Below are 144179 nucleotides of genomic sequence, written 5' to 3'. Positions count from 1 at the left end.
TTGCGTTCAAATTCGACGGTTTTAGTGCAGTCAGGTATATCTCGGGTTTATATTCCCTTTTCTAGTTTTCAAATCTATGGAATTTTCGTTAGAATCTACGTATGTTTCATTCAAATTAACGAACATTGTGCTTCTTTCGCTATTTGGTCATTCGATTTGGCGCAACACGATTTTCTGACAACGCGACGGTGTACTGCTAGCATTCTAATTCATTTGTAGCATTCAAATTAGCACTTTGTGCACTTAAATTGATGGTCATTATACATTTCTCGTTTATTACACACTTTTTATAGCTCATTCCTTTTCTTTAAAGATTGTTTTTTCATGTGTATTTCATCATATTTCATTTTCTTGCATTTATACACTTATACTTATTAGATTTATCTGATATTCATCAGCATTTAAGTTTGATTGTTAAAAAGAAAAATACGACTTGAATCTACGGACCTGATGGTCTCAGTATATTTGTAAATGTTCATGTAAGGAAGTTGTTTGTCTTATGTTTCATCATAAATTTATCATAATTTCATCATAATTTCATTATGGAAGAAGGGTACAATATTGTGACTGGGGTAGGGACTAGAGTCAACAATTTGAACACGATTTATTATTTAGCCATGTCTTTAGCCATCGATCTGCTGGCGGGCAAGTAAACTATGAAACTCTTTAAGAAAAACAGAGGGGTGTGCTGGGTATAAGAGACGATGTGAATTACTTTTGTAAAATTCCGAGTCTGTAGTAAAAAGGGGCGATTGAGGGTACCCCCACCTTTCCCGGGTATATGAACCTGTCCGTGCAGAAATGCCATATCCCTTGATTTCGCCCCTTCTTTACTTTATGTCTGACTACACCCATCTGCATTGTCCTGAAGAAAAAAAATGGAATAATAGCTTAGACCCCAATGGCAAATCATGCATTTTAACTGCATTATTTAAAAACTGTAAAAGTTTGTTGCAATTCTTCCCCCTAACATTCCTAACTTGAATACAAATATTACGAATACGAATGACAGGTGTTAATTTGAATTATAAATTTTACGCTTCGACAAGTGAATATTAATTTGAATGCTAGTTGAGCAGTTTCTAAATTGAATGACAGATCTATGAAACCCTTCGACCAAAATTCTAAATTAAATACAAAAACTGGAAAATTGAATGATAATTGGTATGGCAAAGCCGATCTGCGCTAACTTAAATGCAAAGTAAATGAATTCGAATGACAAACACGCGAATTTGGCCCGGCAATCCTATAGTAAAACTAGTTATAATACAATGATGACAATAATTATAATAATAATAATGCTAATAATGATAAATAATAATGATACAAATAATAATAATATTAACAATAATAAAAATAATAATAATAATGACAATGATGAATTCTGTTTTATAGTAATTACCAAATAAACAAACATAAGGGAAAGAACTTCTATTAAACCTCTTATTTCCACCCCCTCCCCCATTCCATTTTCAATACGTAAACGCCATGAACTCCAATATATAGTGCTTTGCTGCTCACCAGTCACCAGTTAGCTCTCTCTTTCTATATGAACTCAAGGGATTAAATAGATACATGTACGTTCTCAGAAAGTCAACCGTTACGGCACACTAGTTCAATCGCTTGTGAGTCTTTGGAATAAGCTTCTGTTTTTGTTTGCAAGATGCGTCACAGCATTGTAAACTTCAAAAATTGATAACCCTCTTATTTGTCATCGGAATTTATTCAAACTTAACTGATAGGCTTCTCTCAGTTTTCTGCTCTTACTAAAAACCTATGTAGTATCATTCATTCATTACATAATGTATCATGACCCAACTTTAATTACGAGCATAAACTTTTCTTTTTTCCCTAATTTTTTTTTTTTTTTTTTACTATTTGTGTTTTTTCTGTTTTTACCATTTGTATAAAACTGTTATTTTGTTTTTAACTATTCTTTTTGTCAGTTCTTGAATTTGTATTTTCCTTATTTATGCAGGACCATTATGTAAAACAGCATTCGAGCTGATCAATGTTATCCTGTTAAAAGATGTTTCAATAAATAAATAAATAAATAAATAAACCTTTTACGTAGCGACTAAACATTATATTACATACAGATTATACAAAGTCGGTTGGCCGTCAGAATTGAGATGCCAGAATTACAAACATTGACATGAAGGTTAACGTAATCATTGCGACGTTTCCTCAATACTATCAGTATTAGGTCTAAAAGGCCCATTATGTGAAGGCTATTGATTTGTGAATCCTATAACTAGGGGTCAGTATAAATGGGATTGACTTTTGCGATTCCTCAAGAGAGAGAGAGAGAGAGAGAGAGAGAGAGAGAGGGTGGGAAAGAGGGAGAAAACTCAGAATCAGATCGGACATGTTTGCTTTCTAACATTGCAGTTTATATTTAATTGGGCCAGACCGCCAGAAAAGTAATCCTCGGCTTTGAGAAGCCTCCATTTCATTTCACCCCTAGCTGTGTAAACCCACTTCATTGTTCCCCGGTTCGCGTCAATGAAAAATCCCAGCCCGCCTGGCGCTGTGAATATTGATCGAATATCGGAATAGCCACGCGCCGCTTATCCACACGCTGAATTCCAGTTCGGCGGTCATGCACGCGTGAGTAACGTTTAATCGTCACTGTCTTACCCGTGCTAAAATGACCTGGTTATCGGTGTGTAGTTCAAAGCGGATTCGTCCGCACGTACACGACGACTTGCACGGTGTTCATTAACCGCTCCGCATATACAGGTTCAACTGGTACACGACGGACCAGGCAGCAATTAACACACGAAGAATTGTACGTCCTTGGGGCCTGCATGAGCAACTTGAAGAGAAAGAAAAGCCACAGTTTTCGCCCACATTTCCAAAGTTCATGGCTGCCTATATACGTCACTGCGAATTGACAGCATTCTTCTGTATCTCCTTGGACTTTCGACGCAGAGACAAATAGTATTGACTGCCAGCAAGCGTATCCATTTCAAACTCCAGCCGCTCAGCGTTTGTTCGGAGCTAAGAGCCGCCCGTTTCATTCATCGATTGTGCTCGCGAAATCGTCACTCATTTGCTGACGTTTTGGCCTCTGAAAATAACATCTGAATTCGACTATCAAATTGATCGAGTGCAGGGTTAGCTGATCATTTGTGGAACTATAAAATAGAGCGAGAAAAGTTGCGACCAGGCATTGGCAATCAGGATTTTAATACTGATCAACTGTCTCTCAAGATATTCTTCTAAGGTGAGAAAATAATAAACATTTCTTTTTTCTTTATATTCCATTCGTTTCTTATAATATGAGGAATGTGCGTTGGCGGGGACTGTTTTGCTCAAATGCATACAAACCCGCCTGCAGAGGTTTTGTTAGGGGATTAGTACATATTTAGTTATGAGCTTCACTGATCAAGAGTGACACACAACACTGTACTGGTATCCTACACACTCGGTTCAGGTTTGTTAACCCTGCAGTATATAGGCCAACCCACTGGTAGACGCCACGAAAAAGGCGAATACAAATATTCTCTCAGTCTCACCAAAAACATCTTTTAAATCTATAAAGATTAATGTTATGTTCTTATTATTTGCAAGAAGCAGTGTCCACCCCTACTTGTGATGTTTTATCCACGAAGAACTATTCGGAACGTAAAACTCATTTGTTGACTTAGCCTTTAGTCTTTAAAGATACATGTATATGCTTTGTATTATAATGTTTCTTTATATTGGTAGGCTATAATAGTTGTCGGGATATACAGGTGTATAATTTTGTATATATATATATATATATTATAGGGAGACAATTCTTAAAAAATTGAATTCTTTTCCTAAACGGATATGCCCTGCATCAGCTAGTATCTTCAGGATTAAAGAAAGTAGAAGAGAAGAATGTGATAGATGAGAAGGAAGAGGAGAAGAAGAAGAAGAAGAAGAAGAAGAAGAAAGAACGCTTCAACATAGATCCTCCCGTATATTTTCTAAACAAGAACGAATGAGGCTCCATATTCTTTTATATTCATGCGTTTCATATTTTCATATTTTCTCGAGGTTTATTATTTGTTATGCCGGACCACTAATTTATAAAGATTATAATTATATACGTGCATGTTTATGTACGCAACGCATTGCATCATGCAAAGAATTTATACTTCAGAATACCTGTGTGCGCATAGGCCTAGTATACCTGCACCATCCTCATTTTCATTGATAAAAAAATTACCACTACCAGTACACCACACCACCACCGCTCATGAAAAGAGTTTTTGGTGTAGTAAATCTTGGGCGTAGTGTGATTCCTGGATGCTTCAACTTCAAGTGCATCAATTCATCGTTCGTGGTAGTATGTTATGCTGTCGCTTTTCATCAGTACCAGACGCAGATGTATTGTATCTGTGTGTGCGCGTGTGTGTGTGTGTGTGTGTTTGTAAATGTACATGTATGTAACAGATACACAATTAATTACACACTATAATATGCATGTGCGTGTGTATGTGTGTGTGTAATTGTGTTAATTATACACAGGTACTGTTCTTGCAGGGAGAGAGAGCGAGAGAAAGAGATGAAGATGGACAGATAAGTGGAGATATACTGAGAAAGAGAGAGAAAGAGAGAAAGAGAGAGAAAGAGAGAAAGAGAGGTAACGTTAAAGAAGGAGAAGAGAGAGAGAGAGAGAGAGAGAGCATCAAGAGAGAGATTATATACAGCAATGATTTTGATTAAATCATTCTGTTTAAAATAATTTGATAAATATTCCCATACATCGAGAGCTATAGGGAGAACTCACCCGCGCGAAATCGCGAAAATAGCATTAAAAGATATAAAAACATGCATTAATTTACTTCTTTATGTAAATTAATAACTACTTTTGTTTGTCTTTAACAAAACTTACAATGTACACGTACACAGGATGTAGGCTATTGTGATTATAGGTCGCTATTCGAATATGGTTTTGCCAGCGTTTCCCTGCACTTTCAACAGGTTCATTGTGGTTTCCGCAATCGCATACGGGGTTTTCATTATGCTTTGAATCGTATCGGGGATTTTTCGGCTGGTAGTACTTTTGGAAGTATAGACTTACTAGAGACAAACATGCTTTAACGACTTTACCTTTGTCCCAGTTATTGCGGTATTGGTTGGACGGTCGAAAGTACTGTATCCCATTTGCAGCTAGGACAAATATCTGAAAACATAATATGACTACGATTAAAGGTAAAGACCAGTATTGGAAACGCCCCAATTTCAAAAAATGAAATGGAAGCTCTCATTACCAATCATGTGAAAGAATACGTTTTGACTAATACATGATGATAAAAAAATTGCCGGGAAACCGCCTACTAATTCATATATTTGGTAAATTTGTTTCTCTCATGGTCTGGGAGAGGTATAGGGTAGTCCCATTTACATCTTTTTGTGTATAGTGCTTGTAACTTTACGAAGAATGGGCCAAATTTCTTATCATTTTGATGATTCCAGAACCTTGCAGATGCTAGATGCTAGATGATCAACCTTTTCTGATCGATTCCACAACGTTTCTTTCAAAATGCAATCGTATGACCATAACTGGTCTTTACCTTTAAAGGTAAAGGAGGATGCCGTTTAATGCACCCCCCCCCCACCCCCACCGTGATCACAGGAAATAAAAACTGAATTTTCGTGGAATAATAAGCGGTTGGATTTTAAATTGAGTTTCAGGCGTGCCGTCAAATTGTATTGGGTGCCAAAATGTAACAGTAATAGCAACAGTAAAATCTGTTACAATTTACTGTAATGATTGGTCGTTTTTTTTTTAACATCCACAACCGAGAAAATCGGTATATGTACACATAATGCAAAATGGAAATCCTGTTGAAGGAACCAATCATTTTCCTGATTTAATATACCGGTACCGGAGAACATGTTCTATTACGATGTATGGCAATACCATCATAGGGATATATTGTACAACTATAGTAACTACATGTATTGTATACATTATGTATAATGTATAATAAAGTTTACGTGTGTTATTTTACAATAGAGTACAGATTCCGTACAACCAATGTAATGACAAACAAAATGAACTAGACATAGAGTTTTTTTCAATAATTTTAAAAGGTCAATTATGTCGAAATATTCGCATTGGTATTATATGAATCATATACAAAATGAATGGCGCCAGCTTTTTATTCATTGTGATATTCACAATCATTGTGTGTGTATAGGGCCGCTGGTGTATATTAGTGTATATGCTACATGACTTTTGTAAATACCTCTCCCAAAACTGCTTCTGAAAGCCGCTTTGCTGTCATATTTGCTCGTTGCATTTTTCAAATTTTACAATCGTTAATCGCCATTAACCCAAATATGTCCCATTACAACAACAAAAATATATGAATACTGCACTAATTTTACTTTAGATCAGCAGTTCATTGCTTCCATCATTATGAACGTGGCCAATATGCGAATTCATAGCGAAAAGACATAATCCAGTTAGGAAAGATTCTATTTAAAAATACAAGGCATTCGGATATTTTAAGTAAAATGAATCGACTCAGCAAAATCAAAGGTTAGTCTCATCGTCACAACTGTCCAAGTTCCATCATTTTAAATTTCTGTCGAACAGTTGATTACGTTATAAAACATTAAGCTTTTTTTCTTCTTATATTACCAGTACATTTATTTTGCGACCTGCTTAACTACTAAGATATGAGTATACAGTCATAAAGTTATATATATACCTCTTAAAATTGAGGGCACTCGGTAAGTTCTCTTGTAAATGTTTGTATTGCTTTATTGTCCGGTTTATTGACATTTGATAAAGGACTCTTTCAGTTTGTAATTGCCCTGTATGTATTAGATTACGAATATAATGTCTTGGTTAAACTAATGTTTTATTTAAAATGTTTCCTTAGTCTCAAATTGTCGTTTTGTATTCATAGACATTACTGGTCTTCAGCTCTAGCTTTCTTTCATTGTGTAAGTAATCAACACAAATGATAATCAATCAAACATTAGGTCTGGTGCAGATGAATGCGTTAGTATCAACGCAACTGAATCATGGATAATGTTTATCATCCATTTATATACATTTTAGTTTGGTAATGAAAATAATAGATATTATATATATTCATATATATTATTTTCGTTACCAAACTAAACTTTATATTTGTATTGAAAATTGGCCATCACTCAACACATATATTTCCACATAATTCAATACATCATCTACATATTTTACTGAATCTAGTTACGTTTGAATTAGAGTCGAACTGGCGCTTTTCTGATGTCCCCCAACATGCACTTTATTGTAAAATAATTTCATTTTTAATTGGATGCTTTACAATTTGCAATTGCTGAATTAATGCGCTACCTTTGATAACCTTGGTCTGCGGTGGCTCCATTCCATGATTCAATTAACCAGAAACCAGCGCGTTGGAGCCCTCATTTTAAAACGAATGCCGCGCTTCACAAATACGAAATGACGCCATTCCGATGCTGAAAGTAGAAGATCAATTTTCGTAATGTCATTGACTATGGTATCCCCAAGCAAACAAGGCTGAAATAAGGTAAAGAAAATACTGAAGCACCGGCATTATGAGGTTAACGTAATACTAAACAAATTTGGTGCAAATAATGGATATTAAAAACCGGCTGTACTTTTTTTTGTTGCTTTTGAAGCAGCCGTCTCCGATTCGGCGACAACTGATAAAAATCATATCGATACGATAATTTGCGCTGATCCCAATATCGGTACTTCTTATAGAGTAGTCTAGGAAATTGGACCATTGTTTCAGATAAAAAGATTGAACGTGTGAGTTTGTAGGCATTTTAATGGATATTCGAAATTCAGTACTAGATTAATAACAGGTGATATCACTTTTGTGAAAAGATACCATTACGTATGTCAGAGTTAGGTTTCAGAGTATAATTGTACAACGCCTTCTTCTTACATGATAATTGATATTATATCCACTGAATTATTCAATGAATAATAAATTTGAGAAATGCAATCATTATCAGACTGGTTAATAATCAAAGTTTGAAGTAATATTATTCTGACTAAAAGTTATCCATGTTAATGCGAGTATCCAAAAATAGGTGAACATTATGAATAATATTAAAATAGGTTCATACAAGAAAAAAATCAATGTTTTGGCCTTTTTGACCATTTTGTGAGTGTCAAGAGCTAGAAAAACACTGATGGATGTATAAGTACAATCAACAACTCAAATCTAGGCAATGCCGTCGCTTTTTATTTGTTAATCCGAAATGTAATACCACCCTAAGTGGGTCTGAACTTCACAGTCTACCTGGGGAAAGTTGATTGAAAAAAGTGACACAGCGCGAGTGCACTTTTTCGCCGAGTCGACCGAGTGCCATTTTGTGTACACGTCTCCGTATTGAGGGGAACGCACTTTTGACGGAACCGTCACGGTGCAACGCCGCACGCGTGCACATTAGCAGGGGTATTAAAGGCGGGATCGACGTTCAACTTCGAAGAATTTCCGAAAGGGAGAGAGCCCTAAACCCGACTATACTTTTAGGGGATTTTGGTGCAACACCGCAGTCCAATTACTATGAAAAGCAGTCAAAATAAAACCTTCGTTGGTAATGGTGGTGATAATGTAACAACTGTTTGTTCATTTAATATTCGTTTTTAACTTAGAAAATGTTGCAATGTAATTTAACGGTCAGATTTATTTGGTGAAAGTTATCGTACTTCATATATTTCATACACCATCCTTATAATTTGATTTTTAGTGAATTGAATATTGCCCCAAAGTGAAAATTGTATTGCTTTACAAAAACGTCGAGCCATTGACACACTTCGTCAACGCAAAATCGATCCGCGTTGGGAATCGTTAGTCGCGTGAATGACAGAATGAGTTCTTTAATCTGCAGTGTAAGCTTTTAAGGATCGTGTGTTTCTTTTCTTAAGTAGTTATAAGTACCACTTTAGTCAAAGTACGTTGCCAAGTCTCTTCACTATGTGATCAAAGTGTCATCTTGCTGTAGATGATGTGACAAAGTATTTCTCGACATTTTCTTTCTATCTTTTTCCCTCACAGTTCATATTTACAAAGAGGTTCATTGATTTCAAGTTCCATTGTTCTGAAAACCTTGCAGAACTGTTGTTATTCCTAAAGTTCGTATTTCCATAGGTCCGTTTTTTCCGAAGGTTTGTAATTTCGAGTTTCGTAATTCCAATATGAAATAAGGTTCATCATTCCGAAAGTGGAATATAGTTCGTAAATTTCGTAAATTTATTGATTAGGGTTCATGATTCTTCATGATGATAATTCCGAAAATGAAATGAATGTGTTTCTGTTCAACTTTAGAATTACGAACCTTTGCGAAACTGAAACTTCGGAAAATACGAGCGTCTCCCCAAAAAAGTAGGTTTGTGAGGCCATACCTGCCTTTAATCTGCCGATTAGTTGGACGTACTTTTCTCTCTATTAGCTCAGCGGTGTTAACATAATGTAGAAAATGGCGGCTGTTTCGCCAGCCCCCAACGCAAAGGTCATTTGGACTTTTCTTTTATCTCCGTTCTCACTCGCTCTGCATCTTTCTCCCTCTCCCTCCCTCTCTTTCTCCCTCCCTCTCTTTCTCCCTCTCCTTTCCGTGCTCTCTCTCTCTCTCTCTCTTTCTGTCTCTCTCTCTATTTCCATTTCTCTTTCCTATGCTCCCTCTCTCCCTTTCCCCGTCTATTCCGCCTCATTCTCCTACTTTCTATCTTACTTTGCATCTCTCTTTCTCTTTCACCCTCACCTCATCTCCCCCTCTCCCCCCCCCCCCCCCCCCCCTCTCTCTCTCTCTCTCTCTCTCTCTCTCTCTTTGGAGTAAATCCCCCGTTCATAGTTCTGTCCTTTTCTCTTTCTATCTATATCATTTTACTTTCACTAATGTCTTCCGCTTTCTCTTACCGGTGCAATCCTTGCTGGATACTGCAGATTTAGCCAAGAAAAAAACCCCCACCAATTGCCAAAAGCGAAACAAAAGCTCATATTCATGCATCTTTCATTCTAATGGATCACGTATCGTTGATTCACCCAGGAAGTCGGTGTTTGAACTGATTTTTTTTCTCGCCTAATGGTATTTTTCTTCTCTTATCTTTACCCAATTAATTTGTCACATAAAAATGCTTCTGGTTGTAAAGCGTGATTGTGATGGCGGGCATCAACAATAATTGTTGCGAACTTCCAGTTGTGAAAAAAAAAATATTGAAGTGAATATAAAACGAATAGTGACGAACATCGAGCCTGAAGGCAGGATGACGCGGCTTGATAGTAATGATTGTGCTTTTTGGAAATGATTAAAAAGGATCTCAATCAGTTGAAAGGAGCAATGACCTAATTAAGAAAGCTTAATTAACAGTGATGGTATATGGAAAAGGATACGAATGAGTAACGTGTGTACGACTGACGTTGTCAGTAGTGATATGTACATGTAGTATACCAATAGGCCCATACCACTAATCATAGCTACGTGTAGTTGCACTGCTTTTACTAAAACTGGCGTTATTACAAAACCACTGCAAACAATGGGGTTTTTTTCAACAGAGCTTAATAAATCAATTTAAAGAACTTTTGAAATGCAGGTGGGGGCAAAAACAAACCCAGTCACGGAGTTATGCTCACTTGCACCGAGAACACTAGAACTAGAACTTAAAAGCGTGCCGATCAGGGTCTGCTAATTACGATGATTATCAGTTCCTCATTGAGTACTTTTTACCTCCCTTATCACGGCTGATAACAATTGGATGCACTTTTCTGTGTACTTTTCACAAAGTGGCGGTTGTCGAGGGTATAGACGCAGTAAAGAGAAAGAATACAAAACAAGTGACATTTTCTCACCATTCTTATACCGAAAGGTCGCTTGGACTTTTTTCTTTTCACACGCAGGGAGCGCCGAGCGCGGTGGAGTCTTGTGTGCGTAGGACTCCTGGGTGAATTCTTGCTCAGCCGGACCCAGCCGGGGTCCGCAGCGGCAAGTCCCGCCGGGTTCCCTGAAGAGGTTGGGATAGCTCCGAGCAAACAGTTGTCGTCTCCTCGACGTACACCCCTCCCGCCGCTTTCCTGCTCCTTCTCCAAAGTTCTTATACCTATATCCTAACGTTGCCCCCCCCTCCCCATCCCACAATGGTTCATTGTCTCACCCCTCCCCCACAACGTCAACACCACCAATAATGATATCTAAGACTACATGAAAATGCAATCGCCAGAAGTGAAGCTGAAGTACATTGAAAACGTTTCGACCCCTCCCCCCCCCCAAAAAAAAAATAATATATATATATATATATATCCACCTACTACCACACACAAACGTACTTTCTCTAATAAAAAGAAAGAAAAGCAGAGAAATTAAAACACTAATAAAATAGGGAATTAGGAAGACGTCAACGAACTGTTATACCGAAGATAAATAAAAATATAAGACCTGGTGTATCAGTCATAAATTAATGTTATCACAAGGAAACAATCAGATATGCGTGAGATGAAAAATATGAAAACGAAGCATGTATTATTGCCAACTCTTGAAATAACGCACTCTAGCAAACCCACACGACTGTGAATGATTTGCATCTCACGATCTGCATTCGCCCGACCCCCTTTTCCTTCATCAAAACACCCCGCTTCCCCTCCTCCCCACCTTCTCGTAACCGGCAGACAATAAACCATGAATGTGTTTCATTCAGACATCACATGAATTCATTGCCAATTTCACGGGGTAGTGCAACCAATCTGGAAGAGGGTACGCGGCCCATTACGAGTCATGGACTGCAAAATCAATTTTACAGGGGTGTGGATGTCGAGAACAATAAACTAACAAGTTAATGACGATTACATTGAATTAATCCACTGAAAGCTGGCCATTTCCTCTTTTGAAAGTCTCCATCAAGACGCGAGCACTTTTCTCTTCCTCCCACCTTTTTTAACGCGCACACCCTCCTTTCAACCTTGCCCGACAATGACGCCGAAAAAGTACTTGAGAACTTCTCCAACTTCCCCCCTCGACTATAAATGCACTTTTTGTGGTTCAGAGGTGTATGTTCTTCCGAATGTTTGGGGATTATTTGGAAAGTAAACATATTTGGGTGCGCTCGACACGGAGACTAAGGGTCTACTCGAACTTGCCAGATGCGTCACACGACGGGCGGACGTGGCTGCGAAGGAAAGGTCAATGCACTAGGCGAAGCTGTTGGAGGTTAATTTCATTTGGAGGGTAAGAGGTGTGCCCGGGTAGAGGATTCGTGGTTACTTTGGGGCCAGCATATCACGGGTTCACAGCCATGATCGTAAGCGTGACGGAATGGCTGTCGTCGCCTTGATTACAGACTTAATTTCAATTTTTGAAATGTGGTATACACACCTTCGATCATAAAGTTCAACATTCATTATTTTGGCCGAGGTAATTTGGCCGAGATCTTCTTTGTGCCATCGAAACCCATCTGGTTCTCACGTTGACCACACCCACCCAATACCCCCCCCCCCCCCCATTTCTCTCTGCCACAACACACATTCATTCATACGCACATACTCGCACCCACGCACGCCCACTATTAATATCACCACTCTCCAAACAAAAATCCCCATTGTCTGAGACATTCCTTAATATCGAAGTTGCATTTAAATTACAAAACATCTTTTTAAAGTAGGCCTATATACAATAAGGCACCCCCAAAAAAGTTTATCTGCTAATGGATGGCGATTTAATCAACTAAAATTAATACCATATTGTCACAACCAAATGTTACCATTGTATTACCTTTGATATTGTTAACCGGTTCTTTGCACTAAATCGGGGTTAATCGAATTCTATGGCTCTATACAATTATCAACAATAGAGAAGTACCACTACTACGTCATCAGCCTTGATATGCTAATATTATGTGAGATAGTAGTACCATGGCTTGTATAAATGTGGTAGGTTACTGTCTAAACACTCACATGACCTTAGCTATTACTAGTCAATAGTCGGTTCTATTGTCATTGACTACATTCTAAACCGTCTGTTATATTCCATGTATAGTAAATATTATCTCCCGTAACTCATCCTTTTACAAAGTCTGTTTATTGTCATCGACTTAAATAGTTTGTACAAGGAGTTACCAGCACTCATTGGTTCAAGAGTACAGAATCTGTAGAAAACAGTACACCGACTTTAGAAAATGATATGTTCTGTTTTCGTTGACTAAATGACCGAGTTCCCATCGCAGAGATATGAAATTTGATATCAATTCCAGAAAGGGATTTTGCACTTCCCTTTTATTACGTGTTAGTTTATGGAATTTTATCGGTCTACCTTTGGATTCTCTCCTTAAATTACAAGTAACCGAAGAGAACAAAGTACCATAGTAGAAGGAAGAAAGTTGTAAACAGATCTAATGGGGTTAATGACCATGATAAGACAATGCCAACCGCTTAAATAACACGGTCAGTTTGTAAATCGAAAATTGGTGTATGAAAATATTTATCTATTCGTCTACGGCCAGGAGAACTGATATTTCATTCAGAGGAGGCGGTAGTCGCAAAGTACATCGCGAGATCAAAAAGTAAGAGCGAAGAGAGAAATATAAATTCTCGTGAAAGCTCAGGGTAGTTTATTGAAATGGACATCATCACAATCAGCACGAATAATTGGCTGACGAGTAAAGCACTAAAAAGGCTGAAACGCTAAAGTATGTTCACTCTATGATATACAAATTAACAAGTCGTGACGTAAACTGAAATAAACTTGTCAGAGTAGATAAATAGAAAGAAATATCGCCTGAAATAGTGGGCAATTTTTTTTTTTTAATAGCGTTTTTCACCGAAGAGCAACCCTGTAAGTACGCATGCACTCTGGCCAGTGAGTGAATACATAAATGACCTTCATGAACTTCCACTCGGTAAATTGGCGGGAACGCAATGATACAAAAAATTAAGGAAGACGCCTCGGAAAGTACGACCGAACCTGCTTCCAACACCATTCAGCAGACGATGCCGTGCGTTATTTCTCCCTCTCCTGTTTTCCCTCTCACTCTCTTTATTTAGAAATCATATTTTTATCCCTCCAAATACATAAAATTCTCTCAGGAATTATCCCACCGACTGAAAAGTTCATCTGATTAGAAAATTGCACCAGGTATTATTCTTTAGACTCAATGTTTAGTGTTTCATAAATAAAATATTGCTTTGCTTGCCTGTTCTCTCTCTCTCTCTCCCTCCCCTCTCTCTCTCTCTCACTCTCTCTCTCTTTCTTCACCTCTTTTAGTTTTTGATTAACTGTAAAACTTTAAGAAGAGAACGGAAATTGAAGGCACTTTTATTCGAGTTCGCTGTTAATTCCAGTATCTAGGTATGTCGTCATAAAAAGAACGTTGGGCGGTGACTTTGCGACACTAGTTGTTTGTATAACGGGTTAAAGATAAACTTTAGTACTGGTAATGCGATTGCATTGTGAAAGAAAAGGTGTGGAAAGGATCAGAAACAGTTGATCATGTAGCATGTACATTGTAAGCATGGAGATATGTCCATGATGTAAGTATTGGTGTGCACTGCAAGGTTCTGGAGTCATCAGAATCATAATAAATTTGACCGAGCCTTGGTAAAGTAACAAGCACTGTACACAGAAAGCTATATATGGGACAACACACATGGTGTCGGGGCTAGTACTACCTTGATTTCCTTGTCTTTCTATACTCAGCCATTATACATTTTCTTCCAAAATTGTATGGCACATGTCATTTATTTGTAATCTTGAACATTCGGTGTAAGTTTCGTTTGATTCTGTGAGAATTAATTTTCTTTCTTTTTTACCAGAACTGGAGTTTATCTTTAAGTCAAAGGAAAAGTGCAAGAATAGTGTGATGAAACTTCATGTACGACGAAGTGGCGCCATCCCTTTTTCATCATTCACAAGTTTTATTTTCCTCTCTAATCATTTCATGATTTATAATTGATGTGAGGTGTGGATGACGGTGAAGAAAGAAAAATAACTAAAAGTACGTGCAACTTCACATCTCAAACACTCGTGTTATTTTGAGCGATTGCTGTCTTTGCACAATTATTTGTTTGATATGCTTTTAATCGTCATACTTTTATTTGCGCTTGGTATGAATATATCACTGCTCATGCATTTTCAATGATCAAGATAGTATTCGATTTTCCGATACTCGTACGGACTTTTTTTTAAACCAAAACAAATTTCTTTCTTTTTTCTCTTTTTATTTTAGGAGGGGGGTATCAATTTACATTCAACCCTTCTGTAATAACAACTCATATTTAAAACACCGAATCATGATTTATGATTTTTCTTTTCATCTTCATGTACAACGCTTGTATGTATTACCATCATAAACCTTTCCCCCGCCCCTTCTGAACCTTTCCTTTTTATTTTTATAATTTTTTTAATCCGCCGATCGATGGGAGGGGGCGACCATATAGGGCTATGCCACTATTTCTAGCCTCCCTACAAGGCTTACCAATTATCTGATCATATAGATGCAGGCCAGCCTTGATGTTTGATGTGATCGAATTAGGATGGTATTATGACGGCCATAGTAATGCATCTACCATGAGGGAGGATAATACTATTTAATAGCGCGACCTTCGCGAATGCTTTACATCTGTGCTCACAAAATGATGCGATACGTACATGCAAAATATAAAAAACATCTGACTCGTAGAGGGCCGTTTTCGAAGTAGATTCATAGAATAGAAAGTTAATCATGAAGAATTTTCCGTCAAGACCTTTAATTTTGGCTAGTTTTTTTTTTCTTCTACTTCTTCATAGGTGTATTTAATTTTAAAGAGTGTTTTAAGATTAGATTAAAATGAGGAAGAAAACAAAAAATGGGAGAACATTAAAGTTTGGTATTAAGATTTACAAAGGTGGATTAGGAGTCTCGGTGCCGATTCGGATTCCAAATGCCGAGTCCGAGTGCCGAGCCCGATAGACTATAGCCCGAGCTTCGAGTTCTATTGCCGAGGTCGAGTGACGAGCCCGAATGCAGAGCCCGAGTGCGAGGCCGGGTGCCGAGCTCGAGTGCCGAGCCCGAATGCCGAGCCCGAGTGTGAGGCCGGGTGCCGAGGTCGAGTGCCGAGGTCGAGTGACGAACAGGATAGTAGAAGAGCCTGCACAATATAATATTTTGAGAAATCTGTAAAAAACTGAAATTTAATCTCTTTTTTTTTCTCTTATTTTCGGGTCAATGGCCTTTCAAAAATCGGAAATTCGGATGCCGTGCAGAAAATCGTGTCATCCAAATCTATGGTAGATCAGACTTCCTCGCTGTATACTCCTGCACCGCTGGGGGGAGTGGACCTTTCTATACAACAGTTCATTTTAGCGCAGTTTACTCATTAATAACAACTCTTAACAGGAAATTCTGCAGCTGAGAAGCCCCCACATTTTTTGCCGCCTTTTCCTGAAGTTTAATGTCTTCTGCCAGAAATTACTATGAAGCATAGAGCTTTGATAACAGCTTCATAGCACTTCCATAACCTTATAACATTCTGTATAATTTAATTATCGTTACCGTAATTAATGTCACAGTCGGAGGTACTTATCGGAGTATCAATTGTAGTTTCTGTTAAACAGGTTTTTGTGTGTAATAATTATTTTTGAGATATGATGCATTGGCACCCCCACGTTTCCCCATGGCAGATCTAGGATTGCCTTGAAATGGGGGTGGGGGGCACAATTCTGAACATTTTTGCTTCCAAATAGTTGTTTCCAAGTACCGTTTACTGAGTATTAAAACATTGGTCATGGGCCCTTTACCGGGCACGGGCACATTATTACATGTGTTGTGGTCCAGTGGATAAATCACTGGGCTGTGAACCACAGGGTACGGGGTTCGAATACATTGCCACAGTACTAACATCCTCTGGCAAGACGTTTATCTATATCCCCCCCCCCCGCCCAGGTGAGGTAAATGGGCACCTGGTAGGATTACTCCCTGGAATGCACTGTGCGCCAATAACGGCTGCCGGAGCTACATGTATAGCAGGGGTAATACTTTCAACAGCTCTTTGAAAGGGCATACATGTAGGGGCGTTATCCCCCCCCCCCCCTCCTTTAAAAAACACTGCCCCACCTCCGGTCATTGATGTACTTTACTACTAGCAGAATAATTGTTTGTTTCAACCTACAGTACTTGCAAAACTAAAAAGTACTGGTATAGCTTTTAAACTAAGCGTACAGACAGACCTGGGAGATACTTGACCTAAATAAATCGATTCCTAATTAGGGTTGGCTATAATGAAAAACAAAACACATCGATACCATACCAGTCTGAGTATATGAAAAGGGAACTAAACTTAAGTCCAAGTGGGTGAAAGTTAAGGATGGATTAGTGTTTTGTTTTGAGAAACTTTGAAACGGCTAGAATTTCATGTTAATTATTCGCGAATCGGAGAGTCACTTGAACTCCAGGGGGAAAAACACAATTCAAAGTACGACAAGAGTTCATTCGGTGGAGATACAGGAACTTCCGCAACATATCCATTGCACAAAAGAAGAAAAAACCCTGGTTTTTATGACTAAGTGATAAACAGAAAGAAAACATGGTTTTGGATCTTTTTTCTATGAAGAGGAAGTGGTGATGAATAGTCCCGAGTGAAAGTAAAACATGAGAGAGTAAGCATGGCAGAAGTAATCATTTTCGAAATCGAGACTCGCTTGATTGGTGTCTTTGTCTTCGGGGATAGTTTTCTTGGTGTGAATTGGTGGGGATCCAGTGACCCGGCATTGCACTTTTTTCTACCGGTACGACCCGTTGAAAATGATGATTATGATCATGATTTTTCTTTAAAGATGACAGAGCCTTTTGTGGTTGACACGTTTTTCGGTCATGACAAGCGGTTTGTAGATAGGTTTGCCATCACAATGAACTGGTGTATGTTTTTCTTTGTTACCTACATGTATATACATTTACTAGGAATGGTGTAATTCAGCTTTGTCCGACATTTTTAATTTTTTCTTTCTTTCTTCCTCCCGTTAGCTCTTTTCTCTTTCTCTCTCTCTCTCTCTCTCTCTCTCTCTCTCCAAAATGCGTTTCCTTATCATTAATACAGTTCCACCGACCTCATTTTACTACCTCCCTGAAATTATACCACATTTATAAGGAACTTTAAGAAATGTAGCAATCTATGAGATAATTCTCCCGATTAAAAGAAAAATTATAATATTTCAAGGGTGAACAAATGTTTTGACCTGACAAACAGTAACTGATTGTTGAAATCTAAAATGGCCTCAGACAACGGCTTATACAATCTGTTAATATCCTACAAAACTGTCATCTGAAATATCACAAAGGCTTCGCGCTTCGAACACGGATTTCCGTCATCTTTTCCCGCGTTCATGACGTTGCTGCAAATTTAAAAATTACGCCCTTCAGCGCTTTAATGTGGCTACAGCGGAGAGGGCTGTAAGTGAATGACAGAGTCACATCGTCACGTTAAGAAGGTTGACACCCGTCTTTATTGATTTATTGACACGAGCACCAGCTCCAACCTCACACACAATTTGATTTGTTAAAATGCTTGATTAATCTGATTGAAATTAAGATGTAATAGACCCTCGAATTATACACTGCGCGTACTTTCCTGTTTTATCATGTTGATGGAGAGAGAGAGAGAGAGAGAGAGGGGGGGAGACTCGAACTGGAATTTGGATGTGCTACATTTGACAGGTCGTAATATCTACGCGTATTCTCAGAACTCGTGCATTTTCATTTATTTTTCATGGGAAGAGGGGGATTACGAATAACGCTATCAATGAACATCAAATCATTTAATATAGACGCAACCATGATCTGATATTACATTAGTTAGATTTTCAGGTTGAAATTGTGTTTTCTTGTACAAAAATCAAGAAAAAGAAAGAGCGGAGGAGGAGTTAAACAGAAAGAGACAAGACAGAAAAAGCTTTCATTAATTCGGTTGAAATGTAGATGCAAGAGTACGTTTGATGATGTAACGAGCGACTTTTCCAAGAATAACTTTAAAACCTTCGCTATCATTATACAATGCTATCGTGTAAACGCCCCGAAATTAGCAATAATGTGTGATTTGAACTGTATATGTACTTCAAGAGATACGTGTTATAGTGTTTATACGGTTCACTCCTTCCACAGCCATGTAGATGTACTTTATAATGCTAGCACGGGAGTATGTTAAATCGTGCGCGAATCACAATGTATTCAATTCCTGTTGAACCTGACAGTGCACTTCGTCATATTCCACGATTTATTAGAGGTTTTTATCGCCATTTTGTTCAAAAAATAATAATTCGCAATCAAGTCTGTACATGTCTTTACATGGTAGAGTGGTGATCATATATTATTTTTGTGGAATCTGTTGTTGTTGCTGCTGCGTGCTTGTGGGGAATTAAACTCCTGCCGAAATTTAGCAAGGTATAAGCTCGGGCAAATTTGCTAGTTGTGCACAATTTAATTTGACTTTATACCGTTGGTTGGAGCCAGCAGCGACTTTGGTAACAATTCAAATTCTGAATTTAGTGAGGAATCGCAAAGGAAAATAATAAATCAAACCACTCATGTAAAAACAATCGAAGTCTGAACAGACGAACCACGTCTCTGAACCGAACTACATTTTAAAAAGAGATGCACTCTAACATTGCGCATAGCTAAAATATGATATCAGAGGTATTCAAACTTCATTCATCCTTTCAACGTGCTTTGAGAATCTTGCCATTATTTGGTACTGTTTAGAAGTGCAAAAACGCAGCAACACGTAATGTATGCAGACTGGATTTCAAATATTGTAGCTCATTCGTTAATAGTAGGTTAATGAATAACTCGTCACTATAGGTCCCAGGGAAAGAATCATCCACCAATTTGAATTAGTAAACCGGTTTATTGTGGTCCTACCTATCATGATGTGACTCATCGCTGCAGTCATGTGACAACCTTTTGTTTCTAGACTTCCTTTGGGTGTCCCGTGGTTTTATTTTTTTTTGAAATTCTAGCCGTTTAAAAGCTTCTCAAAACAAAACACTAATCCTTCTTTAACTTTCACCCACTTGGACTTCAGTTTAGTTCCCTTTTCATAAACTCAGACTGGTATGGTATCGATGTGTTTTGTTTTTGTGTTTTTCATTATGGCCAACGCTAATTAGGAATCGATTTATTCAGGTCAAGTATCTCCCAGGTCTGTCTGTACGCTTAGTTTAAAATATGTACCAGTACTTTTTAGTTTAGCAAGTAGGATGAAACAAGTCCTTTTGAAAACCATTTCCATCACATACTGAAAATGTGCGAGCATAACGATGACATATTACGTAATCCGAATATATAGGAAATACTACATGGTATCGAAATTGCCCCTAACTTATTTTATTTCTTGAAAGTTTTCGCGATTGTGCTCATTATCGTAGTCTAAGACATGATAAATCCTATTGTAAAAGAGGTTTCAACCGAATCAAGAACACTTTATCATCATCTGTATATTTTGTCACTTTGCTTCTTGTGAATTTGTTGTTGATGATGTAGCAGACAACCCTCGGACAATTTGAATGAATCTGAATGAATTGCCAAAGGGCACTATAGGACATCGATTTGGTTTCGAACCAGGGACCTCCCGGGTTACGAGTACAGTGCTCTACCGCTGAGCCATCGCGTCTCCTAAACCCGTCGCGCCCCCGCGATGCTGTTGGATAATAATTAATCCCCGATATAAGTCCTCAAAGAGTCGATTTCGGCTACTTTTTTGTTGAAGCATACATATTGTGACCATGGTGACACGCGTTGTAATGAGCGGGCCGCACGTGCAACCGTGCACTAGAAAACTGCTCTGGGGTTAATGGTAATTAACTTTATCCTCATAAAATTGGACAGGTCAGAATTGATCAAAGACGGCATCCCCTTTATAGAAGTCGTTAGTGGTCATTGCTTATTCGTCATTATATTGATGTACATGGTGGTAATAGTGGTGGGGTGGTAGTGATGGTGGTGGTGGCGGTGGGGGTGGTGGTGGCGGTGCGAAATTATCAGAAAAAAAATTATCTCATATATTTTTATCACAAAATATTCATAGTTGTACCAGCAGAAAAATCTGAATGAAAGTGATAACGTCGAGACCACAGTATACACAATTATGGTTTTGCGTATGATACATTTCATTTCATTTCATTTCATTTTTATTTTTTCATTTCCAACAAAATACAATACATAATAACGAATACAATGTAAAATGTATACAAAACATAGTTACATTGGTAATACACAAATCTTAATAATAATTTATACATTTTAGGAAGACAAAAAAATGAATTTTTTTGAAAAATGAAATACATGAAACCTATGAGAACTCACTATTGACTCGTCTTTTCATCTCGTTTTGATTATTATTAGAATGACTGATTTTCAGTCAGATAAAACAGGTGATTCGGCCGTCTTTATGAGATGCGCAATCATTCATCCTGTTACACTTTTGCCAGAGGTAATTCCGATTTTATCGCGACGGAGAATGCGACGATGAAAGCTAGCGCGAATTTATGAATTCAAAATTCATGTTGGAAATGATAACAATCAGTCATTGATGAATATCTAATATTGGGATCATCCCAGCTCCCCCCTTCCACTCTCCATCTCTCCCTCCCTCCCTCCCTCTATACCCACATACCCCTATGTCCTAGGTCCGTCAAATGAAGTGGGAGGGTAAATTTGCCTACATTTTTCAATTCTTTTATATATTTCATTTTTAAGCTCATCAATTTCTTTTTCTTTATTTCTCTGCCTTGATATATAAGTTTGGACAATATTTCTATATTTGTCTTTTTTTTAAATATGTTTCTTCATTCGTTTTTTTTTTTCGTGGTATCTCGTTTGCTTTTCCTTGAAATGTTCATTGTTCTGATATAAAGTGATATTTACTTTTTATTCTGCTTCACGCCAAACTGCAGGTCAATTACTTGGTTAGAATTGCCAACACGCTCGTGACTCTTTCGTTTGATGTTTTTTTTTCTTTCTCGCCATCAATGAAATACTCTCATCATCGCATGGCCTCCTCATGTTTTGTTCCTGGCGATCGCTTTGTCTTTTTTGCTTTCACTCGCGGCATTAGAATTAATGAATGATGATTGAGGCAAATGAAATGGAAATGCGATTCAACCAGATCGTAGCTTCGCCCGTCGAGGGATTTGTCAGGAAACAGTTTACTCCAGATAATACAAGCAGATAACTCTCTTTTTTCTATTCAGGGCTTTGTATATGTATAGGCATATTACCATTCGGAGCTTGCAAACGTAGCAACGTGACCAAGAAAATTACTTTGCATTTTGATCACTTGTTGGTCTAGAAAATGAACGTTATAATACATCTCTTTACTAAGACTTTGTGCCTGTGTCAAGAAAGCTACTTTGTTGCATTGTGATCGTTTTGTTGAAGATTCTAAAGGTTAAACTCTGTATTTCTTAAAGGTAAAAGTATTTCTTTCTTTTGATATCAACGACTTTAAACCTTAGTAGTGGTAGAACCGTGATAATTGATACAAGTCATGTAACAAAAAATGGCGTATTAAGTAAAATAAAACAAATTCACAGGGTCAGTTTGCCGAGGTAGTAGTAGTAGTACCTTTATACGACGACCATTACCGCCATACCATATAAATGTTCGAGTAGGGCATTAATTATCTGTGATTTTGCAGAACTTGTAAGTCAGCATTTTCAGCATTGTGTTTACTTATATTTCTTACAAATCGTACAATATATTCATGTCTTGCAACATTGTTTTATATCTTATCGAAAAACAGTAGAATACTGGAGGCTGAATAGAATATCCTATTGTTTATTGTTTAGACAATGCTATTGATCTGATTTAGCTAGGAGGGTTCATTTTCGATATAATAGTAATAGAACAATGTCTATTTCACCTTGGCCATGTCTAGTGACTCACCCCAGCTAGGAATTATGCCAACGTGCATCAAACCAGCGATGGGGGGGGGGGGGGGGGAGGGGGGCAGGCGTTAAGGGGTCAGTTCAACACGCAGTTAACAGTCAATATGACGGTGAGAAAAGTTAGTTAATTCAAAGTAAAGTCACGCGATGTGTATGTTATTTGGCGGCAAACGGAATGAATATAGATACAAATTTATTGGGGCGGTATTGGCGAGGTAAAATCGCCACGAGCTGTCTGGTCACGTGACACTATCTCGCATTGACCTCTCCGTTTTAAATCGGGTCACGCGCGGAAAACTGTCGTCTCATCCCATACTACCATGGGTAAAACCACTTAGCTCTTGCATTGAGGTTAATAATACTCCATTCTGATAAAAATGATTTAATCCGACTCGATGAGCATTTTATTGTGTGTTCACATGATAACTCTAATAAGTGCCGTGGGGAGTGGTTTGTTCACTTGACTCTCAATCGAAGGGTTGACGATTTGAATCCCGGTGTGAATGTTCCTTGGGCAAGGCATCAGTCCACATTTGCCACGATATACCGTGGTGTAAAGAGAAACCTGAAAACTGCTTGGTTTATTGTAACAATTGCAGGGCACTCAAGAATTATGAGTAATATTAATGCTCACGTTGCTACTCTGCGTAAATAAGACAATAAGCAGTAAAAATACGGAATATGAAATTACAAATGGCAAATATTGGCTTGATACGGGCAGATGTAATGTAATAAAGCACAGGCGTAGCCATACCAGTTTAACATGGGGAGGGGGTTCACACACGAAATCCCAGTAACCCTGGCGTAGGGGTAGGAGTAGGGCAGGGTTAAGGTATTGACCCCGATGTTCGTGGAGGGCCTTGTTTTAACAGGGGGCATGTCCCCTCTGTACCCCCTGGGCAGGTTGAATAAAAGCACAATACATCGATGTTCTTACGACTACATGTACCTGCAGTACTTATCAACGTGCAAGCGTGTATCGTATTTTCTATGACTTCCAAGACAATTTATTGCTGAAGGCTATTGACGCATTTATATATTCCCGCTCACAATTCGTGTTCCAAAACAGGATGTAATTAAAAATATTGTATATAAAAGATATTTCTGAAGAAGCCTTCAGATAAGAAGATATGTCCGCAATTAGGAGGGGCTTCTGTCATAATTGCCGTGTGCTCATTCTTCGTAACCTTCCTTTGTGGGCCATTACACGTCTTGTAGAAATTATCATGATCACCAGCATTCAAGGCTCTGCATGTATGGTGTCGTTAAAGATCTGTTAGAAAATGGGAGGAAAGCGTGATGAGCAAACTGGAATACTGTCACCCTATACTCCAGAACAAATCGAATGAAAATAAACACGTTTTCCTTTCAAAGTGAAGAAAAGGGAGATTAAAATGGCATTAGCTTGGAAATCAATTTATTAGCCGGACTGACAGTTTGAAAGGAAAATGGCTTATCGGGGCGGTCTGCGCTCAAAATATGAACTATAAACAGAATCTACGGTCGCTGATTATTGCAATAATGGATGAATTGAACATTCATCAAAATGCCACCGCATTCCCTCCTACGTCATTACATAAGAACAGCTCGCAAATTACCTCGAGTTTCGAAGAACATGAAAAGCCTTTAAAAGAACAAATATTAAATTGTGTAAATTATATAAAACATTTTTTAATGAAATTCGCACAATACGATTACCTTGATCCTCTTATGTCGTGTTTCGTTTCCATTGACGCGTGTTGCAAGAATTATCTAACTGTATAGCAAGCGTACAATGTGGACGCAGTTCTCTCTTTTATACATAACTTTGAAAAATGTGTTGTGACTCGGTGAGAATACATATCCGATTTTACAGATTTATTTTGACTACTCTAAACAAATACTTTGTCATATTTGTAATTCCACAAGGAAGCCAAATTAATATAACCCCTGCGACCAGTTGATTATTTTACAATTTTATACGTGTCGGAGGAGCATGTGCCACACAAGTCCCCCCCCCCCCCAAAAAAAAAAAAAAAAAAAATCGAACGTCGACCTTATAACCTCTCTCGCATATATTGATGTGAAGACACGGCGCACTTTCAGTTGCGATGTCTAAACTTTACACTTAAAAGAGGTAAATTAGATCAAATCGTATTGAATTATTAAAAACCATAACAAATGGAAACCATGCACTCCAGAACCGAGACACATGTTTTATACTTCCGTAAACAAAGTGGGCCGCATAGTACGTTAGCAGGTCAACGGTATCTTCGAACAATCGAAATGATATCACTAATTAGATTGACATGATCAATATTTACTCGTGATAATGTATGGTTAAGAGCAGCTGACGGGGCCATGTCGGAAACACGTCGAAAGGGCCTGGTTTATCGTCTAAATAATCCTAACCTCGATCGGTTTTGTTCACCCATAGGTCACTGATGATATTGCACATGAAGCAATGTTTGTCCAATTTCCCTGTGTAACCAGATATGAGTCATGTGAATGTACTTGAATTCTCGGAACTTTTTTTTATTTTCAGAAAAGGGCACTTTTTTTAGACAGTTTATGGGGAATTTTAAACGAATATGTACTTCTTTTCTGTACTTCTTCCTCTTTTTTTTTCTCTTTTTTCTTTTTTTTTTTTTGGGGGGGGGGGGGGGGGCTTTTTCTCATTTTTTGCCTATTTTGGAGGATTTTCTGTTTTATTCATTACTCAGTTTTACTGGCTTTTGCTTTTAAATCCAACGACAATCTTTCTTATCCATTCACAGATATAACAGGTTACAATTAGTATTCAGTATCTACGCATCCTATGTCTGTATTTGTGTTGTTTAGTTGGAGAGTAAGCAGTTACTATCAATATTTCGATAAAGATTTTCATTAGTTTTACATAATGGTAACGCATGATCCAAGCTTCTATACGAACCCACGGGATTGGATGAAAGCTTACCCGTTAAATTTGTATGGTTTATAGAAGCTTAAAAATACATTTTATCGTTGTTCCGTTTGGACAAAGGAATAAAGAATATAAACGGGTGCTTGGTTCTCCAAAGTAGATCGAGGTCATCCGCAGTAGCTGGCATAAAGGTCGTCATTCAGCGCTCATTTTACACCTTTTTGTGTAAATTCATCCCCGTAAAAACCCTAGACGATTACGTAACCCCAGAAGCGTGCACGCGTCAAGCACCAGCCAGCGGGGACGTTCACACCCTTCATACGTCACCACCCTGGGACGAGGGTCATTCACATTAGTTTTAACACAAAGTGCTGGTTAATGTTAGATACGGGTTGGACACCGCATTCGTATATGCGGTGCATCACGGTATCAGCAGGAAAGCCACTCAGCAATACTATAAAGAAGAGAAAAAAGTAATTCAATTTGCGTGCCTTGTTCCTTCAAATGGCTTATTCAAATCATTTTCATTGCGGTATTTGCTTATTGTACTCAACAGTTGGGACGATTCATTTTTTTTTAATCCTCGAAAAAAGAAAGAAAAAGATAGATAATTTGCTTGTGCTACCCATTCAAATAACTTATTGAAATGACTCTCATTCAAAACATTTCTAGTGCTACTCATACTTATTGTACTCGGCAAAGGGGATGTTATGTTTTCCTCGAAACTTCAAAATGATCATTTTCTTTTTGCCCACTCCTTTTTGTGATCGACACATGGTTATATCTTTACAAGCTCCATTGGTGCTTGTTTGAACGCAAACTAATCTCCATTGCACAGGTGCTGATTTGCTTCGCTTATTATTAGTGGTGGAACAAACGAAAAAGAAAAGAGAAGAGCGTGAAAGAAAGAGAGAGAGAGAGAGAGAGAGAGAGAGAGAGAAAGGGGGCGGGGAAGAAAAGGGGAAGAAGAGGAAATCGATTTCCTGATTTGCTTTGCTTATATAAGTGGTGGAACAAAACGAAAAAGAAAAGAGAAGAGAGTGAAAGAAAGAGAGAGAGAGAGAGAGAGAAAGGGGGCGGGGAAGAAGAGGAAATGGAGAGAAAAAAAATAACGCGAGCTGTACATGGACCGTTGAAATGCGAGGAATCGGACGTCGGGGGTGGGGGGGGGGGGGGTGGGCTGCAGGATTTATAAAAGATGATTTACAAGTTATCATGATATTTCTTCATTATTGTGGTTGTTATTGTTGGTGCTGCTGTTCTTATTTGTTACTATTATTAACTCCACTGTTTTCTATACTTCTCCCCCTTGACGATCTGTCCGTTATGTAAAATATTCCGTATCCATAAAATACATTCCAAAAAAGGTATGCAATCACGTGGCATTGTGCAATATATTTCCCAGATACCATTAGCCATGACTTGTATTCATAATTTCGTGTGCGCGTGGGAGCGCTATGAATTCGTGATGATCTTCGTTGGGGATTTTTGTAATGGTTGCCATGGTTACCTGCTGGAGATTGGCAAGGGGTAAATATTGACGCAAGTTTGAAATTTCCGTCGGCAATCCTCCATCCCATTTGAATAAATCATGTCAACATATTCCTGGATCTGGATTTAGGAGATAGAAGTGTTATGATTAGTTATCCCTTTTATGAATATATTATCACTTGAAGAAAACACTAAGGGTGATATTGAATTAAAATATTCCAAAGGAGCTGAAGTTATCAATCATGATAATTTTGCTTGCATTTGTTTGTTCGAGAAACCTGTTGTTGGTGTTAATTTGGGTGTTTTGTTTTTTGTTTACGTCGCTTGTCATTTCACTTTGAGTATTTACGCCAGTGCAGATACTGGAAGCACCTGGGAAAGGCTACTATCAAGATTAAACTTGTTTTGCAATACGGTGTTAAATCAAGGAGGATTTGGTTAAATTAGAGTCCATTCTTACAGACTATGGTCTTTATAGTAATAGAATTACTAGTATGGATATCTGTCGTTGATTATGCAGCCATTTCTGATTTTCTTTTTATCAGTACTCTCTCCCTCTCCACCTCTCTCTGTCTGTCTCTCTCTATTTCTAGCTCTCTGTGCTCCACCCTCTCTCTTTCTTTCCCCTTTCTCTCCCCATCTCTCTCTCTCTCTCTCTCTCTTCCTGTGTATCCCTGTCACTCCGCCTATGTACCTCTGTTTCGCGCCATCTTCCATAATATATCATCTTTCCCGCCCCCATCCCCCGCACACTCACCATTCTCCGAACATTCGACAGAAACATGAGACCTTCCCGAGCATTAGGATGATATTACGACGACCTTGGATTGAAAAAAAGCTGTTCAATCGAATGATTGCGCTGCCGGTTTTTACCAAGCGATTTTTACGCCTATTCGATCACCAAGTACAGTCGCCTTTTGCCTGTTTTGTGGCCGCGGCGCTCCTCAGCACAAAAAAGTACACCTCACACGCATGGCTTGCATCCAAAACAATCTGCGATGAAAAGGTTTGCAAAGAAACATGGTAGATAATTACTGGCTCGTTTCGTCGCCCATTGTTTCGTTTCTGTTTGGTAAATTGTTGGTCTAGGGGGTGTACCCCCCGCTCTATTCATACCCATCCGCGATGCAAAATGATGGAAAACCTTGCGGTGAAGAAAAAACGATTCGCATAATTCCATGTCGCTGGAACTAAAGTTCACGACGGCCTGGCCTGGTAAAGTGGCAGCACTCGGGGACCATATTAAAACCTCGATAGAAGAAGGGAAGAGACAGAGAAGACAGCAGAGGGAGGGTAGGGAACTTAAAGAGAAGGTTGAGTTCTGGGAAGAGGTGAAAAATAATTTGTGAGCATTACTCATTCTTATCATGCAAGTGTAGAAGAACATCAGTTAAGACATGTTCCCTGAAAAGCATGGCTCTTCAAATGCCTTCATATTCTAAATATGCATGTAACATGGTAAAAATCGGGGGCCGGCTTTTTACGCCACGTGTTCGCGTAGTCCCATATACATCTTTCTGTGCAAGTGTTTGTAACTTTACCAAGACTTGGCCAAATTTCTTATCATTTTGATGATTCCAGAACCTTGCAATACACACAAATTCTTATATGCTAGATGATCAACCTTTTCTGGTCGATTCCACACCGTTTCTTTCACAATGCAATCGCATGACCAGAACTCAACTTCATCTTTAACGATCGGGGGAACTTAAAGGCGTGGAAGCTGTGGAGAGCAATGTGGCGACGGGGTCGGGGCAGTGTGCAGCCCAAACTACGTCGGGATTCGACAATATTTGCAGGCCTTCCCTTTTCTGTCTTAGTCTGTAATTCTGTATCTTTTATCACCTGATGTGCCCCTGCAAAACGAAAACAAAGGACTATCAATGTATACAGTACTATTTATATTTGTTTACAACACCCGTTCCATGAATAATTTGTATGCAAAGTGGTAGAATTATCATCTCTACAAAAGAAAAAAGACAAAAATGCTTGCCACCTGCCCATCTAGAACACATGGATCTTTACATGTCTACATGAGTATGTTGATACTGCGAGTTACTAGGATTCTAACCTGAAATCAGTTGACTCTTAGTCGGGTCACCCATCCACGAGGGACATGACCCCCAAGACAAGTTTCCAGATCAACCAGTCATTCAAGTTACAAACCAACGTCATCAATCATAGCATTCAAGAATGATGGTAGTAGATTCAATATGAATAATCATCCACCCTTGACACTGGTAAAATCAAAATAATAATGATAATAAATTAATCTAAAGTTCAATAGCTGAAGCGTGAAGCTTTTGACTGCAGCCATCACAATGATTTTGATCCCATGTTATGCCTGGGAAGGTACCCTTGAAATTAGTTTAGCAATTTCGGACAAGGAAATACATGGATTGTATTTTGATGAATTATACTGGTGCTCTTGTTGGGAGGCAATCGCTTATTGTTGCATTGATCACCTGCAAACACCACAAATATTAGTATTCATGTGATTTGGGGTTGGGCGATGATAACGGTTTAATATGACGACGTGCATTTGCAAGGGGGATTTTTTTCTTCAGTGATTGCTGCAAATTTCACATCGTTATTCCCTCACAAGCAAAAACAAAAGGGTATCATATTTTTTCAGAGGGCAGGGGATGGGGTCCTCGCCATTGCCCGGTATGGATGCATGCGAACGGGGCAAATTGTGTCAGGAATGCTCCCCGGAAGTGGAGATGGTGCACATGGTATCTTTGAGGCTTGAAATCCAGCAACCAAGCACTCATGTAGAGGCCTATTATACACTAATCGAAAAGGTGGGTTGAACTGACCCAATGTGGGGGTAAAAAGGTTGTTTTAATTGCTACTCATTATTACATGTAGGTAAACTTTACTTGGTTTTTGGAGTACTGTACATCTAACAGTGACTCAATATTGGGTCAAAGTTTGTGAAATAAACATGCATGTCCCCCTTTTAACCAATATTGGGTTAAATTTTGGTCAACTCTATATAAGTGTAAAATATAATGACTATTTCCCCCTAACGCCTCAAATAGTACAGAGTATAGTGCCTCTATTATTTCTATTTTCGTGTTATAATACATCCACCTGACATTGAACTTCACAGCCAGTGCTGGGCCGTATGGTTGCATTGGACTAGTCTGCGTGCGCATACTCTAATTTGAGTCTTAAACACGATATCCTAAAGCCTTGGGCCGAACCTAGCTCTATCAGCCTCTGACTATGTCAGCAGTTAAAGTGCAAAGCCTATGGAGCGCAGTAGATTGGTAGACCGTGTAGTCTGCGCAGTCTCACAATTTCCAGACACGCTGCTATACGCACGACTACTGACAAGGAGGCTGAACCGGCAGACTAGCCCGAAACCGTGTGAACATGGGGATGTGACGTGTCAATGTCTGGGGGTCACTGTACTATTCTGTATACCAACTGTCTCACAGGGATAGCGAGAGGGAGAGAGAGAAAGAGAGAAGCGTGATCATAGACAATATAGATCGGCTTAAAATAGACAGCAGCAACGTGACAATACACCTACGACAGTTCGTATAATCGGACACGATGGTCTACAAAATTTATGAAACTAACACATTTTGAAAAATAGTGTTCCATATAGAATAGATACATTTTTAATCATAGTTTCCTGTTTCCCTCTTTTGTCTCTGCTATTTTTGTCTTTTGGTTTTGTTGTTCTTTATCGTCTTTTGTTGTTATTGTGCTGTTCGTTGTCTTGTTTGTTTTAAGTCATGGAATTCCTTGTTTGCATTGAATTCTCATTGGTTAATTTCTTTTGTCGTGGTTTCCGCATAGTTCTTAGTCTCTGTTTGCTTTTCTCATCGGTTTTTAAATCATACTCGATCGATAAGCTCGGATATGAAATGATGCAAGCTTACACAAATGATAACGTGCGTCTACAGGTATACGTTATATTTTCTTTTCGAAGGGGAGGGTATTGATATCAAATAATCAACCTATTCGTGATGATTATTTGATTACCTAATTCTACCCGTGAAGCAAGGGCACAGGAAAAGACAGGGGTCGATATCCGTCTATTTCGAGACGGGTTTTTAGGAAAGACTGATTTTATTAAGCGAATTTAAGGTTCGGCACCGGACGTCATCATTTGAAGCGAAAATGGGTCGTAGCCCAACGTGGGCGGCTTGATTTCTGATCGTTATTTTTTTTTTTTAGAAAGAGGTGAAGGCGCTAGCCAGTTCACGAAACAAAAGGCATATCTATGTTATCGAAAAAGGGCTAATCCCATAATAAAAAGTACAAAGTGCTTTAACTTATCATGAACACAAATGTCATCCATCATGCGTGCCAAAGAGAGATACACCCAGCAAAAACGACACGTTTTTGTAAGTTTTGGTTTCAAAATAATCATGGGGACTCTTTTTCAAATGCGCGGATGTTATAAACATTTACATGGAATGAACGGTATACATGAGAACGCGACAAATCGAACTTTCCAATACCAACATATCCGATATGGCAAAGAGATATGCGTTTATACCGAGATAAAACTTCGAAATCCATTACTAATGAATGTACTAACAAGAGCATAATGTTGCTTGGCAGACACGTGACACTTTGGACGATATCATATCTTGTGGATGCAAGGATAGTTGTCAGGGTGAGATGGCCAAGGGTATCATCTGTCCGCATCCGTTGTCCAAGGGAAGTCGTAGAAATTATCATGTTGCTGGCGTAGCTAGCCACGAGAGCCATTGGGCACGTGTCTATCCTTCCCTTCGAATGGCTTTATAATAATTTATAAAACAATAGCCATGAAGACCGCCCCACGAAAAGAAAAAAAATCTTTTAGATAATATGAAAATAACGTGAGATAGAAAAGCAAAGAAAATTGATATTGATAAAAGCCAGACAGTGTTAATAATTCTATCAGGTTTTTACAAAGTTTCACTACTTCATCATTTGATTAAAAAGAAGGTGGTGGTTATTGGTATCAACCTAATTGCGCCCGCCCATTCTAGGAAACTCTTCTTTCCTGGTGACTACACCCCTTATATACCAAAACCAGACATTCTCTGCTTGGCGAGGCAATACCTGGATACCAGCAAATCATTTTAAGCGCACCTCAATACGTCATAGCTGACTGGATGCCACCTTCTAAAGGCGGCACGTAAATGTTTTAATCGTCACCGCGCGCCGTTGAGTTGATCTACATTCAGAAACCGTTGGCACACGGCCCATTCTGAAGTTGTCTCTCGGTGATAACGGTCGCATCAAATCAAGGCTTCCCTCTGCACATCACCATCATCCCATTGTTTCGTTGTAAACGGTTTATATTTCACCCGTTTGTTAACGGATCTGGTTCAGTGTGATTTGTAGAGAAGCAGTGCTTTTGTTTCGGCTCTGCTCATTTCCTTCCATAGCTGCGGAACTCGACGTACGTGTGTGCTTTGGTCGCCGTCAAACTGTCGCTTGTCGTTCAAATCTCATTTAGGTATACCGGGATTGTCTGGAAATTATTTCGTGTAGGAAAGAGAGAAGAAACGTTTTAACTTTGGATAAGATCATTTCGTTTTTATGATTTTGATGTCTATCGTTTAATTCATCTTTAAGGGAAACATTATGAATGTTTTAAACATTCAAAAGAGACTTTCGATACTTCAATTTGGATATGATGTATGTGTATAGTCTGATTTCATAATGATGAAAAAGATTATATGCATATAACGATTTGAATTCAGTGGACTATTATTGAACTTTTCCGTCATATTTTGTTTCTCCGATTGAGGTTTCAACAGGGCACCAACCATAAAAGCCACATATACAAATGGCTTTGCTAATATTTCTTTTTGTTGTTGACGAGTTGAATTAAGAAGACTATCATTGAAATTTTCCTCCATATTCGTAAATATGCCGTGCAGTTTTCCTCCACCCACCATTAAAATTGAACCGACAAATTGAAATATAAAATATGTTTGTAGCACGTTGAATCATTTAGACTGTTACTGTGGTTATTTAATTTTCCTTTTCCTTTTTGTATTTTCTGTGCAGTTTTCGACGGGTTCCCCAAGCATGAAGGTTGGCGAGTTACCGTTCGCACTCCACCGGAGGAGCTGCCCGTGGAGCAGTCCGACAACATCAACGGACCAAAACAGCAACAACCAGCAGCAATCGCCCGCACACCAGCGGCCATCACCACTCACAGCGTTACTCTTCGAAGCCAATGAGTCATCGTCATCGTCACCATCAACCGGTACATCGCCGCCCGATCCTGCCTCAACGACGACAGCCACAACGACCACGCCGCCGATGTTCACATCGCAACGCTGTACGTGTCCGTGCAGCGACTGCGTGAAACTGGATCGCGACTCGCAGTGTGGCATGGATATGGACTTAGCGCGTTGGTTGACGAAATGCGCCGAATTCGGCAATGGACACACGGGTTTGGCTAACATCAACGCACACGACAGGCAAATACTGGTGTGCTCCGCCTGGAAAGACATTGTCATTCTGTACATGGCACAGAACAAGTTCAATTTCGACGTGGTCTTCGCTGGCATGCATGAATACCTTGAAGACATACCCCTACACCAGTACGTTCAGACGACACATTACCAGGTTGACTCGCAGTTCCAGGGAGATTTTATTGCAAAGACGGGGGTAGTTTCTCAGACCTATGTGCATCCGCTAAGGAGAGGGAGTGATTATGGAATACCGACCATGAGAACTGTTAACCAGCTCCAGTTCACGTTATCAAAGCTGAATCAGATGCAACTTGACTCGAAGGAATACGCCGTACTGAGGATACTGCTGCTCTTAAATTCAGGTATGTTCCATGAATGGCTCATATATTTTCTCTATAATTAGCTAGACAAGCAGAGAAGAGAGTGCAAAATTATCCATAAAGGTTCGAAGGGCAATGTAAGACTAACACAGGAGGCGACCCAACATTTGCTCAGGGTTTCTTTTTTTTGTCAAAGATAAACGTAAGGTTTTGGTTGTCATTCGGTTTAAGGTTTAGGGAATAGATTTTTCACCCCAGATGCAGATAGGAAATTTGGTTGAGCTTGGTGTTGGAAAAATTAACCGTGAAAATTGGTTGCAGGAGCTTGTGTCCTCGAGTGCTGTAATAAGGTACGCAAATTTTAGTCAGAATATAATAATCATCAAGGACGAAACGACCGTCCTGCGTTCAATGATATGTTGCTATAAACTTGTAACGATGTGTTGGACCAATGTGTCATATTTGTATTCGCACTGATAAGTCCTATGTCCCCAAAGTATTGAGACGATGTGCCATATGACCAATGAACACTTTGGACTATCGATTGTAACCGTTTTGTTCAGTAGCTTATTCATGTTCGGATCTGAACGGAAAATCGGATCTGAGTGACGTCATAATGAGGTTGAGCGATCACGCTTCTGCGTTTCTGTGAGGCTCTTTTGAACCACATACGCAACTGCTTGTGAATTCGTGGAGTGACCTTGGAAGAGCCTCACAGAGACGCAGAAGCGTGATCACTCCATATCGTGCTATTCTCCAGCTCATAATACAAAAGCACAGTATATACCAATAACAGCGATCAGTACTATTATAATTGCCATGAACTCTGTGATGTTTTTAGAAAGTGCATTACCGTTTCGCCGTATTCGATGTTTTGGCATCCGTTTGTGTAGGGAAACCACAGAGATGTACGCCGATGATCAGGCGTTGTTTTAATTGCATTCGCTGAACTAACCAATTTACTGAAATATTTAATACCTCGGTTCTCAGTCACACCGACGAGACCGACGCCAGACTGACTAAAAGACAGAAAAACTACATTACCCCAAATTTATCACGACTTTGTCGCTAATTGGTCAGTTTAGGGTCGGTTTTGATAATGTGACAGGGGTATTGCAAGCACACGCTTACATAAAGATTAGCCTATGTCATTAATTAATATCATTTCTTTTTTTTTGTCTTCCCACAGACCTGCATTCCTTGACCGACAGCCGAGCGATAGAGGTGGCCAGCGAGAAGGTCCACACGGCCTTGATGGAGTATGAGACCCTCAAGTACCCCGATGACCCGCTTCGGCTCTCCCACATGCTCCTGCTTCTGCCTGGTGTCCGGGGGTTCAGTGCGGCCGTGTTTGAGAACCTCTTCTACCATCACCTGATCGGAGACACCAGTGTCACGTCGGTACTCCGGGAACTCATGGCTCGGTAACCGACCATGTCCCCAGCTGCCCAGCATGAAGGACAAAATAGCCTTTGAGGAAATCACCAAACGTGAAGTGCATGCTCTTCTTGTCAGACTGAGGACTTGGTACCGGTCTCGCACTGGTACGCTTCTATCTCCTACAAACTGTAAGCTACTGTCAGGAGAGCATAGCCAATCATCATGGTAGAACTTGCTGCGTATAGCTCTTTCTCTTGATGCATAGTAGGTGTTAAAGACAGTCTTTAGACTTGGGACGTCTTGATGCCTTTTTAGAATATTTAGGCGACGCCATGTTTATTCTTCTGGTCCATGGGTTCATAGCGTGCGTGAAATTAGGTGCCACCATCAACCATAAGTCGTATTGACCTCACTGATGTGCCATTGTGACGTTACAAGGTCAGAGGTCAATGTCAAGGTGATGCTTATCATCCTCTGTGGAGGTTGTACGGCCACAGGAAACACCATGTTTAGGAGTTGATATCTGCAACACCGTAGAGGCCATTCCAGACCACAAAACATTTGTTTTGACTGGCCACCATATCAATACGTTAGGAAGCTTGACTTTAAGGCTTGGCATAACTATGAGAAAGATAATCTTTGGAATGACCCGGTATGACCCGGTATGACCCTGGTTATCTTTTTATCGTCACCTTTGCAATTCATTGACCACATCATCTTCACCTTCATTTCCGACGCTGATCACACTGGATGTTTGGAAAACGTAAATTAGGGCTTTCACAATAACTTATAAGCTTTTGTGTCACTTTGTACACATGATGTAGAGACACACCTTCTTTCGGTGTCGTTTTTATCCCATTGTCAATCAGCAGTTGTTAACGGTCTTATCAAGAGGAAAGAGTAAGATTATCCAATTTTGCACCAATCATGCTAATTAATTACCGTTTCAATTTTAATCCAGTTTCCGATACGTCTTCGCCAATTATGTGGGGCCTGGTGACCATTAATTAACACAATAAAACCGTCAGCAGTTCGTCTTAATTGTGTTATCCAAATGTTTTGTAGGACACAGAAGAAAATTACAGTTCCTTAATCTTTTTGACTAGAATGTGGCAGTAAGCTTTAAGTAGTTATGTCATTTGTTTATTGAGAAAAGGCATACAAGCCGCCTTGTTTACAAATATATTAATGCTAATAACTTATGACCTTATTCTGAAATAAATTAATATTTACCACTTCGCTTTTTGTCTTAGATATTTGATATTTTATGTAAAAAACATCAATCTCTCTAAATTGTAAGTAATAATACATTTTTATATTATATTCTATAAACTTTGTAAAAAAAAAATCAAAGGTTACCATACTGAATTTTAAATGTCTTTACTACTTTTAAATGTTTTACAATGCGTAGCTCTCTATGATATTAAATCGAATTTGGGGTTGCAACTTTTCAATTATAATTTAAGGCAATTCAAGCCATTTTCACTGTAAATGTACGCTGGTGCTTTGGCGGGAAATTCGAAATAGGAAAATGATGTGTGTTTTGTAATGTCGTCTGTATCTCAAAAGTAGAACATGTATCAACCTCTTCATTTGGAGTTTAATTTAATTAACGAGTTATTTTCTTTCCAATCTTTTTTTCAGCTGAATAGGATTTATTATATTATAGAGATGTTTACCTTCTGTCGTTTGTACTGTAGAAAAATCATCACATTTTGCCTTCGTAATTTATGAAAATGAAAACTATTTCAAAACCAGACATTTTTTCAAAATGGAAACATGTGCCAAACCCTTTGTACATATTGGTTTTGAGATTTAAAAAAGAATGACTGGTGAAATTTAACTAAAATTGATTGGAATGTATATAATAGGTTGTTTTTTTCTTCAGGGGAACACCCTTCTACAAACTATGACTTCGTTGCAATGATTGTAAATAACATACAAATCTTACGTATTGCTGCTTCTACAAGTTTCTAGATATTAAAACAAAAACACGGTGACGGGACACCGATTTGCTGCGCATGGATATATTTTGTATCATTAATAAATCTTTTATGTTGCCTGTGATTTCAATCGCCGTCACTAATTTGCTGCGTACAAGAATTTAGAGATATATTTTCGTCTTGAAGTAATACATTTAACGTTCGTCTGTTTCATGTGGTGTCATCATGCATACATTTGTTTTAAGAGATTTTTGTAGTGATGCTTTCTTTGTCGCTGGCAGGCAATCTCGCTTGAACTGTCAGAAAATCATCTTTTAAAATTTTGATTGCGTTATTGAATTTCTCCTTTGCATCCCTTTACTATAGAGCTTCTTTTAAATCAGGGTAGGAAATATGGTACGGTCAAACATGGCTTCCATTTAGTTTTCTGGAATTGAGCATTTGATTAACAAATAGATCTATACTCTATCCTTATGATACTGTCAAGTTACGAATTAATCCCTACTTTCTCTCCCTTTTTTTGTTTTCTCTTTTCTTCTTTTCCTCAATCGTCATGGTTATTCATCAATGTTATCTCTCTCTCTCTCTCTCTCTCTCTCTCTCTCTTTCTTTACCCCTCTCTCTCTCTCTCTCTCTCTCTCTCTCTCTCTCTCTCTCTCTCTCTTTACCCCCCCCCCCCTCTCTCTCTCTCTCTTTCCAACGCCTTTTCTCCTTGTCAAAGCCTAATAAGGGTTCCAAGAAGGACAATAAAAAAATTATGTAGACAGTGCCTTATGTAACTGTCTTTGAATCGCATTTTCACTTTTTTTCCAGATCAATACTGTAAAATTACTATCTAGCGATGTTTTGACGAAATGAATACTTAGAAGAAGAAAAAAAATCTTTGAATCTATCATGTTAGCTCGCAAGTATGGTCATTTGGAGGAATGTTTACATTTTCTAACATGACGTTAAGTCGCTGAAACATGCACAAATTATTGTAATTCTTATAAAAAATGAAATTATAGATTGAACACGATTTATCTTAAATAAGTTTCATGTTGGATTAAGCCGCATTTCTATATTAAATAAGTAATAATCACCAATTAGAAATCATAGCCTTCAAAGTTGGCATGCTAATGACCAGTCATTGATATTGATTAAGATAATATTTAATGTGTTTCCGTTTCCTTTAATTTTATCTCATGATGTATTATATTCCTTGTTATTCCGATGATTTAGATTAATTTGGTAGAAAGAGATATTCTTTTGTAATTTATACGTTAACATCTCCTTCTCCTTTTACAATAAACACACTATTTTGTGCAATTATTGTCTACTTTTAAAATGTGTATTTAAGGTTAGTGTATTTTGTTCTATATCATCACGTTCTTACTAAAGATCGCTGTTGCAATTATTGTTTTACCAATGTTAACCTTGGTAAAGAAAATCATTTTTGAATTGTAACTTAGTATCACGATAACCCGTGGATTTAAAGTAACATTTTTTGTTTTCATTCTGTCATGTTTTGAAGGGTGTGTTTATATTTCGGGTATATATATTTTCAACCGTTTAGTTCGATGAGCGTTATATTCATCAACTTTTGTGAAGTTCCAATAATTAAGGAATTTATTTGAATTTGTTGGTGTTGGGAGGTGAAAGAGAAAATTACAAAAAGGCATGTACATAATATTTCACATTATTGTCTTGAGAAATAAATTATACTTGGAATTACTCACTTAAAAAGCTGTGTTCTGGATATTTTGTATTTTGTTTACTATATTGTTGTTATATCTTTTTCATTGCTCCATCGTCTATATTTAAGATGATTTGGACGTGAAGATGGTATTCTGAATTACTTAGGGTAATGATGAACATGATTGGAATCTTGGTGATGGTGATTATGATGATGGTGGTGATAATGATGATGAGGTGATGATGATGATGACGATGATGATGATGATGATGATGATGATGATGGTGATGGCGATGATGATGATGATGGTGATGATAATGATAATAATGATGGTGATGATGATGGTGGTGATAATGATAATAATGATGGTGATGATGATGATAATGATAATAATGATGGTGATGATGATGATAGTGGTGATGATGTTGATAGTGATGGTGATGGTGTGATGACGGTGTTGGTGATGATATTGATGTGGATCTCGACGACGATGATGATGGTGGTGATACCGACAATAATGATGGTGATGATGATGATGATGGTGATGATAATGATGGGTGGTGGTGGTGTTGATAACGGTGACAATAGTTGACAGTCCATCTAAGCACTAATGATCATGTTTGGCACTAATGATTTTATGTTTAAATAACTGATATTTTCCCCAAAAAATTGTGTCCTACCCGATCTCTCTCTCTCTCTCTCTCTCTCTCTCTCTCTCTCTCTCTCTCTCTCTCTCTCTTTTTCTCTATTCCTACTTCTTTCTATCAGATGAGATAATGATCCAAATAAATGAAATTACAATTTTGCCCATGAAGTGGGAATTGTGTTCTTCTTCTTTTCATGATGACATTGTGCTAACAATTATGATTAATTCTTAAAAGATAAAGTATATCTTCTCAGAACTTTATTGATCAATCTAAATAGTCTGAGAAAGTATAATGTTGTCCATCAAGAATAAATCATGTTGTCACAATCAATTCGTAAAAAGAGGTAAAGAAAATATATTCCAACTGTAAAGGCAACAGTATACAATACATAATCAATGGTTACATCTAGTACATGTGTATATCTTCGTCCATTTTCGACAAGAAAGAAGGGAGGGGGGTAATACCCTACCAATTAACTATGTACTCGCTGAAAACAAAAGGCCTTCTCATCTTTCAAAAGCGAGGGATCCCTTGTTTGACAGCTCGTGTCAGCGCCCTGCACGTCAACCCCGGCACGTCGTCACCTCTTCGGCGGGCGGACGACAATGGGGAAAAGTACATTGACTGCAGGAGAGGGAGGGGATAGAGAGAGAGAGAGAGAGAGAGAGAGAGGCGGGAGGGGGCAGAGGGACAGTGAAAGGGAGAGAAAGAGAGGGGAGAGAGAGAGAGATAGAGAGAAATAAGGGTAGCAGAGAGGAGGAGATATAGATAGATAGAAGGAAAGTGGGGGACACACCCCCTATGGAACCAGTCTTGTAACGGTTGGGCTTTTTAAATCGTGTATGAATAAAGATATCAATTCAATTCGATACATATGGAGAAAGAGGGGGAGAGAGAGAGAGAGAGAGAGAAAGAGAAAGAGAGATCAAAAGAGAGAAAAAAGGAGGGGTGAGAGAGAGAGATGGAGAGGTATGGCACCCCGGTGGTTGACGATGTACGTGATTAACGACCTCCGAATTGATGCACATGATCATTGTACGTAATCGCGGTGACAGTGATGGAAGGATGATAAAGAGACGGCGAAGGAGAGAAGCAGACATGATGATGGGTGGTGGTGGTGGTGATCATGGTGATGATGATGATGATTATTATTATATTGAGGAGCAGCAGGAGCAGGAGAAGGATGAAGATGATGATAATAATGATGATGATGATGATGATGATGATGATGACGATGTAGACGACGAGGAGGCTGCTGATGATGATGATGACGATGACGATGACGATGACGACGACGACGACGACGAAGATTCTGCTGGTGCTGATGATAATTGGAGATGTGTGGTAGTGGTGGTGGTGGTGGTGGTGGTGGTGGTGGTGGTGGTGGTGGTGGTGGTGGTGGTGATGGTGGTGGTGGCGGTAGTGGTGGTGGTGATGATGATGAAGATATAAATGGTGAAAATAAACTTCTTCTTTTTTAACAAATCAAAAATGAAAATAAACTTATTATAATGATAATGACGACGATGATACTTGTTTTGATTTCCCTTGCCCCAGTACATTGACTTATCAAGTATGTGGATGTTGCTATATCAGGCATGCTTTTATCAATCATTTGCACTCAACAAGTTGCAATCACATTGTTGTAAATGGAAAATTAATGAGCGGGAAAGAAGCAATCAAGTTGTTCCCAAAGAGAGATGTTAGCATGGACGATAATTTCTAGCCAATACTATCATTATTTCAATTTTCCCCAATGATGAATTATGATGGTAATAAAAGTACCTTTAAAAAAATATAAATTAGAAGGAACGCTTCTTTCAAAAAGAGAGACGTTAGCATGGACGATAATTTCTAGCCAATACTATCATTATTTCAATTTTCCCCAATGATGAATTATGATGGTAATAAAAGTACCTTTTAAAAAATATAAATTAGAAGGAACGCTTCTTTCAAAAAGAGAGACGTTGGCATGGACGATAATTTCTAGCCAATACTATCATTATTTCAATTTTCCCCAATGATGAATTATGATGGTAATAAAAGTACCTTTTTAAAAATATAAATTAGAAGGAACACTTCTGTCATATCTGTGGCAAATTATTAATCTACCATGTGGTCGCCAAAGGACGTATGTTATCATTTGTCTCGGAACTTTTTTTAAATACATAAAAACCTTGTTATCTTGGGTGACTACACTTTTGAAAGTAGTTTGAATTACAGAGATTTTATGCGAAATTGCAAAAATCGATTCATCATATTTGACAGTGATAGTTTCAAATATTGGTATGTACTAGAAGTGGTGAGACGTGTGATTGCACTTTTATGCATCTAAAAGTAAAATGCGATGAAAATTAACAACCGTACGTTTTTCCTCTTCATGAATATCAGAATCGGTAATAAAACTGCAATTTTCAATTTACTAATCGATTTTTTTTTTTATAGATACGAATGTGTGATATGAAACAACCACAAGAGAAAATATCACCATTCTAGGAAGTACACTTAAGATAATGATATTACAAATAATAAAAAGAGTTCTTAGAAACATTACGAGAATCAAAATAGAATTTGTATAAAATCATTGTTTTTCACCTCCCCCTCTTTCCTTCCATGTCTATTTGTCTTTCTCTCTCTCTCTCTGTTTTTACTGTCTGTCTCTGTCTGTCTCTCTCTATCTTTGCATCGATTCTCTTTACTTTTCTCTGTGCCTCATCTCTCTCTCTCTCTCTCTCTCTCTCTCTATATATATATATATATCTCCGTCTCATCCCCTCCTCTCCCTCCCCTCTTTCTCCCCCGTTACTTCTCTCTCTCTCCCTCTCTCTCTCTCTCTTTCTCTTTCTCTCTCTCTTTCTCTCACACTCTCACACACTCTTTCTCTGTGGATGTCTAGATGTCTGACTGTCTTTCAACTATCATGTTTTTTTTCCTTACCTTGATTTTCTTTCATATTATATCTTACTTTACCGAGGTATGCACACTGTGAACGTGCTTTAAATTCGCCCTTCTTTCCTTCTTTATGGTTTGACACTTAACTTCTTTCATTTAAAATCTTGCGCTTAACTGGAGTGTGAATTTTGCTGGGAAAACTTCTACTAAAACGAGATTTTACCAAGCAGTGAAAATAAATAATTCAACTTCGATAAAATAATCCATTGCGAGATGATTGGGAGTTGGGTACCAAAAGGGTAGCCTCACAATTTTTGTGCTTTCTGATTTGTGTGTGTTTTTATACTGTAAAGTACCGTGGAAGTGACTTGTAAACTAACCAGATGAATGATTGTGATTTGCTGTCTCAGCTAGACTGCTTTGAGAAGATATCAGTCATTTTTCTTCAAGTGACCAACAGTCAAAACTTTGGGGTTTTTTTTTCTCCCTTTGCATGGTACTGGACTTGAGGCACCATATAATAGCCGAACTCTGATTGATCTCATTCTTACAAACTCAACACATAGTGTACCTGCTAGCTTAAACCTAGAAGATTGTCCCGAGACCGAACCTCTCAAACTGGCTAATGCATTTAATCAGTTCTTTGTGTCGATCGGGAGCGAACTTGCTTCCAGATACCCCCCTACAGAATATACACCCACTTCTGATGACGGACCCGAATCATGTCATAATTGCTTTTCATTTGTTGATGTGCAAGAAGATTTTGTGCTTAAAGAGTTACAATCCATTAAAATTGATAAGGCAACCGGCTTAGATGGAATCAGTGCCAGGCTACTGAAGCTAGCTATTAGCAAACCAATTACCAGATTGTTTAATCTATCTCTTAGATTGGGAGTAGTCCCTCAAGAATGGAAACAAGCAAGGGTTACCCCCATCCATAAAGGCGGGGACAAGGACAATGCGAACAACTATCGCCCAATATCGATCCTACCAACAATCATGAAGGTACTGGAAAAGGCTGTGCACTCCCAGCTTCATGATCATTTGTTAGAGTTTGACTTGCTTAATGCTCAACAGTCAGGTTTCCGAAAAGGTTACTCAACGAATACCTTATTGACATAATATGTTAGCGATAACCTGCACAGGAATATTGATAGCGGTAAATTAACAGGGATCGTATTTTTAGATATACGAAAGGCCTTTGATTCCGTTGACCATAGCAAGTTGCTCGAGAAGTTATACACATAATGGTGTACGTGGTAATACACTATCGTGGTTTGAATCGTACTTAAGAGTTCGTTATCAGTGCACATTGGTGCAAAGGGCAAGATCTGATCTACAGGTTCTCCAGTCAGGAGTACCTCAAGGTTCTATACTCGGACCCCTGCTGTTCACCCTCTTTATGAATGATCTGTCCTATAGCGTTGAACATATAGTGAGGTGATGTTGTATGCCGATGATACGGCAATTATGTTCAGTGCCTTAAACCCAAAGGAGATAGAGAGTATAATGAATAGTGATCTAAACAGGGTTAAATCATGGCTTTGCCATAATAAACTATCCCTTAATACGGACAAGACCAATTTCTTACTTGTAGGGACACCCCAAAAACTAAGACATATCGAGGCACCAATCGACATAAAGAAAGATGGTCTGCAAATTAGACAGGTAGAACATGTGAAATATCTTGGGGTGTAGTTGGACCAGCACCTTAAGTGGAATGAACACATGAAGCATACTTCCAGCAAAATTGCTTCAAGGTTGGCACTGTTGGGACGTGTCAGAAAATAGGGACTTTTAGATTCACATGAAGACAATAGGTCTATGCTACGATCGACGTCCTTTTAAAGCACTGCCGTGAATGGAAGTACCACGTATCAGTCCACGAAAATCTAAAAGTCCCTAATATCTAACGATAGACAGTGCCAAGTTATTAGCAAATGCACTGGTATTACCATATTTTGATTATTGCTGCACCTTTTGGTCAATTGTAATCAAGGTCTTCGGGGATACACTGATTAAGTTGCATAAACAGATGGCTAGGATTGTTCTCCAAATGAATGTACTTACACCAAGTTCAGAAATGTTCTCAAAACTCACGTGGATGAACATGGAAAAACGTTGGCAATTCCAGAAATGTAAACTTATGTTCGATATTGTAAACGGTCTTTCCCCCTCATATTTTCAAGATATGTTTACTCAGTCTGCAGCAACACATCGTTATAGCACTAGAATCGCTGATACTCGTGGATTAGTCATTCCCAAAGTTAAAACTGAAAATGGTAGAAGGGCCTTTTCCTTTGAGGGTGCAATGACATGGAACAACCTCCCTAGTGAGTTACGAAATGCACAAACTAAGCAGTCATTTTGCACCAGTTATTTAGAAACATGTAAATATAACCCAAGTACTCGCAAATAGGTAGCCACTATCACAAACTTCAATATTTAGTAAATTACCATTTGCAGATCACTGTATTTCTCATAAATATCCTACAAATTACAAATAATTATGTTTAGACACACTGTCACCTCAATATAATATTTTTTCTTCTTCAAAATTTGTTTATCTATGATTTACTTGATGACTTGATTTTATTTGACTTGATTTTTTTTTTTTTTACTTGATTTTTTTGTTTGTGGATTTTTGTTTGTTTACTTGCTGAGTTTAAATTTACATTTGAGATTTAATCTGTAATTCTTTCTGGTATGTTTACTATACTCACCATGTGATGATGTTTCATGTCTATGTATGTCTGTCTATATCTATATATGATGATGATGATGATGAACAGCATTTGTATAGCGCCATTTATCTGCAAAAGCATTCAAAGGCGCCTATGTATTTTATGTATTTTATGTATTTTATGTATTTTATGTTATGCAGGACCCCCAAGAATAACAGTATTTTAACTACTGATGGGGCTACCCTGTTGAAATAAAACGAAATAAATAAATTAATAAATAAATAAAGTAAAATCAATGAGATAAATTAAAATCCAGCATCAAAACACGTCCATATTGACGTAATAGGGGTGGAGTAAGCACTTTGGGGGATGTGGTATGGGTGGCAAAGTATGCCTTCATTTGTGAATACAGGACTCGTTTGCAGAGGGCGAGGGCGCAAGTCCGAAAAAATATCTGGAAGCAAGAAAAAAGTTATCTCAGAGGATACGAGTGGCACTATTTGTGCACTGATGGTATGCCGACAGTTAAGGGTTTTTTTGTTTATATGTATGTTCTGTTTTGTTTGTTCTGTTCTTTTCTTTTCTGTTCTGTTCTGTTTTGCTTTCTTTCATAAAGGAATTTTGATTTGTTTATTACGAATAACACGTTCAATGAAATAGAGCGCTGTGCTAACAGATACATAATTAGGCCTACATATTTTCTCCAATGATGGTGTTATTTTGCACTTTCACGTGCATAATGGCACTGTGCTATATATACTAAGCTAAAAAGCCATATGACTCAAAATTGTTTTTCTTATTGATAACAAAATTTATAAAGCACAGCTGTCCTGTTCTTACAGAAACAGTTTACAGATTTTTCCAATGTCTGTGTAATTTGTATTTTCATGTGCTCGTAGCCTCTTGTCTATGCTAGGTGAAAGAGCCATAGACATTAACCTGTAATACCGCAAGTCTTTTGTTAGATTAGTCTACTTCCATAAATGGAATGGGACAAACAAGCCCATAAACAACATTATTCTGCGTTTGGGTTCTGCTATATGAATTATATTGATAGAAAAAGAACAATGGCGAATGTTTTCGTGTGTATCGGAAACATCAATTTAGCCAAAGCTTTACGAGGAGTTTGCAACAGGGTCGGTGGGACGTTGGAGAAGGGGGGGGGGGGAGCAGGGTCAGTTGCGGATCAAGTATCCTTTAGTTTTTTGGGGGCACATTATAGAAAAGGGGGATATCACAATTTCTATGTACCTATGGGCACAATAAGGGGCCATTTTTGATGCAAAATATGAAACAACAAATGTTTTGTGTCATTTTAGTCCACCTTCTAAGCAAGTTTCAAAATTTAGAAGCAGTGAAAAATGTAAACGTTTTCAGCTTGAATTAGGTATAAAAACTATTTATACACAATGTACATCACAGCCTTTTGCTCTTTTTTTTTTTGGTTGCTTTTTTCTGAATTACTGGCAATTTTTTTTTTAAGGAGGTGGCGGCCAAAAAATAGGCGAGCGGGGACGAGACACTCGTTATTTATGTCTTTTTAGTCTTAAGTGTGTAATGAAATTAGGCCCCCTGTGCCAGATTGGGATTTGCCGTGCGACATGTTTCCCATGTGCTCCCCTAGCCCCCCCCCCCCCCCACCCTAGCCCTTATCAAACAGCATTGGTACACGGCGATATGGACATTGTTGATGGACTATAAAAAGGATTATTATAAAGGAAAACCGATGCTGCCTCCAAAAGAAAGCTATGAAAGATAACAGACAAACAAACAATTATTTTGTGAGCAGGAAATCAAATAAGTATAGTCATTGGAAGGGAATTTTTTCGACTAAGGGGCACTTCTAAATCTCCACTATTGTTACCCCTACAGTTTAGTGTCCACTGCATCCTAGGTCTGGCCCATGTGCTAGACATACAGGCTATGACCGTTGCCTCACTTCTATTAAACAAAAAAACCGTTATGTCCAGGGCTATCCAGTATTTTTGACCGTTATAAACAGGGTTCGACTCTAAGGGAGGGGGCGCCCCCTCTTCAATTTATCGATCAACCAACAAACATGGATATACAGGGGGCAATCGGAGTTTGACTGTACTTTTCGAGCCTCATTCTGCCAATTCTGAGGGCAAATTTAATCTACTCTATTCGTGGCAATTGGCTACATTAGTATTAGTTGAGAGTGATAAACAAATTTGCATTTCATGCCTCTGTCTCTGCCCCCCTCCTGTCACGGACCCAGAGTGCCTTCAATTTACACTCTTGTTAATGGGCGCAGCTTGCACAAAAGTACACATGCTACCTTACAATTGCTGCTGGCGTAGACTCCGCTCAAAGAGTTTCTTCCATTTGCGGTATCGAAAGGCTACAGTGACGGTAGGCCTAAGTGCTGTAAGTGGGTTACGCTGAATGAGAGTACAAATCAATTGTTGTTTGTCAAGAAAACCATTAATGGATTGTATAAATATTAAAAAGCTACGAGAGATGTATGGAATAGAATAAAAGCTTATGTTATTGTAAATGTCTACCTTGAAATGCTTGTCACAGCACTGTTGCTAGGTCACATCATTATAATAATTATTTCGTCCTTTCCTTTTTAAAATCCACAAAAAAAGCAAATTTGAAATTGTAACCGATGGTATTTTATGTCCAAAGGTGTTGAATCTAAAATAGTGCTTACATGCACTGTTTCTCCATGTTCTTCTTCTTCTGCAGATGTATTAATGAATAATTCTTAAAAGTGTGCTATCAGTTACATTTTGTTTTGATGTCAACATTTATATTATTATTATTATATTGTGTATCCGTTCAAATATATTGTTATAATTATGTTGTATATGTTGTATCGATAAAATGTAATTTGATTTGTAAGTTTTGTATAAGAAAATAAATTCAATTTAATTCAAAAATTTTATTTTAATCTATAACAACAACAAAAAATCGAACCAAAATGATGAAGTAAATACGAACAAAATACCAACAAACACACACAAATCAAAATAAATCGAGAGATAAATTTTTATTATTAGCTTTATTTAGGATACCCTAAAGCCCCTCCTCCGCCCAAATTGTATGATACACATGTTTAGGTTTATACTGCTCTGGACTGTACATGAATGATTAATCACGAAAGAACATTAGAAGCCAAACTGGAATAAAGCCTCAAAAGCTACTAAACAATGTAAACAACTATTTGTTTAAGTTAATATTCCCAGCTTCTTCCTTTTTTCCTTCTTCAGTACTTTGTATCATTGTTATTGGGGGGGGGGGCGGTCGTATTGTTTTTAATGAGTCCGTATATCAAGGTTCAATGTCATAGTGAAAGTGCCCTTGTTTGGGAACCTTGCCATTTACAAATTGAAATTAGGAAGAGGAAGATAACAGAAAATAGAAACAACAGATGTAAACAGTCAGAAAGGGGGAAATTTATAACTGAACGCGGGGATATTTTCAGACAGTTTCACTTCTCCTTTAAAAAAGAAAGAAAAAAGGGGAGTGCCTCCATATACTTCTTTAGACTAGGATACGATGCCAAAACATATATATATATTTATATTATTATCATATTTTCATCTGATTCCCCCTCCCCTTTTTTTTGGTTCACTTATTTATTCATTCGTTCATTTTTATGATTTCGTTTATTTATGTTTTCTTTTGAAAAGTCTTTAACATAGTTTTATTTATGAACACGGGAGAGGGGCTGATTTATTTAATTTCATTTGTTTTCGTTTTTTTCTATTTTCAACAAAATAAAATAAAGTACATGAGATTACATGGTACATAGTAAAACAATATATTTGTAATTGGTTCACATACAATGTACAACAGGCATATAAAACAGGTTGGTCATGGAGGGGACTGCTGGAAAGCTGGGCTTGTACGAGGGAGCCTTGTAGTAAATAAGTATAACCTGAAATTGATTCAAAATAGAAATGCGTTTTCATCATCGTTAGGTTCTTAACAGTTGTTTTTAAAAACTTTTATCAAATCCTGCTATCACCTTTTATTCCTCGTAAATCATCATTATCATTATCGGTTAAAAACTTCCTATTCCTAGTCTGTACAAACTGATATAACAAACAATGGCTTCCTCGTGTATGGTAGTAGTAGGCCAACTCAGTGTGCCTCGTCGCCTATCTTTCCATTTTCATCTGTGGTCTAGCCAAGCACTTTCAGGGTTCATTACACTTTTTCTTTTAATTCCCATCGTTCAACTCCTGCCCCACGTTCAATTACAAAGCCCTGCCAATAATCGGCAGTGGAGGTTGCGAACAGCCAAACCGAACTCCTGGCCCCGGAGACTAATCCAACATGGCCTCACACCCCGTAATGTTCTGCCGGTAATGATAGAGTGAATGAGCAACGTGGATGGGAAGAAAGTGCCTTGACCTCTATATCATAGACTCGATTGATAGGTGCGGATGATGATCACAGCAATTTCATTTTTTTATCTCTTTCTATTTTCTCTCTCTCTCTCTCCCTCTCTTTCTCTCTCTCTCTCCCTCTCTCTCTCTCCTCTCCCTCTCCCTCTTTCTCTCTCTCCTATTCATAGATATATATCGGTATGTATATACCTCAGTGCGGCCTTCGGAATGATTGGCCGTGTACAGTTTGTTGAAACGAGCCTTGCCTCTTGTTGCACTTTTAGAGGTTGCAAAAAGGTTGAAAAGGAGAGAGGGAGGGAACGGGGGAAACTGTCAATAGTTAAAAACTCTGGCGATTATTAGCTCGCGAGAAAGACAATGGATGAATTAACACGAGATGAATAGACTGATTTGAACACAAATTAAAAGAAAGCTAGAACGAGAGGAAAAGCTATAAAGACAAAACAAAATATAGAGACAGAAGGAAGAGGAAGGAGATGCAAGGCATCATGGGAAGGCGAAAGGGAGCCGCATATTGTAAAAGAGACACGAGGGACAAGTAATAGAAAATTGACAAAAATTAATGAGCGGGAAAAGAATGGGTAGTAACAAAATGAATTAAACGAAAAAGGGCAACTGAAGATGAAATTCAAAAAACAAAGTAGTGGGTATTCACAGTTGTGAAAAACGCAGGGACATAAGATTTTGAAGGAGATGAAAGTAAAGAAACTGAATGCATAAGCGAAAGAAGGGAGGACATTGGGACTAATATCAACAGACGGTAAAATTAAAAAAATGGGCCCGTCACACGACACAGAATAAAGTAAAACAAATATTTATGAATTTGTAAAAGGAGAAATCGTATGTTTATAATAATGATGTCCAATAAAACACTCTGGCGATTCGCCAACTTTGGCTGCCGTCTGTATCCAACCTTTAAACAAAATATGCAACGTGACTAGCTCGCAACATAATCGACTATACAAAATTTTATGGAATGGGTTTTTCAATAAATATTTTAAGTACAGTGACATCAGAATAAAGGTCTTCAGTCGCATGATCTTTTGTTATTTTCCCTCAGTGAATTGAATAAAAAAAAAAGTGAAGAAAATGTATTTTATGTAACCACTCAAGGTTCAAGATTCATATCATATTTATTTAAAATACAAACATTTAATGAATACCCAATACGAACCTTAATGGTAATGATGATGATAATGATGACGATGATTATGATGATAGTGTAATGCAGTGGATCATTTCATATTATTCAACCGTCTAGACTTGAGAAACATTTTCTCATATCTAGAACAGCCCTCCAGTGGATGAATTATCTCACTGGCTAGTCAGCATGCGGGGGGGGGGGGGCATAGCTGGGAACTATATCTGAGCCATGGGTTGCAGATTTCGGAGTCCCACAAGGCCCCGTCTTCGGACCGATCCTTTTTTAGCTTATACATCACCGCTATCTCTAACATCATCCATGCATATGGTTTATAATGCATTTTTCTCGATGATGACATTAAATTGCATACATCTGTTGACTCACGCTCTTCGGAAAATGTTCATGAATCACTTACTATGCATTTGCGATCGTAATGAGAAACACTGTTCGACGAAAACAATAATATTTGATATTCATAGTTATAGACAAAGAGACTTTCATACAGGTGGTTGCTTAAGCAAATTTGACTGTCTTTACAGCAAGCAGATTCGACAGTGACGTTTAGAGTACAGTAAAAATGCAGAATCAATCACGATTTTGACTCTTTAAACAAAAATCCTGTGTATAAGGGTTTGTCATTTGTTTGTCTATTACCGACTTTGGGCAATTTTCAAAGCCAAAAGGATAACGTTTTGTCACTTAAGAAAACCCCAGAATTGAGAGAAATATATCTTAGTTTGGCGAAAAGGATAGTTTAAGTCAATAAAACTCATTTGTCTGGGGCTAATGAAAGTTTTAAAAACTCTATTAAAAATAAATTACCGAAACTATACTCCCCTATCCATGCCATTCTATTGATTTTGCCGGCACCATCACAAAAAACGAAGAACGCTTCATCGTACTAGAATACAGATTAGGTGGCATAATGTATTATCCATAAAAGGGTAAGAAAGGCGGAAAGAAAGGTCTATAGTCTGAGGTTAAGGTCCTTTTTTCAATGGAAACATTATACCTCTTAAAGGTACTATGTCCACTTTGCAACCAACATCAAATTTTGTAGAAATTTGCAGGAATTGAAAATATGTCACGTATGTCCTATCTGTGAAATTTAAACGTAAGCAGTGTCCTAATATTTAAATTATACTAGGAAAGCCGTTTACTCTTTTAGACTTCAGAGTCAGACAGTATTCAGTGACTGGCAGACTTTTTTCTTTCTTTGGTAATAACATACATGAAATGAGCTGTAAAGAGTACATGCGCATTTGTCTACATCAATAACCCACTTCTTGTTATGGCCAAAATTAAACTGATTGAATCTTTGCGCAGCACAAAACGTATGACCATTCGGTACAAGGGTCTGAAAATCAGACTATTACTAAACGGATTGCAATCACTAAAGTCGATTCGACAACTAATGGTCGTTATTTTCCCACCAAAAGACTTTTCAAGCCCTTTCGTTTTGAGGGAAGTTCTAAATTAGTTTTATTTTTCAAATGCAGTTGGAATTTAACCTTTTAATTTTGGTGAGCCTTCAAATGGGACATAGTAGGTCTACAGCCATTTGCCAGTCGGATCCCCATTAAATTGGAGAGGGCGTAGGGGTCTTTTGGAAAAGTTTATTTCCCGGTAAATTCATGATGGGATTTATGTTTACTGTATGGTTTTGAAATGATCATAATGAAAAGAAATTGACCCAATCTTGCTGAAAAATCACCTACTCTGAACACAGAAATACGTATATGGGACAATACATAAGGGTATGAAAGTTTTGGTCCAAACTTTTCGATCATATTTCGAATATGGGTGGATTTGAAGAGCAATATTTTTTTTCAGGGGACATTTTTTGCTCTGATATTTTTCTAAACTGACATTTTTAAAAAATTGGAAGACAGAAATATCCCATCTTTACCAGCACCTCAACCTCTGCTTAGTTCAAGCAACCTTTATTTCAGAAAATCGGATAGCTTAATTATCTATTAACCCAATTAACACTTATCCTTGAAATCGAGTTACATTAAAAACTATCTGTACGGGTACTCTTGCGAAATATTATACATATTTTATTTTGTTCATGTTTTTATAGGCCGCCATGCTAGTTATTAATTACGCGTTGCTTATGATGGCGGTCTTCTGCATTTTTTCCACGGGAAGCTAGGATAATAATTTGAATTCATAATACTATATCATAAAAATATTAAGTTCGTTATTAAATGTGCGTGGATATCTGTCAATCACATTTTACATGAAGTTGTTTATCGTTTGCATAATTTTTTATTTTACCTTACGTACACATTTCTTCAGTTTAGTTTTCAGTTTCAGTTTATCTCATGTTTCTCATTCACATTCATTACATTAATCAAAAGCGATAACAATAAGAATGAAAAGAATTGTTCTTTCATTAGGTGTACACAAATACGTACAATAATATTAAGCAATGAAAATCAAAATATAGTCGAATTAACATGGATTGCGGAGATAAAAATACAAAATTTGCATGGTATTTTAACTGAAATTAGACAAATAATGTGGTGAAATATGGGAGAATGTAGTAAAAAAAAATTAAAATAAAAGCTAAGCGTGTACATTGTAGATTCACTAATTTGTATAGGTAAGAGCAGTCTATTGAGCATGAGATTATGCTCACAATATTAAAAATTAAAGGGGAAATAAAATTAGTTATTGTATTTGGAAGAATTCAGAAATAAAATAAAATAAAAATAAAATCAGATCAAATGAAATCAGATCAAATCAATGTATGTCTCCTCTTCATACTGATGAAATCCATGCATTGGGCTAAAGGGGAAAAGTTGACCCTAATTTTGAGGGGGCCTGACAACTGACCCATCCCGACGGAAATTTCTAGTCACATTACTGGCAACTGGTGCATGAGCTAGATGGGATGAAATCGATCGAATGTGGGGTCCTTTTTAAGGGGAGGAGGGGGTTGGTTCTGGGGCTAAACCCGACAGCTAAGGACAGGCTGACAACATTTGTTTTCACTGACTGAGATGGTCTTAGTAGTTTTCAGGGGTCAAATCATTTGGAAGAGATGTGGCGACTGTTCCTGCATGGACAGGCTCCCAGACTACATTCATCAGAGGTGTCGTGGTCTAGTGAGTGGACATGTCACCGTAATGTGGATCACATTATTAGCTTTTCAAGCCCTACCGCGGCGTAAATGTCTTTTGGCAAGACATTAGTCTACATTTGCTGCTCTCCATCCAGGTGAAGTAAATGGGTACGCCGGCAGGAAGACATTCCTTTGATGCTTTAGTGCCTAATCAATGCGGCTCAGCTACAGCCGGGATAACAATGCATTTTTTGTTTGTAACAAGCGCAGCAGAGTATATTTTCATAATTATCTATAGAAGCTGGCTATATAAATTGTCGTTTTCGTTGTGTGAATATCATAACAAACAAGACAATCTTAACATTATACCATCGCCTAAATTTAAAACAAAAATGTGGTAATACCGTAGTACCACTTGTATAACCCATCGAGACCGATTATATCGGCAATTGACCGAACCGAATATCATAATAATAATAATAATAATAATAATAATAATAATAAATAATAATAATAATAATAATAATAATATTACAGTGCTTATATAGCGACTAACACTTACATTGTCAGCGGTCTCTAAGCGCTCTACAATAATGCAGCATAATTACCCTGGCTTTAGCAGTGCAGCTGTTACGCGCGCTGCGTTTCAAGGAATAAATTCCTACCAGGTACCCATTTACTTCACCTGGGTGGAGTGTGGCGAATGTAGATCAATGTCTTGCCAAAGGACATAATACCCCCCCCCCCCCCCACCCCTCCCCTAATGGCCAAGATTTCGTCGGGTATGAGTAGGTTTTGGAGTCGGCTTTGGCAATGACAGCTATGTCATAACCAACACGGCTTCCGCCCAAAACATTCGACTTTGACTGCACTCTTATCTCTCACAGAAGATGTTTGTAAACAATTAGACAATGGGTATGTAGTAGGTATTGTAACGCTTGACTTAGAAAAAGCATTCGATTTTGTATCATTTGAGATTTTGCTTAAAAGCTAAGATATTATGGTTTTGATCAAAATTCAATATGCTGGTTTCAGGATTATTTCCATGATAGGGAACAATGCACTTTGGTAGACGGTAGCATGTCACAGAGCAGGAAAGTAACAAGCGGAGTGCCCCAAGGAAGTATCCTTGGGCCATTGATGTTTATTATCACTCTGAATGATTTATATAAATCAATCAACAAATGTTCCCTTTCTCTGTATGCGGATGACACTTGCATGTATTTTGCATCAAAAGACCCAAAGATATTAGAGAAAGTAATCAATGATGATTTGAAATCAGCTACGAAATGGTTTTCAAATAATGAATTGTTGCTTAACGTTGACAAATGTCAGGTCATGTTAACCGGCTCAAAGTCAAATTTGAGTCGTTTCTGTAATATTGATATTCGTCTGAATAACAAAAAATTACTTAGAGTAATGGAATGCAAATATCTTGGGATTTTGCTTGATTGCAATTTCTCATGGAACCCACAAATAGACCATGTAAAGAAAAAGGTTTTAAAGACATATTTTGCTCTAAAGCGAATGAGACAATTCACAGATGAAAAGATAGCATTAATACTGTACAAAACCTTAATTCAGCCTCATTTCGCTTATTGCAGCACGATTTGGATGAACGGTAGAGAAACTCGGTTAAAACAACTTCAAACTCTACAAAATAGGTGTTTGAGATCTGTACTTGGAGTGAATAGTAGATATCACACTGAAATTCTTTATAAAACCCTTGAAATTGACATGCTAAAAGAATACTGGGTCAAACAGGCTTTAGTTACTATATTTAAGTTGTTACATAATCTTGGTCCACCTGTTTTATCGTCATTGATCCAATTTAATACTAATGTAAGCTATAGGTTCCGTTACGCAAATTCACAAATCCCCCTTCCAAGACCTCACACTAATTTTATTCAACATAGTCCATTATATCATGCATCAAAACTCTTTAATACCCTACCCAACGATATCAGAATTATAAATGTTTTTAAATCTTACAACATTGAGATTAGTAAAATTCAAGATATTTGCTCACTTCTTCCATCTCGTAGATAATTTCCCCCCCCCCCCTCTCTTTATCACTATGATTATATTTTGTACTTAAATTTCTGTAAATATGTTCACTTATTATAACTTGCATATTTGTTTGTAAATTGTATTTTCATTGTTTTATTTTCTGTTATATGTAATCACGGCCCTGCTGAAAAACAGCTTTTGCTGAATGCGGGCACAATTGTATTGTTTTTAACCGTGAATAAATAAATTATACCATACCATACCATTCCAATGTGAAATGGGGCACAACAGGTTGATAATGGGGCACATGTCAGTTTTGTTTTGTTATTATGTGTTTTTTTGCCTTTAGTTCCTTGATTCGATTCGTTTCGTTTTGTTTCGCCTTGTTTTTGTTTTAGTCTTTGTTGTTATTTTTGTTGTGAATTTCGTTTACTATTTCATTGATTACTGTGTATTTTTAGGGACCACACCCCCTAGATAATAACCGTGAACTTGCAGTGTTGACTCACGTTCAACAGTTTCCAACAGTTGCCTTGATATCGGACAGCTGACGCATCACGTGATTAGTGAGAATTAATCACGGAGAGGGATCGAGACACAGTTCGACAGGTCTACACTAACTCACCTTCCACAAACCCGACCCTGTCACCGTCAACTCGGCCAAAGAGGAATTAGACCTGTTGATATTTTCCCCATGCAAAAAGACCCAATTGGAAAAAAGTGGGGGAAAAACGAAAAGAAAAAACAAACACGGAATCAATATTCGAATCCCTTGCAGAACAGGGCCTCATTCCTTGATTTAATAAAAAATAACTATTGTTATTTTTGTTTGTTTGTTTTGCTTTGATTTTGTATATTTGTTATATAGGTTCTGAAATTACATGTATGCCAACTTGAAATCTAGCAACATGAGCTTTGAAATATTTTCCGACAGGAAAAAAAATAATGGTCTTCATTATGTTTTGTTTTCCGACATCACCTTTTTCATCCACCAGCATTTTGAGATTCGCCTCGAAAAATTAATGTTCGAATGGGTAACTCCCACCGACCCCGCCCCCCTCCCCCATCAAGCTTAATATAGGAACCCCCCCCCCCCCCCAGTGCGAGGATCATTATTATGTCATACACTAAATATATCATTTCATATCCCATAAACATAATTTTTGGATTGGCCCTCTCAAGTGGGTGGGGGTGGTTAAAAAAAAGGGAAATCAGATCTTTATAATTATCTGCGTCAAAAATATTATATATTGAAAGGCCAATTAATGAAATTCAATAAATAAGCAAATACAATTTTTTAGAAATATCAAAATACGATGGTTATAAGGTTTGACCGCGGGAATATGAAGAGTCATTGCCCTTCGTTAGAGAGCTTGAGTCACACTGGACACCTGACAATGCTCATTATTCAATGATTGAATGTCGAAGTTGTTTTATTTTGTTGTGATCGTGGTCATGGTGTTTGGCCCAAATAATGTCTAGTTCTTGTCCACTATGCCATCAAGTCCAATATAAAATATGTGCGCTTCATGCATGAAAAAATTGTCACACCACAGAAGCCAACATGCAGGCAATTTTCCAAGAATTAATCCTCTACACACCATAAAAGTTTACCTTGGACATCTTAATGCCATATTAATATTTGTAAAAGAACATAACCCCGATATGACAGCCCCCAACTACCATCGGAAATTTTGACATTATCTTTTCTCAGTTCTGACATTCAGATTTAGGACTGGGTGAGTGGGTGGTACTCTTTGTTGAATTTGTAGCTTAAATTGGCTCGGATCGGTCAATGTTATCTCTCCTTTTTCCAACATGATAGATTCTGAATAGGACCTGCAATTATAATCAGAGGTGGCAGTATGTTTAATACCAGGAGGGGTGGGGATGACAGGCGGGTGACTGCCTGGCATGGATGAAGTTCCCCACCCCCTCCCTTTCGGGGGATGAATAATTTTTCTTTGTAAGGGGGGGGGGGGTTAACTTGATTTTGTGTAATCTTATATTTGTAATCTTAAGTTTGGGATTTTAATTTTGGGATTTTAAGTTTGGGGGCTTAAGTATGAGATCTTTAGTCAGTGATATTTAAGTTTGGGATCTTAGGTTTATATTTTCTGGATCCTCAAAGAAAAATCAGTACCAAAATTTGCAAATATTTATGAATTTGCATCCCCGGCCCTTTTCTCTCTTTGTTTTCTTTTTTTTTTCTCATCTTTTTTTGGAAGGGGGGGGGGGGTGATTCCTCTTTTTCAATTATTGAACAATGAAACCACTTGTAGAATGGCATTCCATCGCATCCACTACCCATTCGTTCCGTGCTCGCTGTTTGCTTTCGTATGTTCATATGATGGGTTTCTGAAAGGAGCTGATACATTCAACACACATCATTCCTAGTTTTCTTTTTAAACTTTTTTTCTTCTTCAAGAACACATCCTTCACAGGTTTGATGACTATTTTTCAATGGTTTCTATGGGGGGGGGGGAGGGCTTAATTCTTTCAACACACACCGTTCCCGGTCTTCTTCTTTTGAAGTCTTTCGACAGCGCATGGTTAGTATAAATCAGTAATAATGAAGGAAATTGGAGAAAACGGCTGATGCGAGGAAGATAGACCCTGGAATCCGAACTTGACAAATTAGAACACCGCAGCGAGCCCGACTCATCACGGTCATACAAAGTGACGAGGGAGCAGCTGACTTCTTGGCTAAAAAGTGCAATGGAACTGCCTTTTCGTTCTGTCTTTCTTTCATCATTTCCTTTCTTTCTTTCTTTCTTTCATCATTTCCTTTCTTTCTTTCTTTCTTTTATCATTTCCTTTCTTTCGTTCACTCTATATATTCCTTTCTTTTAATTTCCCTTTTCCCTTCTTTTGTTCTTCTTTCAATTGATTCTCTTCTCTATATTTCGTTCTGTCTTTCTTTCTTTCCTTCTATCTCTGTTCCATTCGTCCTATCACTCTTTTCCCTTTTCCATTTTCGTTCTTTTTTTTTTTCTTTTTTTTTCTTTTGCTTCCGTTCTTTAACTAATGTTCTCTTTTCTCTATTTCTCTTCTCTATCTTTCTTACTTTCCTTCTATCGTTCTTTCTTCCTGTTATTGTTCTCTCCTACTTTTCTTTTCTTTCTTTATGTCGCTCTCTTTCGCCCCCTCTCTGTCTCCGTCTTACTCACTCCCTCCTATTTGTTGACCCCTCATCGGCACTTCAACTCTGTATCTATCAACCCCCCAGGCGCGGACACAGGGGGGGGGGGGGGGGTTGGGGGGGTTAAACCCCCCCTTTGGTAATTTTTTATGTGTAAACCCCCCCTAAATTTCCCTAAAACCCCCCCCCCTTTTGGATTTTTTTTTTTTTTTTTTTTTTAATTAAAAATTTAAAAAAAAAAAAAATTCCCATGGCCGACCTCAAAAAGATGACCTTACCCCCCCCCCCAAACGGAGCAAAATGTCAAATTTTCAAATTTCAATACCAGAAAAAAAAAAAGTGTCCTCTTACCCCCCCCCCCCCCCCCCCCCCCCCCCCCCACTGAGCGACTTTTCGGATGGCTGAGACTACCAAAAAAAAAAAAAAAGTGTCCGCTTATCCCCCCCCCCCCCCGAGCGACTTTTTGGCCGGCACGATTTTCAAATTTTCGGGAGCAAAATATTTTGGGCCAGATTTTAAAACCCCCCCTCCCCCCCCCCCCCCCCCACCCCTTGAAAAAATCCTGCGTACGCCCCTGCAACCCCCTGTATATCTCTGCCTTTTAATTTGCTGTTTTATTTATGTATTTATTCATTTATTCATTTATTCATTTATTCATTTATTCATTTATTCATTTATTCATTTATTCATTTATTCATTTATTCATTTATTCATTCATTTATCTTTTTATCATTCATTCATGTATAGATTTATTTATCCATTTATTTTGTTTGGTCCTGTCTCTCCGGCTCGTCAACTCCGTTGTATGTCTTTTACCCATCTCTCCCTCTTTTTCAGCACTCACCCCCCCCCCCCCCCCCCCCCCCCCGCTTCGATCCCAAAGATTTTTTAATTCAGTAAATGAAATTTTAATGAAATTCACAAAAGGGTCGGAATATAAAACAGGGCTTTAATTAAAAAATCAAGCGTGGTCGAAAAAGCGAGGATTATTTTGAAACATAAATACATGTATAACCTATAAATCACACAAATTCTAAACATTCTCACGTCTGGTTCTAATTTAAAAAGAAACGAAAATAGATGAATATGCGGGTCTGTTTTTAATTATGTTTAGTGGGTTAGCACTGTTCCATTCAACTTGATTATATTATTTGATGATCCAAGACCAATGCGACGTAATCCCGCACTTTTCCGAATGACATGATAACACTCCATTTATCCAATTCATGTACCTGTGTCAATTGAAAGTGCAATTGTCATATGACCGTGTATACAGCCTTTCCATTAGGTCTTCAGGTTAATTACACAGATTATTTTAGGCTAATTAATAACAGGAAACGACTCATAGATTGATTGGCGTGACTGATTGTTTTGATGACGCATTCATTTAATAGTACATGTACTATGATGATATGATCATCACCGACTAGACAAACCAATAGGCGTAAGAGACGAGGGGGTGGGGGGGGGGGGGGTTGGTGGCTGCATCAATTTGGAAAAATACCAATATTCGGGCCAATATATTTAAGGGGCGTTGCCGCTCTGTGCCCCCATTTGAAACCCATATTGGCATGCTAACAGTTACACCTCCAAAAAAAGTTGTGACCATCTATTAACATTTTCGACCCGAAAGACAACTAAAAATGTAAAACGAAACGTATACCAAAAAATCCATCGTTTATTAAGAGGGGTGGGCGAGAAGAACATTTCACCACTGATCGGTCCTGGTCTGGGTTTTTTAAAGTCCACAACCTTTCTCATCAATAATTTTAAAAAGTCATGTAGACGTCTGATTTATTAAGAATCTGTTTTAAAAGGGGCAAACCAATTCAACATTTTCAGGAAGGTGCATCTTTATATTACTAAGAAGTAAGGTGCAGTCTTGATAACAGTTACAGATTTGCCTTAAATCTTCGTCCGTTTCTCCAAAGACTTAACACATTATTGAAGAAAACGGAGACATTTGAAGTGCAGTACTTGGACATTCAATCTATTGTGTTGTTTTCTCCTTTTAAAGAAAATGACAAGGAAAAGGAAACAGCAACTGGATTTTCCCCTTTTTAATCGACAATATTGGCATGGCTTATCCTGACTCACATACGTAGTGGTAATAGACGGAAAATGGCAAACCACGATTTTGGCAAGATAAGTACTATTCACCGATTTACTGAGATTGGTCTCTCTCTTGAACGTTGGCGTAAACTTAGGTTATTTTCTCCTTCCTAATAATGATACACAAGTGTATTTTCATAAGCCTTTTATTTCAATCTTTCTTTCTCTCCCTCTATCTCTTTTCCCGTCCCTGTCCTTTCTCTCTCTCTCTCTCTCTCTTAAATCTCATTCTTTCCCTATTTTACTGTCTCCCTATATATCTCTATCTTCCCTTATTAATGTTGAGTTATATTGAAATGTAAAACTAGATATGATATAACGGACTGTCATTTTGCAACAGGGTATTCGAAGCATCCTGATGATTGTGAACGATGTCCGTAATTGTCATTCAAATAAGGCTATAATTTATTCACATACTCACTAATTGTTGATGAGATGTGCTTCACTGAACAAGGGAGGCTTACAAAACTGACGTTTTCTCTTTGAAAAGTTGCATTTTAAATTCATTTGGTGTATTTGAAGCACTCGTTGCTCTTTGTATATTTTCTTTGATACGATTTATTTTGGTTCATTTAGAAATATTGTATTTTTGTATTGTTTTGTGTGCAATGATAGCAAATAAATGACAATTTTTTAATATTAATCTCACCATAACAAAAAATGTATAATGTAAACCTTAGTATTCCTCGCCCAAGCTAGAAAAAGTTATCTTTGCGCAGAGGCAGTATCGTAGCCAATGAGGTTTATCCGAGGCGCGATTATTGCTAGTTGAAAACTTATCCCAATACCCCGCTCTGACGACGTGAAATACCGTCGGCTGTAGCAATTTTTCCAGATCTCCAAGGAGATCTAACAATACGAAACAAAGAAAGATCACTCACCCCCTTCTCCACCCCTCCCCCTCTCTCTCTCTCCCCTTTTTTTCCCCTCATTTTGTCTCTGCGTCAGTCTAACAACCTCTTTCTCTTTCCTTATTTGTCTTTCTTTTAAACCCCCCCCCCCCCCAGTGGCGTAATGAGCTAAAACTTATGGGGGGGGGCAGAAAGAAGTGAGATTATTAAAAAAAATGAAATTAAAGTGACATTGTTGAAGGTTGATGACAAAATTGTGTAATTTTTGTATGAAATGTTATTTATTAAATCCTCAAACAAATATATTTATGGTTTTCTATGAAGGTGTCACTGTGCAACACCTTTTAACAGTTATTGACAGTAAATTCTCCCAACCATTTTTGAATTTTCTCAACTGTTTTTCCTTGAAAATAAGTTGTAAAACAGGCTATAAAAAATAAATCAACACTTAAATGTCTGGGATGGTATATAGAGCCAATTTATTGCTTTGTGACGATTTAAATTCACCTAAAATGTAATTAAATGGTTGGGAGACTTAAAGAATCGTTTGGATCAGTTTTTCCCAATTTTCATCGTTAATAATGGTCCGTTTTCACTCAAACTTTCAGACTATCTTTAATTGTACATCTAGCATTGAAGTCAATTACCTTAGCACCATTTTCTCTCATCTGAACAATGTTACCAAGTCCCTTTAATGTCATTTCAGCAACATTTGTAAATCACTATAGTATTGAATTAGAAATAAATTAGGTTTTAATTTTACTGTGGGGGGCAACTGCCCCTTAAGCCCCTAAATCTAAGAAAAACAAAGAAAAAAAAATCACTCTTTGTCACTGTCCCTCTATATTTCTGTTTGTCTCTCTCTCGCTCTCTCTCTCTCTCTCTCTCCCTTTTAAAATCTCTTTCTGTGTCTCTTCCCCTATTTAACCGTCTCCCTCTATATCTCTATCTTCCCTTTTCTCTCAAAAATACTGTAAGTAGATATATCACACAAAATTATGCAAGCATAAAACAACATGTCTTTAAGGTTTCCTGAAAGTTATAATTGTCATGAGCATTGTACACTACACTTTATAATCCATGAACTTTATGGGAAGACATGGTATACCTACATGTTTACATGACAGCAACCTTTGGATCATCAAAACAAATAAAAATGCGAGTAATCTAAAATCACAGACTGTAACTGTACAAGATGTATCTTCTGTATGAGGCCTGGGGAGTGTTTCACAAAGACTAAGATCGACTTTAAGTTGGACTTAACTATGGCAGGCCGTTCATGCCACTGTTTCCTCTCACCATTATGATCTTTAGATAATATTTTATTCCTTCAATAATGAATTAAAACATTTTGTAGATTTGTGACCATGATTTGTAAGTCCCTTGAGAGACCGATGCCAGTAAATGGCGAGAGCAAATAGTGGCATGAACGGCCTGTCATAGTTAAGTCCAACTTAAAGTCGATCTTAGTCTTTGTGAAACACTCCCCTGAACCCCAAAGGCTTCAACTCCTATACATGATGACAGAGTTAAAGCCTTTCTGTCTCTAAGCAGATAATATACTAGAATGATACACATACATGCATGAATACTGCCCTTCCCTGATAAAACAGCATAACTGACATTTCTTGCAAAATTGAGTTATTAAAGCTTATCTGCCGTAGTTTACAGGAGGGATTAGACTGCCCTGCATGGTCACTGGACAGGTGGTTATCTCATCAACTCAGTTCTCAGTTAACATAAGAAAAAGAGGATCATGGGGGACCAATGGTCACCGATTAGGCATTGTTTGTTATATAGAGGGCGCAAGTAGCTACAAGTAGTGCAGTGGGCCTTTAAGTGTGGGGGACTCAGAACATCAAGTCCCACATGTTAAACTAAAATTCAGGATTTAAAAGTTAAAATATACTGTAATTACCTTTTTTGATAAAAACTGAATAAAAACTGAATAAAAACTGAATAAAAACATTAAAATACTTTTAATAGCAAATTGAAAATCATGTTTCTTCCTACATGTATATCTCAGAAACACTAAAATGTCAGTAATGATGTTTTGTTGTGGAAGGACAGTATAGTGCAGTTACTACATGTCTTAATCATATGTTGAGCTGAAAAACATGACCCCATCTTTGCACTTTGTATGCAATATTTACATTATCCAGAAATATGGGTAAAGATTTCCATGACCTATATAATACAGAAGTGCATGTAGTATGTACTTTGTGTTCAAAACTATCTCATCTAATATTTGTTTGGCTGACATGAAACAAGATAAAAACTATTATCTCAGAAAGTTTCAGAAACACTAAAATGTCAGTTATGTTTTATTGTGGAAGTGCAGTATAGTGCAGATACTACTGTCATTATCATATGTTGAGCTGAAAAAAACATAACCCCATGTTTGCACTTTGTACACAATATTTACATTATCCAGAAATATGGGTACAGATTTTCATGACCTACAATACAGAAGTGCATGTACTTTGTGTTAAAATTAAAAACTATCTCATCTAATATCCGTTTGGCTGAAAATGAAACAAGATAAAACTTTTATCATCGTTGTATGATGTACAGGTATATCACTTTCATTACGGAAATATGTTACAAAATAAAAGGTAAATATAAAACTACATAATGAAGAGAGCAGAATGAGAGATGCACATATGATCACTATCTTAAATTCTTAAAAGAATCCAAAATGGAGATATCCTCTTCTTCAGCATTCGATAAAACATTGTCTGCTGGGTGAGAAAAAAACTTATCGAGAATATTATTGATTGTCTCGTTAAATTAAAGAATTTTTTGTTCATTGTATTGTAAAAAGTTTGCTGTTGTTGCTACCAAAGGAAAAAGAAATGGTACCATGATTCAAAACAATGGTTAAATTTGTGATTCAGCAAAAGGTCTTTCTAACAAGTTACAAAAAAGCAGAGTCATTTTTATATGGCTGGGTAAAGTTTTGAAATATATACCAGAAAAATATATATTATGAAAATAAAAGAAATATGATTTTATGTAACGGAGCTGATGTATAAAATATGTAAACATGCACAATTCAGCATTTTGGCTGCAAGGCATTGTTTTTTAATAAAACCATTATTGAATTGAATTGAAAAAAAGTTATAAACTGCAACAACTTTTTCAACACACATACTGATTTCAAGATAAAAACAATAACCAACTACATGTACGTTAAAAAAGTATTCTGACTTCATGATTGATTAAGACTATAGGTTTTAAACTTAGTAAAGTTGTGTAAACATGTCTATGCTATGCTTTAAAAATGAATAACAGCTATTATAAAGCTGTTATGGATAACAAACTGAAGAGGGGCTGGACCTGGCGGGGTACAACTATACAGTGCGTCCAAGAAGAAAAAAACCCGAGAATTATCAATGTTTTATCATAACTTAATCACAACTATAATTAATAAATGACACATATTTGTAAAGCTTAGATCCTCCTCTTTCATTTGATGCAACTCATATGATGCATATTCCATGTATGAGTGATTAAAAACAATAGGAAGAAAGGGTACCAAAAAGTAATTTGGCAAACGGTATCTGAATTTCAGAGAGCAAATCACATTTCCAGAAAGTTCATTTTCTGCCTTTTTCTGACACCTCAATCAGGTAAAATGACTGAGCCAGGAATAACAAAGTTCTGTTTGTCTCAGGTAATGCCTGGGATGCAATGTAAATTCAATGCATACTGTACAAATTGTTATCATGATGTCATCTTCATACATGTAGAGGGTGGCACACATTTTTTGCCCATAGCTCAAAGAATGATCAAGTATTTGATGGCATTTCTCTCCTCTCTTTTTTGTAGGCAATTCATTTCAGTGAGTTCTACATGATATAGTATGAACCTATTAAACTGAATTGTACAAATCACCATACAGAGAGTTACATGTACAGGTGTAGATCCCCTTTTCAGAAGTGGACAAATTCTGATCATATTTTATTGAGAGAGAGAGAGAGAGAGACAGTTGTGACACGATGCGGTGTATGTGGTCATAGGCTAATTGATGAAGCTCCGAATAGTTCCCTGCCACATGCAATCTCTCTCTGTGGGAGGAAGTACATGTATTTGATGTGCCATGAACTGACTGACCAATCGGAAGCCACTTCCAGTGACCCAACTACCCCTCTCAACCAGCTATGCTTCAAAATTATAAAGGCATTTTTTTTTGGGGGGGGGGGGAACAAGCTACATGTAGAGCACAACAGCTACACTCTGTTCCCCAGACTAGATGTCCAGTAGTTGATCTTGATGGTCAGATAAAAGAGAATCTTTTGACTGGTCAAGCAAGCTGCTACCTCCTTTGATTCCTTGACCCTTGACCCCTCTGACCTCTGCTTCCACCCCTGTGAAGAAATAGAACAAAGAGAACAGATAGAAAGAGCAAGAGAGAGAGGGAGAGAGAAAGATAGAGAAAGAAAGAAAGGGAAAGAGTGTAAACAAAAATTAAAGAGATAACAAATATTTACCTCCATAAATTGTTTGTTTTGTCATCATATTCACTTCTTATATTTTACACCCAGGCATTCTTTGCACTTTTCATATTTTGATTTACCCTCTTATAAGTCCCTACTACAACATTCAATGAAATGAAAACAAATCCTTATCCAAAGAAGATATAAAACCATTGCACTTTTCAACTTTCTGAACATTAATGCATGCTCTGTCGCATCTTTGCACGTAAACCATTTATTGCTACCAGTATCTTTCTGGAGTCTGGTTACTGATACAGAACTTGAGGATACTAACCGCCAGGTGGATTATTCATATCTGTTTACTTCTTTTAACAAGGTGAAGGATATAAAGTTTCGCATTGTTTTTTTCGAAAACGAGTTCATTAACAAAATAAAGTTTCAATACTTTATCAAGTTTCACGGTATTGTTTTTCGAAAATGAGGTCACTTCTAACAAGTTCATAAACAAACCTAAGTTTCACTGCATTGTTTTTTTTTCTCGGAAAATGAGGTCACTACTAACAAGTTCATTAACAAAATAAGGTTTCAATACTTTATTAACTTTCACGACATCGTTTTTTGAAAATGAGGTCACTTCTAACAACTTCATTAACAAAATAAAGTTTCAATACTTAATTAAGTTTCACTGTATTGTTTTAAGAAAATGAGGTCACTACTAACAAGTTCATTGACAAAATAAAGTTTCAACACTTTTCTACTTAAAAAATAGTCCAAACTTTGAGGGCTTCATTCTTCATATTTCTCTCCTTTTATGTCAAAAAGAAAAAGCAAAGCAAAACAAGTTAATTTGCATCATGAAATGAATAACTGATATCACAGAAATCTTCATTAATGTTTTTTTACGAAAATCATGTCACTGCTAACAAGTTCATTGAAAAAGAGGTTTCAATGTACGATACACAATAGCTCACACATCACTTCTTCAGTTTTCATATTTCTCTCCTTTTATGTCAAAAAGAAAAAGGCAATTTGATAGGGTTTTGAAATTGCATATTAATCAATTTCTTTTTAAGTCCTTGAAATCGTGTTAATCTTTCTCTGGCAAACCCATGCAAAGTTGCAAGCATGCATTATTAAACTATCCCGGGAGGTGTTTCACAAAGATCCTAAGTAGAACTTAACTCTAAGTTGGACTTAAAAATTATGGACAGCCATTGGAGTCTTAAAATGAAATATATTCAAAAGCAGAAATTCAAGTATTTTAGACTTTTCATCAATTCCACATCAAGAACATGAAATCTCCCATGATAATAGAAAATATGAATGATTTGAATCAACATTTTATGCCTTCTACAAAAAAAATTACAAAATGTTTTCAAGGATGCTAATGGCTTCCCATAAATTTTAAGTCCAACTTAGAGATAAGTTCAACTTAGGATCTTTGTGAAATACCCCCCAGGTAGAACACGATCGCAACTACTTCCAAGAATTCAACTCAAGGGCAACTTTAATACCCCACTGTATATATCCACAGGAAACATGTTCGGATTACGCAATACTTTGAATGTCCATGTCTTAATTGTACATTTCATTAGGTGATGCACAAGGCTACTGAAATTGCCTTAGGTTTATTTTTCAAAATTAGTTATGATCGTGCTGTAGACAAACATGGAAAGCAGGAGAGAGAGAGAGAGAGAGAGAGAGAGAGAGAAAGAGAGAGAGAGAGAGAGAGAGAGAGAGAGAGAAAGAGAGAGAGAGAGAGAGAGAGAGAGAGAAAGAGAGAGAGAGAGAGATAGATAGAGAGATAGAGAGATAAAGAGATAGAGAGATAGAGAGATAAAGAGATAGAGAGAGATAGAGAGATAGAGAGATAGAGAGAGATAGAGAAAGAGAGAGATAGAGATAGAGGGATAGAGAGATAGAGAGATAGAGAGATAGAGAGACAAAGAGATAGAGAGATAGAGAGATAAAGAGATAGAGAGAGATAGAGAGATAGAGAGAGATAGAGAGATAGAGATAGAGATAGAGAGAGAGAGAGAAAGAGAGAGAGAGAGAAAGAGAGAGATAGAGGGATAGAGAGATAGAGAGATAAAGAGATAGAGAGATAGAGAGATAAAGAGATAGAGAGAGATAGAGAGATAGAGAGATAGAGAGATAGAGAGATAGAGTGAGAGATAGAGAGATAGAGAGATAAAGAGATAGAGAGATAGAGAGATAGAGAGATAGAGAGTGATGGATCACCACTTCACACACAAAAAAGTAGATCACAGCCCGATTCATATCAGGTTCACAATTAACAGCCTACTTTTCAAGTTTGGCTCACTGCGTAAACTGTACTATTTCAATAAAAAACAAACGCAAAAAAGGAAGAGGGACTGAATGACTTGGGCATCAATGAGACTACCAGTAACATTATGAAGTGGGAAGCGAGACGAGGGTTGGTTGAAGTATTAAACTATGAATATGAACCCACAAAAAGTACACCATACGGCAAAGAAACCTTGCAGTGAAAAATAATGATATTGTTGACAGGAATTATGTGAATTTTTTTCTTCTTCAGATCGAGTGTTATTTACTAGGATGTGATATTTTGTATCTCCATATTTATCTGCATGTCCTTATTACAAAGCTCCTCTTTTTATTTTATTTTTTTAAAGCTAATCAGAACTTTTTTCATGGCCTTACTATCGCTTTGTATTCTTGTGTACCTTTTGTTAGTTTCTTGGTTCTCAAGAAAGAAAACTGAATTCCGGCTAGTGACTAGATAGATTTTTTTAACAAGAGCAGCAAATCACTCAAGAATTTGATTTGAGCTAAATACTAAGATGTTCTAAAATCGTTCACTTTTGATACATCAAACAAGAGTTTACTCCATGTAATATATTTGATGCTCAATATAACAATGAAACAAAAAATAAACACCAACAGCAAAACAAAATAAATGTAGGTTAATGTTTAAAAAAAATTCTAGTCTCATACTTCTAGAGTTCATCTTTTTATGTAATCATACATTGCGTTATAAGAATTCTAATCAATTACAGAATTTTGTTCAAAGGCTTCTTTTTATGATTTCTAAAACCATATCATGGCTTTATTTCAAGTGTTCTAGCAGTTCAAGGGTTTAATAATCTTTCTTCATTATTATAATCTCATAAAACACCCATCCTTTTAGCATATGCTTTTAAGCCCCGCCATAAAAAGTTAACGCCTGTGGGGTCACCAAGGCGATAAACAATATAAACACCTTTACCTTTTTAACTCTGGGAGATAAAATATTCTTTATTGAAAAAGAAAACAGAAAATTTGATTTAATATTCTGCAAAACAAGATGATAAAACAAAGGTTCCTGACTCTGTGGAGCTGAACATGATATGCGTGGAGGTGTGATACTAAATTAATCAGACACGGGGGTGTTTCACAAAGACTTGAGCTATGGCAAGCCATTCATGCCACTGGTTTATCTCACCATTGGTCTCTCGAGGGACATCACAAATCTACAGAATTTACATTTTTTTAAAGTTCCTTGTTGAAGAAAAAGTTACTTACATTGTAAATGTAAGTTATATTTAAGACCTGGACGTGTACTACGGTGAGCGATTTATGCCCTTAAAAAGTCTTGAACCAGATGTAAAAATAGCAGGAAAAAACCCTTAGAAGTTATGATCCTTAGATAAAAAAATTGTCCTTCTATAATGAACTATCAAAAAATGTAAATTCTGTAGATTTGTGACCGAGATTTGTACGTCCCTTGAGAAACCAATTCCAGGAATGGTTAGCGTGATTATTTTATTACGATGCCATCATACGTGAAGTAATGTTCAAGTTTTCATTTGCTTCAATATGCACTGTGCAATGAATAATGCATGAGCGCAAGTGATATCACCCTGTATACCTGCAAAATCAGGCACTCCAAAAATATGACATATCACCCCCCGAAAAGAAGATACTTTTCATCCAAATTTTTACATTTAAATATAGAGTTATGTAATACATACCCTTGGTTGCCACGGTGATTCGTGTAGGTCATGCTTCGTCGTCCTCCATCTTGGTGAACCTTAGGGCGGGGATGACCCTGAGAAGAAAAAAAATAAAAATGAGTTTATAATAATCATCCCGACTGCAAACGTGTGATCAAGCTTAAAAATGGTCAAGATATACAGGATATACAAGATATCACAAACATAGGCAAAGTGCAAATTAAAAACAAGCAATAAGGGAAATCAAGGTGATAAACCATGCAGGCTTAATTTGACTGTATTATTCATGATGGTTTTATAAATTTTTTACATTTTTTAACAGCATACGTTAAAGTGCAACAACCTTGGAAGAATATGAGAGAATCCAGTGTTCAGGGGAGAGACCTCCCAAATAGTAATAATAATAATAGCTCACATTTATACTTTGTTTCTAAGCGCAGCACATATTATTACCCCGGTCATCGGATTCAGGCTTCCCCGCAACACAATGTATGCACATTTTCCACTCCCTGGGGAGCATTCTAACCTTGTTTTGCATGTTTGTTTGTTTCTTATGTTTGCTCATTTGTCTCATCTGGTTGTTCGTTCAATATCAAAATAAAGATCCATATTTATTCTAGGAATGCATAAACCTTTTGTGACAAAAAAAAATTATAATTAAATTTCCCATCTTGTTATTTCAACAATAACACAATTTCTCTCGCTATCTCTCTCTCTCTCTCTCTTGCTCTATATATCTGACTGTCCTGCATAAATCTGACATTATATCTGTGTCCATTCAGCTCACCGCCAACAGATACAGACTGAACATAAACTAATGCATTTACTCTGTATGTACACTGATGATATGCGCCATTTACACCCGGACACCGGTTCCCGATCGGTGCATGGCCGTCGGGATCTGGTTCATAAAAACTCTGACATCGCATAAAAAATAAATGAAACAAAAAAAAACCCCAAAAAACAAACAAACTCTGACATCACTCAGGGCTATTTTGTGGTGATAATTGCATCAGTGAAGTACTTTGAAACAGTTTCAGCAAACCCTGATAGTAGGGCTATGTACACAATCGTGAGAAAAACATCATTTGCAATCATCTACCACATGAAAATCTTCTTCCATTTTGGGGATTTTTCTTCTGTTTTGAGTTTATATAAAAACTGGGCAAGCGTCAACTCCTTAGAACTATAAGCTAAGAAAAATAACCAACAGTCTTTTTCAAGACTACACCAACAGTCCTTTTCAGGACTATACACCCTCAAGAAAGATTACCAAGAGTCCTTTTCAGTCCTTCTCAATCCTCCGTCTCTCTCACATGGTGCATCTGCAAGCCTACTGTATATTCATTTTTGTTGTTGTAAACTTTCTTTCTTTTTTTTAAATTACGTGGATGGTTCTTGTCTGAAAAATCATTAAAACTTGATGGCGATTTCTTTTTCCAGATCACGATAAAAAGATCCAAAGATTTGGCTGACAAATCAATTCATTGAAAGTCAACAAAAAGTTGGAGAAATATCACTACAAGTTAAGTTGTTAAACGTCATGAACTTCTCTTGTAAACAAATTTAGGGCTTTCTCTGTCCATATGTTTAGCTGGTTGTGCACCACTCACATCAAGTGGTGCATGTATCATACAGACCATCATTCTTTTTCACTACAGTGACGACGCAAGGGATATGCAAATGAATTCCAGCTTCTCACATCTTACAAGCATCATCCATGTCAACCTTTTATAAGTTGCAATGCCAATTGCTTATTGAATTGAATACATATTTCTCCTCGTATCTGGACACCTACCCCTGGACATCCACCCCCGGATAACCACCCCCAGTCAACTACCCCCTAGGACGTACCCCCTAGGACAACTATCCCCTAGGATAATTGTCCTAGAGGATGGTTGTCGTAGGGGGTAGTTATCTGGGTGGTAGTTGTCCGGGGATAGGTATCCAGGAGTAGTTGTCCTAGGGGTACTGGTGTGGGGGTAGTTGTCGTAGGGGATAGTTGTCCTAGGGGGTAGCTGTCCTAGGGGGTAGTTGTCTGGGGGTAGATGTCTGGGGGTAGTTGTCCTTGGGGGGTAGTTGTCCTTGGGGGGTAGTTGTCCTTGGGGGGTAGTTGTCCTTGGGGGGTAGTTGTCCTAGAGGGTGGTTCTCTTAGGGGTGGTTGTCCAGGGGGTAGGTGTCCTAGAACCATTTCTCCTCCATAGAAACATCATGCAAGATTTCATGTTGAGTTCAAGAAGTAATATCAGGGCTCTATTTGACCCTTCTGAAACATCGACAGTGAACGAATAAACGCATGGACACTAACACCTGATGGAGTTGTATATTCTTACCTTTGAATGACCTCGTCCACGACCTCCACGACCCCTGTCATGACCTCTGTGACCTCGACCTCTTCCTCTACCTCTGGAACGCTGGGAGTCTTTGATCAGGACGATATGAAAAAACGGAAAACAAAGTTTTTATTTAAACAAACATACATGGATAGGCAATATGTTGTATTTCATACTTGAACTAGAAACAAAACATTTCAGCTGAAAATCAGAGGAAACAATTTATAAAACTTTGATAGATATAGCGCATGATGTAAGGTTATCTGGGATTACTTTTTTGGGGGAAACGCAAATTGATGACCCCCCCCCCCCCCCCTTTTTTTTTTTTTAATATTTCACATAAATCATTTACCAAAAATAATATCTGAAAGGGCCTGCATCATTCCATCGGGATGAATATATCAAAACACTTTTATTCCTGTTTTGTTTTGCGTGTCTCCAATTACCCCCATTAAACTGATTTATTCATTATTTGATAGACATAACAAAATGTTCATCTCTCTTCCAAACTCTAGATGCTCTTCCTGTCACTTTAGTTGCAGCAGTGGCACACCTCAAATGACATCACAAAGAAACATGAATGGAATGAAGGGGGGATTGGGGAGGGGGATTGGGGAGGGGGATGGGGAAGAGAAAGGGATGGGAAGGGGGAGGGAGGGAAGAAGGAGAGATGGGAAAAAGGAGGGAGGGGAGGGGAATGGGATAGAGGGGAGAGAGGGGAATGGGATGGAGGGAAAGGGAGGGAGGGGAAGGGAGGGAGAGGGGAAGGGAGGGAGGGGAAGGGAGAGAGAGGGGAAGGGAGGGAGGGGAAGGGAGGGAGGGGAAAGGGGATAGAGGGGAAGGGGAGGGGAAGGGAAAAGGGGAGGGGAAAGGGGAGGGGAAAGGGGAGGGGCAAGGGGGAAAAGGGAGAGGGAAGGGAGAGAGGGAAGGGAGGGAGGAAGGGGAGGGAGGGAGGAAGGGGAGGGAGGGGTAAGTGGTAACATAAAAATAGAGAGAAAGAAGAGTTCACAGTTTCATGCCTACCTTGAAACATGCCGTAATCTGCTCTGCTGTAATCGTAAGGCTCTATGACTCTCTCCTCCGCTTCCCGTACATATTGGTTGCCATGGTGATGACCTCTGTCTGCTGCCCCCGTGTCCCCCATGCTCCTCCTCTCAGCATGTTCTCCCCTGCGATCCTTCTTGGGCCTGGGTGTCTCTCCGCTCGGATTGGCAGAGTGCTTTCTCTTCTTTGCAGATGTGTCACCCTTTACAGATTAGAAAAAGGGAAAAAATGTTTTTAAGGCAATCTTAAAGTCATCATTTAACAATGTTAAACAAGGCCCATCATCTGTTATCAGTGTCTGTGATATGGTGTAATATTGAAGCCCTAAAAAAAGTGCGCTTCAAAATGATCATGAAGTGCCTCAAGAAAGTAAAAATCGGTGAGTGACCGGTTTTACCATACTCATTTTACCCAATAGACTGTAGTGTCACGAAAACCGTTAGGAAACCGCAAAATTTGATTATGATTTTCAATCATAAATATCTTGATAATCAGACATGCGATTGGCTTGTGAAAGTCATGGGATTCACGTATGACCCAAAGGTTTATAATTTTGAATGCAGCATGAGCTAAATTTTCTTAAAGGATCTGAGACAGTTGCCGAATCCCTTTCAACTAGTTGCCACAGAAAAGGCCACAATTCAGAAGTATTATGGTCTGATGCGAGCAGATCAAGTAGTGCCTGGAAAGATAATTCCTGTAGTTCAGGTCCTTAGGGTTAATTTAATAGCTAACAAACATTTTTAAATATGATACAAAAGGATATTATATTTACCATCTGTCTAACTGGGACGGCTTCATCTTCAGCCTCCTCCTCCTCCTCTTGCTTCCTCTTCCTGGCAGCATCTGGGTTAAAGACGATGGGGGTCTCGTACGTTCCTGGATCCTGGTTCCGTCCTGGTTCCGTCGGAGGCTCCTTCTCCACAGCTGGTTTGGGCGTGGCTTTCTTCATTATCCACACTGACAGAGGCTGGAAGGTGGAGATCTGGAAAGGCAAAAAAAATATCAATGTATAATCGTTTTAATATTACACAATTCCTGTCAATAAGTTTGTTCCATACCGGTATGTACAATCCTACGATGACCGACGTGAATAAATGTTTTGAGCTCTACACTAGAGAACAAATTTAAAATCCATTCTTCTTAAATAAGTTAATTTCATTATGTTTTTATATAATGAGCACTTTTAATTCTCATCCTTAAATTGGCTCTCAATCTTTCAAATTGTTTCTAATGTTATTGTAGTATCTGATTTGTACAAAAGTCTAATATTAAAGTAGAGTCAAATTAACACAACATTATGCATATATACCATTATGGAGTAACACATTTAATAAGCATCCACTTCTGGGCAATCTTTGTCAATGCTAACATTCATAGTATGTAATTCTCAAATATAAATTTCAGTAGGATTCATTTCTTTGTATCTGACATCTCATTGTATCTCTAAGAAGCTAGGATACGAGAAGAAGAAGACAGACAGGTTTATCTATGCACCACTATACCACCATCACACAATGCAACAATGTGTGACAGCCGGCTTAATTGGATGCAATGTAAACATAAATGAAAATGCAACAACAATGAAAATAGCTTATCAATGATATCATATATCTTCCTAAGATTTGTACTTTAATTCCGAATGACTTCAATTAAAAATCAAGTAAATATTTCTTTCCAATGTCACCTCATTTCTTTAGAGGACCCTTATTTCATATTAAAATAATTACAAAAGGTCTTTTAATGAACCCAAAGAGATGGAAAAAAGTGTAAAAATTACAAAATAAAAACTTAAAATTTTTAAAGCTCATCAGTACTAATGTAAAGGAGGGATTAGACCAGCCTGCAAGGTCACTGGACAGGTAGTTATCTCATCAACTCAGCTCTCAAATAACATAAGAAAAAGAAAATTATGGGGGACCAATGGTCACCGATTAGACATCGTTTGTTATACAGAGGGCACACAAGTACCTACAAGTAGTGCAGTGGGCCTTTAACTTTATCCCATGAAAGCATAGAACACTTACACATTTTAAAAAATGCACACCTGAACCCTGTTGCATTGATGGTAACTTTGCTATCAATGGCAACTACCATGGTAACAGGGCTCAACAGCCAATCAAAATCAAGGTTTATACAGGTATTAACCTATTCAAGGCTAACAACAAAAACAAGAAAATGTGTTATATTCTCAATGCTGTTCTACATCCACATTCTCCAATAAAGAGAACATTTTTATGAACTTTGAACCCTTGACTCACCTCCTTTGATGGTGTGTTTTTGGTATCCATGGTGATTTTGTCCGCGTCCAGCACCCTTTGAGCAATCTGCCTCACTTTGGTGGACGGCAAATACTGTGTTGATGAGTAAAATAGACAATTACAGTTAAACACTTTTGCTTCACACTTCTAGGTAAAAATGAGGTATGTTTATAATTTCTCTTTGTGTGTCATCGCAAAACAACTAATCACTTGGTACATACAGTGTACTGCAGGGTAACAAATGAAACTTTAGCATCACTGACCACTGAAATGGGGGATCTAAGGGAAGTGGTGGTCAAGTTAAATTAATAATTTAGTGACATAAATACTAGGGGGCTTAGAGCAAATGCATATGCATATTCCCCCCCCCCCCTCCCCACCCTCAATACAAAAAAAATCCTCTTATTGTCCCTATATACTATTACTATACCTAAAAGCCCTAAATAAATTTAAACCTAACAAAGAAAAAAACACAACCCAAGCCTAACCTTATATCTCTAGATGATAGGGGGGGGGGCCAGGAGCAAATGTCACTTTAGAAAGCAAAAATGTCAAATGTCAGATCATTGCAGGTATTTGTGTGTAGAGTTATAAACATAATAAGGAATAACTACACATACATGTAGAGCACAGCATACATACTTATTTAGAATTGTATCACTTGGCACTAGCATTAGGTCAATGAGATCATAAAGAAATCATTACTTTGTATCATCCAAATAGCTTTCAGATGTTGTCTAGACTTTTTGAATAGATTAATGATTTTGGTGCTACCCAACCTTTTTGCCCCCTTATCTTCAAAGCCTCATCACCTCAAAAAGTAGAATACAGGAAAACTAGATTCCCCGTTTCCGATCGATTTGGTGGCATGTCTGTCAAGAGTTGGGCCATACAATTAGCCGTAGCTCGCAGAAGAATTACAAAGAAATTGATATTTCAAATGTCATCTTTTATATTAGAAATGAGCGATTTGTGGAGGACGTGAATAATCTAGCATGAACAGACACCTGCTATTTTTCAATGAATCTGAAGTAATACGTATATAGATCATTAAGTGATTTTCATCCTTCACATTCATGTAAGGGCCATTCTCACTTATAGCAAATCTGCGCAGTTTGGTGCGTTTTTTCTGATGTGGAAAGAAAAACCTTATTAAAGACAACTCGTGAGCAAACACTAGCTAGCAGACTAGTGGTTCTTCTATCTTTGCAAGTGAACCGCTTGCGAGTTTACCAGTGTTAATTCAATGACAAACTCCTCAGAGTTTCTCACATGACTGCTGGTACTTCCTCTGTATGTCGCGCACAAATTTGATCCGTACGAACAATCAGCACCATTGCTAATCAAAGATAATCATTAGTTGGTCAAGAAGTATAAGAAATGGGGAGATAACAACATGTGAAAAATTTCCATTATTGGGGAAAAAATCAAATTAAATAATGAATTTTACTTAAGAATAAATCAGATACATGCTCTGTAAACAAATTTTTGTGACGGTTCACCCATTATAAGAACGCAAGTTGGCTGGGATCAAAATGCCCACAAACAAATTACAATCCTGAACTCTGTAAAGTTTTGAAGTTGGTGTGAATCGTGAAGTGAAGTATCGCGAGTGTTTTCATCGCGAAGTTTACTAGTGAGAATTGCCTGACAGACTCCAACAGGAAATGGAAGGGGAAGGGCAAGGTCGCCAGATAAATGGCAAAATGGAGGCATTATAATCGAACACCTGTGCAGACTATAAAACGCTGGCGTTTTTAAAAATGCATAAATACTATTTTTAAGGCAGTGAAAAATAACAGACACATTTCATGAGGCACACATTCAGAGGCATAGAAACATGACAGCCATTTGCATAAAGTGTAGGCCGAACAAAGTTTAACCAAAAAGATGTTAGAAGAAGAAATTCTCCCTCGATCATTATTGTCTTCATATAAAATAAATACTTTTAGAAGAGATTTTATTATTATTTCTCTTTGATCGGATTCTTTAAACGTACAATATATTTCCTGTCACTTAAATTCCTTCATCTACCTACTACCGGTAGACTAATTTATTTACAAGAATGCACCAAATAAAATGCTGATATAAATGTTTAAAGTTAATGTACATGTACAAATATTTGAAAACTTAGTTCACCTTAGTGATTCCATAGTAATTTCATCCTAAAAAGGCTCACTTTGTGATGTCAAGTAGAGATTTAAATAAAAACTGATTCAGCCCATCGCTACTATAGTTACTTTACTCTTCCCTATGCTTCGAATAAATATATTCTTCCTCAATATTTTTGTCATTTTTTAATGAAGCCGCAATCAACCAAATATCATACTCTGATGAAAATATTACATGCTGTCACATTAAACGCAGATGAATGAAAAAGAAACATTTCTACATTGTAGTTGCATTTTTTTTTAGAAGGGGGGGGGGGGGGAGGTGCTTCATTACGCAGAAAATGAATGAGCAAATTAAAATTAATCAAAATAAACAGCTAGCTTGCTTAACAATGCTCCACACTAACCCACGCCAATTCCAGACCAGTAGCATGAACATTAATGAAGCTATATTTGATGATCAAAATGTATACAACTACCCTTTTTCTCAACATTGCTCACAATACAACCAACATGCTTATTAATAATTCACTGCATTAATCTGTTCTGCGGCTATTGAAATTGGATTTCATTGAGGAAATATTCATCCACTCTTTAATTACCTCGCGAGAAAAGGAGCAAGCCCGTTTCATCAAAATTTTGCGATATTAATCTGTCCTACCACACTCGGTGAAAGAAAGGAGCGAGACAAGAACCAAGAGGGGAACGTAACGGCCCCATGCTGGGGGATTGATCACCGGCAGGGTGTTACTCATGCGCCTCTCTCCCCTGATATTGCCACGCCCGGTGGGGGGCGGCTGGGGGGTAGGGGCTTGCCTGGTAGAAGGAGAGTGTGACATCCGAGCACAATGGATGTCTCTTGATATTGGACGTCGTCCAGCGTTTCAAGATGGATTTATCGGGCTCATGATTGCAGATGTTCTTACACATACGACTTCCCCCCGACAGCATCTTGCGGCTTAGGCAATTAGAAATTTAATCAAGCTTGGAGGATAGGACTATACTGTTATATATTGCCAACGACTCTGCGCCATGCCTTAATTCCTCTCTCTTGTCTCCGTCTAAAAATGGCTACACTTAAAGTTTCTGTCTTACTTACTATCTCTCTTCCTTCCTTCTACCATCCTTTCTTTTTTTCTCTTTCTTTCTTTCTTTCTTTCTTTCTTTCTCTCTCTCTCTCTCTCTCTCTCTCTCTTTCTTTCTTCTTCCTTCCTTCCTCTCTCTCTCTCTCTATCTTTCTCTCTCTCTCTCTCTCTCTCTCTCTCTTTCTTTCTTTCTTTCCTCCTTCCTCCCTCTCTCTCTATCTCTCTCTCTCTCTCTCTCTCTCTCTCTCTCTCTCTCTTCCTTCCTTCCTTCCTTCCTTCCTTCCTTCCTTCCTTCCTTCCTTCCTTCCTTCCTTCCTTCCTTCCTTTCTTCCTTTCTTTCTTTCTTTCTTTCTTTCTTTCTTTCTTTCTCTTTCTCTCCCTCCCTCTTTTCCCCAATCCCGCTTCTCTCTCTCCTACCCCCTCCGAGAAAAAAAATACATCCTCCTCTTTAAATAAAGATGTAAGGAGGTCTTGTTTTCTCTTCTTTTAACAAGTTAATGCACCTGCATGGATATGTAGTCTACAATAGGACAGCTATTACTCATGTATTAGATGTCTATCAATCAATCAGCCTATCCCACGTATACATTATTATAAGTTCAAAATAAATATTTAAAAGCCAAAAAGAGTGGTATACATTGTGCATCTGTATAACTAATTAACTATCCATCTTACATTGCTCAAAAATAGCTTCAAGCAAAATTCATCACCATTTAAATTGTGCATCTGTATAACTACCTATCTTACATTGCTTAAAAAATAGCTTCAAGCAAAATTCATCACCATTACTACAGGACAAAAAAAGAATTTGCTTTTTGTTTTCCATATAAATTTGAGCAATCTTAATCCTTTTTTCACCATTTTATATCGATGGGTTCCATTGAGGAGAATAGGATCAAAGTGTACTTTTAAAATTCAGAGCCAAAACTTGGCATGAACGTAGTTGCATTGGTATTTTATTTTAACAAACAGGAACAGACGCCTTGCCACCCCTTCCCTAGCCCACTCTCTATCTACCACTCTCTATCTATCTATGCATTTTTTCTGTCACTTTCTCTTTTCCTCTTTATGTCCCCCCCCCCCCCCCCCTCCCTTGATATATTTATATTTTTCTTTCCCAATTTTCTCCCAATTTTCTCTCCCTCACAATTCCAGATGTACAGTGAAACCTGTCTATAAAGACCACCGAAGAGAGACAAGAAAAGTGGTCTTTACAGGCAGTGGTCTTTATGTACAGGTGCTAATAGTACCTGTTTCAATGATAAACCATTTTCAAGGAAAACAAAAAATTGGGTCTTTGAAGACAGGTGGTCACTAGCAGGTTTGACTTTATTTCCTCTTTTTTCCACACTCTCTCTCTCCTTTTTAATTTAAATCTGTCTTTATCCCCCTCCCTCCTCTCTCTCTCTCTCTCTCTTTCCTGCTCACTCTCACTCTCACACACTTCTTCCTCCTTCTTCTTATCTCTCTCTTTGCCTGATGGAATAAACCCTGGAAACCATGATACGCATAACAATAACAAATTCTGCATCCCACATTGAATCAGGAATGATATTAATCGCTCATACATGTAGGTGTGATACATTCGATAGATGGGGCAGGAAACCGGTCAATATTGCACTCTGTAATCACAGCATGAAACATGGAAATTAAATTTAAGCATGCATCTCCCTCAGGTCGACTGGTTAAGGTCTTCAAAGATCTTGGAGACATGTTTACTAGATCTTGGCATACTCAATAAGAGCACAACGTCACAGAATGACTAGTTATTCAGCTGTAAATGGTTGCATGAAGCATTCATGAGTCTTTCACGGTGTCAAAAAATGTTGCATTGCTTCTTCTCTGCATGTACAATTTTTCCAGTCTTTGCTTTTTTTTAAAATTTAAATTTAAATTAAACTCAGTCAAACATAATGCAGCCTACAGTATGTTAATGTATCATAAACAAATGTTTTTACGGAGTTCAATACTTACATGTACAAGGCAAAAACAGGTTATTTCCATCCTTTAATTTGTTACGACAAAGACTTTTTTATATTATTTCTTTTGCTGAAGTTACTAAAAACTTGCATGTGTTTTTTTATTATCCAAATTTTATTGAGCAATTGTCAATTTTTTAACACTAAATAGAAATAATGAAAGGACTACTGATAAATCCAATGCTATCATATATAATCATTTAACATTAATATCCAAATAACAGTGATGAAAATAATCGAAATAATAATCATCAGTAGAAAAGAAAATCCTTTGCCCGTTATCATCTTCGCCACCACCAGCATCAATATAAAAATCATAATCATCATCATGATCACCATCACCAACAAACCATCTTCAATATCACTGTGATCATCATCATCTTCAGTTCATCACCCTCATCATCATCATGAACACTATACCATCACCATCATCATCATCATAAGGATCATGACTATCATTAGCAACTGTTATATGTGCCAACTGAAGAGGGAGCTAGACTTTCACTTGATTTACACCTCAAGCTAGACCCGACATGCTGCATCCAAAGCGACTTACCATTTCAAAGGGATTTGCAAACAATGCCGTCAACCGTTCAATCTTCTTTTGGGCTGCACTCCTCTTTACGTCCATTTGCTCTGCGGCACCACTAGAGGGCGTGTCAAAGATCGTGATAATGGGTGCGGCTGCGGAAACCTTTGCCAAGGTCGCTGTGGCGCCACCAAAGAGACTGGAAGAGGAGGTCATTTCAACAGATGGCCCTGGGGAAAATAATTTAAAGGGATATAAGGTTTAAAATCTGAAAAGTTCCCAGTAATTAAGGAAGCATATTAACTGCTACCATTTTCTTGACGTGCTCTGCAATGGAGCCAAAGACGATTACATTGTTCGGAGTATATGGTACAGAGGAGGCGCGATAGCTCAGTCGGTAGAGCAGTGGTCTCGTAATCCGGCGACCCGGCTTCGAAACCAAGTCGATGCGCTAGTGCACTTTGGTAAGGCATTAATCCTCATTACCAGGTCCCTCGGAGAGGACCTAAAGCCGTCCGCCGTCTGATTGATTCCTCACAAGCATTTATGTTTTCATAGCAGTCAGGTAAAATAACCACCACTACCACTACCATGTGTCAAAGGTCGACAGTGGCCCTCCACCATTCCTTCCGATAGTCAGCCATAGAGGGAAAAGTGTTAACCTAACCCGAAAGGGCAATCTAACAGTTGTAATAAGCTCATTTGTATGAAAGCAGAAAAAAACGATAGTTGGAAATAAATCAGACAAATAAGAAGAGACTTATTATGATTATGAATGCGTAAAATATGATATCACTAAATCTATGTGAATTTCATATTGTCACTTTGGTCAGTTTATTGTGAAGAAGTCACAGATAACTCGCCTATTTTTTCATGTTTCAAAACAACATTAAATGCCTTCTCCCTTGGGGCACTACTCTAAGTATATCATGGATAGCATACTATAGGTCCTCTAAACAAAAAAGTCCCCTTTTTGATTCATACATTTTGAAAAATTGTAATTTTAGTCATTTTGAGTTTTGAAACAATTCGGAAAGTTGTCCGTCACTATGTCACAGTGACATACAGATTCAGCCACTTTGAAGTGCCCATACGTATAGTGACTACATCTTTCTTATATCTTGTCCTATTTCATTCCAATTTTCACCAGTCTACTTCTCTGATATTTCTGCTTTCTTTAAGAGTAGCTGTCTACTACGGTTGGATTTACCTCTGACAGGGCTGGGATATTTTCTGTGAAATTTTAGATTCTCAATAACTTGCAAAGACACTCATGATGCATATAGCTGGAAAGTGGAAATATAAAGACTTCAGAGGATTTTTTTTCTGGCAGCTTCGAGCGAACAGGAAAGAGGAATCTTGAATGTATACTTTATTCATAACAAAACAGGAAAAGAGTCTTTAATAATAAAACACCACTAAAGCAAATAGTTTCACCAACGTCACGGTCAAAGACCTTTATCAGACCGAAACAGGAAAAACAATCTTAGTAAAATCAAGCTCGTGCCAAGTTTACTAAAGGTCATTGACCGCCAGTCAGTGAATTCAGTAATTTTTGTTCTCAATTGTTTTTTCCTGGGTGCTTTTTCTCCTCATTCCCCCCCCCCCTAATTTGTTATTGATGCATGGGCACTGGACCAAAGTGAGCGGATTTACTGGTGCATTTTCCTATGGTGATGAAAAAGTTCATCAAAAGTATTGAAATATCTAAAGAACAAATAAAGCACTTGGATCTAGACAAGGCATTTTGATCTTTATTATTAGGAAATGGCTATGAGTAATAGCACTATTAATTAATAGTTCATGAATTAGTAGTTATCTTGAAATTTTGTCGTTTTATAATTGTAAAGCACAATCAGATTTTCTCTGAAGATGAAATGCACAATAGAAGGCTACAGGTAGGTTATCATTATTACTATTATTACTATTATCATCATGGTACTCCCTCTTCATGCAGATTTTATCAAACTCACGCATTATTTTGTATCTGACATCTCATTGTATCTCTACGAGTTGAAGCTAGGATACAAGAAGAAGAAGTCAGACAGGTTTATCTATGCACCACTATACCACCATCCCACAATGCAACAATGTGTGACAGCCGGCTTAATTGGATGCAATAAACATAACACTCAAGTCCACATTCTAATAATGCACTTAAAGAGTTCTGGTCACGCGATTGCATTGTGAAAGAAACAGTGTGGAATCGATCAAAAGAAGTTGATCATGCAAGGTTCTGGAATCATCAAAATTATAAGAAATTTGGCCCAGTCTTGGTAAAGTAACAAGCACTGTACACAGAAAGACGTATATGGGACTACACAAACTTGCGGCATAAAATAGGGCCTCATTTTTAAGCTGTAAATGTTACTTGTCATATTTAGAATATGAAGGCATTTGAAGAGCCATGCTTTTCAGGGAACATTTTTTCTGGTGTTCTTCCACACTTGCATAATAACGATAACACTCACAAATAATTGTTCACCTCTCCCCAAAACTCAACCTTCTCTTTAAACCATTTTTATTCCAGAGAATCAGACGGCTTAATTATCCATTAACCCAATAAATACTATGCTATTAGACACTTAGGTCTAAATTGGACAAAAGGAAATCTTATATCTCGGTCTAAATTTCTGGGTTATAACTAGACTTCAGACCCAGGGTCGAGTTTGAATTTCTGTAGAACACTGTCATTAAAGTTGCCCTATTAACCTGTTAAAGCCCCACTGCACTACTTGTAGCTACTTGCGCCCTCTATATAGCAAACAATGCCTAATCGGTGACCATTGGTCCCCTATGGTCCCCTTTTTCTTATGTTAATTGAGAGCTGATTTGATGAGATAACCACCTGTCAGTGACCATGCAGGGAGGTCTTATCCCTCCTGGCTAAACTAATGCAGTGGGGCTTTAAAGTTGCCCTATTAACCCAGTTAAAAGGCTATAAAAAGTACTGTAAACTCTGTAAGTACTACACTTACAGGATACATGTAACGTGATATTTACTGCAATCTAAATGTTAACAATTAATTCATGAAACATTATCTGCTTTTAGTATCGTATCTATTAATGAAACAATAGTTTCAGTTATGGGCTCTTAACGATTTCCTGGGTATCCCAGACTGGCAGACGATTTGCTTTTCTTCTTCCTTCCTTCTCCGCCCCCTCATCGATTGACAACTTGATCCGATCGTTATTGATTACTTTGTCTGCCTTTTAAGGTATCAGTTATGATAGGATTTGTCCCAAATCAGTCCTAATAGTTCAGAAGTGTAAGAATCGGCTGTAACATAAACTAGGAAAATCAGTTTTGTAAGCGTACACCTATTATCAGTGGGCGTATCGAAACTGTGGCATCAGGAGGGGAAAAAACATCTCAACATATTTGGGTCCACATACTTTTCAGAAGAATGGAACTGGTTTGTGTTACAGTCAATGACTTACTTGAGGAAGAAAAGGAGGCTTCTGAGAATCTGCCTACATGCCATTCCATTTCTTGACCTGCTTACTATTATCAAGGCAAATCAGGAAGGACAAAGTGCCCCATTTGCCCCTCCTTCAAATACACTACTGCCTCTCATCCTTCAAAGAGAAGGTTGAGTTCTGGGAAGAGGTGAAAAATAATTTGTGAGCATTACTCATTCTTATTATGCAAGTGTGGAAGAACATCAGTTAAGACATGTTCCCTGAAAAGCATGGCTCTTCAAATGCCTTCATATTCTAAATATGCATGTAACATCGTAAAAATCGGGGGGCCGGCTTTTTACGCCACGTGTTCGTGTAGTCCCATATACATCTTTCTGTGCAAGTGTTTGTAACTTTACCAAGACTTGGCCAAATTTCTTATCATTTTGATGATTCCAGAACCTTGCAATACACACAAATTCTTATACGCTAGATGATCAACCTTTTCTGGTCGGTTCCACACCGTTTCCTTCACAATGTAATCGCATGACCAGAACTCAACTTCATCTTTAAAGTAGTGCTGTAGTCAAACATTTAACCGTCCGGTATCCGACCACCCATGGCGGATTCCGTTTTCAATTGGACGGTTTTGTTTTCCTGTTTTTTTTTTTAATTTTTTTTTTTAAATTTCGATTTATGCCCCTCCACCTGGCACTATGCCTGGCAATGTCTCCCAGCTCAGTAATCTGTGTGTTGACTCACCACTCCCAAACTAGAACAACGCTCCAATTTGTCTGTCATTTTGGTTTGAAAGTAATCTTTGTAATAGATTTCAATATGTAGTTTATAATAATAATTCATCCAACTTTTACCACAAGGTTCTATCCTAGGTCCTCTACTGTTTTTAATTTACATTAATGATCTTACACATTCTTCTAAGAACGACATTACTATTATTTGTGACAAGTTCACAAGCATAAATCGGCGCCTTCAAATGCACCTCGCAGTTAAATGAAAGTCCTTCCCGCTTTTTCACACGGACCTGACTTGCAGAGTCGGTACAAAAAAAAAAAAATTTTAAAAAGGAAAAAAATTTACCACAAGGTTCTATCCTAGGTCCTTTAACCCTTACTGTACTGGGCTATTTTGAGCACCTCCTGACTGGGGGGGGGGGGGGGGGGGCCTAGGAGGCCCCCCCCTATGATCTCGGTCGTCGGATGTCCGATGAACACGAAAATTTGCATGTTTGTAGATATTTACGTAACGAACAAGATGGTGTAATTAGTTTTTTGCGAATATGCAAATTTTTGTCGTTATAGCCTAATTAATTATGCAAAATGCTAATTGTATGCATTTTACAGAAAACGTGTCAAACTTCACTTTTTGAACGTTGAAACTCATTATTCATATGAAACTTCTTTTCTAACACAAAATATTTATTTGGATGTAATTAATAATGATAATTTATGCAAATTTGATGCGATTTTCAAATATTTATTTTCTTATGTATTTTATTGTTTATTTATTTCTTATTATATCTATTGTTTTTATTTCTTATGTATTCTTTTGTTCTGGAATACATCAAGTTACTTTGAGAAACATATAAAAGCAATTCGATATCAATTCATATCACCCACTTAGGAAGGAATACATCTAAACCTGTATTCACATTTCTGCTTGTACATGAATATATGCAATTATAGCATATTTTTGATGACATGCGCATACTAATTGTTATGTAACACCTCACAGGTATATCCGATTGCGACGAAAATGGTATCAAAACGTGCGTAAGACTTGAGGGAAAAAAGTCATGAAACGACAATTCAAAATTTCAAGCGGTTGCGGCGCAATCTCCGAAAATGTCGAGGGGGGGGGCCTCCCAGGCCCCCCCCCCCCCCCCCCCAGTACAGTAAGGGTTAAAGATCATGTTGAGTTCTGTTCATGCAATTGCATTATGAAAGAAACAGTGTGGAATCGGTCAGAAAAGATTGATTATCTAGTAAGTATTGGTGTGTACTGCAAGGTCCTGGAATCATCAAATTAAGAAGTTTGGCCCAGTCTTGGTAAAGTTACAAGCACTGTACAGAGAAAGATGTATATGGGACTACACAAACATGTGGTATAAAAATCTGTTTTGTATGCTGTTACATGCCATATTTAGAATATGAATGTATTTGAAGAGCCATGCTTTTCAGGGATTATTTTTATCTGATGTTCTTCCACACTTGCATTATTTAGTGATAATGCTCACAAATTATTTTTCACCTCTTCCCAGAACTCAACCTTCGCTTTGAATATGGCTTAATGAGGTTTGTAGAATTAGACTTCCAAAAGTACCTGCCTACAACATTTGCTGCTGAAAAATTAAAAGTTTTACTCCATTAAAAGGATAATAGTTTGTATGCTTACAAAAACTGATATTCCTAGTTCATGCAATCATATTCCAATATGGCCTAGAGACAAAAAGCTATTTTGATAACCATGTATCCTGGATGCTTTGCATGTTTTAGAGTCAAATTACTAAAACACTTTCCGCACTATGGTATGACTAGTGTAAGCAAAGGTCACTGGCAAGTGTAAAAGGAAATGCAGTGTGATCTCGGTTATTACTTGGGTAAAGAGACGATTTCTAAAAAAAGATATTTCAAAGAAATAACATTGTGTGAAGACTCAACAAGACCACAGAAACAACAGGAAATAGAAATTTATTTATGAACTTGTATGGGAAATCTTGCTTTAAAAATTGCAACATACAACATACATGTGTCTTGATAAATGAAACTTTCGGTCAACCAGAATATCTACTTTAGAACAGGCTTTCGATTTTGTGAATGATAACTATTCATCTTTTCATTGTAAAAGGAACCATGGTGTCATAGAGCAGAGGTGTCATCTCTTATAAACTAACGCCCCATGAAACAAACATTATTTTGCACCTGTTTAAATAAATAAATCACAAACTTTGCTATTTTTGTATAAACACTCAAGTTATCTAGAAATTGGCTTGAACACGTACTTCACATATATATCTCTTAGAAAATAATGAATCATATTTTGTTGAATTCCAAGATTCAAAATTCATATCACTTGGTCCCTTACCAGAGAGGTCGTTTGTTGATCTTTGACCTTCCTGGTGCACGTTGTTGTCATGGGGACAGTAGAGCAGGCTCTCCAGAGGGTCAATGAGAGGTGCGGAGAAGGTGTTGGTTTTGGAGGCAAACACCTCGCCCTTTTTAACCTGTAAAAGAAACAATAATATGAATCTCATTGTAAAAGTGAAGAACATAACCTTTGAACACAATCAGTAGTTTGCTAGCAACTTTCCAAAAACATTTGAGGTTTAAAATATTACAAGTACATGAACCTGTAATTTAGCTTATGCTAAGCAAATAGGCAAAGCAAACAATAGCATTTTAAACTTGAAATTACACTTCCCCTCTGAAAGTATAACTGTCCTAAAAGTTTTGGAATGCGGTCATAAATTTTGTTCAAATGAACATATTGGAAGCATATGCAATCCTACGATATTCAATGAACGTTGTCGTGGTTAAAATCAAGTACAAAGTGATGAAATTGTAAGTAATAAACTCTTTAAGTTGTATAGGCCCCTCTTAAGATTGATATTACTTTAACTTTAAAATAATGCATCAGGCTACTTTGTAGCCAAGGCATAACACTGTTTCTTGACTAAAGTTGACCAATTGTCTATTCCCGTGTTTGGAAATTGTATATCACAACTACATACTCTGAGATTTTCATGGTCGCAGCTACCACTCTATGGCCGTAGGCGCTATTTGAAATTTACAGAGAGCACCAATAAATTTTGATATTCAATTTTTTCGAAAGCAGAAGTGTTTCAGGGGCTAAATTTTCTAGGGCTCAAAATACATCCACAGGGGCATCCGCATATATCAATATTTTAAAGAATCACTATCCATCAAATGTTCGAAATTCCCCACAACTTTGCATTACCTTTCATATATATCTATCCCACGATAAATACAATGGAGATTATATCTCTCTCTCCTCTCCAACTTCCTAAAACTGTTTGCATGTATTATGAAATTCCAATGTATTATCTGATTGTTATACTCATTGTATGATTTATGATTGGCTTCAGGGCGCGACAAACCCGCTTGCCCGACGTCCCGGGGCAACCAAATTGAGCCGTCGGGCAAGTAAATCAAATTATCACTTGCCCGATTCGGGCAAGTGATACTTTTACAGTAATTTCCTAGTGTCCAAGAACTCTACCATTCACCCGTCAACTTCTTACCCGTCGTCAAAATCCAGAAGCAAAAAAGCGATCGTTCCGATTTCGAAAAAACTTCACAGACAGCTAGCCAGCTCAGCTAGCTCAGCGCGCATGCAACAGTGACACTTCAAGCCATGAATGCCGCTCCGCCTCCACGCACGGCCGGCCGTGAGCTAGCTAGAGACAGCTAGCGCGATCGTACCAGCTGCGAGCTTATTCGCGCTCTCTCTCTCTAGCTCTGCAGGCCGCACCGACAGGCCTTTGCTATTCTCTGAATCACGCCAAATATGACGTCATTATTCTAGGGAAATGAACACGTGCGAATCGGAATGGAATAAACAACAGGGATTTTCTAGTAAGTACAAAAAGTCAAATGTTTGATATTTATTCATGTGGCTACCATTAATGACATGTTTGTATCATATTTTTTACAACAGGGTCATTATGCTTTTTTACATGACTGAATATTAAAAACTTAAACCTGCTTGAACCATTCTACCTTGCCGAGATTCATGTGAATCTGATTATTTATGGAGAATCAATAAAATGCGTTTTTTAAACCTTCAACCATCCTTTGTTGACCATTTTCTTTGACATATTAGGTTATTATTCAGTACAGTTACACTGTACATGTATGTGCATTAATTTGCTATCTAAAACACGAACTTATCATTACGAGATAATAAATGCTTTAACCTCGAGTCCTTTTTCGCTTTAAAGTTTTGGGCAAGTGGAAATATTGTTTGGGCAAGTAAATTGAAAACCCACTTGCCCGACAGGGCAAGTGGTGAAAAAAATTCTTGTAGCACCCTGGGCTTAAATAAATAATAATTATAATAATAATATAGAGTTATTCAGAGCCTTACCTTGCCCTCCTTGTTTGCCTGGTAACCTCTCGCTTCTAAGATAAAGTGATAGATTTCATTGATGTTCTGCTTGACCAACGGGGGTACCGGATTGCAACACGCTAGGATGCCACCTTGGTCCCTGGATAGAGAATGAATGAAGATATTGTAGATGTATAGTAACAGGCTCTCATAGGGAATTCGACACCACTCTGCCAACCTCTGGAGTTCAAAAACTGTATTCTTTAATCCCAAAAGTTTTATTTTACTGACAAAATTGCATTCTAAAAAAAACACGGATCAATGCCTCTTAAAGTTCGTACATACAGGAAGATTTTTTTTAATGGATCATTGGTTGAATATGCAGCATCTGACCGGTGTGTCCGTTGAAACAATAAACATCCCCAAATTGCCGATGTGAGATGCTTGTAGGATACTTTACAGGACAGAATGGGCATTTTGCCATTGAAAATAGCACACACAGACAAAATTTAAAAAAATTATAAAAAAAATAAATAAAAAAAATTTGTTTTTGTTTTTTTGGTTGGAAAATCGCATTTTATTGAGGAAGATCGTACTCTCGATTTTACTTCTAAATATGGTACGAAACATGATTAAATCGTTGGCAGCTCTGGTGTACCAAATAGCATGTATTGTGAATCGCCAAGATTAGCCTTCGGTTTTAAGACCTTTTATAATGTTCTGCATTTTCCACCCATTCCCCCACATGGTAAAGTCATTATAATATTACATTTCCCTCACCAGAAGACTCTCCAAAAGACTGGGGGGGGGGGGTATTTCTTGATGGGACTACAGGTGTTTGCTGTGTGCAGACTTGTACACCCGTTAATGATATTTGCACCAAGTCTGGTGTCAGTGAATTATGACCGTCTGCACATGGAAACTGATAACCATCTCACTTTAAATTTTGATAGGGCTATGGCTCCTTTACTTATTTCTCCAAATCCGACACAGAATAATCTGGCTCAAAATGATAAATTTATTAATCAATGATCATCTAATGAAGAAAATAAGGATAAATATTTTTCATAAAATCATAATAATCTGTATAATATAGCAACCATGTTTCAATAAAATACATGTGATGTTGAAAAGACGGAAGGGTATCTTGACCCCACCCCCCCAAAAAAAAACAAAAAAAAATTACACGCCCAAGTCTTAAAGCACTTTCATTGAACCATTCCATGTTAAAGATGTCTCAATAGTCAGGTGGCTTAGCGAAATTATCGTTACACGGCGGACAAAAGCGCCATTTTTGGTACAGGGCTTCCTTTCGACCTACTGAACGATATTAGCCTAGGAGCCCTCGGCAAAAAATTAATTTAAAGGTGTGGGGGGCGGGGGCGGCATTCCGGAGCCCCTTAATAAAATATAAGTTAAAATAACATTGATCTGTTGTTGTACGAATGTAATTTTTGGTACAGGGCTTTTTAGAACCATCTGAACGATGTTAGGGTTGCAGCCCCTTCAAAAAAAAAAATATATAGGTGTATTTTTGGGGGCCGGGGCGTCGTACCGGAGCCCCCATATTATATATTCTGTAAGATCACATTGGTTTGTGATTATACGACAGCCTGTTTTTGTACAGGGCTTCCCAAGGACTTACTGAAAGATAGTAGGGTAGGACCCCCTGGCAACAATTTCATATAAGGGTGTAGGGGCGGGGGCGCCATCCCGGAGCCCCCCAAATACTATAAAGGTTAAAAAAAAAAAAAAAATCTTGCACAAATGCAATTTCTGGTACAGGGCTTTTTTTTGACCTACTAAACGATGTTAGGGTTGGAGCCGCCAACAAAACATTTATATAGGTGTATTTTGGGGGCGGGGGCGCCGTACCAGAGCCCCCGTGTTAGATATCATGAAAGATCACATTGGTTTGTGGTTATATGACAGCCTTTTATGGTACAGGGCTCTCTTATGACCTACTGAATGATATTAAGGAAGGAGCCCCCGGCAAAACAATCGCATAAGTGTGAAGAAGGTCGGGGCGTTGTTTCGGAGCCCCCGTGTTGATTTTGTTAAACCTTAATAATTTGCATACTCTGGGGGTAGAATGTTGCCAGTCGCCAGTAATAAGTCTTAACAACAGAACACGCTCATGTCAGGTGGCTAAGCGTTACTATCAACTAATCATAGCCTAGGAGCCTTTCAGAATTTTTGAAAAAAATCATGTAAAACACAGAATTCCAAGTTAGCTGACATTTGTGACATAATTCCACTCATTCCTGAGAATCATAAAAAGTTTTAAATGGTTACGAAATATATGTATAGAGGCCACTGATCAAATTCAATTCAAGTTTGGATAAATTGCAATACTACAAGTGGACCTAGCTACAAGCAGTTTCACCAAAGTAATCATTGAAATGTGTGACTCTTGGATAATTGGACATTATAAAAATAACAAAACATTTTTAATTATTATATATACCGTTTTTATTCAACTTTCAATAACAATCCACCCTCTTCAGGGGCGGATCCCGGAATGTTTTAAGAAGGCGGGAGGAGAGGGTTCAGGCCCAATAGATTTTTGTTCACAAAAGAAATGAAATAAATAAACTCATATGCGCAGTATGCTTTCTAGCACTTATTCCAAGCGTTTACCACATACCATGTATAATCCATGGGGGGGGGGGGGGGTGCGTTGACCACCACCTCCCCGGATCAGTGTCTGCTTTTCTGATTTGAAGTTAAAGTTGATCACCCATTTTAGTAAACATTCATTCGTTCTCAATAACTAGATAAAACTTGCGTTTCAGCAAAAAAAAACAATTCTTAATTTTCATGACTATATCTCACATCACGGAGATTAGAGCATTGCATGTGGTTGAAATGGATTGCAGTGTAAAAGAAACTTTCATAGTTTTCTCAATTTTCTAAGTATGTGGGATTGTTAAGTGATGTTTAATAATAAAATCGCTTACAGTTTACAATGTTCTATGTAGTACAACTGCACTTGCAAAGTGGTGAGCAGTCCAAATTTGCTTTGCCGCATTTGCAGTTGGAGCAGTCACCTTTGCATGAACATCTGATAAGTTCACGACATGATCTGGAAATCTCTGGAATTGTCATCCAAACTGGTACCCATGACTCTGATATTTTGGTCCAGGCAAAGTCCTTTGGAGAAGGAACCACTGGCTGTGTTTGAGTGCAGGTCGTCCAGATTCCCGCTTGATACACTGCACGGCGGACATGCTGGAGTAGTGCATCCTTGGTGGGTGGCAGTTTGTCCATTGCTCGATTCTTATGGCAGAAGAGTTCCTGTCTTGTCTTGTTGACAGAGTTCAAAGGACTGGTTTTGTCATACAGGATAACAGTCAGTCTCTCGAGCTTTAGGAACGAGTCGTCGTTGAGTTCCAGCATCTGGAAAGGATGGTCGGCTAGAGACACAAATGTCTGTGTGACGTCTTTATAGATCTGCCAGGCCTGCCAAACTGACTTCTTGCCCTTGCCATTGAAAGCAGAGGTTGTGTCACAACCTGAAAATGCGTGGAACATGGGTAATGCACGTGATTTTTGCTGCCCTAGGCTCGAGTAGATGGCGTTGATGTGGTAAAACCTGTAATTCTTGCCCATGCCAAAGGCCACCCAGATGTCAGCCAAAGGTTGAGTTGAAATCAGATTATGGAATGTGCCAGCAAGGATTACTACAACATCTGTGTCCACAGTTCGCACAAGGATAGTCTTTCCCCCGTGTTTCAGAGAATGTAGCACATGAACCACAACTCTAGTGTCCGCCTCCTCGTGATTACAGTTTTGCATGGGGATGCCAGTACCAATGGATGCCACAGATTTCCCGGATGTGACATATACAGCTTTGGCTGGCGGCAAGTTGAAATCCTCAATCTTGGAAGTCAAAAAGGCAAACAGCTCTTTCTTGTTGAGTGGGTCACGGAGAAAGTCCATCCAATTGCCTGGTAGTTTGGTCTCACCCGATACTTTCCTGCGCACACCCTTGCCTCTCTTTTCCCGGGTAGATTCTTTCAAGCTATCTGGAATGTATGTGTCCCACACGACATCCAACCTCATGGCGTCCTGAAGCTGCTTCTCCAGGTATGGGATGAATACCCTGTCTGCATACTCATGGAATGTGCTGACGCTGGTAGTGGGCAGACAGTGTACGATGACGGCACCATCCAGGACTTTGCAGTCATAGGTTGAAGGTGGCTCTGATTGACCAGGTTGCTCAAGACATTTCAGCAGGTCCGACTTCGTGCTGGGCAAATGAAGCTTGTTAAAGTCTGAGAGGGAAGGAGGGAAGGACTGTATCTCATGTGCAAAGAACTCTGCCAAGTCACCTTCCCGGTTCTGCATAGATATGTACAACTGGCCGAAGAGTGCCACGTTGTTTTGAAGCACTTTGATCTTCTTCCCCTGCTTAGATGTTACCTTCCGTTTAGGTTTACTGAATAGTGCTAGAGAATTCCTCTTGATTGGGTCATGGATGGAGTGGCTGCGAACATCAAGCACATTCTTGACAAAGTTCTTGTACTGTTTCCTGCCTGTATCCTCCAATGTGTGCAATGCGGCTACCACTGATTCATCCGCACAGTTGCGACTGTCAAGAGTTACTAGTTCGGAGAAATCATCCAAGAAGGGATTGCCCATTCGTCTGATGGTATCGGAGAGGCTGACAACCTGTCGCTGGAAGGTCTTCTGTGTTGAGAGACCCTGCTCATGATGCTGGAAGTTCTCCGGGATCTCTGTGTCATCATCAGGAAGGTATTCTTCTTCGAATTGCTTTAGCAGCCTGGACATCTCTGGTCCCGAAAGCATCCATCGTCGAAAAGCCACAGGGTTTTCTGTGAGTCCAACAGCTCCACCAGAACCTTTCACGATCTTGTTTTCCTGCTCATGAGCTTGATCAAATGGGATTGCAGAGAATTTGTTTCTTGTCTTGGAAAGGACCCAGTGAGAAAAATTCTCAAACTCATCCTTGATAGTGTCGGGCAGAGACTTCATATCTCTGATGTGAACTGGCATCCACCGTGAGTAGTTCACATGATCCAAGGCAAAGAACAGTGGTGTGAGTTCCTCCAAGACTTCAACATACAAAGGGAAATTCTTCTCTCTGTGAGCCCTGATGAAGATAAGAATGAGGGTTTCATATCTCATGATCAGGTCCCAGTACATGAAAGTAGGACTTCTCTTCTGCATGTTGTTTTTCCAAGCCGTGAAAGATTCTTCATCTTTGGGGCCGTCGCTGTGCATGAAAGCCTCACTCTGAAGATTGTGCAGAGTCAAGACAGTGATTTGGTGGGCGCGCCTAGTTCTAGTTAAGTGTGCTGCCTTCAGATACGAATCGGCCGTGCCAGATGACGCTACCTCTGCCTCTGTGAGGGCTGTGGTCCAGCCAGAACCTTCTAAGACATCCCCAAGTGTGTTCCATAGTGCCATTTCTGTGTGCAGACCTCCTAGCATAACCACATGCACTTTCTCACCATGAGTGTCTGGCCATTTCCACTGTACAAACTTTGCCAAGGCAAACAGAGGCTGGTCAAATGTCGTGACTGGGATTTGTCCTGGGTTCAGAAATTCGACAGCTTGGCTCTCGACATCCATGCCATGCTTAATCATAGCAGGAGTTGCAGACTTCTCATAAAAGAGAGGAAGGAGTGCACATTGTGCTGGAGGGTCTTCTACCGGAGGTTGATTAGAGGCATGATAGGCAGCCCATGAAATAGTATCTCCACTGATGAGTTCTTTTGTCTCTAGAAGTGGCAGTGAATGCTCTACCCAACTGTGTTCCCCTGCTTTGGCCGCATCTAAGCACCTCTCGAGTGGAAACACTTCACTTTCTGGCACCGCAACAGCAGTTGTCTTCAAAGCTGTGGCTGGTACATAGGCGTAGCTATCAGGAAGAGCATGCTTTTCATTTCCAGAAGGTGGTATCACAACAGGTGCTCTGCTCTCGCCAGGTTTGGCCTTGGTAGGCAACTGTAAAAGGCTGATTCCAGTCCCATGGAATGATGTTTTGGAAGTGGTTGAGCTCGGGTTGTGGTCTAGGTTGTCGAGGGCGCCAACAGTGAACACACCTTTCCGGAGGCTAGCCGGAGACACCACTCCATCTTCTACAAAGCGTTCACAGGTAGAAGTTGCGATCCATTCCTCAATCTCCATAATCCTGTCATAAGAAATGCTGATGCCAAAGTGATACAACTGCGTGATGAGCTTCTTGCTTCTAGTCAGTGCATGCATACTGATGCCAATATAGATTGGGAGGGGTGGTTCACGCTCCAGAGTGTGTCTGGTCTTCACAGTGGTATCAGATGACCGTTTCTTTGTATTGTAAGTGATGCACTGGCTGATTGTGAGGCAAGCCTGGGAGTCACGCTTGTCTTGATGTTTTAAGTTGGGACCATTCAAGATCATGGAGACAAGAGACTTGATGCTTGAGGGCAGTGAGTCTTCCTGACATTCTTCCGGGAAGCAACCAGTGAATTTGAAGCCTTGATGGTTAAAGATGTCTTTTCTTATTATTGTAGCAGCATTGGCCAAGATAACAGCGTCTGCTGAGAAGTCTCGACTCGTCAGAGCTTCTTTCAACATATTGTGCATGCCTTCCTTGAAAATGAGTACAGTGTTTTTCCCAGCATACTGTTCTTGTGCCTCTGAGAAGCGTCCTAGCAAACGAACCTTCAGTCTGGTCTTGTTGACTTGTTTCTTGATACCCAGTTCTTTAAGACGAGTCACATACAGATCGTGAACCTCATTCAACTTGAAGAGGAGAGTTCCAGAATCCACAGACTTCTCAATGTAGCTGGTCAGTTCCACAAATGCCCGAGACTCGTTCATTTTTTCATCTGTGTTTTCAGCTGCTTGGCCTGCCTTGCGGGTATGACTACGGTAGCGATTTCTTAGCTTGGTCAGACATGTCAGATGGTATTTTGCCTCCATTGCAATTAGATCTCCCCCAACTATTCTAGCCATAAGCAGGGTATCATTTAGCTCTGTGATCATGTCCCTGATATTTTTGTCGGTATCCAAGGTTGAAACTTCATGGAGAACATTTTCTTCTTCACCTTTCTCACAGAATATACACCTTTGAACATCTAGTGATTTGCGCTTACTGGGCCTTTTCTCTTCACCATCAGGGTTAGGCTCTCTCTTCTTATTTGTCTTTGCCAACTTGGAATTGTTAAACTTTAAATGGCAAGATTTGTGCCAGGAGGCAGAATGAGAAACAAAATTGTCAACAGTTTCATCACTCCCAAAATAGAGTTTCACAGGAAGAGCACCAATATTCCTGAACTGTTCTACGTTGGTCAGGAATGATGTGTAGGCACATGCCTTGTCAACACTTGTCCTAGGACTCTTTAAGGGACACTTCAAGGGTTCAGCAGTGTCGTGCTGGCAAATCACACAGCGATCCCAATTTAGCTCCATGTTTAGTCACACCCTAAAAAGAAACAAATGTATTGGAATACTATGAAAGGTGTCCGAGGCCACTACAATATTTAGTAGGATGTAGGTTCAATGAATTCAGGCTGTTGGCTCATTAATTCATGTCTCATATGTTACCTTCTTTTTTCTGAGCAGAGCTACATATTATGTGTGTATCAAAGTAACACTCGACAAGTTAAGCCTAATGTTCTCCATCAAAATGATGATGAACTATAATCAATCTGTCTAGCCCATTGCCCTGCTTCATCTATACTCATCAATGCTTTGATTTTCTTTCACAACTGTTTATTTAATTATAGACTTTTCACCCTATTAACAATCAATGAGTTCCCTGGCAACATAACACAAAAAGACATGAACTCACAAGCATTCATAAGCACGCCTGTTAAATTTACATACACACACATACAATCATTCATATTCATACCAATCTACCCCTATGCAATTCAACACACTGCACAGTCCCAATTTGGGCGCATGCACTGCCAACTACTCAACTATTATGCAATGTGTATCCAACACACTTACTATGCACACACAGCACATCATTTAAACTTTCTTGACCTTTCCAACTCTAAAATCAGTTTTGTATAGGAGGACACTAAACCACAAAGTTGTCATATAGTCTGTAACTATCAAAGAATGTAACAAGTAAAGAATGATACCTTATCTCTCTATTTGAATAAAGATGTTTATGGATAGAAATCTGATAAAAATAAGGTTTTTTCTTACCTGATACATAATGTGCTGGATTAGTGAACTTCAGATTAAGTAGGTCACAAATGAATGGACAAGAACAAAGAACGCCATCACTCATCAATATGTGCTTAGTGTCTGCTTCAGAATACGTCTTACATGTTAATACTCTTTATAGAGACTGGAAATATCTAAACTCAAACAACAAAAACAGGCAATTATCAGAGTAGTGGATAAATTGAGGGGAAAAAATAAAATTTGTGAACATTTTATAAAACAACACTTCTCAAGGAACTAACGGCTCATCACATTAAGTACCCATTATATATAGGTTTATGGTTCAATAATTACTTTGGTAAAACTGCTTGTAGGTCCATTTGTAGTATTGCAATTTATCCAAAGTTGGATTCAATTTGATCAGTGGCCTCTACACAAATATTTCGTAACCATTTTAACCTTTTTATCATTCACAAATGTCGGCTAACTTGAAAATTCTGTGTTTTACATGATTTTTTCAAAACTTTCGAAAGGCTCCTAGGCTATGATTAGTTGATAGTAACGCTTAGCCACCTGAAATGAGCGTGTTCTGTTGTTAAGACTAATTACTGGCAACTGGCAACATTTTACCCCAGAGTATGCCAAGTATTAAGGTTTAAAAAAAAATCAATGCGGGGGCTCCGAAACAACGCCCCGACCCTCTTCACACGTATGTGATTGTTTTGCCGGGGGCTCCTTCCTTAATATCATTCAGTAGGTCCTAGGAGAGCTCTGTACTAATACAGGCTGTCATATAACCACAAACCAATGTGATATTTCATGATATCTAACACGGGGGCTCTGGTACGACGCCCCCGCCCCCAAAACACACCTATATAAATGTTTTGTTGGGGGCTCCAACCCTAACAGCGTTTACCAGAAATTGCATTCGTGCAAGAAAAAAGTTTTTTTTTTTTTTTTTTTTTTTTTTTTCCTTTATAGTTTTTGGGGGGCTCCGGGATGATGCCCCCGCCCCTACACCCTTATATGAAATTATTGCCAGGGGGTCCTACCCTACTACCTTTCAGTAGGTCCTAAGGAAGCCCTGTACAAAAGCAGGCTGTCGTATAACCACAAACCAATGTGATCTTACATGATATATAATATGGGGGCTCCGGTAAGACGCCCCCGCCCCCAAATCACCCCTATAAACATTTTTTTTGGGGGGGGGCTTCAACCTTAACATCGTTCAGAAGGTCCTAAAAAGCCCTGTACCAAAAATTACATTCGTACAACAACAATTCAATGTTATTTTACCTTATATATTATTTAGGGGCTCGGGGATGACGCCCCCGCCCCCACACCTTTATATCAAATTTTTACCGAGGGCTCCTAGGCTATTATCGTTCAGTAGGTCCTAAGGAAGCCCTGTACCAAAAATGGCGCTTTTGTCCGCCGTGTAACGATAATCGATAATTTTGACGCTAAGCCACCTGACTACAATACTAAGTTTCCACAGAAGGATAAAGAGACACCTTTAAAAAAAAAAAAAAGTTTACAAGTCATAGCATCGGACTAGGATTCTAACTCAAAATGAAAGAATGCCTATATCCAAAGAGCATTTGCAGTTCAAGAAAACTGAAAAAAAATGTATCTGACATTTCTACTTCTGCTATGGTATGAAGCTAGGATACAAGAAGAAGAAGCCAGACAGGTTTATCTATGCACCACTATACCACCATCACACAATGCAACAATATGTGACAGCCGGCTTAATTGGATGCAATACAGAAGGCATAAGCCTCACTAAAATGTCCTAAGCCTCCTTGGAGTATAAAAGCCTTGCTGACACTTCGCAAATGTCTTGAATAGAAGTCAAATTCTTATTTCCCAGTGTATTAATTCTAGTATCTCTCATAATTTGGTCATAATCCTCTTTTGGAAATTGCAGCCAATGTGTCTGAACTGAATGACGGAAACCACAAACAATCTTCTTATATGGTATCAACATTTTGTTACCCTTCCCTCAAAATTTACCATTGTGTGCCAGGCAGAAGGGCAGAAACATGGATTTTGGTTGGTAAAATTGGGTTATTTATTTGTTTTGTAATGCAGAGCTAAGAAATATTCTAGAATAAATTAATTTCATATAATATAATATATTTCAATAAATTACATTCAATCATGATGAAAGATTTGACTGAAATGGGTTGCATAGATGTACATGTAGTCAAAGAAAGGTCAAATCGTTAAACTTTCGTACTTCTAGGAATGCTCATTGTTCAGTAGTACAGATGTGCTGGATTCTGACACACATTTGCTGGAATTAACAAAGGAGGATTAAGATCAAATTATGAGTGGTACAAGTAATAGACAAGGAGATAAGGCTTTGACTTTTAGCAACACATCCATTTGCGTTGTGCTTGGGGGGGGGGGGGGTGATTCACAAAGGTCCTAAGTCGAACTTAACTCTAAGTTGGACTTAAACATTATGGAGAGCCATATCATGATATGTAGCCTTAAAATTAAATATATTGAATAGCGAAAAATCAAATATTTTAGACTTTTTATAAATTCCACATCGAGAACATGAAATATCCTTGATAATAGAAATTATGAATGATTTGATTCAACATCTTATGCCTTTTAAAATAATTTTACAAAATATTTTCATGGATGCTAACGGCTTTCCATAATTGTTAAGTCCAACTTAGAGATAAGTTCAACTTAGGATCTTTGTGAAACACCCCCCCCCCCCAGAGATTCATCTGAGCTTACTTTGGGAGTATCTCTGCTATCTGGAACAGCATGTGCATAGGAAGAATGTATCCCGTGCTCTCATCCTCCTGTCTCGCTAAGCTATCTCTCCAGGCAAACAACTTCTTGAAGGCATGCATCTGTTTGATGAAAATTTTAATATAATTCCATTAAATTTATTTAAAAAACCTGATTTAATCAACATAAAGTGCTCTGCCTATATGTCAAGGGTCACAACTTCATTTTTGAAAAACAAACAAACAAAAATAACCTTCAACGAACAAAATCAACAAAAGAAGTATATTCTAATTTTTGTCCTTTGTTTTTGTTTCGTTCATCTTGTTCAGTGAAAGGTCCATATACGCTAAAATGCCATTGGAAATTGCAGAGAACTACCATTTACCACTGGTGCTTGTACAACTGTCTCTCTTCCCTGTATGCAAATAGCCAGCTTTATGCAGACATTGATCAATGACTTGTCCTAATATGGATTTTTTTTTTTAAACAAAATTTAACATACTTTCACTAACATAAAAGAAGCACACCCTCTGTCTTTTCAGTTGAACAAATGGTGCCACATCAGGGCAATGTACCTGTCTACAAAATCTACACTTACCTGTTTCTTGTTAAAGATCTTCCTGTTTTTCTGAAAGGCCGTTACGTGTGAATCGTTCGTGAAGATGGGTTTGTTGTACCGCTACACAGGAATAACGAATACAAAATTCATTAACACGTTTTTACATTTGAAACAGAATCGCTCAAAAATTCAAACAAACAAAAATCACAAAACTATATTTAATTGCCCACAATTACTTGATTTTTCAACAGCTAAGTCTTTTACAGAATGGAACAGTTAAGATGGGTCTCAGGGCGCGACAAACCCGCTTGCCCGACGTCCCGGGGCAACCAAATTGAGCCGTCGGGCAAGTAAATCAAATTATCACTTGCCCGATTCGGGCAAGTGATACTTTTACAGTAATTTCCTAGTGTCCAAGAACTCTACCATTCACCCGTCAACTTCTTACCCGTCGTCAAAATCCAGAAGCAAAAAAGCGATCGTTCCGATTTCAAAAAAACTTCACAGACAGCTAGCCAGCTCAGCTAGCTCAGCGCGCATGCAACAGTGACACTTCAAGCCATGAATGCCGCTCCGCCTCCACGCACGGCCGGCCGTGAGCTAGCTAGAGACAGCTAGCGCGATCGTACCAGCTGCGAGCTTATTCGCGCTCTCTCTCTCTAGCTCTGCAGGCCGCACCGACAGGCCTTTGCTATTCTCTGATTGCCGATTGGTTGAATCACGCCAAATATGACGTCATTATTCTAGGGAAATGAACACGTGCGAATCGGAATGGAATAAACAACAGGGATTTTCTAGTAAGTACAAAAAGTCAAATGTTTGATATTTATTCATAATGACTGTTAATGATTGTGAACATATTATTTAAAACTCGCTGCTCATATAAATCAGATGAATGTTTTTGTCTCGTTTTCAATTTATTACTGCGGTCTCAAGATCCGACCGAGCGAGTCATTTTGATAATAGTATCGAGACCCCCAGAATATAAGCCGTTGTTGTTTTGTTTTCATGGTTTTAGCGACGTTGTTTAGTCTAGTTTTCGCATACTTATCCGAGATTTATCGTAAAATATCTTCAATATTATTATTTAGTAAGAATTTACAAATTTTGGCATGATATTTATTTGACATATAAGGTTATTATTCAGTACAGTTACACTGTACATGTGTGCATTAATTTGCTATCTAAAACACTAACTTATCATTACGAGATAATAAATGCTTTAACCTCGAGTCCTTTTTCGCTTTAAAGTTTTGGGCAAGTGGAAATATTGTTTGGGCAAGTAAATTGAAAACCCACTTGCCCGACAGGGCAAGTGGTGAAAAAAATTCTTGTAGCACCCTGGGTCTTTATTTATCAAAATAGTGATTCAGGTCTGTCAAAAAACACCAGGACTCTAAAACTAATATTATAACTCTCATTCACTGGCAGCGCAATTTTTGTAAATATACATTTATTTGAATTGATTCTTGGCTTTAGAAGAATAAGTCATACTAAGAGAAAAACTTTCTTTAAAGGGGAAGTCCACTCTGATATTAAGTTGTTTTCAATAAAAGCGGAAACATGAGAGAAACAAACTAGTGAAAGTTTGAGCAATATCTGATTTAAGATAAGGTAGTTATGAATTGTAAAAGTTGTCATCAGTGAAACACAAAGTGGCAACACTGTGACATATATATTGCAAGCTCGCATGATTTATTTTGTATCCGACATCTCATTGTACCTCTGCTATGGTATGAAGCTAGGATACAAGAGAAGACAGACAGGTTTATCTATGCACCACTATACCACCATCACACAATGCAACAATGTGAAACAGCCGGCTTAATTGGATGCAATAAACATAACACTCAAGTCTACTACGCAGTTAAAGATAAAGTTGACTTCTGAGATTGCATTGTGAAAGAAACATTGTGGATTCATTTCAGAAAAGGTTAATCATCTAGCATCTAAGTATTGGTGTAGATTGCAAGGTTCTGAAATCATCAAAATGATAAGAAAGTTGGCCAAGTCTTGGTAAAGTTACAAGCACTGTACACAGAAAGGTGTATATGGGACTACCCTATACCTATCCAGTCCAGATAGATATAATAATTTACCAAATATATCAATTAGTAGGTGGTTTCCCGGCAAAATTTGTATCATCACGTATTAGTCAAAACATATTCTTTCACAGGGTTGGTAATAAGAGCTTCCATTTCATTTTTTGAGAGGGGGGCGTTTCCAAAACTGGTCTATACCTCTAAGTGGATAATCAAAGCTCACTGTTTCTTTGAACATTTATCCCCCCCCCCCCTACTCAAACACCTCTTAGAAAAGATTTGATAGCACCTACCTGCACGCAGATCCTAGTACTTTGATCCAGCACGGCCCTGAGAAGATTCCTTCTATCATTGCCTCGTTTGATAAGTTCATTCTTCATCGTGTGGTAGATGTAGAGCAGGTAGTGGGTGTCTTCCCTTGCGTAGTGCAGCATCTCTTCAGGTAGAGGCCTGCAGAAAGGAAACAAGTACCAAAAATTGTTATGTCATGAGTGCAGGTGACACCAAATACTCAATAATAATAATAAAACAGTCAAACTTGTCTACAGCGACTGCCCAAGTGAAACAAAAATTGTGCTGGTTGTAGACAGGTGGTCTTTGTAGACAGGTTCCTTTAATACATGTTTCAATGAGAAACCATTTTCAAGGGAAACAAAAAATGTGCTTGTTGTAGACAGGTGGTCTTTGTAGACAGGTTCCTTTAATACATGTTTCAATGAGAAACCATTTTCAAGGGAAACAAAATTGTGCTTGTTGTAGACAGGTGGTCTTTGTAGACAGGTTCCTTTAGTACATGTTTCAAAGAGAAACCATTTCCAAGGGAAACAAAAAATGTGGTCTTTGTAGACAGGTGGTCACTAAAGCAGGTATGACTGTAGTACACTTCTTCTAACTTCAACTATCGATCAAATACTATATATATATCTAACCCAGCCATTAACCATAAACGTACCAATTACAACTCCAACTCTAACCCTATATCTTTGAAGATATAAAAATCAAAGCAACCAATCGGCCAAGCATAATTAAGTCAGAACGGAGAAGGATGAAAACCCAATTAAACAGTTAGTGTGAAAGCTTTGTAATAAACCCGTTTACTATATTGATGTTTTTTCCCTGGGGACCTAGTGACAACTTATTTCATTGAACTGCATTCAATGAATTAACAACAATATTTGGAATCCGGTCTGCATATGTTACGTGTTGCTATGTCGGACAAGCCATGGGCATGCTTTAGGGTAGTCAAGAACAACCTTTGTTAAAAAATTTATGCATAAAATTTGAATATGTAAGTAAATCAGTTTACACTGTAACTCGTTAATGAACTTGTATCTGACATATCCTTGTACCTCTGCTATGGAGTGAAGTTAGGATACAAGAAAAGTCAGACAGGTTTATGTATGCATCGCTATACCACCATCACACAATGCAACAATGTGTGACAGCCGGCTTAATTGGATGCAAGTAGAAGTAAAGACAGATTCATTCAATGGTCTGACCATATTAATCTACTTAAAAATAAAGGTGAGTTCTGGTCATCCGATTGCATTGTGAAAGAAAAGGTGTGGATTGGATCAGAAAAAGTTGATCATGTAGCATGTAAGTAATGGTGTGTACTGCAAAGTTCTGGAGTCATCAAAATCATAATAAATTTGGCCCAGTCTTGGTAAAGTAACAAGCACTGTACACAGAAAGATGTATATGGGACTACACAAAAGGTGTCGGGGCTACTAACCTTGATTTCCTAATCTTTCTATGCTCATTACTCAGCCAGTATACATTTTCTACCAAAATTGTTTGGCAAATGACATTTATTTGTAATCTGGAACATTCAGTGCAAGTTTTGTTTGATTCTTTGAGAATTCATTTTCTTTTTTTTTACCAGAACTCACCTTTACCTTTAATAATTAGAAAAAGATGAAGCAAATTTTGGTATAAATGCTAAAACAGCAGGCATGCATCAATTAATGATGCAAGAACTAACTACAAATTTTATATCACTTATTTCAAGGACTTGATGTTATCATCAAAAGACAATTACAGTGAGAACTGTCTATAAAGACCACCCAGGGAAGACAAGAAAAGTGGTCTTTATAGGCAGGTGGTCTTATGTACAGGTTTTTTTAGAAAATGTTTTAATTAGACACCATTTTCAAGGGAAACAAATAATGTGGTCTTTGTAGACAGGTGGTCACTAAAGCAGGTTTGACTGTATTACAACCTTGTACACTATTGACACTTGAACAAAATGATATAGTCTTTAATCACACCCCAAGTCATATACCCACATACACCTTACCTTATTCTCCAGTCTGCTAACTGGTACTGTTTATCAGCCTCGACCTGGCAGTATCTTGAAAGCAGACTAGCCAGACTATGATGCGGAAAGCCCAGGGACCGTGATGCTTGGTGGGTGTCGAACATGTTGACGACGTAGAGACCCAGGTCCCTCTGTAGCCAGTCAATGTCCATGTTGGCTCCATGGAAAACCTACATCGTAAGAAAACAAGAAAAAGAACAATGGTAGATATTGGTTCTGTCTCTAAGCCACGTGATCTGGTGGTAATAACTGAATTCCCAAATTCAATCCTGAAACAACCACTATAATATATTGATCTTTCAGGTTTCTAGGGACCATCCATCTCAGCCACTCTTGCGCTCATTATACTGGCTTCCTTTGAAAAATTACTCTTGTTTGTCTACATAATACTCAATAATCAAGCTCCACAATATTTAGATTTTGAGACCTTGTATCTGACATATCGTTATACCCCTGCTACGAGTTGAAGCTAGGATACAAGACGAAGAAGTCGGACAAGTTTATCTATGCACCACTATACCACCATCACACAATGCAACAATGTGTGACAGCCGGCTTAATTGGATGCAATACTTTTTCTTCAATTTTCAACAGATCTATAACTACAGGCCTTATCGAAATCTGCAGCCTTTAGTTTTCAAATGGGTTTCAGGCAAATTTGCATGGAGATAAATGCAAGCCTGTTTTCAAACGTATTTAAAAAATGGTTATAATGAAACGCAAAAAAAAGTGTGTTTGGAATGTGAGAATGAGCCAGAATCACATTTCTGACGGATTTTCTTTTTTTTTTTTATTTTGATTTTATTTCTGCATTTTTTCCATATAAAATATAACTGAATAACAAAGAACATATAAATGTAAGGTATAATGCAACATAAATAAACAATAATTTCTTCATGTCAAAATGTTTTTTTTACATAATATATATGTACATATAATAACGAAACATAATATTTCCATAACATATAATCATAAATTAAAAGTATTAACCAAACTATTCTGTTGGAAAAGTGCAGGAGACCGCAATCATAAGCAATGCTTGACAAGGATGGCGGCCTCAAAAAAAACAAAAACAAAAAAATCTTAAGGTAAACCTTAAAATCAAAAAGTGTTTAAACGATCTTTGTGTATGAGTTGGTGAGGGTGTGTGCAAAGATGATAAGAGCAAAGCTGTTTTGAAACACACATACATATTGGACCTTCCCAGGCTAATTTCCGGTTCGGAGAAATGGCGCGCGCCATGTGCTGAGCCCTCGTCGACCTCCAAGCAACTCTCTGCTTCCCGGGTCAAACAGCGCAAAGCAGTTACGCAGAGACAAGGCCTTTATTTAAAATCATGACGAGTTGATAAACGTGACATCCCCAAAATAATATTCGTATAGTGGGGTTCAATATGTAAGGATAGAAATGCTGTTTCTGAGTGGCAAAAGATGATAAACGCACCCAATTACTTAGTAGTCATATGCTCACCTTGACTATCTTTGGATCGGTGAAGGCATCGTTCAACATCTGGAGCTCACTGCGAAGCTCTAGTGTGTCAACGACATAGTCGTGCTCTGCTGTCGATATCTGCATCAAGCAGGTGAACCCCAGGTACGACCTGTAGGAATGATGCTGCAAAGATGAGAACAAATGAAAATGGACGTTATCATGCGCAAGAACATTAAAGACATTGCAGTGGTACCAGACACGATTAGCATTTAATGCTATTTCTGGTCCCATTTATCTTTTCAATGTTGAACATTCACATTTGATTGTTATATTGATGTACTTTTTGTTTGGATAAACTTCAAACTCAAAGTCAGAATAGCATTTAAAAATTATTGCCTCACTTTCACTAACAACTTACAAGATTACGAGTGAAACTTGATCCAAAGCCCAGGGAATTTAAAATTATGTCAACAACGAGTAAAGTATTAAACCACTGAGCACAGAAAGTCAAGACATAGAATAAAACATGATATTAATTTCTAATGCTGTACAATGGTATTATAATACATTTTGCTTCATTATGTTTATTTTCTGGTTATATTGTCCCAAAGGACCTGAATTATCTCAAGATGTCTATTTAGGGTTATTTAGGTCTTCAAGAAAGTTAATTTCATTCTGGCTCTTGTATGAACTTGTATCTGACCATTCCGTGTACCTCTGCTATGGTATGAAGCTAAGATACAAGAGGAAGAAGTCAGACAGGTTTATCTATGCACCACTATACCACCATCACACAATGCAACAATGTGTGATAGCCGGCTTAATTGGATGCAATGAAAAAGAGCTAAAGCAACACATAAACCTGTTCCCACTAATATACATTTCTAAAACATTCATGAAAATGTTGCCACCTTTAATCCCAGAACCTCTAGTGTCTGTGCTACAACAGCAAAGACCCAGCATGTTGTCTCTTTCACTATCTGGTCCTTTATCTTTGGGGAATCCCCAATTCTTATTTTGTACTAAACTATGAGTCACTGTGGAAAGTAATTGCCTGTCTATCTGTAATTATGCAGACAGAATGCAAGTTACAGGTTTTTCAAGTACATAAAATGGCTAAGATAAACACAACCTTGTTGAAGGAATCAATGATAATAGGGTCAGGTGCAAATGGGACAAACAAATTATTGTGGACCCCAAGATAAGAATTCAAATGGCGCACATACACACAGGTATGGTCCTTAGTGTGAAACCCTTGGTCCCGTTTTTATATAGAGTTGCGATTGATCCGAAGATCTGAAATCGATCGCAAGTCCTGTAATCAATCGCAAGTTTGCAGTCTCCTATCTCTTTATACATGATTTCAAATTGCAAATTAGTTGTGATTGATATCAACTGTTTATAGGACGGGGCCCAGGGAGTGTTTCACAAAGACTAAGATCGACTTTAAGTTGGACTTAACTATGGTAGGCCGTTCATGCCACTGTTTGATCTCACCATTTACTGGCATTGGCCTCTCAAGGTACTAACAAATCGTGGTCACAAATTTACAGAATTTACCTTTTTTGATAGTTCAATATTGAGGGAAAAATTATTATCTAAAGATCATAATTGAGAGACCAATGGTGAGAGAAACCAGTGGCATGAATGGCCTGCCATAGTTAAGTCCAAGTTTAAGTCGATCTTAGTCTTTATTGACACACCCCACCTGGTTTCACTTGACAATTGTTAAAATAAACTCCTACCTCTAAATCAACAGCAATCTCCTTGGATTGTTTGAGGCTACGACTCAGCTCCTCCAGCTTCGACACAGTGTCTACCAGGGTGAAGGGCGTGGCTTCCAGAGGGGTGTAACTTGGGTCGTCTACCGGTTCCAGCTGAGATGGGAGGGGTTCTAAGTGGTCCAGCTCATGTTGATAGGGATGGGGGTACCTGCATTGAGGGATGGAAGAGAAAGGAAAAAAGTCCAGATTGTTATTACTATTAGCTATTATTATCGTCCGTTCATTCGGGCATTATTTGTGTAGGACAGACTAAATCGCAGTGAGTCGAAAGCCTTTCTTCAGCTATAACTGATTGGGATGTGTAGAAGAGCGCAGTGAGGTTGTGCATAGGTGGTGATTTAACATCCTATCCCAGGGACAACATTTTCCACTGTAAACTTGTTTGCATCGAGGAGGTGCAATAGCTCAATTGGTAGAGCAGCAGTCTCATAATTCAGCAACCCCGTTCGAAACCAAGTCAATGCGCTAGTGCCCTTTGGTAAGGCATTAAACCTCATTACCAGGTCTCTTGGAGAGGACCTAAAGCTCTCGGTCCTCTGGTTGCTTAATAACGAGCATTTATGCTTTCTTAGCAGTCAGGTAAAATAACCACCACTACACACAATACAATCTATAGAATAGGGGAGGGGCATTAATCACTCAAGGTATAGTTTTGTTCATCCGCAATTCAGAATTCAAACCCATTATCTTTGGTTCGACCGCCAGACGCTCAACCAACTGCACCAAAGAAATAGGGAGGGTTCTACAGCATAATTTTATGAAATATATAAAGAACAGAAAGGGGCAGATAATACTCATAACAAATTCAGTTAAAATATGATGGGTTAATGGATTTGCAAGAGTAATTTCTAAACATTTGTTGTCTTGTTGAGAAAACTTACGCTTCTGTCTGGGTTTCACTGTCCCTCTTGGCAGGCGAAGACGAGTCGGTCTTGGTCAAGAATGACTTCTTTGTGGTATCAAACACTAGAAACATGAAAGAAACATATTATTATCCTTTCAATAGTGATTATTTGCAAACAGGCAGCATGAAGTCCAATCAAATGTTTGACTGAAAGCCGGGCCCACGCTCTAAATTATTTTTTACTGTTAGGTTCATTGTGCTCTATTTCACTAATATGGCAATATGTTTTAAAATGATAAACATGCATTAGCTAAGGTCCCAAAAGATAGCTTTTTTGTTTGTTATTTAAAAAAGCTCACCACCTTGTGGAAAGCTTGCTTACCAGGTAAACTTAAATCCAATGTGGACAATTTTCTATTATTTTGTTTTAAAACACATTAAGAGGTCATAAAAATTGAAAATTACGTGGGAAATCTATCATGCTCAATATTGTCCATACACACATTAATTTTTTTTTTTTAATTACTAGTTCCACATGCTTTACTTCCTTCGCCCATTAATAGTAATCAGGTTTGACTGTAGAGAGCAACCAAGATGGCACATTACCTTCTGGCAGTGGTTTGAGTGCATTGGGTTTGTGCGTGATGACCGGTACGAAGGGTACGTTGGAGTTATCAACCCTATCCTTGAACTTGAGCTGGGGCCTGGCGATGTTCCTGGCATGCATCAAACGGAAGTTCCTGGACTTCTCGTTGAGGGCCTCCGATCTCTGTCGAGTGAGAAAGATGGAGAGAGCATAAGAGAGAGACCAAGAGATATTGATAGTGAAAGAAGAGTAAGAGAAATATGAAATGAAATTGACGATGTAAGGAAATGTTGGAGACAAAAGGGGGAGAGAGAAAGAGAGGGGAGAGAGAAAGAGAGGGGAGAGAGAAAGAGAGGGGAGAGAGAAAGAAAGGGGAGAGAGAAAGAAAGGGGAGAGAGAAAGAAAGGGGAGAGAGAAAGAGAGGGGACAGAGAAAGAAAGGGGAGAGAGAAAGAGAGGGGAGAGAGAAAGAGAGGGGAGAGAGAAAGAAAGGGGAGAGAGAAAGAGAGGGGAGAGAAAAAGAAAGGGGGAGAGAAAAAGAAAGGGGAGAGAGAAGAGAGGGGAGAGAGAAAGAGAGGGGAGAGAGAAAGAAAGGGGAGAGAGAAAGAAAGGGGAGAGAGAAAGAAAGGGGAGAGAGAAAGAAAGGGGAGAGAGAAAGAAAGGGAGAGAGAAAGAAAGGGGAGAGAGAAAGAAAGGGGAGAGAGAAAGAAAGGGGAGAGAGAAAGAGAGGGGAGAGAGAAAGAAAGGGGAGAGAGAAAGAAAGGGGAGAGAGAAAGAAAGGGGAGAGAGAAAAAGAGGGAGAGAGAAAGAGAGGGAGAGAGAAAGAGAGAGGGAGAGACAGACATACAGATAGAGATGATAGATTTAGAAATGGAAAAGAGGAAGACGGAGGAAGGGAGAGACAGAGACAAGAAGAAAGAGGGAGGAGGAGAAAAAAAAGTAAGATTAGAGATTCAAAACAAAGACTGGCTAAGTAATAGACAGACTCTTCTTCTGTTAACTCCTTGCTAAATGTTAACTCCTTCATGACTTTCAATATGAAATTAAGATAAACTTAAAGATTGTATCTGACATTTCTGTGTACCTCTATGGTATGAAGCTAGGATACAAGAAGAAGAAGCCAGACAGGTTTATCTATGCACCACTATACCACCATCACACAATGCAACAATGTGTGACAGCCGGCTTAATTGGATGCAATGGCAAAGAGATGTCCCAATCAAGCACCTAAAAACAATAATAATGATAACATGGCGTTCTTGTATTCCGCATATCACATTATGACAATGTCTCTATACGCTTCCAAACGATTTGGGATAACTAACCAGCTATAGTTCCAACAAATGGCAATTGTAGATTAATGTCTTGCAAAAGCACATTACTGTTGCGGCAGGGATTCGAACCCCATACCGTGTGGTTCACAGTCCAGATAATTATCCACAAGACCACAAAGCTTCTACACACAACCCATGAATAATGAATTAACACAAGAAATAGGAACAGCTTTATTTGATAAAGGATAACTTACAGGAACAAAGAGTTGTGCATGCATGCAAACAGCATTGGTTGTTACTTGGAAACCTCTAAATCCAATTATTATTCATGAATGATTATCTGAAGAGAAAGAACAATTGATAGTTCATTTTGTCATCTCAATGCATTTACACACAATGAGAACCATGCCCCCCCCCCCTTCAAGACTTCAATGAGGATAGGATCTTACCTTTTTGTTCCAGCTCGTAACGATGAGTTGTGGTTTCGAGACGCCCGGTGAGAAGCTCTGAGTGGGCTTGCTGATGCCTTCTGCTTCGTCCAGCAGGGCACCCTGTAAAGATCAATACAATCATACAGCATTTAAAGGTATAGACCAGTTTTGGAAACTCCCCCCTCTCAAAAAATGAAATGGAAGCTCTTATTACCAATCATGTTAAAGAATGCGTTTTGACTAATACGTGATGATACAAATTTTGCCGAAAAACCGCTTGTAACTTTACCAAGACTGGGCCAAATTTATTATCATTTTATTGATTCCAGAACCTTGAAGTACACACCAATACTTATATCCTCGATTCCACAATGTTTCTTTCACAATGCAATCGCATGACCAGAACTGGTCTTTACCTTTAAAAAGAACAACCAATATTTTCTTGTGTATCATTACAGATACTCCAACAAGCTTCAGACTTGACCTTTATTTCAACAAAGATAGAAGTTTAAGATGTATACGAGTGGGCTACAAGTTAAAAGTTGATGAAACAAAGTAAAGACTGAGAATATGCAAAAGAAAAAGGGAGAGATGCATGAGAATGACAAAACAGAAAAGGAAAAGGAGGAAAGGAGTCAAGAGAGAAAAGAGAGAGTGAGAAAAGAGGGGAATATATACATGTATTATACAACAAATGTTATATTTTCATGTCAAAAGAAGTAGAGTTATGAATCCAGAAAAGGGGAAAAATTAAGCATTCTCAACATATACTGTTAATAAAAGTTTTTGGCTGTGAAGCAAGAGCACACTTTAATTGGTACTGTCACTATCTTTTAACAGAAAAAGGGAAATATATGAAAACGGAAACACATTTATATGAAAAGGAACAATGAAGAGATGGATTATTGCACAAATATAATGTCTAGTTCCAGAAATTCATTCACTCTCTTACCGCATTTTCCAGAAGGGTGTCATTGGTCTCGATGAGGGAGTCTATTCTATCCTCGAGATCTAGGATCTTGCTAAGACCTACTTGACTTTCATCTGCCCCTTGCTGCCCTGCAAGCCTCTGGATGCTGACAAGAAAAAACGACAAGATTGGTTATGGTAAAGGCGATTGATGATATTGATCATACAGTCAAACCTGCTTTAGTGACCACCTGTCTACAAAGACCCCTTTTTTTGTTTCCCTTGAAAATGTTTTCTCATTGAAACTTTTCTTTTCTTCCTTGGGTGGTCTTTATAGACAGGTTTCACTGTAATAATAAGTTTTGTTTAACAATGCATGAGGCTGCAATTTTTTTGCATATTTTTCTTGAAGATACAAAGTTGTAGATGTAGGCCTACTGTACATACAATCATTTTCCTTGCTTTCTCCAAGCTTCCAGAATCCAGAGTCTTTAAGAAATTTCTGTCTCTAAATGTGAGCTCTCTCATCTTGTTATTCTTATGTAGTAGTGGTGGTTATTTTACCCCACTGCTAAGAAAGCATAAATGCTTGTTAGTAAGCAACCAGAGAACCAACGGCTTTAGGTCCTCTCCGAGGGACATGGTAATGAGGATTAATGCCTTACCAAAGGGCACTAACGCATCAACTTGATTTTGAACCCGGGTGTTTTACCAACTGAGGTATTGCGCCTCCTATGTAGAACCATACATTCATAAATTATAAGTAACCCCGGCTTTAGCCGAGCTACCATAAAAAGGTGCTCAAACACTCAAGAAATTTCTTCCTACAGGGTCCCCATTTACCTCACCTGGATTAAGTTGTCAAGTGTGGCAAATGTAGATTAATATCTTGCCAAAAGACATTAGTGCCCCGGCTAGACTCGAACCATGAACCATGCGATCCGATCCACCCTCCGGTGACGTACCTACTAGACCACGACAGACCACAAAGCTTGCATCACAAGCGGACTTACTTTCCTAGAAGTTTGTCTCCCTGTGAATTGCAGAACTGCCTGAAGCCCTCAAAACTAGAGTAGAAGTCATAGTCGTCTCCAGCTGCCGGAAGTTCATTGGCGGCTCTCGTGGCCAATTTGAGCTTGCCGAGGGCTTTCTGTTGATGGATAAAATAGAGAAGCTCGATTGCATTATGTATTTAGGTACAAAACTCAAAACCCTTTACAAAATATATATCTATTTCTTAATTTCCTTTATCAAGGACTAAGAAAATGGAAATTTATGAATCTTTCTGTACAGAGCAAAACAAACAGGACCTCCCAAGATATGACACAGAGCTTTGTATTTGATTGAAACATTTAAATATTAATTTGTACATGTAATCCAACCATCAAAAAAATTAATTTCTGCTCTTTAATCCAACCATCAAAAAAATAAATTTCTGTTCTTTAATTTCACTTATCACTTTCTCATTTTTTTAAATAAAAGTAATACACCAACTAGATCTAGATCTACTAACTAGAATAAAATTAAATCTTTGTTGGAGTGAAATTCCCTTAATATTCAAGGGGTGAAATTCCCTCTAATCATCTCCTGCATTTCCTGTAGACTTTGCTGCATAATTTCATGAAACCTTCACTGTACAAATAGTACAATACAAGTTCAGCGATATCCCATTCCATTGAAAAGCGAGTTCATTGTTAGTAATCAATTACATGCATTTAAACGGGATGTCAATGAACTTGTACTTCTGTCTTCTGACTGTTTCTGAATTCTAGAACGACATTGAAACTAGTATTAGTAAAGACAAAGTAAAACTTCAAACACAAAGGCCCGAATTCACAAAGGAGGTTTGTCGACAAACCTAGGGCTAGGTTTATGTGCGTAATACGACGCGTTTTGACACGTTTTTGGGTTTGTACAAACGCGTCATATGATGCACATAAACCTAGGTTTGACGACAAACCTCCCTTGTGAATTCGGGCCAAAGAGCCTAGCTAGTTTAGTAGTTGTTTAGTACTTCACACAGTTGAGTTTGACTACAAAAATACCAATGCCTTGCCAATTCAATTGGCATTATTAAATACAACAGTACAGCTTCTGCCAATGAACCTGGCTACAGCATACAAAGGGATTTTGTTGGGGGAAGGCTTCATATTAAATTAGTCAACTAATAATATGAGGCCGAGGCAACTCGAGCTCGAAACATCGAAACCCAGCCGAGCGAGGCGAGCCTAACCCCGGAGCTGAGCCTTGCCCACGCCAGCGCGCCCCGGCCATATGCGGCCGTTCATATTCGCGGCGCGGCGCGGCATGGCCATGCATGTCTCTCTCCCATCTCAACAAACCTGTGCAAAATCGTTGACACTCGTGAAGCCTGGGACAATGTTTGTCACCGTTCCATCTCCAGTCTTATCAGCCATAATTAGGAAAAATGGATAAAAAATTACACCAACTGCAATCTCTCACTTTTCCTCAGCCTTTCATCAATTTCATGAAGGAACAGCTCACTTTCTTCAAATACGCGAGACTCGATGCGACGCCATATAAGACGCACGTGTCACGTCAATGTCTGAAAAAAATATTAATAATAATGCAGTAGACTAGTTAATGAAAGCAGGGACAGTGTGTTCAGGATGTATACATTTTAAATAGGAATTCTTCTTAACATTTATTATTATCGTTAGAAAAGAGTTAAAATTCTTGGTTTGCCGGAGAAAAAAAATCTTGAGAAAACGAAAATCACCTGACATTTCATATCTTTCTCTCGTTCGATCATCACGTGATTAGATCAGCTGGCTGGACGCATGATAGTTAATACGTGCATTATTATTTGCATTTATTTCATCGATGTTCACCTTCTTTAAAAGTTTTAATATTGTAAATGTAAAGCTCAACGAAGCATAAATTTGATTTCAAGATGTCGAAGATATTTATGCTGGTTTTATTTGGTGCCTTGATCTATGGAATTCATCTCTGGTTGAACACGAAATCGTACCTTTTTGATGATCAGACAATTGCAAGAATAGCGGAGAAATACGTTGGTAAGAGAAACTTAGACTAGAGTAAGATCTAGGGGTCTACTGCTTATCATCTAAATTGCAGTGATATGCAGCTATAGCAGCTGAGCTGCGCTTGCGTGAGCGTGGCATTCAACTACAAATAAAATTTCCATCATTATTGATTTTCATCACCTGATTCACCATCATCATCAGCCTTACTTACTTCGTTATTTATATTAATGACTAAATAATTCTTTAATGCCTGTGCAAGTATCCATAATCCCCCTGATTTCTTCTTCAGTTCTTCTTCTTCAATTGATTTTCAATCAATAGACCTAGACCTATGTTAAATTTTAAGTTTGTATTTAACTTTTTAAAGCATTCTGTTGTTAATGTTTTTGGTTTTTTGCTGTACTCTCGATCGCGATCTTCTCTCAAGTTGGTTATTCGCTATAGACTAAATGAGATGAGGGTCATCTGGTCAAGGGAGGAAAGGTTATGAAGATAAGCTTTAAAATATAAAACCAAAGAACAGCATACATTACATGAAAATGCAATTAAAATGATATTGCAATTCTTTTCAGGTTTTCCAAGTTAACAATAAGCTTTTGACAAAGTTTGTGAAATTCTCCAGGAGCAGTATACTCTGGTCACACCCTTCCAAATAAGAGGGAGGAATCTCAAGAATGGATCTTCCACTAAATTATAAGCTCCATTTAATCTACCTCAACAATGTGGATATCTATATCATAAAAAATCCAATTAACCATTCATGAAAATTGTCTTTTCATACAGGACTACCACACCAAGATGCTTTTGACAAAGTCGGGAAGTTCTGCGGGAGCGCGAGCATTACTCTGGACACACTCTTCCAAATAAGAGGGAGGAATGCATCTTCAATTAAATCATAAAAAACATAAGCTCCATTTAATCTAACACAATAGAGTACCGAAGCTGTGACATCATAAAAATTTATTTTTAGAATTTCTCAATTTGTTTACTTCATTTTCCAAATGAGCATAAAAAATAATGTCCGAATGTCATAAACCAATTGAAAAAGGTCAAGTATTGGCTGAGATATGACCATCTGAATGAATAGATGTCCTATAGAACTCAGTGTTATATTGCTCTGGCTCGTAATGTTAAGAAAAATTGAGAAATTCCAAAATATATTTTTGATGACGTCACACTTCACCACTATATAATGTCTAATTACCTACATAAAAATGCAATGAACAATTTTAACATTCATGAAAAATTGTCTTTTCATACAGGACTTCCACACCAAGATGCTTTTGACAAAGTCGGGGAAGTTCTGCGGGAGCAATACCCGGGTCACATCCTGCCCAAGGAGAGAGAGGAATGGATCTTTGTGAATGCTGGAGGGTGGATGGGAGCGATGTGTCTCGTGCACGCGTCGCTCACCGAGTACATTCTGTTCTTCGGCACTGCAGTGGATACTAGTGGACATTCTGGTGAGTTGAGAGGGAGAAAATATTGAAGATCAAGATAAGCACTAGTTTTTGTTTGTGTATATTGCTTCATAATAGATATCAGAACATGTTTGTAATACAAACCCCAAAACTTGAGTTAGCTTGTAAATTGAATATTGTTGTTTATGAATTTTGTCATCATTATTGGATTTGAACATTGCTTTCATAGAAATATTACCGGTAGACCATTCCATTGACATTACAAAACCATATTGTAAATAGTGTGAGCTTGCATTCAAGAAAATAGTTTTGTACCGTTCTGAACTACATACATATGAAATCTTGGAGCTCATGAATAAATTCAATTCTGTTATGTATGCAAACAATTTTTTTTTTCATTTGCCAGCTTAACATACTTTTTTAGATAAAAAAGTATTTGAATGATTTTTCGTTGTATTTTTTGTTGTTAAATATTTGTGTATTCTTTTATTTGTGTCCCAATCACACCAATTACCATTGCCCCAAATTGTCAAATAGGTCGATATTGGGCTAATGTTTCAGACACAATCATGACTGGGAATTTTCGTCAGTGGAAAGAAGGAACAACAGAAAGCGAGGAATATGGACCAGGTAAATTTACCATTCTTTAAAGCTCAGAAATTTGTTTCTTTTTTTCATTTCATTGTCTTCATTATCCTATAAATTTTCTAAAAGTTGACTACCTTTGCTGATTTAAAAAAAAATGTTGATTGACCAATGAATCAAGAACTGAAAACCCTTTGCCCATCCAAAAATTCTTTATATTGTATGTTTATCGATAACATGTATGTGCCCCCCCCCCCCCCATACAAACTGTGGCTACGTGCCTGATAACAAAAGCAAATTAGTACAGTGGAATTAAATCTTGTTATGATTTTTTTTTGCAAACTTTTGTTATCAGATTACTTTACTGGTTCCAGTTCTCTGTTTCCTTTGCTTTGTTTTGTTTTGGTTTGTTATTCTCTGTTCTGTTTAGCCCCAAGATAACGAGGTTCATTAAATAAATTAAATTTTCTTGGTACCAAAGATTTGTTGTATTGGGCTCCAATGTCAATGTTACTATGATGATTAGTTGATTTTGTTATCATCATCAGCATCATCATCGTCATAATTATAAGGCCTAAAAAAAATGTTTTATTACCCTTTGCGACCGACGCAAAAATCTTGAAATCTACGGTAGGCTCTTTAAAAAAGTTTTTTTTTTTCTAAATGTGTTTTAGAGAGAAAAAAATGATAAAGCATTCAAAACTAAGAAATGTCAATACAAAGAGGGAGGACAAAAGAAAAAAAAGATTTCCAACCGACCGACCGATGTTTTGGCACTTAAAGGGCAATACATCATCACTTTTTGGGCCTTACTATAAGTATAACTAACTTTATTGTTGTTTCCATTGATAAATCTAGGAGTCACTCTGCTTCACGCATGGGGCGAGGCCACTTCCGTCCAATGGACCGCCGCACCTGGATGGTGGAATATGGGCGCGGCTTTATACCCTCCACCCTCCCCTTTGCTGTCTCCGACACCATCTTTAGCACCCAGGACTTCTATACCCTCTACCGAGTTGTCAGGATCTATGGAGAGGCACTGTTCCAGGAACTACTTTGTGCTCTTGGATGATGTTGATTAGTCAAGATAGTTATGATGATAGGTAGCAGATTCGTCTTTACCAGGGGGGTGTTTCACAAAGATCTTAAGTTGAACTTATCTCTAAGTTGGACTTAACAATTATGGAAAGCCATTTGCATCCTTGAAAATATTTTGTAAAACTTATTCTAAAAGGCATAAAATGTTGATTTAAATCATTCATATTTTCTATTAACATGGGAGATTTCATGTTCTTGATGTGGAATTTATGAAAAGTCTAAACTTGTAATTTTGCTTTTGAATATATTTCATTATAAGGCTACAAATGGCTCTCCATAATATTTAGAGTTAAGTTTGACTTAGAATATTTTTTAAACACCCCCCTGGACCTGTATTCTACTATAAAAGATTTCAACTGGGTCTAAGTTGGGATGAGTTGTGTGAAACAGATGCAGGATTATATTAATGCTTTGTTGTTCAGGTGTAGACTGAGCCTAAACCTGGAACCCATGTTTAAATTTGTAGTAGAATGCAGGTCACAGAGTTTTGCCAACTTGCATGTAGTTACAGTAATTGATTACAGCAGTGGCAGATCGGGCAAGGGGTGGGATGTTAAAAAAAAAACTATTTAATTTTGTGATTCCCAATTAAACAATTGTAACACTGTGCTACCTTACTATGACACATTTGACCAAACTCTGTGTACAAATGGCTCTGACAGTTTGTACCAGAGCCATTCATACACAAGAGTTGGGCCAACAAGAAATTAAGATGTGTCATATTGCTACCCAGTTCACTAAACCCATGTTTTCTAGACTCTGTATAGCTGGCTCTGATACAAATGCAGTGCCATTGATTAGGAGAGTTTAGCCAAATCCTGAATCCTGGTTGGAGTTGAGCACAGTATGTTGGTTAAGCACATAACAAAAGAAGATACCGGTATGCCATGTCATGACCAGCTGAATCCAAGTTGGCCAAACTCTGTGTATAACTGGCTTTGACACATGTAGGTAGTACAATGTTGTCTCCCTGTGGTAAGAGGAATCAAGAATCAGATGTGTTCATTCTTTACATTTTGAAATGAGGGTTTTAGAGCATGAATAGTGCACATTGTGATATATCTTCATTTTTTCCCTCCATAGGTGTTGGGTAGATATGATACTTGCTTCTTTTTTGCGAAATTCGGTAGCTTGAACTAGATGGAATAGGAAAAGTTGAAATACAAATAGAATTGCCCCCTCCCCCTTCTCTCTCTCTCTCTCTCTCTCTCTCTCTCTCCCTCTCGCTACCTCTCTCTCTCTCTCTCTCTCTCTCTCTCTCTCTCTCTCTCTCTCTCTCTCATATATATTTGTGATGATAATTTTAGGCCTCCAAAAGCAACACATTTTATATAAAATCTTAAAGTGAGATATTCAGTTCTATAATCTTCCATTACATGTATACTTCTTTCAGTATTATTAGCTAAGTCATTTTGAAACTTAGCTTTCCAATTTCAGTCTTATCAATTTATTGATGAAATCTTGCTATAATGAAGTAAAATTGGCAGTATTTTATGCAATATCGGTAAACACTAAACAGGGTTATTTCTGTGAAATTTCACTATACCTACCTCATCATGCTTGCCTTAGTGACACTATACAAAGGTACACAGTTTTACCATGAATGATTTTATGAAGATGAAAACAAAAAAGAAAAACAAATTGTGCAACTGCCTATTTTAAGTGAACGTAATTTTACATTTCATTCATGTCACATATAATGCCTTAACTAAATATCCATGATTCCATATACAGTTAATAAAAGAAATATTCATACTTGTACATTTGATGGTTCATTTTTATGTTTTTCATAACTCAAAAATGAAAGGTGGACTGGTTGAATTAGGGCCTTTGTTGAAGACTGTTAGATTTTCAATGTGTCACATTCTCAAGAAACATAAATTGAGACGAATCAATTTTTCACATAATAATACAAATCTGGGTAAGGGTATGAATAATTTAGTTATTGTATTTTTCCAATTCTGATACAGGGCATGATGATCTTTGTGACTACTGTGTGCTTTCAACTTCACAATCAATATTTTTTCCAATATTTTGAGTGGAAAGTAATGTGCAATGCAGTGAAGGCTACAGGCCTAGATTATATGGCAGTATTCATTAATTCTTGTGTATTAATCGTATTTGTACATTTTGATATTTTAGGTCATGAAGACTTGTTTTGTCATCCTTTCTTATCAATTGATCATCATTAAAAATTGATAGAAATTTGAATCAAATGTGATGTTTGTTTTTTTCTGGTTGTGTGTAGGCTTATTTTTACTTGATTATGTCCAAATATGCTGTATCCATTATAGTTATAAAAAAATTGTATCATTTAAATGAGGGATGACACATAAAATTCATGTACGTTATAACAAGTCAAACATCTTCTAATACGTCCTGCTTTGCACTTCTATCTTCTTCTTTTTTAAACCACACCTGCTATGGATTGAAGGTGTAAAGATGGGGGAAAGAATATTGAAGCAAATGTATAATTTAGTTTAACAGGTTCTAGGACAATTACTCCCTGGACAATTCCCCCCCCCCCCCCCCCCCCCCCCCCGTTCAATTACCAGTGGGACAATTACCCCCCAATGACAATAATCCCCAAAAGGACATTTACTCCCCTTCCTCCCTTAAAAATACTCCCTTGGACAATTACCCCCCCCCCCCCCCCCTCAACAAAAATAATAATGATAAAATAAACAAAATCTGCTTTTATTAAAACCACTTCTTAGGGTGGACTTCCCCTTTGATTAACAGGGGGTAAATTTTCGTCTCATTCAGTTTTCTTTTACCACTTGCCAGAAAGACGTCGGTGTTCACTGTATTGCAAATGATCAAGAGAGGGAGACGTGCAGCAAAATCATAGTGATCCTAAAATTAAATATCTCTTATGAGTAAAATGCAGAGGCTCATATTCTGTAAGAAAAAAAAGCCCATTCGGCCGATAAAGGGGGAAGCCCCCGCCACTTCCCTTGAGAAAGAAAACATATATTTGAAGGGATCTTAAAAATACATAATAGACAAATAAGTTAAAAGAAGATACCCTTAATTAAGATCAAAATATAACGTAATCCTCTAAAAACGAAATGAGGCACCCCACATTCCGAGGCTCGCTTCCTTTTGGGGACTCCTCAATTGGGAGCACGTACGGCTGGATTCCGGTCAGGAAAAAAAATCAAGGTTCAATGTAAACATAATAAAAATGTAAATAAAATTGCTCGAGGAACAGACGTATGCTAACTGTTTGCTAAGACGATAACAAAAACTGTCGAGAGATCATTTCAAGGGTAATTTATGATAACTATTGTATTTCCTAATTCCTGGTGAAGTTTTATATAGTATTACACATATCAATATATCACGTTTGTACATTGATTTTAACTCTGACATTTTGACCACTGAAAGTTTACAGCTGATGCTTTTATCTCTGGCATTTTTTTAACCTCTGACATTTTTGATTACCCCTGACTCTTTTTATATCTGACATTTTTACATTTATTTTTATTTCTAAATTTGTTTTTCCTCTGACATTATTTCCTTCTCTGACATTTTTACGTTTGTTCCCGCCATTGTGTTTTGTTTCGTTTTTTTGCTTTTTTATATCAAATTTTGTCTGTTTGTGTGTTCACTCTGGTCCACCCCCCCCCCCCCCCCCACTCCGGGGTCGGAGGGACCGCATTCGTGTTCCCCAAATCACCGGTATCTAGGAGTTCTTTTCGCGCGACAAAGTCCTGTCCGAGAATTGTATTTTTAAAAAAAATGGGGGGGGGGGGATATATGACGTTTCGCCCAGAGATTTCTTTAAAACGGGGGCATTTTCTTTCTCTCCCTTTTTCTTTGCACTCCTGAGAAATGTAAAAAGGGGGTTATAAATATCTTGAATATCAAAGAGCAGTGTTCCGGATTTAGGCGGGTCTCCAAGGCAGGAAGGGGGGTTCAGAAATGTTGGCAGCCCTGAGAAACGGTGTGTTTTTCATGGGAACAAGCATACGCGTATCCTTAATAACTCTAAGGGGGGCTCTGGTCCAGTGGCGGATCCAGGGTGGGAGCCCGGAGGGCTCGGGCCCCCTCCCCTGGCCCCAAAAATAGTGTTTTAAAAAAGATGGTAACGTTAATTTTACCTTTAAAGAGAAGAAGACGGGCCCACTCCCCTGGCGCTCAAGGGCGGGGGGGGGGTATAGAGTTTAAAAAATAGAGCTTCAACCCCCCCCCCTCCCCCCATCCGCTGAGCACGAATTGGGCCCCTATCCTCGCCACCGGCTGGATCCGCCCCAGTGCTCTGGTCACTCACACATATTTCTTGATAGAGTATATGGTGCATGAGGGATAACTTTCTTCTATAATAATATTACTCTTCCTCCACCTCCTCCTCCTCTTTCTTCTTATTCGATTCCCTCTTCTGCTTCTTCTTAATTTATGCGTCTTCTTTTTAATTCTTTTCTTCTATAATTCTTCTTCTAATTCTTCTTCTTATTTTTCATCTTTTGATCATCTTCTTCTTCTACTAATTCTTGTTATTTTTCTTCTTCTTCGATGTCCTTCCTCTTCCTCTCTTAGATCCAACGAAATTTTATCAGAGGGATCGAGGGGGGGGGGGGCGCTTATAAGTTTATCAGTTTTTCGTGCGTGTGTCTATTCTTGGTATGTAAAGCCTATTATTTTCTGCCCCCAGAGACTGCTCCTTTAAAGCTCCCTCACCAAATTTGTTTGAGCCTCAATTATGTCTATCAGATTGATAGATCGTTTTACCTTATAGTTTAAAATCATCCCGAAATTACAATGAATTCATTAGATTATTAAATAAACATACGTTGAAAACTATCTCCCTTTAAAATAGAAGAATTCTAATATTGATAAATAATAGGGTGGGTGGGGGTTTTGGGTTTTGCTCTTGGGTGGGTGGGCCGGGGCATGATACTGTGTAAACGATGTTGTTTCTATATTATACCAATATGTTAAGAATTTAATTTGTGGTATATCATTTTCTCTCATTTGTTTTGTAATGTCCTATAAACTCGACCCCTCGGTAGAACAGCTGTGCTGTACTGGCACAGCTGAGCAGGGCGATCTATCCAATGCTATCTTCTCATGTTATCATCTATATTGTTATTTATATGTTTTTATATTGGTGAATAAAATCAAATCCTATCAAATCAAATATAGTCTCTAATGGCAACTATAGCTGCCCCCGGTCCCATGTATTTAATTTAGTCCATGCAATTATTTGCTGTTTGTTTGCTTAGTATCGGTCACAAAATCGTGAGAATGACTAATAGCCTTGATTGCATAATATTGTATTACAGCCGTATGACTATGAGCTCATATTATTATTATGGTCCATGATGAGTGAGCCAGCTCTGTTCAGTCAAAGGTCACACTAGGGCAAACCCGGATGAGTGACGTCATTCATAAAACTCGCCATCTTTTGGGTCTCATCTGTATATAATTTGTAGGTGTGTGAAAACACCCCCAGAAAATTCATCAAAATGTAAGTAATTGACAAATATTATGCCAATCGTTTCTTATATTATTAATTCTGTGAATGTTACTTGGATCTGAATGTCCTTCTTCTGGTATTTTATGGGGGCAAACCGGTAAAATAGCAGTGTATGCCGTGTATCCCATTCAAGATTGAATGAACTGCCGCGGCGACAGTGCGAATGACATTGCAGTGCATTGATTATTGTATGTGTGGGAGCTGAATGAATGCCGAATACACGCGCAAAATAACGGTGCAGTAGCCTACTGACACAAAAGAGTGAAACCGAAACTAATCTACTGGCTAGAAATACTGTAGTGTAGATATATTATAATTGGTATTTCAAATATTCTAGTAGTTCTAGTGGGCTACTCATATAGTAATTTATATCTTAACTTAATCATTAAACCAAACTAGATCTAGACTAGACTGAAATTAAAAATTCTTGTTACTTTTCTCCAATTTCTTTACCCGCACTATTGACTTGTTGTGTAGGCCTAGCCTAGATCTAAAGCTAAAGTAGGCTAAAGGAGATTGCCACATCAATAAACGGATCCGGGCTAACTCGGACTAGGGGACAACTCGGCTCGGGCAGAGCAGAGGTAGGGCTTAGGATTGATCAATACACGCCATAGTTCACATAATGTAGCTGTACATGGGATCAAACATGAAACGTGATTGGCTGATAGTACATTTACAGTGATTTTCATTGGAGAATCAATGAAAAATTGGCGTGTTGGGGGCAGAACCTACTCTTTGCATAGTTGTCAGAATAGTGATTAAGAGGTACATGTATGTTACATATATGTAAGGCCTTTAAGGATATGTTTACTCAGCGACTTAACATAGAATTAGAATTCAACATAGTTTTCAGAATACCGACCCTGTCCATAGATGATAATGAGTGCAGGGAGTTTGATCCCCGGTGGGGTCACTCAATGTGACTTCCGGACCGCATGACCGTTACCAAAATCGCGGAAAAAGGGGTCGATTTCAAGCAATGTCTGCGGACATAATATTCCTCAAAATATAGAAAATAGGGGTGCACAGGTGTCCTCAAAATTGATGAAAAGGGGTCAGGAAAGGGAAAAGAGAAAACCGTGAAGAAAAATTCTTGGAGCCGAGTCTTGTCCTTGAAATATGGTAAAATAGGGGTAAATTTGCGAAAGTGTCCTTACAATCAGGAGCTCTTGTAGCGCAGTAGAATATATACCTAATGTTGGATAGTTTCTGCGCTTTATAAATGTACTATTATTATTATTATTATTATTACAATCCTATATATAGGGGTATTCCAAAGTTCGATTTTGTCTTTGTTTTGACGTAAAAAAGGGGGTTAAATTTCACAAAATGTCCTTGAAGTTGACCGCAAAAGGGGGGTATTTGCATTTGTGGTAACCAGGCCTCTCGCCAAGAAATTAAAAACGCGTGGCGCGACCCGAGGGAAAATTTGACCCCCCCCCCCCCCCCCCCCCCCAAAAAAAAAAAAAAAAAAAAAAAATTGATTTTTTTTTTTTTTTTTTTTTTTTTTTTTTTTTTTTTTAATTTATATTTATTTTTTACAAGTATTACAAGTAATTTGATGAATTTTTAATACCATACCTGCCAACCCTTACGAATAATTCAGAATATTCTGTTATTTGGAGATTTCTATGACCAGAAAATCCGGAATTTTCTGATTTTTCAAAAAAATACGCGAGGGCCATGGTGGTAACAGTCATACGTGTCACCCTCTGCGGGGGAGTGACTCCACCGGGGTTTGATCACTTTCAAGTTTTAATTCCCTGCACCTGATGACTTGATCATCATGTTCGTGTCAGTGCGCGCTGTGCTGCTGTTGTCACGTTGTTAATGTCAACTTCATTCACAAACAATCACATTCATTCACTGAATGTTGCATTATCACTGAAGTGAATGACATACTACTGACGTGAACGTCATTGAGGCAATACCATTGATGCTTTTTTGTCAAGGCCAGGGTCTGGAGACGGGAGTAATAACCCAAACAGCTAGCGTTAACTTTAATACGGGCTTGGTTATATTATAATACAAAATAGGATATTGATACCACCTAGCCTTAATTGGTACCCGTTTGCCTGCGTGAAGAGCAATGTAAACAGAACCCCCTTAAAATGAACAACATCAACATTTAACAACAATGCAGTTTTTCCAAGCCAAATTGGCCTCTGGAAGACTGAGGTCAGGAGTAGGCCTGTAACAGATGATCGGATCAGGGGTGATTGGATAATAATTTCCGATCGCCGATCAATAAAAATGATCGCCGATTTTAAAAAAACAAATTTTATTATTTTTTTTTAAATGTCGAAAATTTTCAAGTTTTTGGCTATCTAATGCTATAAAAAAATTCATAGCTGGGATTATTTTGTCATGTGGAGTTGTTGTAGTTTGTTGATATTTAGTGCAGTATCATCACTTTGAAATTAATAATATTGGTCAAAGAGAAGAGGCAAAACATGCGGGCCGCCTTCTTGGATTATAATGCATACCGGTACACTGTACCTACATTATAATCCAAGATGGCGGCCCGCAGGTTTTGTCTCTTCTCTTAGACCAATATTATTAATTTCAAAGTCATGAAAAGAAACTAAATATCAACAAACATGGTCTACAACAACTCCAAATGACAAAATAATCCCAGCCATGATTTTTTTTTTGAGCATTTGATAGCCAAAAACTTGAAAGTTTTTGGCATTAAGAAAAAAAAAAGAAAAAAAAAAATCAGCCAATTTTTTTTTTTGTCGATCTTCCGATCCGATACCGATCAAAGGTGCGAGGGTGTCGCTCCGATCTTCATATCCGATCAGAGCCCCAACCTTCAGGGTAAGTCAGGAGCACATTGCATTGCTTAGTGTGTGGATCATTGCGGTATACCAACAAATGTGATGAAATTGAATAATAATAATAATATATAACATTTATTAGGCGCTTAATACAGGTGTTTCTAAGCGCACCATTGTCTGACTTAAAATTACCAACTAAAACTTGTAATAAACACAAAAAATATAAATATGTTCTTTATTCAATAAATCAAGCATATATAATAACAAAAATAAAAATGAGAACAAACATAAGGTCAAACAAACATAAGGTCAAACATGAGATCAAACAAAATATCAAACAAACAAAGAATAAGATGGTGTGCACCTCCTTTGACCGACTCACAACTGCATAATAGCATTCATGAATTAAAAAGGAGCGTTTTCAGTAAGGACTTAAACTGGTCAAGAGGATGGGTATTATGAATATGCGCTGGTAATTTATTCCAAAGGATAGGGGAATTTACTGAAAAGGCTCGATCGCCATATTTTGTAACAGAACGAGGTCCAAGGGTTAACTGCAATTGAACAGAAAAGTAGATAGCTATTTTTGTCATGAGAAGTCTGTTTATCACATTTTCACTTTGAGCAAAGCTAATCCCTTTGCAGCAGATGTAGATGTTACGGAACTGCTCTTCATGCAGGCAAATACAATGTAGGTGCCAATTAAGGTTAGGTGTAATCAGTATCATATTTTGTAATTATAACCAAACTCTAAAATGAAGGTTAGCTGTTTGGGTTATTTGTTTCATGACAAATCTACTTATCATATTTCCACCGTGCAGCAGATGTAGATAATATGGAACTTTGCATTCCAAATGGGAGACTTCTGTGAAATAGGCTACCAAAAATCTCGACAAAAGTCTTTGACTATACAGACAGTCTAAAGTTTATTTCTCTGGTACATTTTTATTTACTTCATATACAGTGTATGTCGTGGATATTTTGTGATGGTTAAGTAGGAGTGGGTACACTAAAACTGATTCTATTTATGTTACGCTAATGACGATATTTTAACTTTTTATTTTATCGAAAAAATAAAAGGTACGGTCGGTAAGGCAAAAAGCCAATTTTTAATTTCATGTTAATTTTAAACTTGTATTTTATGCTTTCTTTTAAAGGAGAGGTCCAACCAGAAAATAGTTGGTTTCATTAAAGGAAAATCAAACCTTTATAACAAAATTGCTCTGAAAGAAAGCAGAAAAATTACATTAATGAAAGCCTGAACGAATCCCCCCAAAAAAATCAGAAAGTTGTAAATGGTAATTTCAAATTGGTCCAATCTGTTTTGTCACTGCGATGTACAATTGTACATTTTATGTAATTATGTATATTTTTCAAAATATATTACTCAGGAGGGTCTTTTATTTTTCAGGATGTACATGTATGACAATATGATATCCCTAATTTATTTTTAGTAGTACCCCAATGGAGAAGGCACTTAATAGAAAACAGAAATTAATTATATTTTTGCACATGACAAACAGGAGAGTTTTCTGGGACAACATCACAATATATTGACCAAATTTAGGGATGTCATACAGTGTATTCAAACATTGAAGAAGAAAAAATATATAATAAAAAAAACAGATTTATTTCAATATTTTGCCATTCTGTTTCTCTTATTTTTCTGCTTTCATGAGAATGAACTCATTCCAAAGCTGAATAATGAGGGGGAAAAGATCAGTTATTAAGTATGAAGGGAATTTTTTCGACCTTTAAGCCTACATGTACATGTACAGTATATGCCTGAATATATATATATTTTTTTAACAGATATTTCTGCATTTATTGATAAATCGAATATAAAACATTCAAATAACAATAATATAATTGATTTGTATATAAAGAGTTTTTACACAACGGCGTCCATGTACATGTACATGGCGCTGTTATACATGTAGGAATATGTAGGAGAATAGAATATATAGTACCGTTAATGCTGCATAACTGAAAGTCACAGAAGTCGAGTTCTCCCCAAGTCAAATAAAAATGTTGACCAAACTATGCAAAACGTGTACCGGTATTTGCTTCCTCTAATATGAATTTTGTCGAGTTTCCCAAAGTCAAAACATTTTATTTGACTAAACTATGCAAAAACATGTGTTATATAATTTTGCATACCGGCACCAGTATTGAGTCAAACTATTTTTGCATTCCCAACATTTTGACAATGTATGCAGAGTTCATTGTGTACTGTACATGTAGATGCAAACAATGTACATATTTGAGTGTAATTTTTTTGTCTTCATGTACCTTTCCATGGCAATTTGGCCAGTCTGTACCTACAACCTACCTACGCATGATCATGTAATGTACCTTAATTTTTGTTGGGTCTAATCCGTTGTTCTTAATTATGTCTGCCTGCGGCCAGCCTTATACCACGCAAGCAGTCAGTCCTACGTTCTACTCCTATTGCAGTCGACAGCTGTGATTAGCAATATGCATGACTGAGGGGAATTGGAGAGAATTACATTGGGTCCACGCTGATACAACCTCACAATTAGGGTCTGATACAGTGTGTGTATGAGCCGTGCTCTGCAGCAATTTTGCAGATGTTGGGAGGGGGGGGGGAGGGTTATCTATTCATAATGAGGTCGTTTCGATGAGGAGATTGCCCTCGTTATACGTTGCACAGGTATCAACTGAACCTTGACATGATCTTTTAGACTAAAAATGGAGAGAACAAAAATAGTGTACAAATCCTTGTCATGTACATGTACAGGAGAATTGTACTGTGATTGTGAGATATTGTGTGTTGCAATGTGTGTGTGCGTGCCCTATTTCAAAAGAGACACAGGACTGCTGTGGGTTGAATTTAATAGACAAAGAAATTGTATTTTAAAAGTCAAAATGTAAGTTGTACTTTTCATTGAATGTGATTTTTCAGCAATTTTTGTTAGGTTGTCAACATAATAATGATAACAACATTTATAATGCGCACATATCCACCCCAATTTACATGATGAATAGCGGGCCTTATGACTAGCGAGGTAACCCTGTGTGTTTTGCCATCCAAGCGACTCTTGTATTGTACTTCTACTTATTATTGAATGTGATTTTCCAGCAATTTTTGTTAGGTTGTCAACATAATAATGATAACAACATTTATAATGCGCACATATCCACCCCAATTTACATGATGAATAGCGGGCCTTATGACTAGCGAGGTAACCCTGTGTGTTTTGCCATCCAAGCGACTCTTGTATTGTACTTCTACTTATTATTGAATGTGATTTTCCAGCAATTTTTGTTAGGTTGTCAACATAATAATGATAACAACATTTATAATGCGCACATATCCACCCCAATTTACATGATGAATAGCGGGCCTTATGACTAGCGAGGTAACCCTGTGTGTTCTGCCATCCAAGCGACTCTTGTATTCCATGTGTACGTGATATAATTCAAAATTCATTTAATAAGCAAATTTTCCCTCACAACTGTATAATTCTACTAGAACTCAAAATGAACACTAACCTACATGTACAGTGTAATTCATTGTGTCACATAAGAATTTGCAAATGTACATCTACATGTAGATTACATGCATGTTGACATGTGTCATCTTTAATACTAGAGTACCGGTAGCTCTTTGGATATACATGTACAGTATATACCAGTACTTGTACATTACTTATAATAGCTTTATGATTCAGAATCTGTGTTATGCCAATGACTGATTGATATGGCAGACACATGATACTGTACAAACTAGCCATTAGTTGCTAGTACATACACAGTACATGTACATCATAGGCTAGATACATAATGCATCACTTCCAAATGTGTGGACCGTGTACATGTTTACATGTACATCCTAGAGTTGGGTTCTTTACATGAATGGAGTATACTGACTACATGTAGTACATGTACATAACAAAGCATGCCCAAAAAGCATTACTCCCATTTCGATATTGATTCTCTTAAGCTTTTGTTATTAATTAGACTTGGCCTTTGTTTGGGCCCTCCTGTATTCCAATGGGCCACAAAGCTGACGTCCTTACCCTGTAAGCTAATTATGAAGAACAAAGAACACTTAAAATTCACACACTTGGCAGATCTGGAATATTGATGTAGTATAATGTCTACAGTATGTAATCTTTGTTAGTACACACATGCCAAGCACAGTTCAACAGCATAACAAGCATGAATATTTACATTGCACATGTACAATGTACATGTACATATAGGTTCACATGTACATGCACACATAGACGTACTGTATACAGTACATTGTACATGTAATGTGTACTTATTACAGCTGTAGAGAATGTAAGTACATGTACATGTATGCAGCACACTGTTCATGTACATTTACAACAATTTAGTACAAATGGAGCTATTTTCTTACTCCTTCTCCCCTGTTCTGAACATACACGGAAGGGGATAGTCATGGCTATTGACATTCAATTTCTTGCATTATTAAAAATCATGCATAAAATCAAAATGTATACAAAGTATTCCGAGGTAAAACACAACATACAATAAATGAATTTTGTTAAACAAGAATAATAAGGCCATCATTGAAAAACCTATTGCATGATAAAACATACATTTACATGTAGTATATGTAGAACTGTCCAATTAAGAAGAGAGGGAGAGAGGGTAAGCAGAGAGGGAGGGAAAGAGAAAGAGAGAGAGAGAGAGGGGGGAAAGGAGATAGAGAAAAAGGGCAAGAGAGAGGGAGGGAGAAAAACACAGGGAGAAAAGGAGAGAGAGAGTGAGAGAACAATTGGACATGAGGAAGAATAACTTCTATTTTTTTATATGATAAAAAAATGGATGCTAAGCTATTCTGACTTGAGTATTTTACTATTTTTCTATCTTTATTTTTTTCTTCCAATCTAGGGCTGCACCACCACCACCACAACCAGCGCCCTCCAACAAGAGGTTACAACAGACTCAAGCACAAGTAGATGAGGTAAATCGTTGGGAAAATTCAAAATACCCCACCATACGAGTAACCTATTAACGGGGACCTATATAATACAAGCTTTGCTTTTTAGTAGATCCCCCACTTTATTGATTGATTTATGTGATTGTATCCTCTGTTTTAACTATCATCATGTTCATTATGTTATCTTTGATGAAGTGAAATAAATAAACTTGAAACTTGAAACCTTAATCCCAACCCTGACCCTAAATCTACATCTAACCTTAACCCTACATGTCACCTTAACCCTACATGTCACCTTAACCATAAAAGCCAAACCAAATTATAACCCTAAACCTAAATTCAAACACCAAACCTTACCCCATTCATAGTGGATATATTCTCTGTTTAGATGAAAGCAATTCATACTACGGTCCAAATATAGCAATTTTGCCTATTATTTCATTGTTACATCATGTTGCTTAGACAAGAGTGTGAACAGGCGCTACTATATGTTCCGTCTGCATGCATGTAGAGGCTACCGTATTTTGATATGGCTTTTACAACGAACACTCTAGTCTCAACTGCATGTTAAAATTTAAATCCGGTCTACATGTATATGTTCCGTCTGCATACATGTAGAGGCTATTTTGATATGGTTTTTACAACGAACACTCTAGTCTCAACTGCATGTTAAAATTTAAATCCGGTCTACATGTATATGTTCCGTCTGCATACATGTAGAGGCTATTTTGATATGGTTTTTACAACGAACAATCTAGTCTCAACTGCATGTTAAAATTTAAATCCGGTCTGTTCCTTATGACATGAAATCCCTCGTCTCTTTCGTAAGAATGCAAAGACACCTTCCAAAAATGGCTTTTTCAAAATTGATTAGCTCCATGAACATCTTGCACTTGAAACAGTTAAGTTGTCGGGAAGCCTTTGTATGTGTCCTGTGATAAATAAAATGTGGCACAGGAGAATATTTTTTTGGCATAAAAAACATGAACACATAGACACGCATAATGCACTGCTACATGTGCATTGTGCAATGTCCATATGAAGTATACATGTATATATTTGCCTTTGCCTAATACTGATGTTCTATTACTTGCTTACAGGTTGTGGATATTATGAGAGTAAATGTTGACAAAGTTCTTGAGCGAGATCAGGCGCTATCAGTCTTGGATGACCGTGCAGGTGAGAAACCGGTCCTCCAAATCTCGGGTCTTTTATTTCAACGGAAGAATGTAAAGGTGTTGTTGTAATGATAAATAATAAAAAATATTGGGTCCTTGTATAGTACTCCTGGCGCTCCCGATTATTACCCTGGCTTTAGCATGCTCTAGCATTTCAAGGAATTAATTCCTACCAAGTACCCATTAACATGTACATCACCTGGGTTGAGTGTGGCAAAAGTAGATCAATGTCCTGCCAAAGGACCGCTGATTTTGTTAATACACTTAAAATCTCCTTACACAAGTAATTATAGTTGCAATTTTGAATAGGAGATATAAACGTCAGATACCACATACATGTACATGCGTATAGAAAGCAATTTTTTTTTTTGGGGGGGGGGATTTTTCCCAATTCAGATAGCCTTGCATGCACTATGTAAAATTATGACTGAGATTCCTCACTCTATGTTTACATTATTTAATGTTTGCATTCTCCGTAATATTCTGTCGTTTTCAGATGCCCTCCAGCAAGGAGCATCACAGTTTGAGACGAATGCTGGCAAACTCAAACGGAAGTACTGGTGGAAAAACTGCAAGATGATGATCATCCTAGCAATTATTATCATTGTCATTTTAATAATCATTATCGGTAAGTACCACATTTTGGATAGAAAAGGGAATGATTTTTTTCTTCATATAGGTTTCTGTACTTTCATTCTCATTCCTTTGAAAATGTTTTGGTTTTATTCACAAAACATGTTTATACTGACATTTATTAACAATTAATTTATTGTTAATTTTCATGAAAATAAGTTTTTCTTGATGATTTTGACTGTTTTTCAGAGTTCTCATCATTTACAGAGCTATATGCAGATTTTACCCACTTTAATTCTAATATTATCTCATCAACATTTAATTTTTCATTTATCTTATTCATCAAAATACGATTTCTTCTCATTAATTCTGGAAATCAGTTTCTTTATTATTGATCAACTTTCAAGAATTATATGATATGGTTAATGCCATTAGAAATAATTTTGCCTGCTTTTGAATAATATTTAATTTGTTGTTTTGCACAGTGAGAAACAGAATTGCACTATCAAACCAACAGAATTGCACCATCAAACCAAATTAACAAATTCAAGCCATGTATTTGAACTGACATGCACTAAGGAAAATAATAATTCTTTCATTTATAGTCACTGTTTAACCTCCATTGCATGATCATACTGTCCTTCATCAATTCCTTGTGTGGATAGCAGAAGAGTTGCGTCGTTCTATTGCATTTTAAAAGTAGAAGGTTGTTGGCATTCAAATATTGTTAACTTTAAAATTATGTGCCTATTTGATACAAAACTAGTCAGTTTTCATCTCTTTTTTTTCCATTGATAAAGCAAGAAATCCCTGTCATGTTTAAACAATGGTATAACATGTATCGAGCAATCAAAACTCCGGCTTACTTGAGTGTTTACGCCCTATTTGCCGGCCGCACCATGAATTTTCTCTCCATCTTTTCGTTTCCAGTCATCAATAACCCTTTTAACCACATTTGTCTTTACTTCATCTCTTTTTTCTGGGGACATTTTTTCAATGCATTTGCAGTGTGGGCCACACAGGCTTAGAAGGTTCGTAAAGGGATGTTGCCTTGTAAAAAGTGAAGCATGTTTTATGTTCTGTGCATACATGTATGTATTTTGGAATGTCCGTATTAACATAGTGTGTCTTGTAATTGCTCTTCAAACATAACATGATGGATGTTAAAGATGTTTGCGACAATACTGCCGTAAGCTATACTGTATAAATGCTGTTATTTTTGCGTGATTAATTTTTTCGCGCTGAGCCACCCCAAGACATAATATATACCTAGGTTTTTAAATTCGCTTTTCACGCAATTAATTCCACTCGAAACATCCATAAGAAGTCATGCTTATAAATTTAAGGGTTTGAATATTCGCGGACACTGAATTTAGCCCGAAATTTGCAAAATTTACAGTATTCTGGAAATAATTAAAAATTGTAAATAACAGCACCATCAAAAAATGATCAAAAATAGATCCATTGAAAGAGACTGGCAGTTCAAAATTATTATTATTATTATTATTTTTTTTTTTGGGGGGGGGGGGGGGGTCATTGTTAATTTCTTCGAGTCATTTGTCCTTGTAAAGCAGATCTGTGTATTTCTATGGATAACTCTCTTTTTAATTTGGAAATATAAAGAAATAGAAGTCATTAAAAGACTTAAAAGCAGAGGATTTTATAAGGTTGTACGTCAGTTGTATACTGTCCAAATCCGTTTTTTAAAAAAATATGTCCTAATCAATGTAGTGCATGTACTGTATGTTCTGCACCAAGCCAGCATGTGATTTTGGTCTCAATAAGAGCATGCATTGTTACCATTTAGTGTTCGACTGTTTGTGTCATGTTGTTTGATTGACCTGTTGTGCATCTACATGTATTGCAATAGACCATTCCACAAAATTGAATGCATTCCGCCACACTAACTGTTACATGTATACGCGTTAAAACCCAAGAGCTTGCCAGAGGTTTGCCCAACATCACAGCACCTAGTGTACATGTATGCAATGTGCACTCTAACTATTGAAATTATCTTCACAGAAGAATGCAATAATCAGGAAGCTCTAGGGGGAACAGACATATATATGAATCTAATGCATATTTGAACTGGTCTGGTATACAGTATGAACAGTTAAACCAAGATCTCACATTTCCAATAGTGATAAATTTAATAGTTCTTCTACGCAGTTCCAAAAAATTCTTCAAACAACATGCCTTTTGAGGAAGATGATAATTGCACATCTTTCTAGTGTGTTTTATTTGGACCTTTCAATGCAGTAGGAAAAACGGGCTAAACTACCGCAGACTCTTACCAAAATATTGGCATGGCATACATAGTAGGTGTACAATACATGTCATTATTAATCAATATACATGTATTAAATATTTCTGCTGGTCCTTTGCCATCAGCTTGTTCTGCTTTACATGTATGTCATAATTTATTGTGCTCCGTCACTTGTACCTCACTACCAGTAAATGTAAAATTTGATAGCTACACGTACATGTAAGGCCCTTTTTGTTCCACTTTTCCCCCTGTTATCATTATTTTTTGCTACCATAGAAAATATTGTACTGTAAAACAAGACTGTCTACTCATTAAATGTGATTCAGAAACCCTTTCGAGATATCGTTTCATATTTTGTTTCATAGCTGAATATCTTTCAATTTATAGCCGTGAAAAAATATACCAAATAGAAAGGGCAAAAATTTCTGCACACGCTGTGTCCATGTTTGTTGCATGATCGTGTTATTAAACACCATTAATTTTGGAAAGGAAAATAATTTCTAACATATATAGTGTTATGGGACCCTAGAATGTGTACCACATACTTATTCACCTGTATTACGTAGGAATTTTGAATGGTGAATGTAAATTGATACTGTGGTCAAACAAGCATTCGGTACATTTGACATTTGAATTTGCAGAATTTGTTTATGTGCTGTTTGCATGTTTCGTCCTGTCAACATGAGCAGAAAGATCACCAATCAAATCTCTGGGATTTTGTCGTTAGGCTATTTTCGGAAGAGAGGAAATCTGTGTAATCGAATTTCTGAGACATTGCTTAAAAAAAGTGATACCTATACAGGAAATACCCGATTAAGGTCCAAGAATTTGAGGATTTTTTTTATCATCTTTCGCAGCTTTCTCTCTCTCCCTCCCCTCCCATTCAGTTTAATTTAGATCATTGCTGTGACACATCTGTCACGTGTGCTAATGTGATACCTTAAACGTCCTTTTATATATTTAAAAAATGGAATAAAACAAAATCAGACCAAACACTCATATTATAGGAAACAGACAGTGAAAAGTTCAGACGTTTTGTTATGGCAAATTAACGTAGAATTTCTAAGGTAAGTTAGTAGGGAATAGATTCGTTTATGCTTGGAATGAAAATCCCTATGCGCGTCTGTTTAAAAAAACCTGTTTAATTGTACATGTAGGGACCAAAATTCATGCAAACTTGAGCTGACTTTTAAATATTCATATACAGTAAATCTCTGTGTATAAGGCGCACCTGTATTTTTTTTTTTGGGGGGGGGATCATTTTCTGTTGTTGTTTTGTTTCCGAAAACCCACGCGGGGAAGGATATTCGTTTAACATCGATGTGCAGTTGAAGGCGCTGATTTGTGCTTGTAGATTTGTCATAAATAATAGTAATAATGTCGTTTTTAGAAGAATGTATAAGATCAGTAATGTAAATTAAAAACAATAGAGTATCTAGGTCCTAGGATGGAACCTTGTGGTACACCATTTGTTATAGAAAAAATTTGAGGAATTATTATTATAAACTACATATTGAGATCTATTAGAAAAATTACTTTCAAACCAAGATGACAGACAAATTTGAGTGTTGTAGTTTCCGAGTGGTGAGTCAACTCACTGATTACTGAGCTGGGAGACATTGCCAGGCATAGCGCCATAAATCGAAACTAAAAAAAAAAATTAATAATAATCTGTACCTGTGTATAAGACACACCCCCGACTTTCATTTTTTTTTCGGCAGCAAAAAAGTGCGCCTTATACACGGAGATTTACGGTACATTTGAACAAAAAAAATGTACATTGTATGTATGTACACATATGATGTAGTAGATTAATCTTCTTTCATTGTAATGTATAAGTTGTGTTAAAGTGTTGATATGCAATGTATTCATTTCTTGTAAATGTGTGCACATTGATCAATGATCTGTTTATCTAACTTTCTAACTTCAGCTGCAATTGTTGTCTAAAAATAATTTATTGATACACATCTGCATACATTTGTGCTTGTCAGTTACCCTATTTCTTCACTTCAACCTACTTGTAAAGTTGTAATTATCTACATATAAATTAAATGTCTTTTTTTTCTTCTTTTGGTATTGGACTGTTTTATAATAATTCAATTTGCATCAGAGGTGCAGTGAAATATTTATCTGCTCCCTCCCTTTGAAATCTTCACTTGCCATTGTGACTAACACATGAACTGTCATCAAGAACCACAACTAAATGGCCCTAACCCGATGTACTTTACCCCCCTACAGCCCCCCCCCCCTAAACCCCAGACCCCTCTGAAATTCAATGAACCATGCATTACATTTTTTTCTCTCCCTCTTCTCTCTGCACTTTGAATTTTCTTTCCATTTTACAGTCGCTATCGTGCAAAGCCAAAAAAAGTAACACACACAGGGAACCAGCTTTAGCACCATCAAAGGAAAAAAAAGGAATATCTCAACAAGTCATCTTCCCCTGGCCGACTCCGACGCATCTCCGCAAGGTCAAAGGTCACCCCGCTCATTTGTCCCAGGTGAAAGGTCATCAGCTGCACACTGAACCTTGAGAGGCAAATATCCTGTGAATCGACCATCTCTACATTTCTGTAAACTTTTACGGGGAAAGTCTATTTTTAATAAGGTAACCGGTGTATTTAAAAGGAATGGTAGTTATCCTTTAAGATGTTATGGGAAGGACTAATCTTAATCTCTCATTTTAAGTTTGACTAATCCCTTTCAGATCAGTTTCATCAAAAGTTTCATGGCCCGTAGCAGAAATTAAAAAAATATCATAGTATATCAGGCCAACCATAATGAGTATGGTTTCAATGTCATTATTATTGTTGTTATTATATCATTCATATAATTATTGTAAGTGATTACTATTCATTATCATTGATAATATTATTGTTGAGAACAGTACATACCCATTTTGAAAAGGGGCTCAGAAAATAGAGAAAAGGCAGTACCAATGCAAAGACTTTGTGAATTATCTGCACATGATTTATAGGCGTTCGGCATCCTAACTCTTTATTTCAATGCTCGAAGCGGGTATTTTTATCACAAACCTGCGCAGAATATTGCCAAATTACGAGTGGAAATTTTTTTTGGAATTGGGACAGTGAACAAATAAATATCATTTTGGCTGCTATCTGTAATTCTTGACCATATTTCCGGAGCATAATATGATATGGTTGTGCAGAAGCACTGCATGCTCTCTGCCGAGCGTTAGTAAGGCATTAACTTCCATGAGGTTAACAGCCTTCTGACTATCAACGGATGAAACGTGCAATCGTGCATGCACAGTGTCAGCCAGATTGAAATGCAAATGAACATTGGAAATGCAAATTAAAAAATGAGATCCGTACCACACATTTGGAGAAGACTAAACAACTCCATCTCTCTTATTTGAAGTTAACAGGGCTGAATCTTTGAAATAGTTTGAATAGAATCGGTATGAAATCGATATGCTGTGTTATTAAACAAAAACAAAAAGTAATGGTGGTTAACTTTAACAAGGTATGACATATATTCCATACGTGGCCCTCTTGAATGAAATAATTATTCTAAATTCTTTACTTTCTGAGCCCTTTTTTAAGACATTCGTTGTAATTTGTAGATTGTAGCGCATATATTTGTAATAAATCAATAAAAAGACAATGAAACAAATTTGTGGTTATTGTATGACGGCGAAAAAAAGGGAAATTTTAGCTACGTTATTCTGTGTATAGCAGTAACGATTCGTTATTTAGAAAATACATGTTATTTAAATAAGAGAAGAGAAATTTAAGCATGTATGTGAATTGTATGTATATATTCTCCTTTAAATCTGCAATCCAAATAACTATATGTAAAGTGTCTTTTGTTTTAGTATATTCAATGTTAGATTTGTATCTTCAACAAACAGATTATTGTATAATTGGTGTTAACCAAGAAAAAACACCACACCCTATTATATATTGGTACAAACAGAATGTTCTGGTAATTTTTATTGCATTATTAAAAATTTATTATATAGTATGTGTTGCCGTATCTAGTAAGTATGCAACTTGTTTAGCATCGTGTAGATAATATTTACGATATGATTTGACTCTTTCAAGAATTTGTTTTCTTCTCAAAAAAATTTGTATTAAGCTTCACATACTAATGTTAACTCATTTGACATTCAGGGTGTTTTTCTCTCACTTTTTTCGTTTTCAGTAAGAAATGGTAGATACAGGCTTTTCTTCCCATTATAGAAGCATAAGTGCAATAAATGCATAATCTATTAAATGGATAGTGATAAAATAGTACTTTAAAGGATTTGTCATTCAAAAAGCGTATTGGGGATATGAAAAACATCTGATTTATGACAAAAATATTTACCAAACTTTTGATTCCACATTCATTTTTCTTTTCTCCCCATGCTGATTAGACATTGTTTATTGGTTATATGGCATTGAAAACTTGTCATGATTCCAGATATTACTGAAATTGCTGCCTCATAAAATGGCAAATTTATGGCACACATGTCAACTGTAAAACAATAAAGTAAAGCAAACGTTGTGTAACAATGTCGCACAAGCATTTTTATGTAGAATGCAAGTTGTATTCACCTATCGACATGCAGGCACTATAATCTTTGAGCTAAAAGTTGTCATCTGTGTAATTATACTCCTCACAAAAAATAGCATACAAAAGCATGATTATAAATTGTGTTGTTATGACTTTATTACAAAAAAAATGTTGTTCCTTGTTGGAAACTTATTTTTACATTCCATTCACTAATTTTGCAAGTTTAAATATCTTCTTGAAGCAGCATCCCTGCCAATGAACCATGGAATGTTTAACGATGCATCTACAAAGTGATAAAGTCCTAAATTATCAACACAAAATAAATCCCTTACTCTGTATGTTCAAATTAATATAAATCAAAGAATTCTTGTTGAATTCTTTGCAAGTTTATACAGTGAATATAAGATGTGATGCCATCTCAAAAACTCTGTCCTACTGAAACTATATGTGATTGAACTGTGATGCAAAAAGTACTTTGTTGCCAAGCTGTATACAAGCTACAACCCTTTACTCTGTTCATACAATGATTTTAAACCGTTGTACGATCCATCTGGTCTGAATGAACCACCGGTGTGAATGAGGATTGTGGGGATGTAGCCCTGGGTCTCTGCCCTTGTTTCACAAAACCATCAGAAGTAAGAGTTTGCCGACATCCCATTGAAGCTTGTGAACAACGTTTCATGGGATGTGAGCAAACTTGTACAAATGATGGTTTCGTGAAACAACGCCCAGATGGATTTGACACCGGATTTAATTCTGGGCAGGAAGAGGGTCGTATTAACATTCCATCTCAAAGTCTATTTCTTTGCGTGGCAGAAGACTAGCATTAGTTTATTTTTTCAAGTTTCCGCTCTTGTATTATAAAAACAAACAAACATGTATACATATATATTGAAGATATTGAAAAAATTCTACTAGAGATGACTAGAAGTTTGAATTGGTGGAGATTGTGTAAAGTTCCGTTTTTGGTTGATTTTATTTTTCCTGTGTTACATTATGTTACTCCATGCTAGAAATTGATTTGATATTTAAAAGAGGATTTTTCTTTCTTCAGAGTGTCCCCCGTTGGCTTTAAAAAAAAATGTAATTATTTTATAGAGCAGACGTGATCTTGCTTATTGTTAATGTGTGGCAGACTGGCAGTAGCATATTATTCCTGGGAGCTCGTAAGAAATTGGAAAATTGGGGATTTGGAAGCTTAGAAGGCACATTTTGGGCGGATGAGAGGATTAATATATCATCACTATTCATGTGATGGTATACTCCACTGTAGGAACCTTTGTACTATCCACCACTTCAAGATTTGAAGGATGATTTACTGTCTGGTGAGATGCAGAAGGGTGTTATCTCCATGTCAAATGAATGAGTTAACTCCCTTTTGGCTCTCACGATATGTCATTCATCTGACGTTTAAAAGATATGGTACAAGGTCTGTGGAAAAGTAGGGTTCAAGGGGCTCCAGCACGCCCCACATTTTTTCAATTTATAAATCAACAGTCTTGCATAGTCACATAAATTTGGACCTTTTCACTGAAATTGAGCACCCCTCGTGTTGCACATATTCAACAGTGCATATGATGGCTGGTGAGGGGATTATTTGGCAAAAATACTTGTCTCAAAATTCAGGTTGGAAAAAATAATAAAAACATACATTCAGTTGAGCACAAAAGAAGCTAAAGACGTACTCGTATTTATGAATTCAAGATCCTTGATTGTTAAACGATATTATGCGATCGAGTATGCTTTTATAGATACTGAAGGAATACTGTACTGTGTTCTTTCCATCAATGCACTACTATTTGAACACGAAGAGAAATAAAAAGTAGTTATTCCACATTTTAAACCAGAATAAATTGGAAGTGGTTCTGATTATATACTTCTGGATTAATCTTTAAACTGCCATGAATGTGCTACCTTCCGAATAGAAACATAATTGGGAATTTAAAAAAAAAAGTGAAACTGAACCTTAAGCGCATGTTAGAGTCGTTTCCTGGTATTCAATTTAGTATTAATGTTGTATCTTTATACATGTATCTCGATGTTAAAAAAGTTAAGAATAAGCAATGATCTAAAAAAAACAAATGACGTTCATGGTTAGCTTCCACATTTGCAGTGAAAAAATATTTGTTCTAGAAAAGTCACCATTCGTATGAGTAAAGAAAATATTAAATGTATATTGTATTTGTGTTACATGTTAATAAACATGATTGTGATGAAAAATACAGTTCCAAGTGTATTTGTCATTCTTGGATGGTATCCCTAGCTTGTTAAAGACCGTCGATACTACCTGGCCAGAAGGGATTGGACCACCCAGCCAGGTCACTGACAGGTGGCTATCTCATCAACTCAGCTCTCAATAATAAGAAAAAGAGGATCATGGGGGACCAACATGCACCGATTGGGGAAGGTTTCTTTATAGAGGGAGCATGTAGCTACAAGTATAGGACAGTGGGGCTTTAAATGATGCAGTACATTAGCTTTCAAGTATTTAAACAAAAACTAAGGGTAATCTTGAGTTCTGTTAATAGCAGCAAATGTATAAAGTGGACTGAAAATCACGCTCATTTATTTAAACTACAAATAAATGGAGTGATAAGGAAATGAGCTACATGTATATGGAATATTCACTGTCTCTTGAGAGATAGTGATTTTTCAGCAAATCTACTTAGTTTATAGTGCAGGTAACCTTTCTTCTGTTTATAATTAGCTTGTTCAAACATATCTGCTCGTGCATGCTTTCAGTATCATTTCAAAACAGTTCCTTTCAAAATGCCTTTTCACGATCAAAACTCAAAAAGTGCTTTACTGTTATTTAATTGCAATTGTATGAAAGGAATATATTTCCAGTGATGTTTGTTCAGCTTCGGTGGAATTTTTGTGTGGGCGAGTAAATGGATTTTAACAAGCCCGCGATTATTGATGTTCATGAGATCAAGATAGGGAGCATGTGAAGGACTGAAAAAAATGAGAGAGAAAGGGAGGAAGGAAGGGAGAGAGAGAGAGAGAGAGAGAGAGAGAGAGAGAAGGGTGGAAGTGTTAGAGAAAGATAGTGGATAAATTGATAGAGATGGTAATTAGGAGGTA

General features: G+C 37.6%; 5 protein-coding genes and 2 non-coding genes across 9 annotated transcripts; 4 read left to right on the top strand and 3 right to left on the bottom strand.

Annotated features, from left to right (window-relative positions):
* Window positions 1-2668: 2668 nt before the first annotated feature.
* Window positions 2669-39049, top strand: LOC575083 (photoreceptor-specific nuclear receptor). Of its 2 annotated transcripts, none has more exons than XM_030986952.1 (3): window positions 2669-3229; window positions 33269-34043; window positions 35191-39049. In XM_030986952.1, the coding sequence occupies exons 2-3, from the start codon at window positions 33290-33292 to the stop codon at window positions 35427-35429; spliced, it is 993 nt and encodes a 330-aa protein (XP_030842812.1). In that variant the 5' UTR covers window positions 2669-3229; window positions 33269-33289; the 3' UTR covers window positions 35430-39049. The 2 variants fall into 2 exon arrangements, with proteins under 2 accessions (XP_030842812.1, XP_780592.3); XM_775499.5 differs by lacking the exon at window positions 2669-3229 and adding an exon at window positions 32555-32711.
* Window positions 39050-61789: 22740 nt separating this feature from the next.
* Window positions 61790-61930, top strand: LOC115924857. Its single transcript, XR_004064461.1, has one exon. It is a non-coding gene; the product is annotated as a U4 spliceosomal RNA (small nuclear RNA).
* A 4197-nt stretch (window positions 61931-66127) lies between these two features.
* On the bottom strand, window positions 66128-115802 carry LOC762762 (exosome component 10). The gene is made up of 21 exons (XM_030986951.1): window positions 115587-115802; window positions 114258-114394; window positions 113288-113411; window positions 112354-112455; window positions 110652-110814; window positions 110083-110167; window positions 109163-109349; window positions 107457-107600; window positions 105966-106156; window positions 103960-104116; window positions 101664-101744; window positions 101069-101187; window positions 90218-90338; window positions 88196-88334; window positions 81719-81921; window positions 75988-76080; window positions 74502-74711; window positions 73706-73928; window positions 72683-72771; window positions 70368-70444; window positions 66128-66303 (listed from the first exon to the last, which is right to left on the bottom strand). The coding sequence occupies exons 1-21, from the start codon at window positions 115659-115661 to the stop codon at window positions 66252-66254; spliced, it is 2772 nt and encodes a 923-aa protein (XP_030842811.1). The 5' UTR covers window positions 115662-115802; the 3' UTR covers window positions 66128-66251.
* Window positions 71353-71442, bottom strand: LOC115924854. Its single transcript, XR_004064458.1, has one exon. It is a non-coding gene; the product is annotated as a small nucleolar RNA SNORD35 (small nucleolar RNA).
* LOC105441895 lies at window positions 92892-98940 on the bottom strand. Its single transcript, XM_011673513.2, has 2 exons — window positions 98351-98940; window positions 92892-97613 (listed from the first exon to the last, which is right to left on the bottom strand). Exon 2 carries the CDS (start codon window positions 97598-97600, stop codon window positions 93152-93154), a length of 4449 nt encoding a protein of 1482 aa, XP_011671815.1. The 5' UTR covers window positions 97601-97613; window positions 98351-98940; the 3' UTR covers window positions 92892-93151.
* A 74-nt stretch (window positions 115803-115876) lies between the features above and the next one.
* On the top strand, window positions 115877-119333 carry LOC578551 (sigma non-opioid intracellular receptor 1). Its single transcript, XM_778712.5, is given in 5 exon segments — window positions 115877-116282; window positions 117515-117715; window positions 118211-118303; window positions 119117-119164; window positions 119167-119333. Coding segments are annotated over 5 exon segments (630 nt in total). The 5' UTR covers window positions 115877-116158; the 3' UTR covers window positions 119331-119333.
* Window positions 119334-124706: 5373 nt separating this feature from the next.
* Window positions 124707-143319, top strand: LOC115924543 (synaptobrevin-like). Of its 2 annotated transcripts, XM_030986950.1 has the most exons (6): window positions 124707-124829; window positions 132509-132581; window positions 133658-133736; window positions 134232-134363; window positions 135317-135339; window positions 138920-138981. In XM_030986950.1, coding segments are annotated over exons 1-5 (306 nt in total). In that variant the 5' UTR covers window positions 124707-124827; the 3' UTR covers window positions 135337-135339; window positions 138920-138981. The 2 variants fall into 2 exon arrangements, with proteins under 2 accessions (XP_030842810.1, XP_030842809.1); XM_030986949.1 differs by lacking the exon at window positions 135317-135339 and having other exon boundaries at window positions 138920-143319.
* Window positions 143320-144179: the final 860 nt, after the last annotated feature.

This window comes from Strongylocentrotus purpuratus, unplaced genomic scaffold (assembly GCF_000002235.5).
Source record: "Strongylocentrotus purpuratus isolate Spur 01 unplaced genomic scaffold, Spur_5.0 spur5_scaffold_16, whole genome shotgun sequence".
Classification (NCBI taxonomy): domain Eukaryota; kingdom Metazoa; phylum Echinodermata; class Echinoidea; order Camarodonta; family Strongylocentrotidae; genus Strongylocentrotus; species Strongylocentrotus purpuratus.
Note: the sequence above shows the minus strand (reverse complement) of the source record. Positions and strands in the feature narration are given on the sequence as shown.

Coding starts and splice junctions, on each gene's coding strand:
- LOC575083 (XM_030986952.1), top strand. CDS start 33,290: ATGAAGGTTGGCGAGTTACCGTTCGCACTCCACCGGAGGAGCTGCCCG. Junction 34,044..35,190: donor ACTGCTGCTCTTAAATTCAG/GTATGTTCCATG, acceptor GTCTTCCCACAG/ACCTGCATTCCTTGACCGAC.
- LOC105441895 (XM_011673513.2), bottom strand. CDS start 97,600: ATGGAGCTAAATTGGGATCGCTGTGTGATTTGCCAGCACGACACTGCT.
- LOC762762 (XM_030986951.1), bottom strand. CDS start 115,661: ATGGCTGATAAGACTGGAGATGGAACGGTGACAAACATTGTCCCAGGC. Junction 107,601..109,162: donor AGATTGCTGTTGATTTAGAG/GTAGGAGTTTAT, acceptor TCATCTTTGCAG/CATCATTCCTACAGGTCGTA. Junction 104,117..105,965: donor TTAGCAGACTGGAGAATAAG/GTAAGGTGTATG, acceptor TCCTTTCTGCAG/GCCTCTACCTGAAGAGATGC.
- LOC115924543 (XM_030986949.1), top strand. Junction 132,582..133,657: donor CTCAAGCACAAGTAGATGAG/GTAAATCGTTGG, acceptor ACTTGCTTACAG/GTTGTGGATATTATGAGAGT. Junction 133,737..134,231: donor AGTCTTGGATGACCGTGCAG/GTGAGAAACCGG, acceptor TGTCGTTTTCAG/ATGCCCTCCAGCAAGGAGCA.